The sequence below is a fragment of the Syngnathus scovelli genome, chromosome 11 (assembly GCF_024217435.2).
Source record: "Syngnathus scovelli strain Florida chromosome 11, RoL_Ssco_1.2, whole genome shotgun sequence".
Classification (NCBI taxonomy): Eukaryota; Metazoa; Chordata; class Actinopteri; order Syngnathiformes; family Syngnathidae; genus Syngnathus; species Syngnathus scovelli.
Window position 1 is genome coordinate 13,022,501 of NC_090857.1, and position 133,537 is coordinate 13,156,037.

Here is a 133,537-nt window from a genome sequence, read left to right on the forward strand (position 1 = left end):
TCTGATATGGAAGAGTACTCCATGATTACTCTGCCGAGCGCTACACCGCACAGGCACACAAATTGGAGAGTTTCGCACGGCACCCCTGACAATATTTTGCGGCACACCAGTGTGCCGCGGCACCCCGGTTGAAAAACGCTGGTCTAGAATCTAGATCTGGGCAAAATACAGCCCGCGGGCCACATCCGGCCCTTTGTGCGTCCCTGTCCGGCCCGCATGAGGCCAATCGTAAATTATATTTGATTACAACTTAATTAAAAAGAAATAAAATGAAACAGTGTCGTGCATGCAATACAACTGTTTTGCTTTTATTTTGAAAGGCGTCGCACTTCCGTGTAGCGTACGTGTATGTGAGCTGTTTGTGAAGGTGAACAGTGCGAAGTAATGCTGCCCGAGAAATGTGTGCTGACCCTCAGAAAAGAAAAGTTGACAAGGATCGCCGTGTTTTCAACAAAACATGGACTGCCAAGTATTTCTTTACAGAAATGAAAGGTAAAGCCGTGTGCCTGATTTGTGGTACACAGGTCGCTGTGTTTAAAGAATATAATTTGAGTCGCCACGACACGACCAAGCATGAGAAAAAATACATCTGTCTGATAAACAGCGCGCATCAAAAGCTGATGCATTGCTAGCAAAACTGCAAGCCCAACAAAGACTTTTTATCAAACTTCACACCCAGAGATGTCATTTGAGGAAAAGTTAAAGAAGTTAAGAATAAATTGTACTGATTAATGATTGTTTTTTTTATTTGACCTATACACCACAATTTCACATAGCTTAATATAAATATAAACAGAATAATTGTATTCTTCTAATTATCAGTAACAGCTGTAGTTTTCAATCTACTAGTTTACTTCAGTCCTAAAAAAGGAGATCTTGACCAGCGCTGTTGGTGATGGACGACAACAGCCACTTTACCTTGTTATAGGATTGCACACATTGCTGCAACTGAATTCTCCCTGGTCACGGACAACTGGCCCTTCTATCTTCTACTAAGTACTTATACACTACTGAAACTAAAGCTTCTCTGTACAGCAAATATAGTTTGATAGTCTTACTGCTACTAGTGGATCATCTAGTGCAGGGATGTCAAAGTCAAACACACCGAGGGCCAAAAAAACTAATTTGCTACAAGCCGAGGGCCGGACTGGTTCAATGTTTATTAAAATATATCGGAATGATTGCACATAGCCTTTTGAACTAAGACCTAACACAGTGTACATTATTTAATGATTAAATGAATATGGCAATATTTTGTTATGGCTCTGTCAGTAACTTCAAGGGAAAACATTTTCAACAGCCAAACAAAAAAAAATTCAATTGTTTTAAAAACAAAATGTGTTTCTTAATATCAACATAAATGCATAAGTAAAAGTGCATGCATTATAAACTGAAAATGTATTATTGTGCTGCTCTATGATCTACCGATCATTGCTTTCAAATCGTAAAATAAAAAAATAATCAAATCTGTTGTATTCTTTCTCATGGCTCTTATCTGCAATTTTCCCTTGGTCCATTCAACTGAAAAATAAATATAAATAAATAAAATTCAAAAATTTACGGCACACAGACAAAACAATACTTTCTTCAAAGAAAAATCACGTCTTGTAGAAACAAATGTAAAAATGTAACCGAATTAAAAAACGGAAAATACGTTACTGTTCTGTGATGCTCACTTGTCTGAGGCTGAGCCTGATACTTAGAGGTGTCTCATTGTTTGTACAAGTTCATCAATGTTCGGGGTTAGGCTCTGAGGCTCAAAACCCGTTTTTGATCAACTCTCCTTCTGCAAAGGGCCGGGCTGATTTGGCGATCTCTTTTGCCACAATAAAGCTAGCCTTGGCAGCAGCCTCGCTTTGTGATTTAGCATACGTGAACATAGCCTGTCTGGACTTAAGGCCTCGTTTTAATTCTTCCACCTTCTGTAGCTTTTGTTCATATTCTATATTCTTGTCTTGGTCTGTGTGTTTCTTAGACGTTTGATAGTGCCTTCTTAAATTTAATTCTTTCATTACAGCCGCATTTTCTCCACACAGAAGACACACAGGTTTGCCTCTTACCTCCGTAAACATGTACTCTGCCTCCCACCTGGCCTGAAACCCCCTGTTCTCAGCGTCCACCTTACGTTTAGCCATTTTTGAGGAGGGGGGTATCAGAAAGTTGAACTCTGCTCTGACTACTGATGAATAATGAAGCCGCTTGTGCGAGCTGCAGGGACATCGCGGGCTACCGTTGCATTGTGGGAAATGTAGTGTTGGTGCGTGCAAAACACCAGCGGGCGGCTGTGGCCTACGGGCCGGTTCTAATAGTAATTCAATATCATCCAGGGGGCCATAGATAATCAATTCGCGGGCCGGATCTGGCCCGCGGGCCGTAACTCTGACATATGTGATCTAGTGCAACATACAGATACGCATAAAGTTCAAAATTCACTTCAAAAGGACCGTTTTTTTATCTGGGTATGGCATGAATTCAATTTGACTTTTCTGATAAGGCTTTGGTCAGGTACGTGGCAGAAGGGGTTGTTAATCAGTTTCAGCTGCATTGGTGTTGATGGAATTAACAACAGGTGCACTAGAGGGGCAACAACGAGATGGTCCCCAAAACAGGACTGGTTTTGCAGGTGGAGGCCATTTCAAGTTCCTCCCTCTTGATCTTTTTTAACTGTTTTTCCACAAGTGTTGGCTCTAGCTAGAGTCATTATCACGACTGGGAGCATGAGGCGATTTCTTTACCCTCCTGAAGTTGCGCAGATTGTCCAACTCCTCCAGGATGGCACATCCATGCGTGCTGTTGCAAGAAGATTTGATGTGTCTCCCAGTACAATCTCCAAAGCATGGAGGAGATTCCAGGAGACAGGCAGTTACTCTAGGAGAGCTGGACAGGGCCGTAGACGGTCCTCATTCCATCAGCAGGACCGATATCTACTACTTTGTGCAAGGAGGAACAGGTTGAGCACTGCCCGAGCCCTACAGAATGACCTCCAGCAGGCTACTGGTGTGAATGTCTCTGCCCAAACAGTCAGAAACAGACTTCACAAGGGTGGCCTCAGGGCACGACGTCCTGTAGTGTGCCCTGTGCTCATTGCTCAGCACCGTGGAGCTCGATTAGCATTTGCCATAGAACAGCAGAATTGGCAAGTCCGCCACTGCTTTTCACAGATGAGAGCAGGTTTACCCTGAGCACCTGTGATAGACGTGAAAGGGTCTGGAGAAGCCAAGGAGAGCGCGATGCTGCCTGCAACATCATTCAGCATGACTGGTTCGGTGGTGGGTCAGTGATGGTCTGGGGAGGCATTTCCATGGAGGGACGAACAGACCTCTACAGGCTAGAGAACGATAGTCTGACTGCCATTAGGTATCGGGATGAAATCCTTGCACCCATGGTCAGACCCTACGCTGGTGCAGTAGGTCCTGGGTTCCTCCTGATCCACAACAATGCCCGGCCACATGTGGCAAGAGTATGCAGACAGTATCTGGAGGATGAATGAATTGACACAATTGAATGGCCCTCACAATCACCTGATCTAAACCCGATAGAACACCTCTGGGACATAATGTTTCGGTCCATCAGACGCTGCCAGGTTGCTCCTCAGACTTTACAGGAGCTTGCGGATGCCCTTCGACAGATCTGGGAGGACATCCCACAAGACACCATCCGTCGTCTCATTAGGAGCATGCCGTGACGTTGTCAAGCATGCATACAAGCTCGTGGGGGCCACACAAGATATTGAAAAGAATTTTGAGTTGCAGAAATTGAATCTAGGCAAAATGGATGAGCCTGCTACATAATTTTTTCACTTTAATTTTTGGGGTGTCTATATACTGAGCCCTCTGTAGGCTGAAAACTTTTATTTCCATCAAAAGATGTGGCATCCTTTTGTTCCTGAGACATTAAACTGTCCATATCAGTATAGATATCCAACTTTTTTTTTCCACCATTGAAATCTGATGTGTTTTCAAAGTGTTCCTTTAATTTTTTTGAGCAGTGGTTAATAATAAATATAATAATTAAATACCAACGCAGGTTTTAAGGCGCTCTAAAAAAATATTGAAGTTTACAGTGTTGAAGGCAGCACTAAGATCGAGTAATAATAATACCGATGAGGTGTTTTAATCCATAGCTATGAGGAGTGGCCTGAAAATGGTCTGTTCTGCTCAACCTGGGAAGCCTGCCGCAGTTGCCGGGTCATCCCTCTATGCGGTCGAAAATATAAGAATAAGAAAACCTACGTCAATCTCATTATTGTAACCTGGAACGTCCGCACACTTTTGGATGCGCGTGTTGACTCATGTTGCCCCCGAAGAAGAACAGCTCACGAGTTGCAGAGATACAACATCGATATTGCAGCTCTCAGCGAAACCCACTTCCATGGAGAGGACTCTATAACAGAGGTGGGAGAAGGCTACACCTTCTTCTGGAAGGGGCTTCCGGAAGGCTCCCGCTGTCTCCACGTTGTAGGTTTTGCTGTGCGATCAAGCCTACTTCAGAGGATCCCTGAATCTCCAGTCAGCATCAGTGAAAGACTGATGACCTCTCGGATTCCCCTCACAAACAACCGATATGCCACCCTCATCAGTGCATATGCTCCAACACTGGATGCTGACCCTGAGTGCAAGGAACTCTTCTACGCCTCCCTGCACATCGCCATGAATAAAACAGCTCCCACCGACAACCTCATTCTGCTCAGCGATTTCAACGCGAGAGTGGGCTCTGACGGTGTTTTATGGAAGGATGTGCTTGGGTAAGCTCAATGTGAATGGTCTCTGCCTCCTCACATTTTGCTCTGAGTATCGACTGGTGATCACAAACACCTTGTTCCAGCTGAAGAACAAGTTCAAGACCTCCTGGCAACATCCTCGCTCCAAACACTGGCATTTCCTGGATTACATCATTGTCCGTCAACCTGACAGGAAGGAGGTGCGAGTCACCAAAGTCATGCGTGGAGCTGACTGCTGGACAGATCACCGTCTAATCAGAGCACAAACTCATCCTGGAACCCTGTCCTCCTCTCAGGAAAACACCAACCTGCAGGCGGCTCAGCTGTGACGCACTGAAGTCCACGCACTCAGTCAACCTGCTCAGGGAACAGATTGCTCTACAACTGTCTAAGATCCCTGAAACACCAACTGACGTCAAATCAGCGCTACCTGGAGCACCCTTCGCACTGCCAGGCGGCAGTAGAATCCATAGGGTACACCAGACGAAGACACCAAGACTGGTTCGACAACAGTGCACCTGGTATCCACAACCTACTTCAGGCAAAACACAAGGCCCTTGCAGCTCACCTTTCCAACCTCCAATCCAGCTCGCTGAAAGCTAGCTACAACGACATCCGGGCTGAAACCCAGCGCACCCTCAGAGCCATGGAGAACGATTGGTGGGTCAAGAAAGCCAGCGAGATACAGCATCACGCGGATACTAACAATTCCCATGCTTTCTACGATGCCGTCAAGTCTATCTATGGCCCACAGAGAAAGAACATAGCCCCGGTCAGATCAGCAGATGGTACTATCCTGTACAAGGACAAACAACAGATCCTTGACAGATGGGTGGAGCATTTCAACACCCTGCTGAATACCTCATACCCAACCCGCATGGACACACTTGCCGACCTCCCCTGCCTGCCACCCGTCATTGATCTGGACTCCCCACCCTGCTTCGCCGAGGTACGGAAAGCCATCGCCAGCCTGAAGAACAACAAGAGCCCGGGCCGTGATGGAATCCCGGCAGAAATTCTGAAGCATGGCGGATACCTCCTCAACCGCAGACTACACCAGCTGATCACCACCATGTGGTCATCTGAAGTCATCCCGCAAGATTGGAAGGATGCCAACATCATAACAATCTTTAAGCGCAAAGGTGACAAAGGAGACTGTGGGAAGAGCAGAGGCATTTCCCTCTTATCAGTGGCCAGGAAGGAGCTAGCACGGATCATGCTACTCCGCCTAGCATCCCATGTCAGTGAAAACATCCTGCCTGAATCCCACTGCGGCTTCAGGCGTGAGTGAGGCACTGTTAACATGATTTTTGTTGGTAGACAGGTACAGGAGAAATGCAGAGAACACTGCAAAGACCTGTACCTAGCTTTCATTGATCTGTCCAAGGCCTTTGACACAGTTAACCGGGAACTGTTGTGGGAAGTGCTGGGAAAGCTGGGGGCTCCACCCAAGTTCAGAAACCTCCTGCGTCAGTTCCACGACGGGATGCAAGACTGTGTGAGCGTTAGTGGCCAACAATCCACATCCTTCAGTGTGGATGTGGGGGTCAAGCAAGGGTGTGTTTAGTACCAACCATCTTCAACATTTTCCTCTCTACCGTCACCCTCCTCTCTCATAAACTCCTTGGCCTCTCCGGTGGGCTACAGATACAGTACAGATTAGATGGCAACCTATTCAATATTCAGCGCCTCTGAGCCTTCACCAAAACGACCACTGTTAGAGATTTGCTTACTTCAACTTATTTTGCAAGAACCACAAGGAGACAGGCAAGTTCTTTTAGACACCTGCAGGTGGAGAGTTCACTCGTTGAAGGAATGAAGTCTAAAAGTCTCCTCCCTGCAAGGGCATATTTATTAGGAGGAACAGAGTGGGGGTGGGAGTGGACAGGTTTGGTGAACCCCCGGCCTCTGATAAGATCAGAGCAGGGGGTGTTTTACACTATTGTGGGAAACAGACTCTGCATTGTGAGGGCCAGACGTGATTGATTTAATTATTACATTGTGAGCGCCAGACGTGATTGATTTAATCATTACAGTCTACATTCCAACATAATCATAGGATCAAACTAACCTGAAAACCCTAACAACCACCCAGCACATCCTGGAGCTACAGTATGCAGACGACTGTGCTCTCATCGCTCACTCACCACAAACCCTACAGCGTGCGCTAAATTTGGTCGCCTCCTTGTACAGCGCCATTGGTCTTCAAATTAATATCAAGAAAACACAGATAGTTGTGCACGAGTCCACCCCCCAAACCTGCTTCACCCTCGATGGTCACCACCTTGCTATTGTCCCACACTTCACCTACCTAGGCAGTATTCTGTCCCCCTCCTGCAACATCGACGACGACATTCAGGTCCGCATCGGCCTGGCCACCGCTGCCTTTGGCAGGCTCAGCTCCAGGGTCTTCCAGAATAGGAGTCTTACTCTCTCCACCAAAGCAGCTGTGTATAAGGCAGTATGTCTGTCTACACTGCTATATGGCTCAGAAACCTGGACACCCTACCAGAGGCACATACGAACCCTAGAGGCCTTCCACACCCGCTGCCTGCAAAGGATCCTGGGTGTGTCTTGGGAAGACAGGGTGCCCTATGTTGAGATCTTCGACCGGACCCACACACTCAGCATTGCCCTGCTCCTTGCGCAGAAACATCTACGTTGGGTAGGTCATGTGATCCGCATGCCTACCCACCGCCTCCCTAGGCAGATCCTCTATGGCCAGCTTTTGGGTGGTCAGAGATCTGCAGGGAGCCAGAAAAAGCACTACAAGGATCACCTCAAAACCCTCCTGAAGAAGTGTGGCATTACACCTACAGCACTCGAGTCCCTGGCTTCTGTTCGCCACACCTGGAGTTCCACCTGCCACCAGGGTATTACTCACCTTCAGGAGCAGGCCACAGAGAGGAGGATACAATGCCGTGCACAGAAGCATCAACGTGCTGCAGGGCAAACGCCCTCCAATACCATATACCCCTGTCCCTCATGTGGCAAGACCTGTCCATACTTTTAATCTGGAGCAACGTCATCATCGAAATCGATGGACTGCCCAAGAGAGAGATGAGATCTTTTAGCGCTGTCTCAGTGGAATGGTTCACTCTAAAACCAGACTGAAACAATTCAAATCGATTATTGGCGACCATGTAATCAATAAGCTGCTGCGCTACTAGTTTTTCAAGATTTTTTGCTATGAACAGGAGATTTGAAAAGGCCTATAATTACTGAGTTAGTTCGAGTCGAGGTTTGGTTGCTTAAGTAGTGGTTTAATAATGGCGGTTTTAAAGGCTGTTGGCACGTTACCAGAGGAGACAGACAGATTAATTACTATATTTAAGACGGACAGTCCTAAAATCTGAAAAAATTCTTTAACGAGTTTGGCTAGAAGCGGGTCGAGTAAACATGTTTGTTTAGCCGCACTAACCAATTGTGTAAGCCGTTCAAGGGACACACTTTTAAAATTTGAGAGGGGAATGATCTTCAGCTCCCGTAATCGGCGGTCTTGACTGAGTGATTGGAACGGTCATCGCGATCTCATCCCTAATAAACTGAATCTTTTGAGCGAAACATTTTATGAACTCGGCTGAGTGGAAGGAGTTAACTTTATCTTAACAGACTGTGACCCGGCCTGCTCTAAAGTGGGCGACTGTGAGCACAAATGTGTTTGTGTTCACACAAATGTTGGTCACAAACACAAATGTTTGATCAACTATCGCATACACAAAAAAATTGGATAACTAGTTTTGAAATCAAAACCCAGTCAATTGTTTGTTTGACTATTTTTAAATCTAATTTGGACAGGGGCGGCATGATGATGGCGGAGGTTCAGAGGTGCAGGTTCGATTCCACCTCTGGCCCTCCCTGTGTGGAGTTTGCATGTTCTCCCCGTGCCTGCGTGGGTTTTCTCCGGGTCCTCCGGTTTCCTACCACATTCCAAAAACACAAGTGCGGATGGTTGCTAGTTTCTGCGTGCCCTGTGATGGCTGGCAACCGGTTCAGGGTGTCCCCCGCCTACTGCCCGATGACTGCTGGGATAGGCTCCCGTGGGGACATGCGGTACAGAAAATGGATGGATGGATGAATTTAAACGTCCTCATATTTGATTGGCGCCGTCATCATTGGAGGATTGCATCGGGCCGACCTTTTTTCAAATGTTTGAAAGTGGCGCTGGTGCTAGCGTCGTCTTCATCATGGGGGTGATTGACAGGTAAGCGAGAGGCGGGAAATCCTTGCGCTGTATAATCCTCTCCACTAAATCTAATCCCCACTACATACACACGCACGCGCACACACACACTCGCGTCGTGTACGTGTTGTGTGAGCACCCGAGAATATGTCACTGTCTGCGAGAGATAACAAGAAAATGAGTTGTGAATGAAATCATTTTTCCCCTAAACACAGCCACACATGCGCGCCTACGCACAAAGTAAACATTTATTGGGTTATTGACTTTACCTTTCATAAATAGGTGAATATGAATGTGTATTTGTTTTGAAGAAAGAAAGAAAGAAAGAAAGAAAGAAAGAAAGAAAGAAAGAAAGAAAGAAAGAAAGAAAGAAAGAAAGAGAAAGAAAGAAAGAAAGATTCAAGTGTGCCATTTCTTTGACTTCTAATCGTAAAGTGTGAGATCATTTATTACATCCGACCCCTGCCTGGTCTAAAGGCGTCATCTAGCGGAAGCCAATTGCCAATACACGCTATAGGCAGTAGCTCGTCAAGTAATACCAAAGAACTCTTGTCTCCATTGTGAACGTACTGGTATACTCGGGTTATAGTTTCACTGTCGGAGTTGAAACGAGTGGCATTTCTATTGACAATGTACTGTCTACCTAATTGCTTTGATTTGACTGTTTTGCGTGCCAGCGATTAACGTATTTACCATCAATTCATCAATTTCTTGAACGCCTTTTTTATCCTCTCGAGGGTCGCGGGTGTGCTGGAACCTTTCCCGGCAGTCTTTGGGTGATAGGCGCAGTAAACCCTGAACTCGTTCGACAGTTTTTATTCTCCCCACTTGCACTGCACAAGATAAATTGCGCTCTCTGCTGGCGTCGGATGATCTTGCTGTTATTCTCGGACGCCCACCCCTGCCTGTCATTTGCCACAAGTATCTCTCTTACACGATCCAAAGAGAGAACAGCGAGAAATCTAAAAGAAATTTATGTCAAGGAGGTGGCACGGGAGCACTGAATAGCACGTCCACCTCGCAGTTCAGAGGGTGTGGGTTTGATTCCATGTCTGACACCCCTGTGTTGAGTTTGTATGTTCTCCCCGTCCCTGCGTGGGTTTTCGCCGGGCACTCCAGTTTCTTTCCATATCCCAAAAACATGCAAGTTAGGCTGATCAAGCATTCGGAATTGCCCGTAGGTGTGAGTACGGATGGTTGTTCGTCTCTGTGTGCCCTGCGATTGGCTGGCAACCGATTCAGGGTGTTCCCCACCTACTGCCTGATAACTGCTGTGATAGCCTCCAGCACCCCCGCCATTGGGACAAGCAATACAGAAAATGGATAGATTTAGGTCAAGGATCAATAAGGATCAATAGTAGTTTTTGGGTGTCGATATGATAGCCTCGCCAGAGAGTTGACCAGTCCACGGATCACCTGCACAGCCCCATGGGTGTCGCCACTGTTAGAGATTTGCTCACTCCAACTTATTTTGCAAGAACCACACGGGAGACAGGCAAGTTCTTTTAGACACCTGCAGGTGGAGAGTTCACTCGCTACAGGAATGAAATCTGGAGCCTCTCCCAACTGCAAAGGCATATTTATTAAGAGAAAGAGTGGGGGTAAGAGTAGACTGAATAGGAAGCCCTTGTGCTCTAGTCAAAACATATCAGGGGATGTTTTACGACCTTGTGTAGGATGAGACAAGGTAGGTTATTTATTACCGGTTGCATTCCAACATAATCATACGATAAGGATAATTTGAAAAACCCTAACATCTCCCTCCTGTTTTATCATATGATTATGCCACCGCAAACAACAAAGACAAGTAAAAAAAAACACACACATATATATGTATAATGAAGAAAGAAGAATAGTAAAAATAAAAAACAACAAACAATGATAGCAACACTTTCCAGTGAAGATGAGGCATTACCTTGATACCCCAAGATCAAACTTATTGTGTAAGCGAAAAACCTGCCGGCCAGATGTTATTAGCAGGAAATTTCTTACACGGTCCCTTTGCCTAAGACGACCAGAATGCTGTCAATAAAAAACAAAAACACAGAAACAGTACATCATTGTATCCATCACTTGCGAAGCATTTTCGATGGTCAAATCATCGAGTTTCTGTAAAACATGCTCAACAGAACAGCATCTACGCAATCCACGTGTCATTATCGTCATCACATCCGTCATCTCTAAGAAGTTGTATATGAACTTGGGCTACAGTAGAGGACACAAACTTCGACACAGCAGACTTCAAACATGGGATAACGCAGGACGTAAACAAGCACAACACCACCAGCACAACAAGCACAGGAGACAGCAATTTCAAAAGCAGTTGCCACCAGTTGCCAGAGAATAGCCACGAAAAGAAATCAAACTGATGTGAGACCTTGTCATTAGACATGGCCTGCTGTAAGTTCTTCAGTGAATTCATGGCGTCGTTGATGTGGGTGTCATTTTCTCCTGGTATGTATGTGCAACAGGAAGTCCCAATGATGTGGCACACACCACCTTGTGGTGCCGTCAACAGGTCCAGAACCATCCTGTTTTGCAAGACCATCAGTCTAATAGCCTGAATCTCTCTATTTTGTCCATCGTTGACTTGCAGTGAGAGATTCACAAAGGATTGAAAATGATAGTTCAGTGTCTCGATGAAGAACGATAGTTTCCCAACCCCAATCTGAGGGAAGAGCGCAAGGACAACTTTGTCTCCGACGGACCATACTTTATGGTCCTCTGGAACGTTCGCACCCCAGACAGGGTCATGAGGGTCAAAGGTTGCAACTGCTCTGCGTCGACGTCCAGAAGAGTTGTGTACTCCTGTCAGCTGATGATGTCGTATCCTGTAGGTGTGGTCCGTCACCCACACTGGTGCACACACTCCTGTCCAGTTGGCGGGCAGCATCGGATAAACCTTGTGACCACAAAGCCACCAGCCATTCTGTATGAAGTATGTTCCGTTCGATGGTGTAGCCATGTTGGTTGGAGAGCCCTCACCACCTGAAATGGCTCTCTTATCTTGACACTCATCGGTGATGTCCAAATCTCCCATCCAGTTTCCTCCTGGAGAGCAGTCGTCGTTAATGCAGACGTGGGTCTTGTTACCTTGGATGTAACATGTGTAATTCACTCCAACTGGTCTCTCTGTGTAGACCACTTGTGGTATTGTTCGTCCTCTAACAGTCACATTGAGATTTGTCCAGAATAGCTGATCACAGGCACCGTCAGCAAGTCCAGGGCGGTAAGGGTCGGCATCTTTGACTGCGACGGCACGGTGCTGATATCCAACTCCTCCCATGGATGCCATACATTTTGCTTCAGTGACATTCATTGCTCTGGCCTCCAAGCGAACTTGCGTGGAGGAAGGGGGGAGTTTCGAACACACATAACACCCCTCCTGTGTGTGAGCTCTCACAGTGAACTTGACATACCGGTACCAAGTGTTGGTTTCGTATGGGTTTCTGGGGTCCCATGACCAGTCCTCAAAGTTCTCATCATGCGACCATCGTTTTCCACGGGCAACATTGTCATTTGGTCTGTTCAGATGAGTCAATAGACCATAGCACGCTCCAACCACAACGCAGCAGAGGATCCATCTGGCATATGGAGCCCCGTTGCTACTAGGATGGCAGAGACACCGGGACATCCCCTCGCCTAGCGGAGTGGGGATCGATGAATTCTTCACCAACATTGAGACGCCTCACCCTAAACGATGGGACTCCTTTGTAGTTAGCCTTCCCCACCACTCTGAATTAGGGGTCCAGCACTCTCTGCAACTTGCAGTGGCTGAGGTGAATCCAACTGGGCCGTTGAGAAATCTTAACCGCCGTGGGAGTAGCAAGCAAAACTTGAAACGGTCCCTCCCACCGCGGGCTGGCCCAGTTCTTTCTTTTGATGACCTTGATGTAGACCCAGTCTCCTGGATTGATGGGGTTGTCCACCTGTGAGGGGGAGAGATCAGGCGGCAGTAAATTTGCATTGGACACATCTTTCAGTTTGAGCGTCCTGATTAGATAATCTGCCAAGGTCTGTTCTTCGTCTGCTTTTGCAAATCTGCAGGGAACACTGGTAGTCTGTATGGTCTCCCATGTATGATTTCAAAAGGTGTTAGTCCTTCTGAAGTGGGAGTAATTCTCATATAGAGCTTCACTAAGTCGAGGCACTCTGGCCAAGGTCTGCCTGTTGTTTCCATGCATTTTTTCAACCTGCTTTTGATAGTAAAGTTTGCCCGTTCAACCAGGCCTGCGCTCGAAGGATGCCAAGCACAGTGGTTTTTTAACGTTATTCCAAGGTGTATAGCCATGTTCTGCACAACTTGGTTCACAAAGTGTGGACCATTGTCACTGTAAATGGTTTGGGGGATGCCATGAGTTGGTATGATGGTTTTGCAGATGGCTTTTGCCACTGTTAAGGCATCTGCATGTTTAGATGGAACTATTTCCACCCATTTGGAAAATGCATCAATCATCACTAGGCAGTATTTGTGAGGTCCACTTTGTGTGAGTTCAATAAAATCCATATGCATGCTTTGAAATGGATAAGAGGGTTTTGGAAATGAGCCTCTCTTAGGTCTCATGTTTCCTTGTGGATTATGTTTCACACAAACAGGACATGCTTTACAATTTTTTTTAAGTAAGCATCTAAACCAAAGGTAGTGAATTATTGATCTATGATGGACTTCATCCCTCCTGTCGACACATGGCAAGGCCCATGTGTCGCAAGCGCTGCTGCCTTAAAAAGTGATTTTGGTAAAACAGGTTTGTCGTTTGCCTTTTGTCGTCCACATTCGTTTTTCCACCATTGGAGCATTGCCCTGCATATCTGTCAGTACAGTCTTATCTATGAGTTGTGTGTCCTCTAAACCCATTAAAAAAAATTCATGGCCATGTCTCCCTGCAGCTGCTTCTTTTGCAATTTTGTCTGCTAATCTGTTTCCATTTGAGACTTCATCTCTGCCAGTGGTGTGAGCAGCACATTTACACACAGCTAGTTTAGCAGGTAAAAGAATGGCCTGCAACAATTCTTTTAACAAGGAGGCATGGGTAACCGGCTTACCGGTTGATGTTGTCATCCCTCTGCGCTCCCATTGTTTCGCAAAATAGAACAGAGTAGAAAACGCATATTGACTGTCTATGTATACAGTGACTTCCTTATCTTCCGCTAATTGACAAGCTCTTGTTAGAGCAATCAGCTCAGCAGCCTGTGCTGACCTGGTGTATGGAAGCTTCTCTGCTTCAACAATCTGGTTTGGCAATTTCACAATTGCATAACCACTTTGATTGTTTCCTTTAGGATCCTTTGAACATGATCCATCCACAAACCACTTTTCCCCCTTGTCAAGTGGCGTTTCACTTAAATCTTCTCTGGGCAGCTGTAGATGTTCTGTAGCATCCAAACAGTTATGTGGTGTTCCATCCCCTGGCAACAGGATCAACGTTGCTGGGTTAAGGATTGTGCACCTCTTTATCACGATGTGTGGTTGTGACAGAAGTATAGCAGTGTAGGACAGATGTCTGGCTGGCGACAAAAAGTTCATTTTGCTTTGCAGCAGCAACACATCTACAGCATGTGGAACCAGCAGCTCCATTTTGTGAAAGAGCACCACATCTGCAGATTGTCTCACTGCAAGCGCCGCCGCGCACACTGCTTGGACACAGTCCGGCAAAGACAGAGCCACTGGATCCAGTTTTTTTTAATAAAATGCAATTGGTCTTAGTTTGCTACCATGACTCTGCAGCAACACTGAGGTCATAAAACCATTCCTGCAGTCTGCTGTTTGCACTAAGGTTTTATTGTAGTCTGGCAAGATAAGAGTTGTGGTTTCTATCAGAGCCTGTTTCAGCACTACAAAAGCATCATCCGCTACTGGTGTCCACATGATTTTTTCTGTCATTGTCATGGGAACTCCATGCACAATATCCAGCAGCGGTTGTGTTTTTTCCGCATAATGTGGGATCCATGCTCTGCAGTAATTGCAGAGCCCCAAAAACGATATCATTTGTTTTTTTGTTTCAGGTTTCGGTGTATCTGAAATAATCTGCTTTCTGGTTCTTTGTATCTGTCTTCCAGAAGCCGACAAAGTGTGACCTAAATAGTTCACTTCCTGTCTGACCCATTGTAACTTATTTTTGCTCACTTTATTCCCTGTTTTGCAGAGATAGTGTAACAATGCTAAGGAGTCTGCCTTGCAAGCAGCTTCAGTTTCAGAGGCTACCAGGAGATCATCTACATAAACTAGAAGTTGGCTTTTGTTTGACATCTGAAAATCAGCCAAACAGGCCATGATAGCTTGAACGAAAATAGTTGGACTATCAGCAAATCCTTGCGGCAATCTGGTGTATGTATAGCTTTGTCCTTTAAAGGTAAAAGCGAACCAAAACTGTGAGTCTGGGTGAATTGGCACTGAGAAAAATGCATTGCTGAGATCAATTACTGTGAAAAACTTCTGATTAGGTTTCAAAGTGTTCAGAAGTGTGTGTAGGTCAGGCACATTGGGTGCTCTTGTTTGCACTGCATCATTCACTGCTCGTAAATCTTGTATCATTCGCCAATTAATTTTGTCGGCCTTTTGGACTGGAAAAATGGGAGTGTTGCAAGGAGAATCCGAACACTCCCTAATGATTCCTCCTGTCAAAAGATCATTTATAACAGGGGCAATCCCGTTCATTGCCTCCTGTTTTAAAGGATATTGTTTAACTCTTGGACGCCACTCTGATCTTGGTTTGATCTGTACTGGGGAAATGGATTTTAAAAGTCCTACATCAGATGGGCCCTTGGTCCACAGTTTTTCAGGAAGCCCAGCCAATTCCCCCTCCTCCTTTTCATTCAAATAAATGTCAACTAGTCAGGGAAGCGCACAAGCGCCTGCTCTGCCTACAGCTACTTCACACACTGTTTGCTTCCACACGTCACAACTGGTACTGTAGCTCCACCCATCACCTTTGTCCTCATAATCAGTCACAGATCCAGCAAGTTTAATTCGGGGACACACATCTGCCCACGTTATACTGTGAGGTTTAAACAATGAGATGTGGGGTACAGCCGACAATTTGTATCTGTCTTTCTGAGGAGCGGGCAAGAGCACAGCGGCAGCTGCAAATGACCTGCGATCAGTGTACAGAGCAGTGATTGTTAAAGTTACTTCTGTGTCGCTGAGAAAACTTCCAATATAGTCATCTTGTGGATCAGTGAGAATATTCATGGTGACATGTAATTCATTACAAGTCATTTCTGATTCAGGTTGGGACATTGTTTTCGAGCTTCACTCAGCAATCTGCTTGGGAGTTTAGGATTTCGTTCAGGAGGGATGGCATAGGAGCAGTAAATCTGTTCACCTGCTTGTGCAGCATACGAGTCCACATCTCTCACTCTACATGCTCACATGCCATCCTTTACTGGAATTATTGCAATTCCCAACCGAGTCATCAGATCTCGTCCCAACAGGTTTATGGGACATTTTGGGGATAGGACAATCGAAACTGAAGCCATGCTTCCAGTTTCCTTATCTCTCACTTCAACTGGATTAGAGATACTTTCCTTGTGTACCTGCCTGGGAGGCCTTTAGATTTGGGACTTTAGTTTTTATCACGGTTTTACAAGCCCCGGTATCACACAAAAACTCGACATCACTGCCTCCAATGTTTAGAGTAAAATATTGTTTTTCTTTTAATGCACTCAGAATGTCCCATACTGTATGGACATCTACTATTTCTTCCTCTATAGGAGCATCAGAGATCAAAGGGGGGGAATCTAGTCATGCTGAGAATTTGGCCTTTCCTCTGCCCCTTCCTGCACCCTTTGATTGGTATTGTTTTGCCCGACGACACTCCCTTGCAAAGTGTCCTCGTCTCCCACAGTTCCAACAGTTTGTATCTGATGGGGGTTTTGATTTATATGGCGGCCTGTGACCTTGCTGGGACCCTTGGAAGAAGACTGTTGTATCTTCATCTAGTTCATCATCATCATTATCTAGATGAAATACATCAGAACCTTTGCCTTTTTTGATCACTTTTTCAGCATGTCTGGCCCATTGCATAGTTGTTGTCACACTTGCAACATCCACTTCCACCAAATGTTTCCTCACCCAGTTGCCTATTTCAGGGCGGAAATTAGTGAGGAGCGCATTTTTAAGCTGTTGTTGATAAGCACTCTCAGCTGTATCATTGAATGGGATGCCACTATGCACCCTGAATTCTTTTTCAAATCTCAAACGAAAATCATCAGTATCTTCGCCGGGCTTCTGTTTTATTCCTGCCAAATGACCATAATTCGCTCGTCTTTGAAATATAGTTCGCACTCTTTGCACAAGACCATTCCATTGTGCTGCATACTCCCCTCCCAATTGATTTCCCTCAATGGGATAGGGAAAAGGCCCTTGATTATTTCTACCTGTATAATTTCCTCTAACCTTTGCCCAGTCTTTTCCCAAGGAGGACATTGCAGCCTCTCCTGCCTCATGTCCATTCAGTCTATAGGAATGTATAATTCCAGCCATGTCCTCTGCCCATATATCTGGGTCTTCAGTAACAGGGGTAACCCCTTCAACTGCTTTTCTTGCCTCTTCCAGAGTCCATGGCCGGAAAACATATGTATGTGGGGGTTGGCCTTCGCCTACAATAGGGTTTGGCACCTGTATCATTGGGCACACATCAACATTGTCTATATTTTGAGAAAATTTAGCAGCAGTGGTCAAACTTCTTGTTTGTACAGGACTTCTAATAATGTGACCCTGACTTCTTTTGCTGTTATATGGGGGGGGGGGGGGGGGGGGGGCTGCAGGTTTGTTAAGCTTGGATACAAGTTTTGCGTACGAGCGGAAGGCCCCTCTTGCTCCTCTGCTTGAGCTGCGCCTTCAGTTTCGGCTGGAGTCATGGCCGCGGCAGTGCGCCTGCGCACTGCCGCCTCATTGTCTTCCGGCCTGACAAACATAGTCTCAGCCTCATCACCTTTCATCTTTCTATCTTTTGTCTTTTGGATTTGTTCTTTTCTCTCTTGTGAAGCTTTCAACCACATTTTAGCACAATCCAATTCTCTCTCTTTTCTTTTCTTTTTCAGTCCATTTTTCTTTTTATCCACACTCTCTTCTAAAATATCAACTACTATCTTCCACACTTCAACTCTCAACTTCCCTTCTACTCCATACTTTTTCTTCCACTTCGGCATATATTGCATACAATTAAGAAATCTACTCGCCATGTACTTCTCATCTCCGTCAAGAGGTAGAGATTTACCGTTTTTATTTCCCATCTTAATTCTAGTAATTTTAGGTTATACAATTTCTTTTTCTCAAAAATATTATTATTACTTATTTATTTCTTTGAGGATCCTCAATGCAGGTTTAAATCGACCTTTCAACAAATTACTAGCCTGTATTATTGCCGTGGATCAATGCTAGAACTGCTATTTAGTCAATTTATCCTACCAGTTACACACTCAATCACACAAACTCCAGCGCTTTTTTTTTTTCCCAGGCCTATCCAGGGATGGGTGTAAAACCCTCCCAAACAGCTTTGGAAAAACGGACAAAAGAAAAAATCTACACCCTTCTTCAATTAAGAAAAAGAAGCTCTGTTTTTCTTTGCCCGTTTCTTCCACTGGGACTTGAACCCAAGCTGTTCTTTGGCTTGGAAAAACATACAAAGAAAAATCTACGCCCTTCTTTGATTAACAAAAAAGAAGCTCCGTGTTTCTTAGCACGTTCCTTCCACTGGGACTCTTAACCCAAGCCAGATCCCTCAGCTCGGAAAAACAGACAAAGAAGAGTCTACACACTTCTTCGATGAACGAAAAAGAAGCTCTGCCTTTCTTAGCCTGTTTCTTCCACTGGGACTTGAACCCAAGCTGGCTCTCGTGCACCTCTACGTGTTACGCGTTTAACAACACAACACAACTTCAGGCCTTTAACTTACTTGTCCCCTGGTTCGTTGCACTGCCGGGTCCCGTCAATCCACCTCTGTCAGACGAAGGCAGACCTAAGATGCTGGCCCAGCGAAGAATTTCCTTCCCAGGTCTTTCTTTACCAGGTCCGGCTAGTGGACGCTGGCCCGTCGACGGTGTACAGCGCGTCGTCCTCCGTCAGCCAGATGATGGGTATGAGAGGTCCCGGGTTTCGGCACCAAAATGTTAGAGATTTGCTCACTCCAACTTATTTTGCAAGAACCACACGGGAGACAGGCAAGTTCTTTTAGACACCTGCAGGTGGAGAGTTCACTCGCTACAGGAATGAAATCTGGAGCCTCTCCCAACTGCAAAGGCATATTTATTAAGAGAAAGAGTGGGGGTAAGAGTAGACTGAATAGGAAGCCCTTGTGCTCTAGTCAAAACAGGGGATGTTTTACGACCTTGTGTAGGATGAGACAAGGTAGGTTATTTATTACCGGTTGCATTCCAACATAATCATACGATAAGGATAATTTGATAAACCCTAACAGCCACTACCATTGCAAAGTTTGGTACATACAATAAAAGGACTTGGATGGAACCCAAACGTGACACAATTTGGTGATTTCAAAATTTTTTACAAAAAAGTATTGGTTGGCCTATGTTTTTTTTTTTTTTAAACACTGGCCAACCTAATGGTTTGAACTGGCAATGACGCAACGTCAATGGTTGAAAAAAGACTTGGGGGGGGAACTCTTGTCAAGTGAAAATAGATCCCAATCCCGACAAAATCTCGAGTCAACCAGTTTTTTTTAATGAAATTTAAGGTTTTGGTTGTAGTAAAAACAGCATTGACTCAAGTCTTACGTCAAGGGCTAATCACAGAAACGGTTAAGATTTAAAAACATCATAAAGACAGTCCCGACGCCTGTGTGCATGCAACAAAGTCACTTTTAATTGCGAACAAGGTGAATGGACGAACATGTACACTTATTTACAGGTTGCTTGTTTTCCCCCCCTGGCCCGCCTCAGAACTGCTGCACAATGAGCTTCATCTTGCCATCGTACACAAACCTGTTGGCGCGGAAGGGCTCGCTTTCATAGAACGATGACAGGCTGTGGATGTTGATCTGACGAGCCTAAAAGACACGCTTAACTTAGGGTGGGGGCGGGGACATTGTGCACTTTTCCCTTAGATTTTTTAAAAAAAATTTAAATGCTGCAGGTTTGAGTGGCGTTTGGGTATTTCAGCTGACGGTTCAGAAGCAGCCGCCGGCACTCTTGCTTACCTTGTCATGCAGGTCCTTCTCGGGTATCTCCACAGCATCATCGCGGACTCCGTAGCGACTCCTCTGGTAAGAAACGCGCTCTGCCGCCAGCTGCTTGAGGATGAAGATCAGCAGCTCGTTGTTGTCCTTGCGGTATGCCAGGTAGCGGGAGAAGGTCTGTCGGCGGGGAGGGACGAGTGCAACATTGTTGAGTCTTTTTTAGTTGGCTAGCTCGTGGCGGCATAGCGCTGCCTACCTTGCGCATGCTGCGCATGACGCTGAACTTCTGCGTGTCGATGAAGCTCTCGAGCATGATGCGGACAGCCATGTTGACGTCGTCCTCTATCACGTAGTCGCGCAGATGCATCTTTGCGTGCGCCTCCGCCATGCGGATCATCGACTCGATGTGGCGCACCGTGATTGGGATGCTGCCCGTTGCCTGCCGCATGAATGGCGTGCGTGCGTTAGTGCCGTACATGTGCACGTGGATGTGTGCGCGTGCACGTGTTTCACCATAGACTCCTTGCGCAGGTCACTGTAGATGCGCGCCACCTTGTCCTGGTCCATCTGGTTGAGTTTGGGATGAACCTGCAAAGAAGCGTCTATCAGCTACCGGCTGCGTGCCACATGACTGAGGGCTTGAGGCTCCGCCCACCCTGTCCTTGGCGTAGATGATGTACTTCCTGAGCAGCTCCTGAGGGATTTGCGCCACGTTGGACGAGTTGGGTAGGATCACCTCTTCCGAGGCTGCTTCCTTGTTGCTGGGGTGGTGCTTGACGTGGGAACCCACCACAAAGCGAGCCAGCATCTCGTCCTGCACGGGCACCACGCTCGTCATTGTTGGTGAAAAATAACCAAAACTGAAAATAAATTTGTAAAATGCAAAACTGCTTTGCAAAAAAATAAACGCAAACTGAAACTAACTCCAATGACAGCCCATTCACGCCGGCTTCTTGGCCTGATTTCAGTCGATGGATTGATTGTGGTATCCTGTATTATATGACACTTTTTTTATTATTTGAATCTTTCAAGTGACAAATAGGCATCTTACGATGGCCAATTCTTGTTTTCATTGTGCGTGCATATGAGCGACAGCATGGAACGCGTTGGGCTCGAATGCAAGCAGACATGCAAGGAATAGTTGCTTGTGTGCATGTACCTGCACAGGGTCCACTGTGTCCCGGACCACGCACAGGACATCAAAACGTGACACAATGGGCTCGCTCAGGTCCACGTTCTCGGCAAAGGTCAGTGAGGGGTCATACCTGCCGCCTGGAAGAACGGGTTTGCTGGTCGTCAGCGTGCGCACGAGCAGGCGGGCGAGCGAGCAAGCGCCCTACCGATGGGGTTGGAAGCAGCGATGACGGTGCATCGGGCCTGCAGTGAGGTGACGATGCCCGCCTTGGAGATAGAGATGCTTTGTTGCTCCATGGCCTCATGGATGCTGGTGCGGTCGGCGTCGTTCATCTGCATGAGCGTGCGTTAGCCTTGGTGGGAGGGAGGCCGCCAGTGCTATGCCAGCAACCACGTTACCTTGTCAAACTCGTCGATGAGGCAGACGCCGCGGTCGGCCAGCACGAGCGCCCCAGCCTCCAGCGTCCACTCGCGGCTGACGGGGTGCCTTTGCACGTAGGCGGTCAGGCCCACGGCAGACGCACCCTGGCCTGTGGTGAACACGGCCCTGCTGGCCACCTTCTCTACATACCTGCATGAGGGAAACCGCGTCATGGCAAGCCATACCCCACATCAACCCCGGTCTGTCCTACTTGAGGAACTGCGACTTGGCTGTCCCGGGGTCTCCGCACAGAAGCACGTTGATGTCGCCTCGCACCTTATGCTTACCGCCTGAAACAAAGGCCGGCGGTAAAGGGTGCCAGTGAGACGGCATAGTGCTGCAGAAAGGGTACAGCGTGACTGTTACCAGGATTCTTGGGCTCGCCTCCGAACGCAGCCACAGCGAGCGCTCTTTTGATGCCCTCGTGGCCGTAGATAGACGGCGCGATGCTGGCGAAGATCTGGACAGACAACGCGGATTTTTGCTTTTTAGTCGCAATACACTAATTGTCATGAAAACTGGCCGCTGATCGAGCAGGCGCCACTTAACGGCAGCCAGTTTCTCTCCCTCCCTCACCCTTTCTCCAACGCACTCGTCCTTGGACAGAGCCACGATGGCCTTGACGTCCTCATCGGTCAGCTCTGCTATGGCCACGCCCTCGTCCCGGCGCGCTACGTGGTTGGCCAGGATGATGGTGGCGAAGACCGGGAAGCCATTGGCCATGTTCAGAGAGCCATCGTAGTTGTTGTGGTAGACGCCCGTCAGCTCCTGGGAGTGTGGATGACTTTTTAAGCAGGCCCGCTTTGCAGAGGCGGCCCGCGCCATCACTCACAATCTCGTCTCCCGGCTTGCAGCTGTCCACCAGGTCGGCCAACAGGATGGCGTCTTTGGAGCGTGGCAGACGGCCGGCGGCCACCTTGCCAGGACTTTCCTGGATGGTGATCCTCTGATAGTTCTGGTACACAGTCTGAAGGAAGCCCAAGAAGACTTACCGGGGTGAGGCAAAGCGGCGTCTAAGCAGCTCAAGAAAGAGCCCAGTGGTGGTGGCGGCGCTCACCTCCTCCATGTTAATCTCAAAGGGTCCTTGCGACTGGCACTCGGGACATGAGCCCGGTTTGACCTCCTGGTTCTGGGATTGGAAAAAGGGTCCCAGTACAAAGTTGCACTTGTTGCAGTTGTAGCGAACCAGGGCCAGCTGCGGCAGCACGCCGGTGCAGCTGCTCACCACCCCACTGGTCCGGATCAGCTGGTTCAGGTGGAGCTGCCTGCAGAGCAGACAAGGCGGGAAATGGCAACAGGCCAACAAAGAGACATGGACCGGACCCACTGAGTTGCCCCGGCCGCCTTGCTCCTAGAGCCCCTGCATGCGGCGGCCCCCACCTGAGGGAGCGAATCTCCTCCACCAGCGGCAGGTTGCAGATGCGCACGTAGATCTGCTGGGCGATGCGCTCGTATTTGGGGTACATGGCCAGCACCACCTCTTTGGCTGCCTCGTCAAACACCTGAAGGAAGGGTTAGGGTTGGAAAGTAGGAAGAATGGACAGCAGGAAGAGAGCAAGACAGCAATGAAGCAAGGAAAGAACAAGCGGCTTACATTTGAGCGGTGAGCCGGAGGCGAGCCGTCTCTTCCGGTTTACCTTCAACATCTCGGTGGGGGCTTCAGGCAGGAAGTAAGCCAGTACGTGCTCTCTGGCCGCCAGGTCCTCGTAATTCACCGGCAAACTCTCTTTGTTCTCTGTGTACACACGCCAAGGTCACTCGATTTAACACAATCGACTCAAGTGTGCCAACTTGACACAAAATTCGATGGGCAGATATTTATCGCGGTAACGCAAAACCTGTTGCAAAGCAGTCACACGCGATGGGTGTTGATTTGAAACCCCCGCCACCAATTCTCCATCTTTTGAATATCGAGCAGTGTTTTGGCAGAACTTATAGATTTTTATTTTTCACTCCGTCTCCAAATACTCATCATGGAAGGGCTTTACGATGATGAAGACACTTACTATAACTTCAGGGGGCAACAAAAAGTCTTTCATTTTTGTCTTTGCCACTTGGAGCAGCACTTAAGCTTTCAAGCTTGATTGGAAACGCACGAATTTTACGTTTGCTGCAGAGGAAAGACGCTCAGAGACAGTTGTTTGAGAATTCTACATAATTTTATAGCCCAATACCTGTGAAATTAATAACGCTCAAGATAAAACTAACAAAGCTAAAACTAATAAAGCCTTTATAAAAATAAATAAATAAATCAAGCAGCAAACCACAAACTCATGCGGACCTATTCAAACTTGAAATTGCATGCACGGTGGGTTGGCCTCACCTTTGCACATGTCGCTGATCTTCTCCTTGAAGACGTTGCGGCCGCTCTCGTCCACATGCGTGCGCAGAAAGCTCTTGAAACGGTTGTAGATCTCCAGGCGTGGGGCGGCCATGGACACCCACTCCCTCACCGTGTGACCCTGACAAGCAGCGGGACGAGGCGGTTGAGTGTGCCGAAGGCAGGCGGCGCAGGCGGGGGCCCACCTTCATGTCTTCCAGGTTTTCGATGCTTTCGATCATTTCCTCCTCCTCGCCGTCGGCCGCGCCCTCGGCCGCCCGCTCGGCCAGCCGCCGCCGCCGCGCTACCGGACGCTCGGCATCCTCGTCTTCGCTGTCTAAGTAACCAAATGAAAAACGCTGACAAAAAAATCACACACCCAGACATAAAATAACCACAAAAACTAAACCCAAGCGCGGACCTGACAATACGCGGTCAACGTCTGCCCTACCCCAAACATGAATTACAAGCAAGTCGAAAGTAGCGAGTGAGCAGGTGCAGCACGATGTGTCTGACCATAAAGCAGGCCTCTCCTGAGGCGCCCGCTGAGGCCCCGCTCGCGATCACGCCTCCTCATGGCCTCTTCAGCAGCCGCCCGGGCTCCCGGGGACAGTTCAACCAGGTCCTCCTCGTCCACGTCCAGACCCTCTGCCTCGTAGTGATCCAGCGCCGGGATGGCCCGGTAGTCCCTGTAACAGCGACAACGGCGCACGTGACCACAGACATCTCGGCAAACATAGCAAACGCGCGCCCGTATAATTCCAGCAATCAAAAATTACCATTGGAAGCCACAAATCACAATATGCTCAGCTGGCCCTGAATGCACCGACCCGCAAGCCTTTTTTTAAAACTGATGTGGATTTTTTGCTTCAGGTGACACCTCAAACACGACAGCACGATGGCATCGGGAGGCTTCGCTTAGCCAAAAGGGGTGCCAAATCATCACCTTTTCGCATCCTGGCTCCCAACCACCGAGTCGAAGTGAGTTGAGGATTTTTGTGCTATTTCACCTATTTCTGACATCTCAGGGCCATAAAACTCGGTGAGCCAAGGTACGTAATTTGGACAGCGGTAGTGCTGCAACACCCTTTTAGATAGTTCTAAGCATTTCAAAGCTAGTGGTGGTGGTGGTGGTCTTGGGGTGGTGCTAACCCATCTTCATTTTGCCTAAGTTACAATGCTTGACTGGGAGGAGCCTTATTTAGACAAAAGTGGTGCTTTGCCGCAACCTTGCGGTAAACTGCAGCCAACCGCAAACCTTTCAATTATCTGTCGATGTGAGCAAACTGTGGCGGCGGCGCTCCTCACCGCTCCATCCCGTCTCCGATCAGCTCCTCGCCATCGCCGGCCTCCTCTTCCTCGTCTGTGGGCAGGGCGACGTCCCCAAACAAGCCCTCGGACTCATCCTCAAAGGGGGGCAAGTCTCTGCCAGGGCTGGAGGTCAGGTCCCCCCTCCTGGAAAGGGGATCGGGGCTGTCCGCGGCCATGTGCTGCGGCTCAGATGAATCCTGTCCACGCAACATGTATTATTAGACACAAATCAAGGAGAACACACACAATTTCCATGTAATTGAAGTGTTGTATAATGAAACTATAACTTTGTTATATGATTTTCTATTCTTCTTCCAACATAATGTTGACTTAAAAGTTTCAAGTTTTTCATGTAACATGATGCTAATTTCCCCAATAGTCTAATCAGCTATGGACTTCACTTTTGGGAAAATTGCATGTATTTTTACTGTTCAACAATTTGGGGGTAAATCCTCATTATGATCAATATTTAGCCTGTATTTGAATGATGGTTGGTGGAAATGTTCTTTTCTGGCTTGATTTTATTAACTCGTAGGAAGGATAAAGGCACTACCACGTAAACGCCACTAAACGACCCCAAGCGATACTGTCCACCTTGGACCAACTTTGCGCCATTTGATTCGACGACAAACTCGCCCAAACTCCACTCGGCGAAACATAAACACGTCACACGTCGCCCTCGTCCACGCCTGAGTCTGGACCGCGTGTAAAAGAGACGAAAACTATAACCAAATCTAAAGTAAAAGGAGAAGACTGAAAGTAACTCACAGCCATTATGCTTGTTCTCCTTGCGTCCTCCCGAGCTTCTATACGCCAGACCTTCACTTTCCCGCCAAGCCTTGTCACGCGGTACAGAAAGCCCGCGAAATGTCATGAATATTAGAAGAGATTACCTCTGATTGGTTGTGGCGAGCCAGAGGAGGCAGGCACCCGGAATTTGTCGTTCAGACATATTGCATCTGCGCACCATAGCATTCCAGTTCTTTTAAGTGAATTGAATCTTTAGAATCAGTTCACTCAAAAGAATCATTCACCGAATTGTTCGCCCCCCCCCCCCCCCCAAACACTGATCCGTTGTTGAATGGGAAAAGCAAGGCAACAGTCACCCCACTCGGTTGTGAACGGAAATTGCGTCAGACTCGTTTGTGAACGGGAAATTGCGTCGTTTTCCCGGTCACACTTGCACATCGTCACGCGCACAAGACAGGCGAGTGTACCATTATCCCTCTGACTCGTTCTTGAACGGGAAGTTGCGTCACTGAATCCGAGTCCCTCCTCCATCTAATGTTCGTTGCTGATTGGTCGTTCGCGAAGATTCACTAGTGAGTGACAGCATTGCTGCTCTCCTTGCCGACACACGTTTGTGAGAGCTCAAATTCCCTGAGAACAGATTATGCTTTTTTTTGTACAATCGCGTGTCAAGAATATGTATTTGACTACTTGCTGTTTATATATAGGTTTATTGCACAATGCACACAAATATAAACAATAATAAAATACTGAAATAAAGATACTGAAACAAAGACATTGGTCCATTAGGGGGCCTCGTTACACAATATGCCTACATTTGTTTTACCCTAACACATCACGTAAAACACGTACATATTATCATATAAAGCAGGTAACGGTTAACCAAATGTCTGATTTTTATGTTTTCATGCGCAAAAATAAAAAAGTTAAAAACCAATCAAACACCAGACAAGTTCTAAAATAAAAGTTCGTTAAAATAATAAAAGTAAATTTAAAATCAGCAACCTAATGTGAAATTGCAGTAGATATATTAGATAACAATATTTAGACGTATATGTTCATACACGTTACTTAAAAACTACTGTAAGTATTATAAAGATTTCCCAGAGAAGCACAACCTCCCCGCTGTTGCGTACCGGCGTATCCCTTCACGCAATAAAGTTAGCCGTTAGCTTGGAGAAAACGAGCACGAAAGAAGTGGTGTTTCAGTGAGTGGTTCTTTCTGTCCTTGGCAAATGGTAAATCTACATTCTGGCTTACATAGTTCACGTTCATTCGCTGAATTGCTCACGCCAGGAGACGCAACACTGATGACTGATCCGTTGATGCACGGGAAGGCCGTTCACTGACTGACTCGTTCGCGAACGGGAAAGTCAGCACTCGTTCTCTCACTGATTCGTTCTCGGCAGTTATCTATTCACTGAAAGGATTCGTTCTATTGAACGAATCGTTCACTCACGAGCCAACACGAGTGCACAACATCCACAACAACAAGACGCCGTGGGAGAAAACGTAGGATATGCGATTGTGAACTGGGCTTGTGGTAGGAATACATGCGTTACATATTAAGATTGTAGATTTTTGTTCAGTTTTGTTTAATGTTTTTTTTAATGGCTCCATGTTTGAAATGAAAACTCAAATGTAAACATTGTCCTCATTATTTCTCCTCCTCCTACTCAGCGACATTAGCAGGAATGAACTGGTCTCTCTTCTCAGTTGCAACAACTTACATTCCCACATTTGCTTAAATCTGTAAGTTTGATGGGAAGCATACTCTCAAAGGTTTACCTTGTAAACAAAACGCTCGCAGTTTCAGTTCCGCCTAGCTCACGCGCAAAGGCTCATGGGCTGTAGGAATAAGGTGGGTTTTTTTGTTTGTTTTTTTTAGAATTTTTAACATCCGTTTTGGGGCACTTGTCCCAAAATTGTAGGTGAGCAACTGCCACGATGACTTTTTCAAGCCTTTCTTGTTGTTCAAGAACACCGGACAGGTGCATTTTGGTATAAAGCCCCCCACCCCACCACAAAAAAAATATTCTTCTGACTTTAATTTGAAAACAACAAGAAAAGCATGAACACTATAGCCACCAGAAAAAAGCAACTGCCGTTTGGAAGCCCACTCACTTCCTCTTGAACCTGTTTGACCCACGCACACACAAAGAAAAAGCAGAAGATGAAGCAGGACAAGAAAAGAAGTTGACAAAGATATACAAAAGAACAAACCTGGAGCCTCCCGAGCGCTTCCGGTCCAAACCGAGACATTTCCTGTCTGTGAAGGACGGCCTGAGAAAATACAAACGGTGAGGCGTCAAGCTTTTGAGCGTGTAGTGCAAATAAGGCCTGCGTAAGAAATAGAACATCGGAACGTGAGGCATCAAGCTTTTGTGCATGTAATGCAAATAAGGCCTACGTAAGAAATAGAACATCAGAAGAGGAGTATAATTTAAACCAAAAAGTTCAAAACTGTAAACTCTATAACGGGCATGGTGATTGAGAACGTGAGCAACTGTGGCATCTGAGCATTCACCCACCTCAGCTAAATGGAGCAGGCGCCAAAATGCAATCCGACACACCAAGTATTCTTTTCTCCAAGCGGTCAACTACTTTGAAGCTTGCAACACGTGCACGCATTTCCATATCATAAAGTGACAAACGTTCAACAAAGACGCCGTGCCCGCACATCATCTGCACAATCGCAGGTCTTGCTCACGTGAATTTCTTAGAAAGGACGAACCGCCCCAAATCGGTTTGGCATGTCCGTTCCAGCTTGATATAAGCTCCCAAGCGTTGGCATATTTCATTTGGGCAGTTTTGTCCTTTGTTTTTCTCCACCAGGAGGCCCAAAAGAAGGCTCCAAAGCAATCGTGTGAGAAGTCCCAATTAAAACGAGGCACCTCGAACGCTTTGTCGGCGCAACATTCGTACCATCCAAAATCGAGAGAGTTCTCACCCAGCTCGGTAGTGTTTGAGGGCTTTGTTGCTGACGTTGATCAACTCTTGGTCGAAGGCGGACTTTCCTCCTTTTGCCGCCTTCAGATTGGCTGTATACACAGACATGCACGCACGCGAGTGAGTCGGGCGCACCAGGCACACGGAGGAGCGCTTGTTGGCTTTCTGACCTTTAAGGGGCACCATGTCACGGTCCTCATCCTCGGCCATGGCTCGGGCTCTCTTGGGCCGGCGTTCGCGCTTGGCGGCTCGCTCGGCGAACATTTGAGCCTTCAGGATCTCAAATTGAGCGCGCTCCTCCGCCTACGAGGCGCAAATCACCTGTCAGGGCACACCTTCTCGCATACATACAATTTGAGCACACGCCAAAGGCCCCGACCGTCATGTTTTTCTTCTTGCTGTCCTTGACAAACTTGTTGCGCTTTTTCTTCCCTCGCAGGGCCAAGTCGAAATCCTGCAGCGCCTTATTTACTACACGCACATGTGACACACAATTTGGTTAATGAGCACGCTCTGTTCTGCTGAACGGCTGGTGGCACGCTATAGACTGTTACTCACTGCGGCTCTGTTTCCTTTCCTGCTGTGTCTGGAACCAAACTCGCCGAGTGTCGTCGGAGGCAGAGCCATCCAGACGTTTCTGGGCCACACTCAACTCCAAAAACACACACACAAAATTGAGCCACAACTGCGCTGGGAAGAAGCAAGTCTGTTTTCAGAGTTGATGCCGATATTGATCAGTAGTAGAAAACTTCACACATTTATTTGGGTAGAAGACCGTGTGAAACCCCCTCCGCCTAAATAGTTAGTGTGCGACTGTTTGCCGTAACATCTTATTCGATCGATGACGCAAACGATGACGTTGGAACCAATCACAGATCTGGCCTCTAATCCAAACTATCTGCCGTCTATAAACAAAGACTGAAGTGGCACGCAAGGCAAGTAAAAAAATCCTGTGGCATTTTGGGGGGGGGGGGGGGATTGAGGTACTCAAATTAGGGTGCGTACCTTGGCCTCTGAGGCGGCCATCTCTCGGTCTTCCTTCTCCAGCCTCACCACGGCCTCTACGTCCTTCTCCAGTTTGGAAATTAGGTCTCGGAATTTGAGGATGACGTCTGCAACGGCCGCAACGCAGTTTTTCACAAGCCGGTGAGCCAAGGCAGCGCGGCGCGTACATGCGCGCTTACCTGAAGGAAGCACGCGGGCCTTGACAGTGCTTCTGGCTGACTTGACCACTTCTTTCAGCGTTTTCCTTTCCGACTCGCCAACCAGCGACACGGAGCGTCCTGAGCGTCCCGCCCTGGCCGTGCGGCCCACGCGGTGGACGTAGTGCTTGACGGTGGACGGCATGGTGAAGTTGATGACCTGATAGGGACGCAGAATGAGCGTGTGTGAGCGGGTTGAGCGCGTGCGGACGGCGCAGGAAGGTAATTACCGTTTTGACGCCGTCAATGTCCAGACCTCTGGCCGCCACGTCCGTCGCCACCAGGACGTCGATCTGGTCGTCTTTAAAGCGCCTGCGCAAAGTTCTCCCGTCAGCTTGTCTTTGAACAAAAGGCTTTTGGACAGGTTGTCAAGTTTGGCTTCACCACAAGATTCACTTTCCAAGCTAGGCAAAAGTGTGGCTAATCACGGCGACCCGTCGATAAGCTGGGATCTTGAAATCAGATCGGAGGGTAAACGCGCACTCAAATCAGCGGCCAGCACTTCCCGGGTGAGGTGAGGTACTTACCTGAGGTTCTCCAGTCTCTGGTTCTGGCTGAGCTCCCCGTGCAGCTCGCCAGCCTTGAGGCCCATGAGACCTAGCAGGATGTGCAGTCTGTGCGCTTGCTTCCTGGTCTGCGTGAAGACCATCACACGGTCCTGGAAGGTTCTGGTGAGCAGAGCTGTGACACAAGCGTGACAAGTCAGGACAGGAAGGGAGCGTCGGGTTGGGCACGACACGACGACAACTCACCCGCCACCACCGCCTCGCGGTCGCCTTCGCGGTTGGCTCGGATCCGCACAAACTCCTGGCGCAAGTATGGAGCCACATCTGTGTTGCTGTTCACGAAGATTCTGACGGGCTGTTTGAGCGAGACAGCTGCAAGGTCCTTCACCTGAGGATGCAGAGAAGCTTCTGATTGAAAATGTCTAAAAAATTTCCTTCGCGGTCCCGCATCAACGAGCCAACTTGAGATCTGATTCATTCATTGAATTGAATTCACTTTCGCGCGTGCAAATAAAAGCCACTCGGGGCATAGCCCAACGGAATGCCAGACAGGTGCACCAGGAGGCAACTTGGCCAGACCAGCGCTCTTATTTCTCAACCCGCCATTTTGCACCCGAGCGCGCCGCCGACTTTGTTCTGGCTTTGCATCTGCCAATGTGATCTTGATTCAAGTTTCTTTTGTCATCACAGTGTAGCTTTACTTCAAAGTTGTCTAGTGTTGAAGAAAAGTTGTATGCATGGAGGCACTAATTGAAATCAAAATTGTATGCTTTTTTTCCCCTGCCAGTTGTGACACTAAATTTGCCCATTTCCCCGAAAACAAAGCTGGGCTCCAATTCTGAATCGTCTGCCTCCTTGGCTGCGTCTAATCCAACAAAACGCACGGCTCTCCCTCTACATCAAACAATTGTTCCGGGCGCGAGTTCACCTCTCAACTCAAAGCCCCCAAACCGGCCGCGCAACGGGGTTCCATTGAGAGTGAACAGGCAGTGGTGAGTCGCTCGCTCGCTGGATACCTCCTCGGTCATGGTGGCGGAGAACAACATGGTTTGTCTGTTGTATGAGCACAGCCTGATGATCTCCTTCATCTGCTCCTCAAAGTACTCATCCAGCATCCTAATGAGCAAACCAAAAACATTTGAGGTCAACTCGCAGAGGTCGCTCGTGAGCGTGCGTTTGCCCGCGGCCGCGCTATCGATTTAGCATGCTTGGAGAAAACAAAAAACATCAAGCTTTCAACAAACGCCACAACCGAACTGCCACGGGCCATCGAGCCCAGCCGCCTTTGGTAAAGCGATGCGACTCTACCTGTCGGCTTCGTCTAGAATGAGGATCTCAATGTGCGTCAGCTCAAAGCTGGGCGCATTGTGCAGATGGTCGATGAGTCGGCCCGGGGTGGCGATGAGGACGTCCGGACCCGCTCTCAACGCCGCCTCCTGAGACTTCAAATCCAGACCGCCTGAGAGGATGCCCAGAGGGGAAGAGGTCAGAGCCGCCTACTCAGCCCAAATACTTGTCCGGAAATATTAGACACACGTTTCCCAGGGTCTTGAGCCAGATTCTATCAGTGGCAAAGTCACAAGCAAAGAACAACCGGATGCAAACAGAGCACTTGGACAACTGCTCCAAGGGTTTAGCTGCTTCTTGAAATGCTTGTCAAACAATATGATCAGGGCTCCATTTTGACACCTCTAAGGAGCCTAAGATGGATGCCTCTACTGTGACACCGTTGCTGCATTTCTTTAAACAACAATAACGGCCTTGCCGGGAATAAAACGCACATTGAATGCAAACAACAAAATTGATGACTTAAGGGGCAGACGCACCGACAGCCAGGCATGTTGTGACGGAGGTGAACTGAGCAAGCTGCCGCGCCACCGAGTGAACCTGGATGCCCAGCTCTCGGGTCGGGACCAGAACCAGCACCCGGGTCACCTGGGACATCGTACCGGGCTTGTAAACCAAGCGCTCCAAAACCGGTAACATGAAAGCGGCAGTCTTTCCTACGGCCGACAAACAAACCAACCAAAATGAGACGGGGCCGCGGGCAAGTTGCAGCTGACAGGGAGCCGGTGTACCTGTGCCCGTAGCGGCGCAGGCGCAGAGGTCTCGGCCCATTAGCCCCACGGGGATACACGCCTTCTGGATGGGGGTGGGGTGCTTGAAGCTCAAGGCCGCAACGGCCTGCGGGAGGGGCAACAACCGCCAGTCACTCACAGGTACACAAATGAAGGTTGAAAAAGACAATTTCTTGGTAATTGTTTAGATAGTTTCTCATCTAATATAAAAGCTTTCTTTTCTTCTGAGTTTTTGTTCTCCCGGCGTAATTTCTTTTGCATTTTTTCCTGTAGTTACACCCCCACATTGCTGATGTAAAAAAAAATACATAGGCCTCATCACATTGGTAGGCCAGTCCAAGATGGATGATGAATGGCGATATTAGAACTTCAAACTACACTTGACAGGGTTCGTCACCCGCAGATTTTCCTTTTATTTATTTTTTTCTTTCTTTCGGTATTTGGTCTTACGTATGCCAGACCTGGCATTGGCTATTCACCACGGTTACCTTCAGGATAGGTCTGGACAGGTTCATGTCATCAAAGGTGAGCGTGTCATCAAACTGCGAGGCATCTTCGTGGAACGACTGCGCCTGAACACGCACAGAGGCATCAAACACGTGTGCGCAAATTTGTCAACGGCTGCCCTGGGAACTCGCCAACAGAAGCAAGGTGCAAAACCTCCCAGTTGGCTGTTAGGCAAGCGCTGCCAAAAACAAGCGCGCAAGAACGTTGTCCGTTGTGCAGCCGTCTCTATGGATGGACGGCCGGGGCCTCGACACAAAGACGTGGCAAGGCTTGGCCCTTACCATGATGACAAGATAAGCCCCTGCTTTCCAATGCTCCTAGTGGGCCTTGCTTACCTCCCCCTCCTCATCGGACTTCCTCTTCCTCCCGCGACGTTGCTTTTCCCGCAGCGTGTCTGCCGGCACAAAACAGGAAGTCAGTTACAAAGAGAAAAATAAAAATAAAAATAGCCTCACCTGCTTGGATGAGAACCTCTTCGTCGGCAGAGTTGAACTCGTACTCGGCATCCTCGCTATCCTCGGACTTTGCATCCCCCTCGCCTTCGGCCATTTCTTTCTTCTCCGCAGAACCTTCTTGACCCGCAGACGCCTTCTCCTGCCCAGCGGACGGAAAGTAGAACCTCCGTCGCCAGGAAGCAGAGGCTGAGCCGACGGGAAATTGACGGCTGACATACCTCTGCCTTCCTCTTCTTCCGCACCTTGTCAATCTTCTGGTCCAGAGTGGTGAGACTTTTCTGTGCCCCACGTTACAGCAGCAGGAAATCAAGTGAGATTTAAAAAATAAAAACGCACACTCTGCACTTTGTCTGCAGCAAGGCTTGCGTTAGCTTGCTACGTGAATAAACTTGACTTGAGAATTGAGGGGAAACAGAGCCCAGTTTGCAGCAGACCGACTGTCCATTATACAACACAAGTTGTTTGGGGGGGGGTTAGGGTTAGGGTTGGGGGGGGGGGGGGGGGGGTATAAACTTGAAATGAAAACCCATAAAGGGCTGGGGGTTAAAAAAAACAACACAATTTCAGGGATGAAGGGCCAAATAGCAACTTTGGGGGGGGGGTTAGGGTCAGGGTTAGGGGGGGGGTATAAACTTGAAATGAAAACCCATAAAGGGCTGGGGGTTAAAAAAAACAACACAATTTCAGGGATGAAGGGCCAAATAGCAACTTGCGGCCCAGGACTAACACATAGGACATGACTTACAAACTGCTGTGCACAAAAGGTTCCTTGCAATTGCTGCCAAAAGAAGCCGTTCAAAACATGTGCGCGGAAAGGAGCCCACGGCCGCCAGAATGCAAAGAGAGAGGGCGGTGGCGCAGAGCTTGATGTCTCCCCGGGCAAAAATTGCACAACTTGCAAGCAGTCAGCCCGTAACAAGCTGGCGTGTCTTCGTACCTTCTTCTTAAGCTGCTTCATGACGTCTGCCACGGCCCAGTCATCGCCAAGGTCCCACGCATCTTGTTCTCCAAACACAAAGTTGCGGTCAAAGTCTCCAGCGCCCTGGCTGCCAAACTTCTTCTTCCGGTTCAGGACGATGGGTTCTTCCTGGAAGGTACCCGCAAGTCCATCACAACTTGGTCACCGCCACCAAACGTTCGGCAACCCATTGGGCGGTCTTGTCAGCCGTTCTCCAACAATCTTTTGGCTGTCCAAACAAAACAACTGACGTCCATCCAAGGACGAGACCTGGACTCTTCAAAATGGCAAAATATTTACAATTGACACAATTGGGCAAATTTAATTTAAATAAAGTCTCAAATGATTAGTCTTGTAGCACATTCATCACTAAGAATTTGTGACATCCAAATCCATTTGTGATGAGTGCGCTACAGCAGGGATCCCCAACCACCGGGCCGCGAACCGATACCGGTCCGCCAAGCTGCACAATTTTTTATTTATTTATTTTTTTTAATCGACATTCACTTAAGTCAGGTCAAGACGCTCGTCCCGGTCACGTGACATGTTTCCCCAGTTGAGTCCGCAAAGCTAGCAAAAATTGGCAAGAATTTATTTTGAAAAATATTGGCGATTCTCTCCCAATTACATCCGTCGCTTCAGGTCAAGACGCTTGTCTTGGTCACGTGACATGTCACCTCAGTCGAGCCCGCGAAGCAAGCAAAAATGAGCAAGAAACCAAGATGTTTGGAAAGTTTCTTCGGAAAAGGAAAAAAGCCCAATGAGGAGACGGAAGAAGTAGAAGCTACGACCTCTAAGAAAAGGAAAGCTGCATTTAAAAGAACATTTGTGGAGTCCTACTTAAAATGTGGATTTATCGCCACAGGTGACTCTGGCGCGCCAAGCCCACTCTGCATATGGTGGCGACAGGCTGGCTAACGAGGCAATGAAACCTCCAAAACTGCTTCGGCACATGGAGATCAAGCATCGTGCATTAAAAGATAAACCTTAACCACTTCGGGTGTCATTGTCTCCGTTTACGCCTAGATGGGACCGGCTCGTTTCTGAGAAACAAGCTCAGTGCTCCCACTAATTCAACGTAATGGTGAGTTTTATTTTTATGTCGTTTATACCTGTTTTTATGCCAGTCGTATCAATTTATTTAATCGTTTTTATATATTTATTATAAATGTATTATTTATTTATGTAAAAGTATTTATTTACATAAAGGCCGGTCCGCGAAAATATTTCTGACACGTAACCGGTCCGTGGCGCAAAAAAAAGGTTGGGGACCACTGCACTACAGGACGTCAAATTGTCAAATCATCTCAGCACCCGTTGTTCCATTTCTGTGTGATTGTTTCATCTGTTACGTTTTCTATTTTGATGGTCAAACACATTGACCCAGAGGAAATTTGAAATGTAACATAAGAGTTGGTAAAAGAGTGGAGAAGAAATACAGACGAAATGTGAATAAAAATGTCCACGTAAATAGCAAATAAACATACATGTTGTTTCTTTAAGGAATAAGTCTTTTTCCAATTTGGTTGTTCTCACTTGGTTGAAGTTGTTGAAGTGCGCCTTCCTCGGGAAGAGATCGGCTCCCGGAACCGCCGGGCCGGCCTCCCTTACCTCATACTCGGACTCGCTGTCAGGTTCTTCCGGACTTTGCTCGTCGTCCCGGATGGTTCCGATCAGGCCCAGTTGCGCCAACATAGCGAAAGAACAGTTTGTCTTGCGTCCTTCTTGTTTTCGAATCCTTAGCGGCCAGCACCTTGACCGACGTACACGTGCGGTGAGTCAACAGGAAGTTGTAAAAGTATGCTTCCGGGCCACGCGAGAAGAGCTTCCGGGATTCACTGTTGGTAGAGTTATGGACAAATTGCTGCCCGCGGGCTATATCCGGCCCGCGGGACCGTTTAATATGGCCCGCCAAACCTGAAAAATTGTTTTATGAAACTTCCATGCAATGACTGCGTTTCCCCAGTAGATGGGGAAACGCCCACCCGCGCATTTACTCCCGGAAGCCGTGCCTGAAAGCTCGGTGCACACTCACAAGTGCGCGTACGTACTCAGTAGTACGGACCCGGTTGTGCTCGATTTGGGTCCCCCGTGAGATCTTGTTCCCCCTGCCGCGGGAGCGCGCACGCCTTGTTTTGAAAGCGAAAAACCGATGCCGTACGGCGTCGTACGGCGTCAGCACTATGTTGTTTTCAATAAAAACATGAACTCACGTTTGCGTCAGTCAATTTTAATTTTTAGAAAGGATTATTCTCATTTCATGTCTTTAAGTTCCTTCGAATTCTGCCGTTGAAGCGGGGTGCATTCAAAGACCAGTTGTACAGACGGAACACTCACTCACTTCACCAAAAAGCAACGATATAATTACGTGAGCTCTTTGCATAAACCTCGATGCAAAGAAACTCCTCTTTTTGGGTACCATTACATGCTACAAGCAGTATATATTACAAAGGAGACTTTATACTTCATTGTGATCATCATTCATCCATCCATTTTATTACTCAGGTATTTTCAAAGCACATTAATATTGTTGCATTTATTAATTTGCTTTAAAATGACAGCGCAATATAATTAAAAGCTGACGCTATAGCAAAGTATAACGTGTTCATTTAAGAAAAAGCCACACACGTTTTGTGAGCAAATCTTTCATAACGAGAATGAATTGAGTGAATTGATTTGAATGAATAATTGAGAAGACATTTCAGTTCTGAAGGCTCCTTTTGTCCCAAGCAAAATGACAGGTGGTGGGGAGGGGCGATAAAAAATTGTTACAGGAACTCTATAAAAAATTTCAACCCGTGAGAATTTGTGCCCTCCTCCCATTTTGAGAACGGTGAGTCCTGGACTCCAACTGTACATTTTCTGTCTTCCTGGGGGTCTGTTCAGGTAGTGTTGGATTTTGTCCACAATTTAGGGAGCGCGCTATCTGTGCCTCACGGCAAAAGCCATTGCCAATCAACTGTTATCCAATTTACTCACTGCGTGCTCGTTTGATTTCTTCAGATTTAGGAAAATGCTAAGACACTGAAGCAGAAATTAGACTTACACAGGTTGGTTGAGTTCAATCACAATTCTTGTTCAGAAAGCTGTTTTCAGGAAACAAATACTCGTTACAAATCATTCAAATTCCAAATATTAGCATCATACATAACCATAAATTTTTGATGTTGGCTATTTTTGAAACTAATGTGTAAATGTACTAATGTACAAATATTAGCATCATACATAACCATAAATTTTGATGTTGACTATTTTAAAATTAATGTGTTACATAATATCTGTGAAGACTCTCATGAAATTGCTGTGTGATAAATATCTGTGAAAACACGAAAAATCTTTGGATGAAAGTTTTTGGGACGGGACTCGATAAGCAAGGCTGCTTCCACCCGTTCCGTTTTCGGCGAGTACGGAACGAACTCTAAGCTCTGTAAAGAAAGTGTGACTTTGATGATGTCTGTGTACGAGCTGAAATAAACAAAAAAACAAAAAGTACAATACAGCGCTGGGCCTTTCAAGAGCAGAAAGTCTCCATTCAGAAAAGGCAATGTTCAAGGTTCTTTGATCAGCTTATATTCAGTTGCACATTGTGGGCCGAGATTGACGGGTGATGAGTCTTTGGGGTGGGGCAAGTTCGCCATGGGAGTGGGTGCTGGTTATGGGCGATTCAGTGTGTGTGGGGGCTGTTGTCTTCTATCCCGTCTTTCGGCCTTGGCGATCATCTTTGGCCGAGTCCTTGGCTGGCTCCCTCTGGCACCTGCTGGTTTTATCTCCACGTGACCTTCCTGTGAACATTCTTCTCCAATCTTGGACATACATTGTCGTACCTCATTCTTTCAATTTTGTCATTTTGTACGAAATTATGTTAGCTTTTGGCTGTGACATCATTAATCTATTATTTTTCCCTGACTATGCAAAGTTTAGATACTCCATGTCTTTGCTTACGTCATTATATTCTCAGTTTAATCACGCTTCCAACCGTATCTTTTCTTTGTTAGGCAAAATATTCCCCTCTGTGCAGAGCGTTCAGTAGTAATCGAAAACTGGCGTCTAGCATTAGTCAAAACATAAGATACCATCAAGTACTGAACGGTCAAGACGACTCTAGCCGTGTCCATGATTTAGAGAAAAACATCAGGCATGCATTACACAGTTCCTTAAGGGTCATTAAGCTATTTAGGCAATATATCAAAAGACATTTGTTATTTCAAAGTGCTCAGAAATATATATCAGATCATAAAGTTTATAAAAACCTTTCTCATTACCACTTATCAAAAATGTCTAGTTATGTCTTCTTTATTGATTTGGTGTGTAGGTATAATTATATGCTTAAAATGTTTCTTTTATTGATTTAATATGTGAATATACTTGTCTGCTTATGTACTTTATTCAATGAGGTTTGAGCACATCTGTTTTTGTAGCTAGGCAGGACTTTTTGTATTTTGACCCCATTCCTTCAGTAGTGTGGCAAATTTTAACAGATTCCCTCATTCCTAGGCCAAATTACTGGGGGGGGGGGGACACACATCCTCACGGCGGCCCCATGAGGATATGTTTCCCCCCCCCCTCCCATCTTGAGAACGGTGTGTCCTGGACTCCAACTGGCTCTTTTTCTGCCTTCCTGGGGGTCTGTTCAGGTTGTGTGGCAAATTTGAATAGGTTCCCTCATTCCTAGCCCAAATTACATGGGGGTAACACATCCTCACGTCAGCCCCATGAGAATATGTCCCCCCCCCATTTAAAATGGTATATATGTGTGTGTGTTTAATTAATGAGGTGCACTTCGATTTACATGTTTGAAAAGCTAAACCAATACATATTTTAGAAGAGGGTTACAAATGTTCCTTTTAACTGTTCTATGACTGAGTACTCATAGTGAAGAAATTATTGAATGCATTGTGCAGTTTGAACTTAATAACGGAGAAGAAAAAATAAATAAATGATTTGTGCACTTTATCAATTTCGTTGTCCTTATTTTGGTCAAACAACTTTGTTTCTTAATCATATAGTACATCAAAAATAATAACTTCAAACTTTATTAAGAAATAAAAAAAGCAAAATTTTCTTCAAGCAAGCTTAAAATATTTTGCATTTAATCTCTGTACATGTACACAAAAAAGAGCCTTCGATTAGAGGCTCCCCGACCCATACAAAATGGAACCACCTGCAACACTCGTCACACTGAATGTCAGGCAGGGAACAAGGCGGAGGACTCGGATGCAGTCTTTCTTTTCACGGATTTTATTCCACTAAAAAGATGATCAAAAATACAAATCAAGGCGCCTCTTGCGAGGGAAACACTCGGCAAAAAGTCCAAACAAAAGGTGTCGCACTCGGGCGAGACAAAAAGGGCTATGGGGAACAAGGCACTAACAAAAGGCGTCGCTCTGAGGCGAGACAGAAAGGAAGAATCTTACTAGGAATTCGGATGTCAAGGAATCGCTGGTGGTCGGGACGAGGCAAGACACACTGGCACAAGACAAGGGGAAGACACGGACTAAATACACACAAAAGGGCTGGGACGCAGGTGCTGACAATTAGCGTCAACCACACAGGTGCACACAATCAGGTCTTGTACAACAGAAACAGAGGAAGGAACCACGAACTGAAACGGAAGGGATGCCAAAATAAAACAGGAAGTGAAGTTGCGACACAGACAAGACAGAAATCCGGAAAATAAACGTGACCGCATGACATAACCCCCCCCCCAGGGCCGGATCCCAGACGGCTCAGGAGCCTCAGGGTGAGCTGCATAAAAGTCCTCAAATAGCCCCGGGTCCAAAATAAAACTAGGCGGCACCCATTGCCGCTCCTCAGGCCCATAACCCTCCCAGTCCACCAGGTACTGCCAGCCCCGGCCCCTTCTGCGCACGTCCAACAGTTCCTTCACAGTGTAGGCAGTCCCACCTCCTCCCGTCCGCGGAGGCGGGCGCAGGATCTGGCACCAACGGGCTGTCCACAACCGGCTTGACCTTCCCGACGTGAAAGGTGGGGTGGACTGCAAGGGACCTGGGCAAGCGGAGACGCACCGCGGCCGGGTGCACGACCTTGGCGATGGGGAATGGACTCACAAAGCGAGGTGCCAGCTTCCTGGAGTCCCCTCCGGTTGGGAAGATCCTTGGCGGACAGCCAAACACGTTGACCCCGCCGGTACACGGGCGCCGGACGTCTCCTTCGGTCAGCCATCCGCTTGACACGGTCCCCCTGGCGGATCAGCGTGGCCCGCGCCGCCGACCAGACACGATGACAGCGGCGCACCAAGGCGTGGGCCGAGGTCACCGTCACCTCCGGCTCACTGTCAGGGAAGATCGGGGGCTGGTAACCATACACGCACTTGAACGGTGACATACCTGTAGCCGTGGTGGGCAGGGAATTATGGGCGTACTCCACCCAGGTGAGGTTCTTGCTCCACGAGGAGGGGTTTTGGGAAACAAGGCAGCGGAGACACGTCTCCAACTGTTGCTTGATGCGTTCCGTTTGCCCATTCGCCTCTGGATGGTAGCCCGATGTGAGACTCACGGTTGCCCCTATGAGCCTGCAAAATTCTCTCCAAAACCTGGATATGAATTGGGGACCCCTATCTGAAACAATGTCCTTTGGGAAACCATGAATCCTGAATATGTGGTCCATCATTACTGTTGCCGTTCGTTTAGCGGACGGCAACTTGGGCAGAGCGATAAAATGAGCCATCTTCGAGAACCTGTCTACAACAGTGAGTATGGTTGTTCGCCCATTTGAGGCTGGTAGCCCCGTGACGAAGTCCATGGAGATTTCCGCCCACGGACGCGATGGAATGGGGAGGGGATGCAGCAAACCCATACGGGCGCCATGGGAGTTCTTATTCCGGGCGCAGATGGGACAGGCTGAGAAGTATTCCCTGACGTCTGCCCCCATGGAGGGCCACCAGAATCGCTGCTGGACGACAAACAGGGTTCTGCGCATGCCCGGATGACAGGAGAGTCTGGAGGTGTGAGCCCAATGGACAACCTGGGACCGTAATTGATCGGGAACGAACAGTCCGTTCTCAGGGCATCCACTAGGGGGTGGTTCGTTGCCATTGGCCTGCCGCACCAGGTCTTCGATAGGCCAGGTCACTGCTCTTACCACGCAACGAGGAGGCAGAATGGGTTCGGGCTGCTTGACTTTCGGACCTGGGCTGTAGACACGGGAGCGCGCGTCAGGCTTGGTGTTTTTGGATCCCGGTCTGTAAGACAGAGTAAAGTTAAATCGGTTGAAAAAGAGTGACCAGCGGGCTTGGCGAGAATTCAATCTCTTGGCTGTCTTAATGTATTCCAAGTTTTTATGGTCTGTCCAGACCAGAAAAGGCTGCTGTGCTCCCTCCAACCAATGTCTCCATTCTTCTAAAGCCAGTTTTACCGCCAATAGTTCGCGATCTCCCACGTCGTAGTTCTGTTCGGCTGGCGTCAGCCGTCTGGACAGGAACACGCACGGATGGAGCTTGTTGTCACTTTTGGCTCTCTGGGATAGAATGGCCCCTATCCCTTGATCGGAGGCATCAACCTCCACCACAAACTGTCGTGACGGGTCGGGAAGCGTGAGGATAGGAGCGGAGCTGAAGCGGTTCTTCAGCTCCTGGAAGGCCGCCTCCGCTTCCGCCGACCAGCAGAACGGAACCTTAGGGGACGTTAGAGCATGCAAGGGAGCCGCTGTAGCACTGAAACCTCTGATGAACCGCCTATAAAAATTGGCAAAGCCCAGGAATTGCTGCACCTTTTTGCGGGAGTCAGGGGTAGGCCATTCAGTTACCGCGCTCACTTTTGCCGGGTCCATCTTTACTTTGCCCGGGGCTATGATGAAACCGAGAAAAGATACGGTGTTGGTGTGGAATTCGCTTTTCTCGGCCTTAACGTACAGTTGGTGGTCAAGGAGGCGTCGCAGACAGTCTCGACGTGAGACCTATGGGTCTCCAAATCCGGGGAATAAATCAGAATATCATCTAAATATACGTACACAAATTGATCCAAACAGTCCCTCAGTACATCATTTATCATGGCCTGAAACACCGCAGGGGCATTGGTGAGGCCAAATGGCATTACTAAGTATTCAAAGTGTCCTCGATGTGTGTTAAAACCCGTCTTCCATTCGTCCCCCTCCCGGATGCGCACTAGGTGGTACGCGTTGCGCAGGTCTAACTTCGTGAACACCCGGGCTTGCTGTAATTGGTCGAACACGGTCGACATCAGGGGAAGAGGATACCGTTTTTTTATTGTGATCTGATTGAGGGGGCTGTAGTCAATACAGGGACGTAGGGTGCCGTCTTTTTTGCCCACAAAAAAGAACCCCGCACCCGCAGGCGACGATGACGGTCGAATCAACCCTGCTTGAAGAGAAGCGTCTATATAATCGTTCAGGGCCTGCTTTTCGGGGCCCGAAAGGGAATATAGCCTCCCCTTGGGTATGGTGGAGCCCGGCAGGAGTTCAATGGGGCAATCATACGGACGGTGGGGGGGTAGGGAGGTAGCCTTGGCCTTGCTGAATACCTCGGCCCATTGGTGGTAACACGCGGGAACCCCGGTCAAGTCTGGAGTTTCCGAGTCTGGAGCAGAAGGCACAGAGCGCGGGTTAGATTGGATACATGAATCTTGACAGTAGGACCCCCATCCCGTTATTTCCCCGGATCCCCAGTCTATAGCAGGGTTGTGGCGTTGAAGCCATGGATACCCGAGAATGAGGGGGTTCATTGTGGAGGTCACGACATGTAGTCGTATTTTCTCATGGTGGGGCCCAAAAGACAGCGAGACAGGTTCTGTTATGTGCGTTATCTCGAAAAGTGCCTGTCCATTGAGTGCCTTGGCGTTCACGGGAGTGTTCAACAGTTCAGTTTTTATTCCCCATCGTCGAGCAAATGCCCAGTCTATCAAACTTTCATCCGCTCCTGAGTCTATTAGCACGTCAAGTTCTATATTTTTTCCCAGCTGTGTAACCATGCCCTTGGGGAGAACTCGCCCCGGGGACAGAGCAACAGAGAAGGCGCTTACCTTCAGGGTCCTCCTCACCGGGCAGGAGAGGAGGAGGTGTCCGTGCTCACCGCAATAGTAGCATCTACCTTCCTGGCGTCGTCGTATCTTCTCCTCCTCTGTCAGCTTTGCTCTGCCCAACTGCTTCGGTCCCGACTCCTGGTGCTGCCGATCCCCGTCCGGCCTGGGGCGGGTCACCTCTAGGGCGGAAGAAACGGCTACTGGCACGACGGCGGGGGCGTTCCTGCTTCCGCGGTGCTTCCTCCACTCTTGCAGCCGGTTGTCGGTGTGGATAGCCAGAGCGATGAGGGCGTCGAGATCGGTGGGAAGATCCAGGGGAATTAGCTGATCCTGTATGGATTCGGAAAGGCCTCGGAGGAAGATGTCATACAGCGCCGTCGCATTCCAACCGCATTCCGCGGCCAGCGTGCGAAAACGGATGGCGTAATCCCCGACGGTCTCTTGTCCCTGGGATATCTGACAGAGTTGCCGAGCCTTCTCTCGGTCAGCGGAGATTGGGTGGAACACCGTACGCAGCGCCCCGACAAAAGCGGGGAGGGAGCGACAGGAGATGGAATCCCTGGCCCATTCTGCTGTGGCCCACGTGCGGGCCCTTCCCGTCAGGTATGATATCATATAGGCCACCTTGGAACGTTCGGTGGGGAATTCCGCCGGGGACCTCTCAAAATGCATCTCGCACTCAGTAATAAAGGCCCGGCTAAGACCGGGTTCGCCGGAGTAGCATTCTGGAGGAGCCAGTCTGGCACCGCAGGACATGGGAGCTACGGCAAGGGGAGTCACGGGAGAAGCAGCGGATGGGCTGGAGGTCGCTGCTGGTCCCGCGTTTAAAAGCGAGAGCACGTCCTGCATTTGCTGACCCAGCTTTCCTACCTGGGCGGCGACCGCCCCTCTGAAATCTTCTTGGCTCTTTGCGAGCCCTCGGATCTCCTCGCCCAAATTGCCCACTTCTTTCTGGTGCTGGGCGAGCTGTGAGGCGTGGGAGCGCACTGCGGCGCATAGGTGCTCCGACTCTGCCGAGTCCATGTCTGGCCAGTGTGTACTGTCAGGCAGGGAACAAGGCGGAGGACTCGGATGCAGAGTCTTTCTTTTCACGGATTTTATTCCACTAAAAAGATGATCAAAAATACAAATCAAGGCGCCTCTTGCGAGGGAAACACTCGGCAAAAAGTCCAAACAAAAGGCGTCGCACTCGGGCGAGACAAAAAGGGCTATGGGGAACAAGGCACTAACAAAAGGTGTCGCTCTGAGGCGAGACAGAAAGGAAGAATCTTACTAGGAATTCGGATGTCAAGGAATCGCTGGTGGTCGGGACGAGGCAAGACACACTGGCACAAGACAAGGGGAAGACACGGACTAAATACACACAAAAGGGCTGGGACGCAGGTGCTGACAATTAGCGTCAACCACACAGGTGCACACAATCGGGATCAGGGAATACAAGACAACAGAAACAGAGGAAGGAACCACGAACTGAAACGGAAGGGATGCCAAAATAAAACATGAAGTGAAGTTGCGACACAGACAAGACAGAAATCCGGAAAATAAACGTGACCGCATGACACTGAATCTGGTAAACAAAGAAAAAAGCAAGATTATACAATGCAGCACTGTTTCATACATTTTAAAACATTACACGTTAGGAAGTTAAAAACATCAAAATGCGCACTGTTGAAAACATAGAACAACAGACAATAATTTACAATGAATGTGTAATTCAATATATTTCTTAATCATCACATGCATTAGTTCACAAGACCTGACATAATTAATAACATATTCTCATATGTGTTCCCCCCTGTAACTTGGGGGGGCAGAAATGAGGCAACATGTTCAAATTTGCCACACCACCTGAACAGACCCCCAGAAAGACAGAAAAAAAGTCAGTGTAGGTCCAAGTCTCACCTTTCTCTAAATGGGAGGGGACATATTCTCACGGGGCCACCGTGAGGATGTGTTCCCCACTGTAACTTGGGCTAGAAATGAGGCAACCTGTTCAAATTTGCCACACTACCTGAACAGACCCCCAGGAAGACAGAAAAAGACCCAGTTGGAGTCCAGGACTCACCGTTCACAAAATGTGGGTGGGAACATTTCCTCACAGGGCCGCCGTGACCATACCATTTTAAATGGGGGGGGGGGGGGGGGGGGGACATATTCTCATGGGGCTGACGTGAGGATGTGTTACCCCCATGTAATTTGGGCTAGGAATGAGGGAACCTGTTCAAATTTGCTACACTACCTGAACAGACCCCCAGGAAGACAGAAAAAAAAATGGAGTCCAGGACTCACTGTTCTCAAAATGGGAGGGGGGCACAAATTCTCACGGGTTAAAATTTTTTATAGAGTTCATGTTGCAATTTTTTATCCCCCCTCCCCACCACCTGTTATTTTGCTTGGGACAAAAGGAGCCTTCAGAACTGAAATGTCTTCTCAATTATTCATTCAAATCAATTCACTCAATTCATTCTCGTTATGAAATATTTGAACACAAAACCTGTGTGGCTTTTTCTTAAATGAACACGTTTGACATTGCTACTATAGCGTCGCTTTTAATTATATTGCGCTGTCATTTTAAAGCAAATTAATAAATGCAACAATATTAATTTGCTTTGAAAATACCTGCGTAATAAAATGGATGGATGGATGATGATCACAATTAAGTATAAAGTCTCCTTTGTAATATATACTCCTTGTAGCATGTAATGGTACCCAAAAATAGGAGTTTCTTTGCATCGAGGTTTATGCAAAGAGCTCACGTAATTATATCGTTGCTTTTTGGTGAAGTGATTGAGTGTTCCGTCTGTACGACTGGTCTTTGAATGCACCCCGCTTCAACGGCACAATGCGGAGGAACTTAAAGACATCAAATGAGAATAATGCTTTCTAAAAATTAAAATTGACTGACGCAAACGTGAGTTCTTCATGTTTTTATTGAAAACAACATAGTGCTGACGCCGTACGACGCCGTACGGCCGTACGGCATCGGTTTTTCGTTTTCAAAACAAGGCGTGCGCGCTCCCGCGGCAGGGGGAACAAGATCTCACGGGGGAACCAAATCGAGCACAGCACTTGCGCACTCCGCGCTCTATTTCTATCAGTGCCGAGATTGCATTTCGAGTGTGGGTCGTGACGTCAGCATTCTCGAGATTCGCGCGCTGAGCTTTCAGATACAGTTTTACCCACAAACCTTCCCCTGGAATCCTTCCATTAAAAGGAGTGGCCCAAGAAAAAGAAAGGTGGACACTGAGTGCCGAGTGTTTAAAAAAGAGTGGACAATTATTTGGCTCGACCTACGTGTGTCAGCTCGGCTCTATCCTAAGAATTGCCACAACAAATTTGACTCCAGCCTATGATGCACTAGCAAAAAAGGGAGACCAACAACACTCCCTGCGAGCATTTCGACGTCTAATAGACGTCTATTAGACCAGTGGTTCTCAAACTTTTTTCAGTGATGTACCCCCTTTGAAATATTTTTTCAGCTATGTACCCCCTGACCAGCGCAACACATTTCTGGTCGAAAAGAAAGAAGTACAGGATTGTGCCATCAGTGTTTGATTTATTAAAGTTAAACAACTTGTAGCAATGTACCTGACAGACACATTTATGTTTCAAACAATGCATATAGAAACAAAAAAGATAAACAGTAAACAGTGACCACCAAGAAGGCATAAACCCTTTCAAAACTCAAATACTGTATGCAGAACACTGCTAATTTATATTAAGCTTTCTTGTAATAATTTCTTGCAAGGAAATAAAAATATACATAACTAAAAATGTGTTCACAAAAATAAATTAACTTAATTATAAATAAATATCTTGTTTACAAAATAAATTGATAACTTAATAATAAATAAAGATTTGCTCATAAAAAATAATCAACTTTACCTCTTTTGGGATACAAAAAAAATGAAACTTTTTTCTCTTAAAATTGAATTGTTACATTGAACATTTGATTTTGATATGACAACCATTGAACTAGCATTGAACATTCTTGAAGCTTGAATGAGTCTTTTGCACTCATACTACATTTTAGTGAGAAACATGGACTTGTACCTCACTGAGGATCTTTGTCATCCTTGGTGGCAGGGAGGCAACTGTGTCACGTCTCGTCCCCAACTGCTCCACTATGTGTCTGTTGTCTTGGTTTCTGTCTGTGTGCTCGCCCCTCCCCTCCTGTGTGCCCATGATCAGTGTGATTGTTCCCACCTGCCTCTCGTTACCTGTCGTGTAGAAAAGTCCTGTCTGCCCCTCTCTCCCTGTCGGATCATTGGTTTTGGTTGCTGTCGTGTCGTCTTCATGTCCTTTTGGTTCCTGTCGGTGTCAAGAATGTTTTCTTTGGGAAGTCATTTTGTTTTGCTAAGTCATGTCAGTTTACCGAGTCTGTATTTTGAGTTCCGCCAATAAACCCTGGTCCAAGCTGCACTTGGTCATCCTGCTCCATGCTCCACCCGACCGTGACAGAATGATCCGACCATCACAGCGACCAGCGCTTGGACCCCCCCTCCTCCATCAGATCCTGCTGCGATGCCCAATCCACGACCGCCAATCCGTGTATGTTCCAGCGCCATGGGCTTTGCGGCATCGTTGGGACTCTGCTGCCGGAACGCCGGACCCGTGGCCACCATCGGACTTTGTTCCGGCGACGCTGGACCCGCGGCCGCCATCGGAGTGCTTCTGGCACCAGCGGCTTTGCGGCCGCGATCGGACTCTGGTGCCGCGACGCCGGACCCACGGCCGCCGTTGGAGTGCCTCCCGGCGTCATCAGACTCACGACCGCCATCGGGCTCCACCCCAGCGTCGCAGGACCCGCGAACGTCGGCAGACATCCAAGCCAGCTGCGTCGGACCCGCGATCGTCCCTGGCTCCACTCCCACTGCTGCAGCGCGTGACGGCTCTTGCCGCCGCGCACAGCCCCACCTTCCGAATGCCGCCGATCACGGTGCGGACTTTGTGAGTGGCCGCCGATCGCGGTACAGACTTCCGGAGTCGCCGCCAATTGCCGTACGGACTTCCTGAGTTGCCGCCGATCGCGGCACAGACTTCCAAGTCGCCGCCCGAGTGCGGTTCTGTCCCCGCAGTCGCCGCCCGAGTGCGGTTCTGTCCCCCAAGTCACCGCCAGAGTGCGGCTCTGTCCCCTAGGTCGCCGCCGGAGTGCGGTTCTGTCCCCTAGGTCGCCGCCCGAGCGCGGTTCTGTTCCCCCAAGTCGCCGCCCGAGTGCGGTTCGGTTCCCCAAGTCGCCGCCCGAGTGCGGTTCGGTTCCCCAAGTCGCCGCCCGAGTGCGGTGCGGTTCGGTTCCCCAAGTCGCCGCCCGAGTGCGGTGCGGTTCGGTTCCCCAAGTCGCCGCCCGAGTGCGGTGCGGTTCGGTTCCGCAAGTCGCCGCCCGAGTGCGGTTCGGTTCCCCAAGTCGCCGCCCGAGTGCGGTGCGGTTCGGTTCCCCAAGTCGACGGTTCGGTTCCCCAAGTCGCCGCCCGAGTGTGGTGCGGTTCGGTTCCCCAAGTCGCCGCCCGAGTGCGGTTCGGTTCCCCAAGTCGCCGCCCGAGTGCGGTTCGGTTCCCCAAGTCGCCGCCCGAGTGCGGTGCGGTTCGGTTCCCTAAGTCGCCGCCCGAGTGCGGTTCGGTTCCCCAAGTCGCCGCCCGAGTGCGGTGCGGTTCGGTTCCCCAAGTCGCCGCCCGAGTGCGGTGCGGTTCGGTTCCCCCAAGTCGCCGCCCGAGTGCGGTGCGGTTCGGTTCCCCCAAGTCGCCGCCCGAGTGCGGTGTGGTTCGGTTCCCCCAAGTCGCCGCCCGAGTGCGGTGCGGTTCGGTTCCCCAAGTCGCTGCCCGAGTGCGGTGCGGTTCGGTTCCCCTAGTTTTTTTTTTTGGGACGTCGGGAGACGTCCCTTGTGGGGGGGGGTTCTGTCACGTCTCGTCCCCAACTGCTCCACTATGTGTCTGTTGTCTTGGTTTCTGTCTGTGTGCTCGCCCCTCCCCTCCTGTGTGCCCATGATCAGTGTGATTGTTCCCACCTGCCTCTCGTTACCTGTCGTGTAGAAAAGTCCTGTCTGCCCCTCTCTCCCTGTCGGATCATTGGTTTTGGTTGCTGTCGTGTCGTCTTCATGTCCTTTTGGTTCTTGTCGGTGTCAAGAATGTTTTCGTTGGGAAGTCATTTTGTTTTGCTAAGTCATGTCAGTTTACCGAGTCTGTATTTTGAGTTCCGCCAATAAACCCTGGTCCAAGCTGCACTTGGTCGTCCTGCTCCATGCTCCACCCGACCGTGACAAACTGCTGTGATCAAGTTCTTCTCCAGGCTCAGTCTGTTTCTTTGCTTTGTTTTGATCACAGTCATTGAAGAGAAGGAGGTCTCACATAAATATGTGGCGGCAAAGGGCAGCAACTGCTCCAAAGCTTTTTGTCCCAGCTCCGGGTGCTCCTGCCTCACACATACCCAAAACTGTGGGTGGATGCGCCAAACTTCATCTGGTCAGATACCACTTCCATCAGTTTTTCCTGGTGAGTGACAGGAAGCTTGCTTCTCTTTGTTTCAGACAAGAGAAATGGGTTTCTCACCCAATTCAGCTGTGCAGATTTCTCCTCCATGTCAGCAAAGTAGCAACGAAAGCCCTTTATCAAGTTAGCCTAATGTCCCACTATGACTAACTTCACTGGAGCTGTCTCCACATCTTCATTGGAGAGAAAAGCAATTACCTGACGAAAGCAGGTGAAATTCTCAGGACCACATGCCCTTTTCCACAGCACTGTTTTCTTCAGGAAACCACCCACCTTGTCATACAGGTTCAGGATGCTGGTGTCTTTGCCCTGCAGAGAAACATTCAGTTTGTTCAGTTTGCTGAATACATCTGCCAGATAGCAAAGCTTTGCAAGCCAGTCCGTGCTCTGGAACAAGGTGGCATGGGGAGATCCGTGCTCTGTCAGAAAGGTGTGCACTTCGGCTCGTAACTCCAACAGCCTGTTGAGTATCTTCCCTCGAGAGAGCCAGCGCACTTCTGTATGCAGGAGGAGTTGTGTGTGTTCAGCTCCCATGTTTTCACAGAGGCGGCGGAACAAACGTGCATTAAGTGGCCTTGACTTGATGAAGTTGATCACTTTGATGCTGTCGTTCAAAACATCATGCAACACGGGGTTCATGTTCTTGGACGCTAACGCTTCCCTGTGAATCGCACAGTGAGTCCACTTAATGTCGGGATTTTCCTTTTTAATCCGCGCAATGAGCCCTTTTGCACTGGCCGTCATTGATGCAGGATTTCCAGCTGATACCATTTTCAGAGAAAAATGCGTTAGCGACATTAAAAATGTCCTCTCCAGTTGTTCTCCCCTCAAGACTTTTGCAGAAAAGTATGTGGTCACAAATGTCGTCAGTCTCAATGTATCTCACAAAAGCAACAATCTGTGCCCAAAAAAGAAAAACCCAACCGAACCCAAAAAAATTCCCACTGACATCTGTGGATTCATCCAGCTGGAGTAAAAAAAGAGTCTCCAAGTTTTCCCACAACTTGTTCGACAATGTCTGCACCCATTTTGTCTATTCTGCGGCAAACGGTGTCATTAGACAAAGGCACAGTTTTTAATGTATCCGCAGATTTTTTTGTCTAGCATAGTTTCGGCCAATACAACAGCAGCGGGGAGCAGCAGCTCTTCAGCTATGGTGAACGTTTTTTGGGCTTTAGCTACAAGCAAAGAAACCGCATAAGAAGCCTCCAGGGATTTGGCTGATGGAGTGGAGGCTTTTCGCATTGTGTCTTGGGATGACTTAAAGTCAGAAAGTTTCCTCCTGAAGATCTCCGGTGGCTTGCCAACATGGCATCTGTGTTTTGTGGTGAGATGCCGCTGGAGATGTGCCGGCTTCATGCTAGCGTTGGCCAATTTCTCCCCGCAGAAAAAGCACAGCACTTTGGGTGGGTTACAACTTGTGGACATAAATCCCATCAAACAATAGTCTTCCATGTACTGTCGGTACTTTGTCGGCTCTGGTTTTGCCTTCTTTTTTACTTGTTTCTCCGTGTTTTCAACAGAAGCATCGCTGCAACACTTTAGCCACATCTCCTTGTTACAGTGCGTCGTCAAGGCAACCGCAGGTGACTGCTATTGGATTGTGGGGAGTCTGTTTTTTAAGGATTAACATCGAATACTGAATATAAAACATACATTTGTATTTCATCAAACTTTTTACAACAAATTCTCAAGACAATCAGGCTTGCTGTTTTTTTTTTTTTTATATGTATATATTTTTTTAAATCTCACGTACCCCCTGGAGTACCTCCATGTACCCCCAAGGGTACGCGTACCCGCATTTGAGAACCAATGTACAGTGGAGCCTCGGTTTTCGAACGTCCCGGTTCTCGAAGAAATCAGTATTCGAACACATTTGTTTCGGATGTCGGACGAAATTCGGTTGTCGAACCTCGCGAGATGAGCCGAGAGGACCCACATGCCAACTGACTCCGTTCGTTATTACATTCTCGTTACTCTGAGGATTGCATCAACTCTAATCATGCCTCCAAAGGAAGCAAGTGGGAGCAGTAAAGCCATCCTAAAACACAAAGGCGCTCTTAAACAATGCGACAGTGAGCGCCCGGCGCGCTGCAGTTGCGCGATCGGACCAAATTAAGCTCCTTGCGCACTGAGGTCCACGTAAATTTTGGAAAGTACATCAGGACATTAAAAATATTTTCTAAATTTCAGCGACGGCTCTGTCACAATAATGCGACCAGCGCGGTGTAGTTGCGCGGTCGGCGACGCGCTACGGTTGCGCGTTCGGTGGTGCGCTGCAGTTGCGCGATCGGACAAAATTAAGCTCCCTGCGCACTGAGGTCCACTTAAATTTTGGAAAGTACTTCAGGACTTTAAAAATATTATATACAGGCACCAACAACCTTACGGCCACAGCTCCGGTCGGCTGCCTCAACAATGGAGGCACGGAACATGGTCCACTCGGACTCAATGTCCCCCACCTCCCCCGGGATGTGGAAAAAGCTCTGCCAGAGGTGGGAGTTGTAGCTCTTCCTGACAGGGGATTCTGCCAGACGTTCCCAGCAGACCCTCACAGAGTGTTTGGGTCTGCCAGGTCGGACCGGCATCTTCACCCACCATCGGAGCCAACCCACCACCAGGTGGTGATCAGTTGACAGCTCCGCCCCTCTCTTCACCCGAGTGTCCAAACCATGTGGCTGCAAATCCGATGATACGACTACAAAGTCGATCATCGAACTGCGGCCTAGGGTGTCCTGGTGCCAAGTGTACACATGGACCCCCTTATGCTTGAACATGGTGTTCATTATTGACAATCCGTGTCGAGCACAGAATTCCAATAATAGAACACCGCTCGGGTTCAGGTCGGGGGCTGTTCCTCCCAATCACGCCCTTCCAGGTCTCACTGTTATTCCCCACGTGAGCATTGAAGTCACCCAGTAGAAGGAGCGCTCTCCAGCACTTCCTCCAGGCACTCCAAGAAGGGTGGGTACTCTGAGCTGCCGTTTGGTGCATAGCCACAAACAACAGTCAGGACCCATCCCCCCACCCGAAGGCGGAGGGAGGCTACCCTCTCGTTCACCGGGGTGAACCCCAATGTGCAAGCACCCAGCAAGGGGGCAACAAGTGTACCCACACCTGCTCGACGCCTCTCACCGTGGGCAACTCCAGAGTGGAAGAGAGTCCGGAACCCAAACTGTGTGTGGAGGCAAGTTCGACTATGTCTAGTCGGAACTTTTCTGCCTTGCACACCAGCTTGGGCTCCTTTCCAGCCAGAGAGGTGACATTCCATGTCCCAAGAGCCAGCTTCTGCAGCCGGGGATTGGACCGCCAAGGTCCCTGCCTTTAGCCGCCGCCCAGCTCACAATGCACCCGATCCCTTTGGCCCCTCCCACAGGTTGTGAGCCCATAGGAAGGGGGGACCCACGTTTCCTTTTCGGGCTGTGCCCGGCCGGGCCCCATGGGCGAAGGCTCGGCCACCAGACGCTCGCCTTCGAGCCCCACCTCCAGGCCTGGTTCCAGAGGGGGGCCCCGATGACCCGCGTCTGGGCGAGGGAAATCTGATTCCATATGTCTTTTTCGTCATAAGGGGCTTTTTGAGCCGTGCTTTGTCTGGCCCCTCACCTAGGACCCTTTTGCCATGGGTGACCCTACCAGGGGCATGAAGCCCCAGACAACATGGCTCCTAGGATCATTGGGACACGCAAACTCCTCCACCACGGTAAGGTGACGACTCACGGAGGGGATGCTTTTAATTTAGATGTCTATTTTAGGTCTATACCGTAACCAATTTTAGACGTCTAAATTAGGTATTTACAAGACCAGACGTCTAATAGACGTCTATGGCTGACAGGGCTGTTCCCACTGAAAATGAAGGGGAGTTTCTCTAGTTTGTTGTAAAAAAAATTAATAAAAAGTATATTGAATATAATTTGTATGAAGAGGGATTGAAACTAGTGACCATTCTCATTTTTAAACAATGCAGGATGCTCAAGGACATTGACCTGTTTCTTAAGGCCGACTTTAAGGAAGTGTTTCTCACTAGTTTGATATCAAGGCTTCAAGGGGCTTTCACTTGGCAACTCGTCCGTATTTTATCCTTTACAAGTTCACTAGTGGCTATTAGGGTTCTCACCTGTTGACTAGTGCAAGAAATCCCAGGTCACTAGTTAACATGTGACAACATTTGACATTCAACAAGTAAACATGTTAAAGCTTTTGTATCTTACTTGTTTACTAGTAAGACTAAGTTTAAACATTACTAGCTTGGTCCAGTAGGCCACAAGGGCATCAAAAAGCTGGGATTTTGGCACTACTAGTGTGTTTCTAGGTGTCACTAACTACACTTATGTCAGCACTAGTTGACATACTCAACTTTCAAACTAGTTGCTGAAAATGAGTGAGTGGTTTAAGTTTCTGTGCAACTTGTATGACAATATCTATAACTAGTGTGGCTCAATGTCCAACTAGTACTGACAAAGACTGAACTAGGGAAGAACACTAATGTCAGATATCAAGGATATGGAATTAATGCTCAAATGGCTCGCCTTATTATGAGTGTGTGACTTGAAAAAAAAACTGTCTGTTTGACAGGACAGATGGAGAAAAAAAAGACGCGTTGTGGCAATGGCAATTAAGCCTCAGAGGAGAGCGAAATGCTGGCCGTGTTCATCATCATCCCTTTGTGATTTAAATCCTCGGAGGCCACGCAACCTTTCGGGTTGTTTTTCCTCTGAAGATTTTGAAGTGCGTGAGGCAATTCTCAGTGGTCCACTGGGTGACTTGATGAATCCGCGGGGGAGGAACTAAAGTTCAAGTAGCTCGTTAGCAGAAATGGGAAGAAGCCAAAAGGGCAAATACTTGCCTACTGTACTTGAACACCTTTCCCCCAGTACTCTGAACTTTTACTAAATGCGTATATACATATTTATCAGCCTACTTTTATATTTAAAAACCACAGAGTGTGCGTTTTACGTGGTACGCTTACAAAACAATGCATTTTAATACATGACAATGATTTTTAAAAATAAATAAATAAATAAATAAAGGATCAGTTCTTCGGCAATTACAAGATTGCCAATTCCAGGCTGGGCCAAATCATTTGCAGCGTTACTCGTGGGCTGCTGCAAAAAATAAAAAACAGTATAGCAAAAAATGTCCTTGGTTTTCATCTTTTGGGGTTGATTTGAAACGTGTTCCTTACGGGATTGCTTTAGGCCCATGCAGAACAAAAGCGGTCAAAGGTTTGAGAATAGTGTAGTTGTCTTTTTTTTTTGTCAGGGATCGGATGGAGCAGGGCGACCAAATGCAGCTTGGACCAGGGTTTATTGAAGGGAACTCAAAAGGTAAACTGACATGACTTAACAAAACAATAACTTGACTGACTGACCGGGACGTGAAACAAGAAGACAGCAGGACATGACAACAGCAAGACCGTACGACAACAGGAACCAAAAAGACAGCAAGACAACAATGATCCGACGGGGTGTGAGGTGCAGACAGGACTTATATACACGACAGGTAACAAGAGGCAGGTGAGAATCATCAAACTACCGTATTTGCCGGTGTATAGGTCGACTCGGTGTATAAGTCGACCCCCTAAAATTCGACGGAAATTTACGATTTTATGATATATCCTTTGTATGAGTCGAGCTCAATTGTTGCATTATATTAAACTTCAAAATTCAATATGCGAAATTTATTGACGAAATGTGTTCAAATTCCGGGAGGCCGTGCGCATGCGGCTGTTTATAAGCACCGCGGAGGAGATCGCGGAGCCTCATTCGATTTCCAGCGGCCGGCGAGCTCGCGCACGCCGCCCGGCACCAACGGGAGGCCGGAAATAGCTCCAAGCCGAGCGGATCGGCACTTTATAAGCACCGCGGAGGAGATCGCGGAGCCTCATTCGACTTCCAGCGGCCGGCGAGCTCGCGCACCCGCCCGGCACATCCGGGAGACCGTGCGCACGCGCCAAGTGGCCAAAAATAGCCCCCGCCGAGCGGATCGGCTGTTTATAAGCACCGCGGAGGAGATCGCGGAGCCTCATTCGACTTCCAGCGGGCCGCGCACTCGCGCACGCCGCCCGGTTCAAATTTTCTAAGTGCAACGCACAATGAGATGCATGAGAAACGGCCTTGGTTACCATCACATTTGAAGCGATGAATACGAAGTTAAATTTTATGACTCGGTGTATAAGTCGAGGTCGATTTTTTTCGGTCGATTTTGGATCGAAAAAGGTCGACCAATACACCGGCAAATACGGTAATCATGGGCACACAGGAGGGGAGGGGCAAGCACACAGACAAAAACCATGACAACAGACACGGCTGGGGACGAGACGTGACAGTCGCGACACACAGACACACACACACACACACACACACACACACACACACACACACACACACACACACACACACACACACACGCACGCACGCACGCACACACACACACACACACACACACACACACACACACGCGCGCACACACACACACACAAGGGACGGCTCCCGACGTCCCAAAAACCGAAACCCCCACGTGGCGAACGGGGGAGGCGCACCAGTCCAAATGGCCTCACCGACCATGGCAAAGTCCTAACCGCGGAAAAAATAAAGCTGACTTTGACTTTGACTTTGACTATGAACCGCAATCGGCGGCAACTCTGGGGACATGAACCGCAATCGGCGGCAACTCTGGGCACATGAACCGCAATCGACGGCAACTCTAGGGACATGAACCGCAATCGGCGGCAACTCTAGGGACACGAACCGCAATCGGCGGCAACTCTGGAACACGAACCACAATCGGCGGCGACTCTGGAACACGAACCGCAATCGTCGGCAACTCTGGAGCACGAATTGCAATCGGCGGCAACTCTGGAACACGAAACGCAATCGGCGGCAACTCTGGAACACGAACCGCAATCGGTGGCAACTCTGGAACACGAACCGCAATCAGCGGCAACTCTGGAACACGAACCGCAATCGGCGGCATAGAAAAAGTCAGAGCCGCAATCGGCGGGGCTTGGAAGTCCGGATCGCAATCAGTGGCATTCGGAGCGGCAAGAGCCACCACGCGCCGCAGCAGTGGGAGTGGGGCCAGGGACGATCGCGGGTCCAGGGACGATCGCGGGTCCGGCGCAGCTGGCTTGAAGTCTGGCGATGCCCGCGGGTCCTGCGACGCTGGGGTGGAGCCCGATGGCGACCGCGAGTCTAATGGCGCCGCGTGTCCGGCGTCGCTGGAGCAAAGTCCGACGGTGGCCGTGGAGCCGCTGGCGCCAGAAACACTCCGATGGCGGCCGAGGGTCCGGCGTCGCGGGAGCGAAGTCCGATGGTGGCCGCGGACCCAATGGTGCTGGAACATGCTCGGACGCCGGACGTGGATCGGGCGTCGCAGTGGAAGCTGATGGAGGAGGTTGGTCCAGGCGCTGGTCGCTGAAGTGATTGGATCATTGTTGTCTTGATGTCTTTTTCGGTTCCTGTTGTCGTAATGTCTTCACGTCCTTTGTTTCACGTCCCTGTCGGTTAGTCCTCTGTTTGTTTTGTTACGTTATGTCAGTTTGCCGGGTCTGTCAGCTTGTTTTCTTCAATAAAGCCTGGTCCAAGCTGCACTTGGTCGCCCTGCTCTATCCGTTCCGTGACATTTTTAAACTTGCAATTGACAAATGTTCATCTTTTCAACTAGAACCAAAAGTCAAATTAACTGAATGAAACAAATTGCATGTATTCTCAACAAATACAACCAAAGAAAGGAAACAAAAACAAGACTTGAAAACAAACAGTGCCTCGCCAACACTGCACGTTTGGCAATAACGCCCGTTGACTTGCTTACATTTTGCCATTTGCTCACAGAAAATTGGCCACAAAAACCCCAAGGTTGCATGGACAGCGAGGATCCTCTCGACCGCAAAAGATTTGTGCACGGATATAGACCGCACAAAAGTTGTCTTCTGCAAAAATACTAAAAGACATTGCCGCCAACAACTTGTTGGCTGCCGTCGCAGACGTCAAACATTTACTTTGACTGGGCCAAGACGCCGTGGGTTCAGCAAAAGCCCTTCTGTCACCATGACAAAGTTCCTTCTTTTTTTTAAAGGAGGGGGGATGGCTTGCACGTGTGAGAGTCATCGCAATATCGTTTGCTGCGTCTGAAGCGATTTGCCATCAGAGGCCTGCCACCGTCCCCACCGCTGCCGTGGGCCCATCATATCACTCCAACAATAAAACAATCATGCTCCGACATGACGGATAAGCACACGGCGACCACACTCACAAGATGCCGCCGAGCCCAACCAATATTGTAAAACACGTGACCAATATCAAGGGGAAACGCATCATACTTGTGTGCGTGTGTGTGCGTGTGTGTGCGCGCGTGCGCGTTTGTGTGCGTGTGCGCGTGTGAGTGTGCGTGCGTGTGTCCTTAGGCTATAAAAGATGGCTGTCAGGCGGACCTGGGGTCAGAAGTGCATCCAAGTGACAAGGGTGAGTATCCGCTTCATCTTCTAGTCATGTACACTCGCAGAAAAAAAGAAAAACGACTGGCTGCAGCTTTTGGAGTATTTTGCAGCTCTGGTTTTCTGTCAATAAACATTCGGAGTTTGGGTTGCAGCCGTTGATTACGCTTGGGCATTTATTGAAACTTGCACATTGTGTGCATTTTGGAGTTTTGGAGTGGTGTCTTCCTTTTCTCCCCAGCCACATACACGTCTCGTTATAATGATGATGATCTAGTTTTGTGCTCCAAATATGCTGCCATGTGATTGTCATGCTATGTTCTGATGTTTCAAATGTAATAAGTGAAGGATGCCTGCCAACTTTTCATCTTTCCTGACGTATTCTTGCTCTGTTGACTTATTTCATGATTATTTTGCTCATATTTTTTCAAAGCTTATCTCCTTTACACCAGATTTCATTTCGTATTTGATTTAACTGTTTCAATCCATAACGTTGTACGCTTAATTTGATTTGTTGATTTTGTCAGGTTGTACTCCCAATATGATGCTTCTTTTGGGTGATGAACAGCTTTGGATGATTTGCCCCCTCCCTCCTCAGATTTTGCAAGGCTTGAGCCAGGCTTTTCTCTTCTTGAAGCAGGAAACATGTTCAATGTGTGAAGGTGTTCGATGCCTCGATTATGTGTCCCAGATTTTGCTCACCATTGTGTGACTGTCAATTTGCGACTTGATTTGCAAGATTTTGGCAGCCTGCACATGTCAAGAGAGTTCGAAGGCTTCTTCAAATATTGTTTTTTGACATTGTCAGAGTGCGGACAGGCGTCGAGATGGGCGACGCCGCCTTGGCCAACGCCAGTGTGGTCATCCAATACCGAGACTCGCTCAGCAAAGCGGTCCTCAAGAATGTGCTGGTGCTCGCTATCAGCCTGTCCATCAACTACATCAACGCCAGCCTCATGTACACCTTCTGCAAGCACCAGGTAGGCCAGCACAGCGCTGTCGTTGCAGCGCCGTCGTCGCAGCGCCGCCGTCGCAAGGCAGAAGCCATTGCAGAGTCATTTGTCCAGAAGGAGCTCGAGCTTTAGATCCTGACCGGGCAACATTTGACATTGTGGCAGATGGGCCGAGTGGGCGGGCCAAGTGACATGCTGAGCGCTAGCTGGGCTTAACCAAACGCAAACGTGACGACGACAGACAGACAACAAACAGAGCCTTGGGAGACGGCTCCTCGGACGAGGACTTTGACTTTTGGGGCTGGGGACTTTTTGAAGACTTGACTTTTAGGTGGGATGGCTTTTGAGGTCAGCCCAGTTACTTGAGGGAAGTCGGCACGACGCGTTTGTAGGGTTGGCTGGCATCTGCTGAACTGGGACTGGACCACGCGGGAGAAGGGTCATGAGCAGCGCGCTCCATGTTGCTCACAACTTGAGGAACACCCCTCTCGGTTTGGTTTGACTGAGATCAGTTGTTTGAACTGGCTGTCTTCCAGATCTTCTACTCCAATCCTCGCTACGTCCTCTTCTTCACCCTGGTGGTCAACGACATGATCCAGATGAGCGTGGGTGTCATCCTCTTTGTGGTCAGCTACACCCTGTACAGGATCAGCGTCCTATCGTGCGCCCCCTTCATTCTGATGGCCATCATCACCACTGAGAACACGCCCCTCATCCTGGCATGCATGGCAGGCGAGTGCTACGTGGCCGTGTGCCTGCCGCTTCACCACGCCCGCATCTGCACGCTCAGAAGGACCCTACTCCTCATCGCCTTGATTTTTACCATCAGCGTCATCTCCGCCTTACCGGATCTCTTTGTCACGCTGGCCACTGAGCCTCTGGATTTCTTCTCCTCCAGAATCTTCTGCCTCCGAGAGACGGCCTTCCCCAATCCGTTGTTGGCACAGAAGCGGGACATAACCTACATCGTCTACCTGGTCCTGGTGTGGTCAGTTATCTTCTTCACGTACTTCAAGATCCTCTTCACGGCCCAAACGGCCAGCAAGGACGCCAAGAAGGCTCGGCGGACCATCGTTCTGCATGGTGTTCAAGTTCTACTGTGCATGACCATCTACGCCGTGCCCCTGGTCCAGGACGCGCTCCTGCGCGTCTTCCCCAGGAACTATTCGGACTCGCTGTTCGCTTGCCACATCGTGGTTCAGATGTTGCCCCGCTCCATCAGCCCCATCATATACGGTGTGCGGGACAAGTGCTTCAGGAAGTACCTCAAACACTACCTGGTGTGCAGGACTGCGCCCCACGGTGCCCACTGCACCTGATTTGGCACTCAAACAACCCCCTCCCGTGGGAGTAAAACGACACTCGCCAAATGGGGGAGGGGGTTTGCCGGTGGGCTGGCACTCGGGGCCCTTTCAAGGGGTGCCGTATGCTTTGGAAAAAAAGACAGGTGTCATTTAGAAGGCAGTGGAGGTGAGGTCATGACTTGACAAGTGTGGAAGACAAAAGCCCGAAAAGTCAAAGCCACACCCTCAAATCCAAAAGTCACAAGATGTCGAATAGTATCATAATAGAATAGGCCGCGCCCTCGTGGCCCATGACGTTACAGCGGCCGGAGTTTGCGTTTGGCTTATAAGCGGAGACGTCTCCTCATTTTCTTGCCGCTTTCTCGCCATAATGGCTGTCACCGCGTTTTCTCTTCATCTTTGATTTCATATTTGGTCTCCTCCAGCGCCATGAACTCTTCAGACAACGCAAGTTCCCCACAGCAGGTACAGCCGCATGCAACCTTGCACTCTTCTCAACTCTTCTCTCCAAACCTTTTGAGAACAGAGCTTCAAAAACTACGTGGGCATATTCATGTCTGTGTGTGCAGCTGTTCTTATCCTTTTGCTTTCCGGTATTTTGCAGCCACTTGCTTCTTGTGTCGGTGTTGTCCAGGTTTTGCTAAGATTTAGTTTGCGGCTTTCTTTCAGTTTGCATCCGCTGTCGTTTCTGCCTTCCCAGTTGAGTGAGCGAGTTTATTTCTGCTTTGTTTTGCTTCTTTGGTGAATGATTGCATGCATCTTGCTTGCCTTTTTGCTCGTTGTTGTTTCTTAAGTCTGTTGTACACTGGGCCGCTTCCTTCCCTGCACTGAGGTCTGTTTGTGTCATAAGTAAATCCTCAAAGCACAACCAGCCTCTTCACTTTTTACAGTGGAAAGCATTGAGGGTGAACACATAGAATAAACATATCAAATCCATGACTAATTATTGGACTTGTCATTCTTCAGTCGCTACATCCAACGTGGGTGCGCGTGTGTGTGCATTTGTGTGTGTGTGGGTTAGGTGGCTCTGAGGGACAGTCTTGTGTCTGCAGTCGTTAAAAACCTCCTGGTGGTTCTTCTGTGGTTCTTGCTCCAGTACATCAATGCCACCTTGCTCGCCACCTTCTTCAAACACCAGGTACACATGCACAAGCAACCAAGCCCCCACACAGACTCAGACACACACACAAACACGCACACACACACACACACACACACACACACACACACACACACACACACACACACACACACACACGCACACACACACGCACACACACACACGCACACACACGCACACACACACGCACACACACGCACACAAACACGCACACACACACAGGCACACACACACACAGACACAACTGTTTTGTCTGGTTTTCATCTTACCTAATTTTTTCAGTTGATCGCTGCCAATGACGTCATTGCACTGTGCGGGAAGTTGCCTCAATTTGGTCTTATTTGTTTTGTCACCATCCTCTTCATTCATCTTCCTCCACATCGGTGGCGTTGCTCCACTTTTTTTGTCACACACACACACACACACGCACGCACGCACGCACACGCACACGCACACGCACACGCACACGCACACACACAGACACACACACACACATACAAGCCTTCCCCAAAAAGCATCGACGACATCCTCTGCAAAGCTTGTGGGAAAACCTGTTTGCGTGGGGGGGACTAAACTTGAGACGGGTCCACGTACGGATGCCGTCCCATGACAATATCACTGACGCCGCTGTCGTTGTTGTTTGTGGCTGTGATTTTTGCGCGGACGGCGGCGGGGCAGACATTTCATGAGGAGCCCCGCTACATCCTGTTCATTCACATGGTGATCAACGACAGCGCCCAGCTGAGCTTCAGCGTCACCCTCTTCCTGCTCAGCTACATCGTGTTCCACATCCGTGTGCCCCTGTGCTGCGTGTTCATCCTGCTGACCGTGTTCAGCACCAGAAACACGCCGCTCAACCTGGCTGCCATGGCGGCCGAGCGCTACGTGGCCATCTGCAGGCCTCTAAGGCACCACCAGCTGTGCACGGCCCGGAGGACCTACCTGACCATCCTGCTCATTTGGTTGGTCAGTGTGGCCCCTGAGGTCACTGACCTCTTTCTCACCGTGGCCAGCCAGCCCCCGGGCTTCTTCCTGGGCTACGTCTTCTGCGTGCGCTCAAACGTCTTCCCGGACGCCCTCATGATGCACAAGCGCATCGCCTTCGATTGCTTTTATTTCCTGTGCGTCTTCCTCACGCTGGTGTTCACCTACATCAACATCCTGAGGGCGGCGCGCTCGGCCTCAGCCCAGAAGGGTCTGGCCGAGAGGGCCCGCAACACGGTCCTGCTGCACGGCGTCCAGCTGGCCATGTGCTTGCTGGCCTATGTGTCACCCGGTGTAGAGCTGCTACTGCTGCTGATCTTCCCGGGCCACATGCGGGAGATCCGCTACGTGGGCTACCTGCTGGTCAACATACTGCCCCGCTTCCTCAGCCCCGTGATCTACGGCATCCGTGACGACAAATTCCGTAGATACCTCGACGAAACGCAGAGATCCTGCTTCGCGCCGCTCAGGCCCAGGAAGAGGCCGCCAGGGGGCGACGTGTCCCGCTGACGCTTGGGAGCGGTTGGAGCGTGACGTCAGTGGAGTACACCTTTTTGGAAGCAAAATTACCTTTTTGTGACAATTAGGTATAGAATTTTGGCAATGTCATTGTTGATATTAAGCCACGAATGAATATTGCACTTGCTCTCTCAATAAATTACGCGTTGAAATAAGTTTGTATTTTTTATTTTATTTATTTATTTATTTATTTATTTATTTATTTATTTGTTTGTTTATTTATTTATGGTTATTCACACACAAACATTCACACTGTTACTCAAACACAAACATTCACTCCGTCATATGTGGGTATCGAACTCACGGTGTCGGCACACAAGACAAGGAAGTGCACCCCTACACCCAAACCCCGGCCCGCGGGCTAAATCCGGCCCACGGTCTTGATTTCATACGGCCCGCAGCTTTGGTCTTATAATGTATTATTTATGGCCTGCCTGCACTGTCAAACTGAATAAAAAATAAATAAATCATGAAACTTGTAACTGTAATTCCTCCTAATACCAAAAGGTGGTAGCACCACCCGCTCCGCTCATTTCTGCCATGGCGACTGCAAAGAAAACGAGGAAAGTTGACATTGAGGGCCCTCGCTTTCAAGAGAAATGGGAATTACAATACTTCTTCACTGAAAATCAAGGCAATTGTGTTTGTCTAATTTCTAAAGAGACAGTTAGTTGCCTTGTTTCAACCTAAACAGACACAATCAGACCAAACATGCTAACACATACGACAAGCTAACAGGGAGTGACCGCGCTGATAAAGTGAAGCAGCTCCAAGCTGAACTGGTATCACAACAGCGATTCTTCACACGGGGCTGAGTCAAAAGTAAATCAAAAGTAAATATTACTTCATATTAAATATTACGAAGTGGCCATGTTAATACTGTTGATGTTATGAACCTGTAGACGTGAAACAAACTATTACATTCTGAAAGATATTGTAAATGACAAGAGCAAAGCTCACTTGTTTTAAGTTTTGATGATAACAGACAACTTTGCATTACTTATAACTCCTGTTTAAAATGATCATGAGGCAAAAATCATTTTAAACTCATGTAAATTGAAGGTATTTCATACAGTTTGTTCAATGTTATCTGACTCTTCAGATATGAATGAAAGGCAGAATTTGTGTTTTTAGAGTTGTTCACGTCTGCCTGAGTGGATTATATTTGGTTGTTTTGTCATTTAAAAAATAAAGACAATTGGGACAATGAAATTTGTTTTATAACAGTGTGTATTTGCATGAAATTTTTGTAGTTAAAAAATGTCCAAAAAAACTATTGGCCTCCGGGCCCCTTCACTTTATCAAATTTGTCCCTCCTTGCAAAAAGTTTGGACAACCTTGCTCTACACCAGGGGTGCCTAATACGTCGATCGCGATCGACCGGTCGATCGCCTGGCCACTACTGGTCGATCGCGTGACATTAAAATGTTTTGGGGGTTTTTTCGCACTTGACGCGTGCGCAAACAACGGCACTAACAACACAACACTAACACGCTAGCTCGCGAGTTCCCTCCAATTGTCAGAACCCTGTTTTTTCTCTTAAACTTAAGAAAGGGTATAAAAATGTGTGGGGCAGCTGGACATAGTAAAAAGATTTTTAAAAAAGTATCACTTTCATAGGGAATGGGAGGAGGACTTTTTTTCCACAATAACATATATATATATATATATATATATATATATATATATATATATATATATATATATATATATATATATATATATATATATATATATATATATATATATATGTATAAAAATATTATTCTTTTAGTGGGTAGATCTTTGTGACCTGGTCATTTCAAAAGTAGCTTGCGAGCTGAAAATGTTTGGGCACCCCTGCTCTACACCATCAGCGACTCCTAGTTTGTGTTCTTTGCATGCTTAAAGACGACCAATGGATGGGATGCCTACTCCATTTGTGGCAGCAAAAAGTTAATTGGTTTTATCATGTTGCTATTTTTCACGTACATTATGATTTTGAAACACGGTCTAGGTCATGAATGAGAGCTTTCACATTACGCTTGGCTGGCGCTTTGTAGCAACGTACCACCGCCTCCCAATACTGCTGTCAAGCAACTTCGGACACCAAGTGGTTTATTGGTGTCTGTCTGGTGCGTACAAAACGTGGAAAAGCAAAATATCATCTGTGTCTTTGCCGACTCCGCCGGCACTCAAACTTCATCGCCAACATTCCTTTTCACAATGGCAGCCCAAGTCCCGTTGAAAGTCCGAATGGTGGAGCGGCGGCGGTCACTCCAACCAGGAAAAGGAAATTATCAGAGCCACAGCAGCACTTCCCTTCCTTCCAGAATGATGAGCGCTACAAACGGTATCTTGTTGTTTTTTTGCTCTCATTGACTTGTTTGTTGCTCTTAGATGGGTCGTCGGTGTGTTCTTCTTGCTGTCGCTGCCCTTCTCGTTGATCTCCTTCATCCCGTCATTGTTGTTTGTCTTCTCCCGATCATCATCGATGTCGTCTTTCCGCGCGCGCCTCACTCACTTCCTGTTAAACAGACGTCGCTCCAGCTTCTCCAGTCGGGCACTCACGGCAGCCAGTGGACGCCTGGACGTTAAGGAGCAAAGACTTAGGCCTCTTCCAAACAGCCACACCCTTGAGCGGATCGAGCGAGCGTCACAGCCCGGGCTTGTGCCTTCTTGCGCTCCCTCTCAGTGGCGTGAAACGCGAGAGGAACAGGGCCACCTGAGGAGGGCTTTTTGCTCATCTTTGCGTAGCGACTCCCACGTGCATGCCAAGGGCCGAAAGCCCGGATCAATGGTGTTGTGTGTCACATCTTGGATTGGCTGGAAACGCTGAGCAAACGAGGTGGAACGTTAACAGCGGCAATTTTGGAGATGGGGCAGATTCAACGCTTGACATCCACGTCTCCGAGACTTTCCGGTCTTGGGCACGATCGCACAAGTCTGTGTTTCAGACACGCTCACTCGATTGGACTCAACCCACGTGTACGGTGGGGATTTTGCAATGCCACCGGATGTTTGTGTGAATTCGACACACCGAGTGCCGGCGCTATCTACGGATCTACTGTGCGAAAGCCAACAGCGACTCCGCCAGGCACTGTGTGAAAAGCACGCCTTGCTCGACACGGTAAATGTCCAGTGGGATGCGTTTGAATGCTTTTTTACAACTGATGGTGGTGGTGGTAGGGGGTGGGGTGACACAGACACGCAGAGTGGCTTGCCCACGTGGAAAGGATATGCGAGTGTGTGACACGCTCCAGGTTGCTGACAGTGGCCTGCTGGAACTCCACCAGGTTCTCGCAGGCACACGGGTCCTTCACCTCGATCTCACCTTGACTTTCCTCTGCGGACGCCAACGCAAATCAATAAGGAAATCAGGCCAACCTTCTCACCGCCACTTTTACGTGTTTTTGTTTCTTTGCTTTTTTTGTACCTGGACACACGTTGAGGTTGAGCGCGATGGTGCTGATGGCGCTGAAGTCGGAGGCGTAGAAAAAATGCTTCTCCAAAGGTTCCGAGGCGATCTCGCGAAGCTCCTCCTCCAAGGCTTTCCCCACGCCCACCGCGTACATAATGATGCCTGGCAGCGAGCCCACGTCACAAAGTCGGCATCCAGATGTGATTCGGGCCCAGTGAAGGTGGCGCCAAGGGCAGACGCAGACAAGGTGCAGCAAACTGCCAGTGGGGGGCAGAGCAGAGCGGGAAGGGAGCCACGAGCAAACGCAAGCTAAACGGGAACCAATCCAGCGAGCAAACCGGAAGCGGATGGGAAGAAAAGGCCAGAGGAACTGGCAGTCGACGGTAACAGGAAGCAGGCAAGCCAACAAAATTTACGGAGGCAAAAGGCAAGCAAATACTGCGGGAAGCTCAAGCCTGAAGGAAAGTGGGAGTGGACGTGAGATCGTCCAGGATCAAACGGCAAAACGAAAAGGGAAGCCAGCAAGAAAGGAGAAGGAAAGAGGAAAGGAAGAGGTGCCGAAGACAGGAGGAAGCAGCAAAGAAAGGAGGAGGCGGCAAAAAAAGGAGGTGCCAGAAAAGAAAGGAGGAGCCGGCAAAGAAAGGAGGAGAAGGCAAAGAAAGGAGGAGGCGGCGAAGAAAGGAGGTGGCTCCGACCGGCTTGTTTGGCCCTCTTGGCGAAGTCGCTGATGTTGTCCTGCGAGCGTCCGTCGGTGAAGACCAGGCCGATCCTGGGAATGTTGCGGGCTGGTGCTCGGGCGCCTTCCGTCTCTGAGAAGCTGCTCTCCAGCATGTGCTGCAGCGCCAGGCCCGTCATGGTGCCCTTCTCCATGTACGGCATCTGCACGCGAAGCACATGCAACTCAAGAATAGGTGTCCTGTCTCCATCCTACCCCGGTCAGCCTGTCTGTTTCTGTGCCCAAATGAGTCTCCATGAACTCTGTCTCCCTGTCCTCTTTTCTTCATTCACACTCCATCCGTTTGAGCGTAATGTTACATTTACTTCCTGCATTATTTCGAACGCACTTCCAAATAAAAGCCTTTCCCTAATCTTTATAACTGATTTTCTTTGAGACGCGCTCAATTAGGACAGGCGTCACTCTCTGTGTAGTCGTTAAAGTTGTCTAAAAGACTTCAGGGCTTGAGACAAGCGGTTGCTTTTTAAATCCAAAGTCTTCCTTTTAGTCCGAAAGAGGAAGCGGACCTTGTTGACAGCAGCTTTGATGTCGTCCGCGCTGTGGAAGCGGTCTAGCGTGAACTCGGTCTTGACCCGACTGGAGTATTGGACCAGGCCCACCCGGGTGCCGTGCTCCGACACGTCCAGCATGTCCACCACCTGACGGGGGACAGATGGAAGGAAGGAAGGAAGGAAGGAAGGAAGGAAGGAAGGAAGGAAGGAAGGAAGGAAGGAAGGAAGGAAGGAAGGACAAAATCGCCATTTGGAACTTGGCATTCTGCCGACGAGCGCTCCGTCCCCACTCCTGAATCATCAGACGATTCGGGATCGTGGCAGGCACCTTATTGACAAACTTCTTGACCAGCTCAAAGTTGTGAGGGCGGACACTCTTGGAGCCGTCGATCAACAGCACCAGGTCCATGATGGCCGACTTGCACGCTAAAAGGCCGTGACCACAATGTGACTGTGCTGTTTGCATTTGTGCAAGTAGCTGCAGCTTTGTATGTCAGTGTGCATGCATGCATGCATGGATTGGAGTGAGTGAATGAGTGAGTCCATGCCGTAGGGTGCCGCCTTACTGCCGCAGCTCTTGCCGTCCTCCTGCAGGAGTTGCCTGTCGGGACACAAGCAGTAGTACGAGCCCGGCGTAGTCACGCACCGATGCTCGCATCCGTGACCCGGCGAGTCACACATGTCGAACTCTGCACACAAACCAAGCGCATGTGTCAGAGCAACAAAAAGCACCATACAAGGAAGATTTCGATGAAACCTTCCAAAATAATCTGTTCAAATGAAAAAAATTTTAAAAAAAAGTTAAAGTCCCAATTAATCGTCACACACACATCTGGGTGTGGTGAAATTTGTCCTCTGCATTTAACCCATCCCGGTGTGATTTTGATCCATCCCCTGGGGGAGAGGGGAGCAGTGAGCAGCAGCAGTGCCGTGCTCGGGAATCATTAGGTGATCTAATCCCCCAATTCCAACCCTTAATGCTGAGTGCCAAAACAAAAGGTAGAATATCAAATGAACATGCAAAGGATTTTATTTTTAAAGGCAAACGGGTAGCACAAAACAGCGCAACGGGCCCCAAGGCGCAAAGATGCAAGCACTCGGGCAACACGTACGCGCGCACGTCCGCTTGTCGGCGTTGAGCGTAAAGCCTGGCTCACAGTCGCAGGTGAAGGCGCCGGGAGAGCTCACACAGATCTGCGCGCAGTCGTCTTTGGCTTCGTCACACAAGTCGATAGCTGCAACGCACACCCAGGCGCCAAGAAAACATACGCTTGACTTGAGCTTTGGACAAACGGCAAGTGGCAACTTACCTGTCAAAAAGTCAGATTGTGCCAAAAGATGTTTGAAAGGAGTATGTTTGAATTACCCTGGCAGGCGGCGCCATCGTCCATCAGCCGGTACCCGTCGTTGCAGCGACACCGGAACCCATTCAGCACGCTCACACACTCGTGCTCGCACGTGCCATTACCAAAGGAACAAAAGTCCAACACTGAGCCACACACACACACACACACACACACACACACACACACACACACACACACACACACACACACACACACACACACACACACACACACACACACACACACACACACACACAGACACACACACGCACGCGCACACACACACCACAATATTTCAGGAGGCGGCAACACACTTTTGGGAGACTTGCATGTTGACAAAAGCATTGGGACAGCTGCCGGAACTGCCTGCTTCAGGACAGTCAAAGGACGGAGGGAGGGAGGAAAGGTGGTAAGGAGGAAGGAATTAAGGAAGGAAGGAAGGAAGGAAGGAAGGAGGAAGGAAGGAAGGAAGGAAGGAAGGAAGGAAGGAAGGAAGGAAGGAAGGAAGGAAGGAAGGAAGGAAGGAAGGAAGGTGATGTGGCCTACTGCTGCACGTCTTGTTGTCCGGCTCCAGCGTGAAGCCCTGCTCGCAGTCGCAGGTAAAGGCGCCCGGAGAGCTCACGCAGATTTGCTCACAGTCGTGTTTGCCTTCAGCACATAAGTCGATGACTGCACACAAACACACACACACAATTGGCGTAAAAGGACATTTAAAATATCAAACGTCTTCATCTTAAATTTATCAGATCAATACGAGTCCCACCTCAATGTATTCAGACCCCCGCCTCCGAAATCAATATTGACAATTAGGGCAATATTTTGGCAACAAAAAGACGTGAATGAAACGTTCATCTCGTCAAACGATCATGTTCAGCAGATGTTGACTCAAAGGTCAAAGTCATCTTTGATTTTTGGAGGAGACTGACGATGACGATCGCGCTCGCTCGCCCTCGTTTGTTCCGCCGTCGTCATGGCTCACCTGTGCAGCTCTTGCTGTTGTCATGGAGCGTGTAACCGGGCAGGCAGAGGCAATAGAAAGAACCTGTAGCACTTTGGCAAATGTGCTGGCAGCCATGCAGCGACTCAATGCACAGATTGGGACCTGCAAGGCTGCCGTCGCAGTCTCACCACGGCACTCTCAGACATTGCGACATGTGCTGTCTTTTGTATCCATTCATGCTATCCTGCTTAAAGTGTCGCAATGTGCAAATGTCGCAAAATATTATCCTGATTCAAATATTCTCTGCCAAGAAGGAAAGGATATTCTCTGCCAATATTGCAGGCAGTGTTGCCAAGTTGATTTTGGTCTCATGGTAGGTATCCTTGTCAAAATCTCGCTGTGCCTCAAGTATATGACAATGCTCCATGTCATATCTTCATGGAATATTGTGAATTTTTCTTTTGTCTTTGTGAAGGAGTGAGTGTATCGACGTTGCGTGCTTGTTCTTGTCATGTGACCATTTCAAGTAACGCCGGTCAGGAAGAATGGTTCCAAATAGAATACAGCAAGAGCGACGTCAATGTGGAGCCGGAGGATCTTTGACAGCTGAGGACAGCTCACCCACCGCAGAGTTTATCCTGGAACTGAAGTCCAAACTGGTGGATGAGGTCAAAGGTCTCCACCAGGAAGACGTGGTCTTTGAAGGGCGGCGACGCCATAGCCCTGAGGGACGCCATGTCGGCCCGGGCCACGCCCACGGCAAAGATCTCAATGCCTTTCTGGCGAGCCTCAGCCGCCACCTCTGCTACGCGGTCCTGAGGACGGCCATCCGTCACAATCACCACCACATTGGGCACCTGTCCGAGGGGAGGGACGTCATTAGCGAGGCGGGCGGGGGGTTGTTGTGCGTGAGTGTCTCACCCGGGGCCTGTCGCCTTGCGGCGGGCTGAAGGCGTTGTCCATAACGTAGCGGATGGCCAGGCCCGTCATGGTGCCCTGCGCCAGCGGGACCACGCGGCGGATAGCGTCCACCATGCCAGACATGCTGTCGTAAGAGTTCAATGAGAACTCGTTGCGAACCTGCAAAGACCCGGGCCGGGCGGAAAATTTGCATACCGCCGCAAAGGCAAAATCTCCGGTAGACCCAAACGTTCGTGCTCGCTTGTTGCCAACATCCAAAATGAAGAAGAACGAGTAAGTGCCAAACCTGACTGGAGTATTGGACCACGCCCACTCGGGTGCCGTTGAGCCCGATATCCAGCATGTCCAGGATGTCGATCATGAATTTGCGCACGCTCTCAAACTCGTGAGGGCGGACGCTGCGCGAGCTGTCGATCAGGAAGACCAGGTCCACCGGGCCCGACTGGCACCTGTGCTCAGAACCTGTGGCGAGACGCAATGGGAACAAGACTTTATTTTCAACACAGTGATAGCGTCCCCCATTGGCACGCCGTTGTGATTGCCAGGCAAACACGAAGTTGCCAGAGTACCACCGTCAAAGTGGCGGCACGCTGGTGCGGCCGTTGTCGTTTTTGTCCTTATCCAATTTGTGTGACTTGATCACAAGTCGCTTGATATCGCTCCTAACACTTCTTGTTGTGATGTGTGGGTGCCTCCTGCAGGCTCCTGTGATACAACCAGGAAGTGAAGGGACGGATCGAGGAGGATGCGCTGACTGATGTTCAGGTTTTGAGTGGTGGGTGCCATGCACGCTCATCTCAATGTATCACTCTGCACAGACTCAAGCCCACAACCCATACGTGTGTGTATGCCGGGGGGGCGGTCTTCAATGGCGATCCATGGGCTCCGGTGTCCTGGCCCTGCTGCTGATTCCAATGATGGGGATCGGTGATTTGGCTTCGGCAAACCTCGCCTCAGGACTCGAAGACCGCCATTGAAGACCCCTGGTGTATGTCTGTAACTCTAGCTACTAAGCGTCACGTATATGGTCATCTATCATCATGTACATGATCAATATTTGAAGGTCGTCATTTGTTCTGACCTGCTTTGGGCCAGGCAATGGCCACGGCCGCCATGCCGAGCAGCGCCAATGCCACGCTTGCACCCGCACGCCTCATTGTCACGGTGACAGCTGACTGCAACAGAAAGAGTCATCTGAATTTTGTGCAAAAGTATTGGGACAAAAGTGGGAAGTGCAAAGTGCTGAAAATGTGGCATTTGGGGAAAAATAAGAGGTCATCTGCATTTGGACAAAAGTATCGCGACACCTGACCACATTTGGACAAAAGCATTTCCGGATGGCCTCGTTATATCACGAGCAGGTTCTCAGTATTCAACCCGGAAAAATGTTTTGGGTTTTCCACTAATGATTAGAGGGGCTGCCAGAGGATTCCAGACAAGGACGGCGAACATTCCAGTCTCGCCCCCTTGTAAAGGGGAGGCTGAAAACAGCTGGCGCGGGGCCACACGATGTCAAGGCTGGAAACGTTCCCAGCAGCCACACGCGCGCGTGTCTATGAAAACCACATTTGGAATAAGCCCCACTTGGATGCTTGGTTTCACACTTGACTGAGATGTGGAGCGAAAATGCCTTTTACCTCATGCATGTCTTTTCCAAGCGTGTGCTCCAGGGTGCTCCGGTTGTAACCATTGCTTTCATTCTTCATCTGACACCACACGTGTGTACGTGTGTGCGGAGCACAAAGAGGCCTTAATGAGGTCCCCCCTCCCCTTCCTGTCTGTGCTACCTTCCTGCTGAGCACACTCACACATTCATTTATCGTCAAAGACAACCTTTCAGTTCCCCCCCCCCCCTTAAAAAAATTCCAAAGTCAGCGGCTTTGGCGGGGACTCGCTCCCAATGTGCTGCAGAGGAAATTTTTCCAACGGCTCCAGGTATTGTTTGATTGGGGCATGAAAGTCATGCAGTCATGGTTTCATATCAATGTGGTCCATGATATGAAGAGAAGTTGAGGAGCACCAGCTTCATCCTTTCAGCCCTCAAGTCAGCGACATGCTCTGCTTGATACAAATGCCTGATTACCGGTGAGCGGCTCCCAAAGCTGCCGCAGTAAACGCTTTTGCAATCGTTGGCCCGTACCCCGCCCCCGAATCATGACAGCGGCCTCAAGGACTGAAACGATGAACACGACGCTCCCTGGCAGGGACTTGAATGCGCAGAAGGGCAACCTCGTCCAGAAAGTCAAGCTTTTGATGAATTGCGGACGACACTCATTCCCGAAGGGGCACTCTTTGCAAAATCACCGATCCAAGGAGGTGGGCAAACGCAGACGGAGGAGAAGGGTCCGTTGTGTTCTGGGCGGCGGGGTCAGAGGTGAGCGCCATTTGTTGACATCTTCATGAAAGGAGTCAGAGCGCCGACGCCAAAGCTTTGCATTGAGTCCTCAAAGGCCCTGTTGCCTCCCGACTCATTGAGGAGCGACTTTTTGTTTTGCTTCTGGCTTGGCACCTGTTTGTGCTCAGTGTCCTTCTTTTGCAATGGGGTTCAGGTTTGGGTTCGTCTTGTCTTTTTTGTTTGGATTATGATTCTGGTTCGTCTTTGTCTGGTTTGTCAATCATTGGTCTAGGTCCACTTCCTGAGTTGCATCCTATTCAAGTTTCATCCCTCACTTCCGCTTTGAGTCTCGTTTAGGGTCGGGTTTTGCTCGAGTTTTTCTTGTTGCGGCGGTTCTATTTTTGCCTTGGGTTTCTCTTTGCCCTGAGTCTCGGTTACCCTCAGTGTTCCTGTTTGGTTTGTGATTGCGATTGTGGCGTCGCGTGCAGGCACGCGCCAGCTTTTTGGCCGCTTTGTGTTGTTTGTTGAGCTCTTTAAGCTAACTTCCGCTGCGTTACCATGGCAACGCAGCTCTGAGCTTTGCGGGGGCAGGACTTGTTCCTTCCACGAGGGGCCGCTCCAAACGTTCTTCTCCGTCATCACGGAATTGTTGGCAAGGTTCCCGGCCGGTTGTGTTTGACGGGAGGCAACCGCGTGAGATGATGACAGCTGACCATCTAGCATGTGTTTGCACACAGGCACTTGTGCACGCACTACAAAGTCACACACACCCTCTTGCATGCACAGTCAAACAACACACACACACACACACACACACACACGCACACACACGCACACACACGCATTCACACACAGTCAAGTTAATGATCAACAACAAAGCAAAGACACGAGAGAGTGAGACGACAGGAAGGAGAAGAAGAAGGAGAAGAAGGTCTTGACAGGAGGCAGCAGAAGCGCGAGATCCTGCTTGTTAGTCGTCTTCTTCTTGGTGGCGACGTGCAATATGAACGTGGCCGCCATGGTGGAGCAGCTGGCGGCCGCAATGGATGACGGACGCCAAGGTGGGATGGCGCGCTTCCAAATGTCTCACTGAACGTCCTCATGGGCGTTTCGCTGCGTGCTTTTATGATAGTTTCACTGCGTGTGCGAGCTTCGATCCATCGTGAGTAATAGGAGGCCTTGTTGCGTGTGCATGTGTGTGCGCATGCGCACGTGCGTGGCCGTGTGTGTGTCTGTCGTCAGACTAAGGTCGTCACTTCCGGGTCACCTCGTGAAATCAACTATGGAAAAAAGCTTGGAATGACAGCTGAGTAACAATTGTTTTAACTATCGCATCATCTGTCCATCATCTTTGGGATTCATTAATGAATCACATGAAAAATTGGAGATCATTTCATTCGTTTATTTGCATTTGTTTATGTGCATTTTTTTTTTAAATTGACGGTGCAGAAAACACATCACCATAAACCGATCATTCAATTCCTGATATGGCCTGTACCATTGGCCAGAAAATTAACAAAAATGTTGCCGTTGTCCACAAGTAGCTCATTTTGGGGGAAAGCAGAACAAAAGATCACAAAGAAAATAGGAGAGGATCTACAGCTCAGAGGCTGAAATTGGGGTGATTTAAACTATTCGCCAATGAATGAATTATCCAAATACTTGTTAATTGATTTGAAGTTGTCTATGAATAGATGAATTGACTGTTGAGCTCAGCTCAAATGTTACTGAGCGGCATCGTCTTTAGCGCTCTCAAAGCGTGCATGGGTCGATTTTTTTCTCACCTACCGAGGCTTAACCAAGACAAAGTCTTGGAATTAGCTGTTTCTCTTTCTCGAAGGGATTCAAGAGATTTAAGAGATGCCAGCAACAAAGTATAGCGCAGCCCCGTGTTGTTTTCATGTGTTCCAGAAGTTTCCCCGCATCAGTCAGCTCGTGTCCAAGCCGAGGAGGCCACTCACCTGCTGGACGACCACGTGGGCTGGGACAGGTGAGACGCACGCCCCTGGAAAAAAGGTCCCCTTCCGCACGTGCACACACACACACACACACACACACACACACACACACACACACACACACACACACACACACACACAGGCACGCGCTTGCGTGCTCTGGCTCAGCTTTGCTCGGAGGATTTACCAGAGTGTGCAGCGGCGCCGCTCTGCGCTTGTGCTGGAATGCGGCGGCAGCTGGGGGCCACGCACGTTTAAAAGAGCACGTGACCCACCCTCTGCCCCGCGCGCCCACACGCCCCACCTTGCAAAAAGACAGCAGCTCAACATAGTTGCTCTCTATTTCGCCACATCTCACAACAAAGAGCAACTTGTGAAAAAGAGAAAAAGTGCAGTAAAGCAAAACCGAAGCGAAATGCAGTCCAACATGAAAGACTGATGCGAACATATTTATTGGACTCTGTTCACAATCCCCCCTGAGGAAAAGTCTTTTGGATTTACATTGAAAAAAAGCAAAGATGGACTTTGGTTGCACGCCCATTCAAATCATGCTTCGACCACGTGACTCTGATGTAATTTTTGTGCAATGTGCATATTGGCGAAACACAAATCTCAGAAGTCGCAGTTGCCAGAGGTCGCTTCACGATTTTCTGGTTTTGTTTGGGTTTTCCTCCCAAAACATGCACCCTTGGTCACTCGATGGGTGTGTGTTGTTATTTTTGCAAATGGTTTGAAAATGGCTTACTTGCTTTTTGGGAAGCGAGGAAGCGAGGACTCAAAAACAAGATTGAATTGAAAGGAAACAATAGGCCCTGGAAAACAGAAAGAAAGAAGAGTTCAAAACAACAAACAAACAAAGGATCCAAATAAACACTCGCCAAAACAGACTCGGACATGACTCGATCGAGAGCGGACAATAGCGAGGCGTGATATCAGATATAACGCACGGCACAAAGCGCACGAAGACCCAACAAGGACGGACCGCGTAGCAGACGAGCTGACAAGACAGCGAGGAACACCTAGACAAGACGCAGGAGCTGATTGGGGGCAGGACTGAGGTGGAATCGAGAACCCAATGTTGAAGAAAAGGAACGACAAAGCAAAGTCTCAATCAAAGTCAACAGGCTCTCCTGAAAAGGAGCTGCAATGTTTTTTCCTAATTTGGAATGTCTAATTTGAAAGCCAACACGTGGCCTACCTGCGTGCTTTTATGTGAAAAGTACCACTTTCCTCTGACAAATAGCAGAGCAGCCAAAATGAGCTTTTCAACAAAAGCAACAGTTAGGACATCTTTTCAAGGCGTCGCCACTGTTGCTGCTGCCATGTTTTGTTGCCGTTGTAAGCCATTTGGGCCAGCGCCATTTAGTAGTCTTTGCTGGGATTCTGGCCATCCCATTTCTTCCTTGAGTGTCCTGCTGTGAAATAGCTAACCTTTCACCCTTCAGGAGGGGAAGGTCTCATCTGGCACCCTAGTGATTGAGTCCATGCACGCTTTGAATTGTCCACTCACAGAGCGCAACAATGTCCATGCAGCATCCCAGCAGGGCTCGCTCCCGTTAAGAGTGCAAAGGTCAAGCGGGGGCCCACGTGTGTGTGTGTGTGTGTGTGTGTGTGTGTGTGCGTGTGTGTGTGTGTGTGTGAGAGAGAGTGTGGGAATGTTCCAAGTGGACGCTGACCGAAAACAGCTAAGCAAGTGCAGTGGAGCGCACAACGACGTGCTTGGATGACTTTGCTGCCGAGGTAGGAATACCCTCCGCCACATCAGTGGGACACAATGAGGCGAGGGATTGGCTAGGCACATTGTGGGTGCTAATGTTACCAACATCATTAATATGAACAATTTGGACATTGGCAACATCCTTGACTATTTCATTATGTTGCAACGTGACGGACGTGAGTCACGTGTCGCTAACTCCTTCATGCCAGCTCAATACAATCTACTTTTCACGATTACTCTTCACGATTTACTTTTCACAAACCCCACCCTCGAGTGAGAAAGCGAAATCGATCGGGATCGCAGGCAGCCATGCAGTTGCCATTTGCTGCTTGTCATTCCTTTGTCTATCTTGTTGCAACCGACTGACAAGAGTCTCGGCCCGATCAGACAAATGGCGACGGCTTGCAGAGCGCGTGAAACACTCCGAGCCCACAGCGTCGTCATCCTGCACGCCAAAGTTGCTCAGAAGTCGTACGGCAACGAGAAGAGGTGCGCACACGCCTGCACGCACACACGCGTGCACCGTGTCGGCCGTGTCATGCAGTCGTGACCTCCAATCGCATGCTCTGTTTGTGTCCATTCATTCGCGTCTTGTTCAGATTCTTCTGTCCTCCTCCCTGTGTTTACGCCAACATGCCGAGGCCGACGCGTGACCTCCAACAAGCTGAAGGCCTTGCTTTGAACGAGGGGACGGACGGCGTGCATGGGTACATGTGCGTGGACAGCGCCGCGCTGACTCGCAGAGACACCCACGAGCTCAACTTTGAAACACTCCCCAACAAGGTCAAACATTTTTTGTCCTTTCGCGTGTCCCGTCGTCTGTTCTCTTCATTTGTTTGTATTCGTTGGTGTCATTCCTGTGCTTATGTCTCCATTGGTGGTGGTCTTATGGCTTCATGTCATCCGCGTCTATTGTGCTGGCATCATGTCAGTTTGCCCGTTCATTGTGTCCGTTCAAGTTGCTATCAGGGTGATTGGAGAGTGCTATTCCGTTCTATTTGCGTGTGTCCGTCAAGTCCCTTCATTGGGGTCACATGCCAAAAAACCCTCTATGAGGAACCTGAGGAGCACATCAGCACCATGCGAGCATGAAGCTGGGGGTGTGGTTAGAAAGTCGTTTTGTCTCGCAAAACTGTCTTTGTTCCTTCCTTCACTTTGTTCAGAGCAGGGACACAAATGGACAGCAAACACATACAAATGAGTGTTCACGTCCCGCCAGAGATGTTAGCGACACGCGACTCACGTCCATCACGTTGCAACATAATGAAATAGTCAAGGATGTTGCCAATGTCCAAATTGTTCATATTAATGTTATTGGCAACATTAACGCCCACAATGTGCCTAGCCAATCCCTCGCCTCCTTTCAAAGCGAAGAAAATGGCATCAATGATGTTAGCGATCTTCGCCACGTGATGTCCGTGATGCTGGTCGCATGTTACGGTGACGTTAGTCCCTGCAGGCCACGCTGCAAATATAAACTAGATGTCAGCAATGTTGGCCATTCATGGCGCATTTCGCGCCATTAGTGCCGTTAGTCTAGTTGACAGTGCTCACGTTTGTCTCATGTGACTTTTGCAGACTGGGATGTTGGCATGCGCCAAGTCTCTGTTCATCTCAGACCAGGACAAAAGGAAACACTTTCGTCTCATACTCGGGCTCTTCCTGGAAGTGGGCTCGGTCCGACAGGAAGTAGGCTCCTTCCACAGCCGCCCAATCAAAGTTATCTCCAAACCGTCGCAGAAGAGACAAAGCATGAAAAATGCAGACCGTCAGTACACACCATTTTCTACATCTCGTCAAGCACTTCTCGTGTGTCACATACAATGTGTCCTTCAATGTACGTGTTTTGAGTGTGTGTGTGGGGGGGAGGGGGGCGGATGTGGGTGTGTGTGTGTGGGGGGGGGATGAATGTTTGTATGCGTGTGTCCATGTTAATGTGTGTGTGCGTGTGTATGTGTAAACCCGTACATCTGTGTGCACATTTGTTTGCATCGTGTGTTGGGTGCACATTTTGACGTGTATGCGTGTGCTCGCGTTTTGCGTGCACATATATCGTGTTCCAGTGTGCATCTCTGCGGGTTCCCGTGTGGCGTTGTTCAACCGCCTGCGCTCTCAGACTGTCAGTACTCGCTACCTGAATGTGGAGGGCGGGTCCTTTGTCGCCAGCACCCGACAGTGGACCGCCTTCATCATCACGCTCGGTGTGTTCGCCGTATCAGCAACGTTAGCCACAGTAGCGAGCTTGGCCACGTTGGCAACGTGCTGACGTGACCAATGTTGCTATCATGTTTATTTTCCCACGTGTTGCTTTCTTAATGTAGGTCAGCCCGCTGAGAACAGGTTTTGCCACAGCCCATTTAGTTGGCAACAATGCACCTCAAAAACCACATTAAATAGCTAGCCAAGAATTGTGCCAGCAATGTCTGTGATTCAGCAACTTCAAAGAGGTTAGCGACCTCTGTGATGTCCCCGCATGTATATTGAAGATGTTGACATTTGCAACCGGCTTGGCGTCACTCACGTGCGATGTGAGTCAAATCTTTGCACCTTTCACTACAGGCATATTAGCGAGGTCAGTGATTTTGGCGGCATCAGAGATGGTAGCAACAGATGGAATAAGAAAGCGAGGGGAGGAGTAAGAGAGCAAGGTAAGAAGGAAATCAAGATGAGAAAAAGGGCTGTGAAGGAAGGAAGCAAAGGACCTGAAGAAGTCAACGACCACCCAGCCTCTGTGTGTGCGTGTGTGTGTGTGTGTGTGTGTGTGTGTGTGTGTGTGTGTGTGTGTGTGTGTGTGTGTGTGTGCGTGCGTGCATTTTGCTACGCTTCGTGTGCGAGTGCAGGTGTGTTTGTTTTACTCCAACTTGGGACCACCCGGCAGCGCCATGAGGCTCGTCCGCTACTTCTCGGTCAACCCCTCTGTCACTCCCTTGCATACAAACAAAGCCAACACACAGGACGTGCCATGTGGCTCTTGTGCATGCTCAACTAAGAAATGCCTCTGAGTGTGTGTGTGTGTTTCTGTGTGCGTGCGTGTGTGTGTGTGTGTGTGTGTGTGCGTGTGTGTGTGTGCTTTTGCGCAGTGGAGGAGCAGCACGCTGAGCATCAAGGTGACTTTGTGCTGAGTGAAGGATTCGTCTGTTACGGTTCTGTGGTCCAACTTGTGTGCACCGAGTCTGGACTCACTCTGCCCCCCATGGTAACACATACGTTGCTTTTGTGCTAAATGTTGATGCAAGTCTGGCATATGATGAACTGGGCAGCCACAGGCCCTTTTGCTCAGGGCTCTGATTTCGTTTGAGGTGTATTTTCAAGGCCAAGCCATCGGCTCGCTACGACAACCCTGAAATACACATCGGCCGAGTGTTGGACGAGCAGAAAGAGCCAGGGCTGCACTTGTGCCGTCCACGTGTTGACTAGCCGTGGTGTTCAAAGGGCTCGAGTCCTCTTTCCCCATTGGAAGGAATGCAGTTGAAAGGAATCAGGTCCAGTCCCTCCAAAAAACAAAAACAAACGGCCTTTTTCGTGCACGATCCTCGAGTGCTTGATTCATGGTTCCAGTCCTCGAGAGTAAAGCCCTCATTTCACCATATCAAAACGTGACTGATTCCAAACGATTGGATTCTGGAAGCCGCATGAAAAATGAGCACAACAAGAGCGCGTTTTGTGCAGCTTGACCGGTCGGTGCCGACGTGCACTGTTGTCCTCAGGTAATCCGCAAGGTGAACAAGCAGCACGCTGACTTGTCCGTGGACGAGCCCGTGTCGCAGCTGCACAAATGTGCCCTGGAGATGTGCCGCGCGCCGCCGGCCTACCTGGCTGTTGCCGACGACGCGGTGGTGCTGCACCAGGTGGCCGCCCGCCTTTCCTTTCAGCCACCACTGGAATGTAGAGCTGCTTTTCCCTCCGCTTGTGTGACATGTTCCACGGCGCGCATGCGACCCACCCATGGATACTTTGTGTCCGGGAAGGCAGAGGCAGTAACTCCGTCCCCGCCTTCCCCCCGCAGGCCACGCCCGGCGCAACACAGCCGGGCCGAGTGTTGCTGAACGATGGCTCGTGCTGGACCATCATCGGCGTAGAGGTGGTGGAATTCGCCTTCTGCCAGGCGGACGGCGCCTGCATCCGGATGCCCGTCACGCCTTTTCCTGACGTCAGCGGGCTGGAAGTAAGTCGGACGCTTGCTCGGAAATAGGACCGTAGTCAGAATTCACCGGCCAGATCCCGACGCGTGGCTTTGCTCTGTTGACTTGCGTTGTCCCTTTCAGCATCTGCCAACCCTCGTTTGTTCGTCCTTTGGTTTCCTCGAAGCGTATCAATAAGACATTTCTTCATCCCGTGCTAACATTCGGCCGTTTTGTCTTTGTCACTGGCCAGCGAACCGCGAGTAGTTCACGTGCATTCATTCCTTCACACGACTCTCCTCCTTCTCGTTGCGTCTAAGCTCAGCGGCGGCGGCAACGCGGCTACGTTGGAACTGCACGGTGAAAACCTGGGGCCTCACCTGAAAGTCTGCTTCGGCTGCTGTGAGGCCGACACCGTATTCAAGTACGCCCACAAATGTGTATGATCTATGCCCTCATCAGTAAAACTCATGGAAAGATGCAATATAGTAAAATTGGAAGCCATCTGTTTGTCCATCCATCCATCCATCCATCCATCCATCCATCCATCCATCCATCCATCCATCCATCCATCCATCCATCCATCCATCCATCCATTTTCTTCCGCTTATCCAGGGTCGGGTCGCGGGGGCAGCAGCTTTAGGAGGGACTGCAAGACTTCCCTCTCCCCAGCCACTTCGTCCAGCTCATCCCGGGGAATCCCAAGGTGTTCCCAGGCCAGCCGAGAGACATAGTCTCTCCAGCGCGTCCTGGGTCGTCCATGGGGTCTCCTACCGGTGGGATATGCCCGGAACACCTCACCAGGGAGGCGTCCAGGAGGCATCCTGATGAGATGCCCGAGCCACCTCATCTGGCTCCTCTCAATGTGGAGGAGCAGCAGCTCTACTCCGAGCCTCTCCCGGATGACCAAGCTTCTCACCTTATCTCTAAGGGAGAGCCCGGACACCCTGCGGAGGAAACTCATTTCGGCCGCTTGTATCCGGGATCTCGTTCTTTCGGTCACGGCCCATAGCTCGTGACCATAGGTGAGGGTAGGAGCGTAGATCGACCGGTAAATGGAGCGCTTTACCTTTTGGCTCAGCTCTCTCTTTACCACGACGGACCGGTACAGAGTCCGCATTACTGCCGACGCTGCACCGATCCACCTGGCGATCTCGTGCTCCATCCTGCACTCACTCGTGAACAAGATACTTGAACTCCTCTACTTGGGGCAGGATATCATCCCCGATCCAGAGGGGGCATTCCATACTTTTCCGACCGAGGACTATGGACTCGGATTTGGAAGTGCTGACCCTCATCACGACCGCTTCACACTCGGCTGCGAACCGCTCCAGTAAGAGCTGGAGATCACGGCTTGAAGAAGCCAACAGCACCACGTCGTCTGCAGAAACTAGAGACGCGATACTGAGGTCCCCACACCGGACACCCTCAACGCTTCGACTACGCCTAGAAATTCTAACCATAAAAATTATGAACAGAATCGGTGACAAAGGGCAGCCTTGGCGGAGTCTAACCCTCACTGGGAACGAATCCGACTTACTGCCGGAAATGCGGACCAAACTCTGGCATCGGTGATACAGGGACCGAACCGCCCTTATCATTTGGCTCGGCACCCCGTACTCCCGAAGCACCCTCCGCAGAACTTCCCGAGGGACACGGTCGAACGCCTTCTCCAAGTCCACAAAACACATGTAGACTGGTTGAGTGAACTCCCATGCCCCCTCGAGGATCCTGCCGAGAGTGTAGAGCTGGTCCACTGTTCCACGGCCAGGACGAAAGCCACAGTGCTCCTCCTGAATCCGAGGTTCGACCTCCCGACTGACTCTCCTCTCAAGCACCCCTGAACAGACCTTACCAGGGAGGCTGAGGAGTGTGATTCCCCTGTAATTGGAACACACCCTCCGGGCCCCCTTCTTAAAGAGGGGAACCACCACCCCAGTCTGCCAATCCAGAGGCACTGTCCCTGATGTCCACGCAATGTTGTAGAGGCATGTCAGTCATGACAGCCCCACAACATCCAGAGCCTTTAAGAACGGGCGGATCTCATCCACCCTTGGGGCCTTGCCCCCGAGGAGTTTTTTGACTACCTCAGTGACGTCGACCCCAGACATTGGAGAGTCCGCCTCAGAGTCTCCAGGCCCTGCTTTCACAATGGAAGACGTGTAGGTGGCACAATTCTTCGAAGTATTCTCCCCACCGACTCAAGACGTCTTGAGTCGAGGTCAGCAGCACGCCATCTCCACTGTAAACAGTGTTGACGGTGCACTACTTCCCCCTCCTGAGACGCCAGATGGTGGACCAGAATTTCCTTGAAGCCGTCCGGATGTCATTCTCCATAGCCTCTGTTGGATTTTTGGTCCACAATTTAGGGAGCGCGGTATCTGAGCCTCACAGCAAAAGCCATTCCCAATCACCTGTTATCCAATTTACTCACTGCGTGCTCGTTTGATTTCTTCAGATTTAGGAAAATGCTAAGACACTGAAGTAGAAATTAGACTTACACAGGTTGGTTGAATTCAATCACAATTCTTGTTAAGAAAGCTCTGTTTTCAGGAAAGCACAATACAGCGCTGGGCGTTTTGTGCGACCATGCTCAAAACAGAAAGTTTCCATTCAGAAAAGGTCCAAGGTTCTTTGGTCAGCTTATATCCAGTTGCACATGCCAGTGTGGGCCGAGTTTGATGGCTGATGAGTAAGGGGGCGTGGCAAGTTCGCAGGAGATTTTGATTCCATGGGAGTGGGTGCTGGTTCGGTGAGAGCTGGTTCCGTGGGGTTGGGTGCTGATTATGAGCGATTCGATGTGTGTGGGGGCTGTTGTTTTCCTTTCTGTCTTTCAGCCTTGACGATCATCTTTGGCCGGGTTCTTGGCTTATCTCCCTCTGGCACCGGTTTTATCTCCAAGTGTCCTTCCTGTAAACCATTCTTGCACATACATCCACTTCGCCCACTGTCGCACACCACCCAGTCATCATTCTTTCAATTTTGTCATTTTGTACGGAATTATGTTAGCTTTTGGCTGTGACATCATCAATTTATTAATGTTCCCTGACTATGCAATGTTTGTACTCACCACTTACCATGTTTTTGTTTGTTCGTTCTTTTGATACTCCATGCACTTGCTTACGTCATCATATTCTTAGTTTAATCATGCTTTCAACCATATCTTTTCTTTGTTAGGCAAAATATTTCCCTCTGTCCAGAACGTTCAGTAGTTATCGAAAACTGGTGTCTAGCATTAGTCAAAACATAAGATACAATCAAGTACCGAGCATTTTTAGACGACTTTTGCAGCGTCCGTGATTTAGAAAATCATCTGGCATGCATTAAACAGTTCCTTAAGGGTCATTAAGCTATTCAGGCAATATATAGAAAAACATTCATTATTTCAAGGTGCTCAGAAATACATATCAGTGTCACGACTCGTCCCCGATCATGTCCATATAAAAAGTCAAAGTCCCAATGATCATCGTCACACACACCTCTGGGTGTGCTGAAATTTGTCCTCTGCATTTAACCCATCCCCATGTGATTTTGATCCATCCCCTGGGGGAGAGGGGAGCAGTGAGCAGCAGCGGTGCCACGCACGGGAATCATTTGGTGATCTAACCCCCCAATTCCAACCCTTAATGCTGAGTGCCAAGCAGGGAGGCAATGGGTCCCATTTTTATAGTCTTTGGTATGACCCGGCTGGGGTTTGAACCCACAACCTTCCAGTCTCAGGGCGGACACTCTACTACTAGGCCACTGAGCTGGTTATTGTCATAGTTTTGTCTGTGTGCTCGCCCTTCCCCTCCTGTGTGCCCATGATCAGTGTGCTCATTCTCACCTGCCTCTCATTACCTGTCTCGTATTTAAGTCCTGTCTGCGTGTCACTCCCCTGTCGGATCATTGTTGTGTGTTCATGTCATGATGTCTTTTTGGTTCCTGTTCCTGTCATTGGCAATGTCACAGTTGCCGAGTCTGTTAGTTTGCGTTCTTCAATAAACCCTGGTCCAAGCTGCACTTGGTCGTCCTGCTCCATTTCCACCAGATCCGTGACAATCAGATCATAAAGTTAAAAAAAAACTTTGTCATTACCCCCTATCAAAAATGTCTAGTTATGTCTTCTTTATTAATTTGGTGTGTAGGTATAATTATATGTTTAAAATATTTCTTTCTTGCTTTAATATGTGAATATACTTGTCTGCTTATGTACTTTATTCAATGAGGTTTGAGCACATCTGTTTTTGTAGCTAGGCAGGACTTTTTGTATTTTGAACCCATTCCTTCACCTCGCCAAACTCCTCCCACGCCAGGGTTTTTGCCTCAGCAACCGCCGAAGCCGCGTTCCGCTTGGCCACCCTGTCAGCTGCCTCCGGAGTCCCGGAGGCCAAAACGGCCCGATAGGACTCCTTCAGCTTGACGGCATCCCTTACTGCCGGTGGTCACCAGCGGGTTTGGGGATTGCCGCCACGACAGGCACCAACGACCTTACGGCCACAGCTCCGGTCGGCTGCCTCAACAATGGAGGCGTGGAACATGGTCGACTCTGACTCAATGTCCCCCGCCTCCTCCGGGACGTGGGAAAAGCTCTGTCGGAGGTGGGAGTTGAAGCTCTTCCTGAAAGGGGATTCTGCCAGACGTTCCCAGCAGACCCTCACAGAGCGTTTGGGACCGCCAGGTCGGACCGGCATCTTCACCCACCATCGGAGCCAACCCACCACCAGGTGGTGATCAGTTGACAGCTCCGCCCCTCTCTTCACCCGAGTGTCCAAACCATGCGGCCGCAAATCCGATGATACGACTACAAAGTCGATCATCGAACTGCGGCCTAGTTTTTTCGACCGATTCAACCCATTCCAACTTTCAACTGTTCATCTTTTGCCTGCCTATTCCACAACTTCTCACCTACCAAAAATTCCAAATTTTCAAATTTGAAATTCAACCAAATTCTCCCAAATTTCATTTTTCTACTCTAACTTCTACGTTTTTCAACCGATTCAACCCATTCCAACTTTCAACTGTTCATCTTTTGCCTGCCTATTCCACAACTTCTCACCTACCAAAAATTCCAAATTTTCAAGTTTGAAATTCAACCAAATTCTCCAAAATTTCGTTTTTCTACTCTTCTACATTTTTTAACCGATTCAACTCATTCCAACTGTTAGAGTTGTGCTCACTCCAACTTATTTTGCAAGAACCACAAGGGAGACAAGCAAGTTCTTTTAGACACCTGCAGGTGGAGAGTCCATTCGTCGCTGTCTGAACAGCGATGATCGAATGAAGTCTGAAAAGTCTCCTTCCTGCAAGGGCATATTTATTAGGAGGAACAGAGTGGGGGTGAGAGTGGACAGGTTTGGTGAACCCCCGGCCTCTGGTAAGATCAGAGCAGGGGGTGTTTTACGATGTTGTGGGAAACAGAACAACTTTGATTGCTTCCTCTGCAGCTGGTCACTCAAGCAGAGGAAGCAACCACTTTACTTTACTACCTTGTGAGAGCAAGACAAGATTGGTTAATCATTATAGTCTACATTCCAACATACCGTAATTTCTGGACTATAAGCCGCACCGGACTATAAGCCGCACCAGCTAAAATTCAGGGATGTTTTAGTTTTTTTCTTACATAAGCCGCACCGGACTATAAGCCGCACGTGCACATGAGTTTTTTACAAAGAAAGACAGTACACAGAAAGCCGTAAAAATCCATAAATATGCCGCGCCGCCATTTAAGCCTCAGGGTTCAAAGTAACCTTCTGAATGAAATGCATTAAAAGTTCACATTCATTACAACTTGTTTTTGGTGAACAAAATTTCAGAAGAATTGAATTTAAATGCTGATTGATTGGGCTTCAATACAATGGCAGAGTAAGAGAAAGGGTTTAGAGCCCTTTGACGCAGGTAACCTAGTGTGCATTCCTACTAAAGCTCATAATAGTCACAAACAACACAGCCAGAATAAGCAGCAGCCATAGTAGTGTTTTAAAATAGTATTTTTGTTGTTTTTTTCTTCAAGATACCGCACAACAGTGGTCCACAGCCTTTTTACGAGTGTATAAAAGTGATCAAGTCATCACAAAAATCACAAAAAAAATCTTATATAAGCCGCACCTGACTATAAGCCGCAGGGTTCAAAATTTTGGAAAAAAGCCGCGGCTTATAGTCCGGAAATTACGGTAATCCTATGATAAAGATAACCTGGAAAACCCTAACATCTCCCTCTTGTTTTATCATATGAGTATGTCACCCCAAACAACAAAGACAAGTAAGAAAAAACATATATATATGTATAATGAAGAAAGAAGAACAGCAAAAATAAAAACAACAAACAATGATAGCAACACCTTCCAGTGAAGATGAGGCATTACCTCAACACCCCAGATCAAACTTATTGTGTAAGCGAAAAACCTACTGGCCAGATGTCATTAGCAGGAAAATTCTTACACGGCCCCTGTGCCACAGGCGACCAGAATGCTATCAATAAAAAATAAAAAGAAAAACACAGAAACAGTACATCATTGTATCCATCACTTGCGAAGCATTTTCGGTGGTCAAATCATCAAGTTTCTGTAAAACATGCTCAACAGAACAGCATCTACGCAATCCACGTCTCATTATCATTATCACATCTGTCACGTCTAAGAAGTTGTATATGTGCTCGCGTTTTCGTCAGCTGCTGATGTTCTAGTCTGTAGGTGAGGTCTGTCACACACACTGGCGCACACACTCGTGTCCAGTTGGCAGGCAGCATCGGACAACTCTCGTGACCACAAAACCATGATCCGTACTGAACAGGCACGTGCACTCATAGGATGCAGGTGAGGCAGTGCCTCTGAACTTCTGGATGAAGTAGGTCCCGTCCGATGGTGCAGCCATGTTGGTAGTAGAGCCCTTACACCTTGAAAACGGCTCTCTCATCCTGGCACACAGCGGTGATGTGCAAAGCTCCCATCCAGTTTCCTCCTGGAGAGCAGTCGTCGTTAATGCATTTGTGGGTCCTGCAACCTTGGATGCAACATGTGTAGTCAGCAAGACTTGGAATGGTCCCTCCCGTCGTGGCTGGCCCAGTTCCTTCTTTTGATGACCTCGATGTAGACCCAGTCTCCTGGATTGATGGGGTTGTCGACCTGTGAGGAGGAAAGATCAAGCGGCAGTAAATTTGTCTTTGACACAGTTTGAGCGTCCTGATCATATAATCTGCCAAGGACTGCTCTTCATCTGTTGTTTGCAACTCTCGTAGTCAATTGTCGTGCCCATTTAACTGGCAAATAGGAGTGTTTGCGGGAAGAGTTTGAACACCTCCTAATGATTCCCTTTAACCAAAAACTATTTATGGTCCCATTTATTGCCTCCTGGTTTAAAAGAGATTGTCTTATCCATGCCTTCTTTCTCCTCACACGCTCGCACCCACACAGGGTGTGAACACACACACACACACACACACACACACACACACACACACACACACACACACACACACACACACACACACACACACACACACACACACACACACACACACACACCTGCCCGCACACATACACAAAATGGCATACAAAGTTCAGACGAACGACAACAAGACTGTCACAATTTTACAGAGATTACTCACAAACAGAACACACAGACAAAGGGATTCTAATCCATCTCTCATGTAGCTTCTTTTGATACAATCTCCTATCGGTAACTGTATAGCAGACGTTTTAGCATATAATCCCATACTCTGCTCTCTCGCTTCTACTTTTTCATGTCGGTGCAGTCGTAGGTGGCCCCTATTGCAGTCATCAACTTGTTAACTGTCGCCGGGTGACTCCTATGCATGATTGTGTGAATGTCAAAAATTGAACGTACCTAACTTTCTGACCATCCAACCTCCACTGTGGTACAAAAAACCTTACTATTGTATTGAATAGGTACATTGAGCAACCTAGCTTCCTCCTGACTGCCAAATGTCCTGTTCTAAAATTTATATAACTCGACCTCTACGTTTTAAGCTTGATGAGCCAAAATATCAGATCTTGCTCTTGTTTCCTACCGTTTTAGCCTATTTGTTTTATCCAAATCCGTTCAATCTCTGATTATAATGCTTTTCTCTGTAGCCCTACGTATTTTTCAAATTTTTATTTATTTATTTATCAAATCTCCTCAGTTCTGTCAAACTCAGTGCACAGTGAACCTCCCTTCCACTTTGAACCAAGCTTCACCAAATTTGGTAACGCCGTAGCAAGGAGTGCGATTTGGTCGTCGGACACTCCAAGTCCATATCTTTTTGCTGCACTTCACCCTCTCAAGTTGGTTTTCTTTTGTTGTTGCTTCAGAGCGACCCCATCCATCACTCTTGAATGAGTCCATTGTTCAAATGAGTCAATTTTCATCATTGTGAGTTCCTCCGCTTTTCACTGTCTTTTCTCGTCCCCGAGGATGTTGTCTGTCCTCCGGAGTGTACTTGTCCTTCTCCAAGCACGACAGCAGTCTTTTCTTGTCCTTCGCCAAAAGTCAAAGGTGCTTCAGAGCCAGGCACCATTTTGTAGTTGTTCACGGCTGCAGGCGAAGTCTCGGATTGGGTTTCAGGGACTCTGACACTGAGAATGACAGGCTGGGACATCAAACTTGTAAGACTATCTCCAAATGTAGCTGCTTCCATCAATTTGCTGGTAACGTTTGTTTACCAAACTTCAAATTCTTCTAATAAGAGCGGTCTCGTTTTTATATCGTAAATCCTGCAACTCATCCTATTTTTGAGCTACACTTTATCTATAGTTACAATTTAATCGGACAGTATGTTGTCTTCAGTATCATTATTGAAAATCAACTCATCGAGGTCTGCTTTCCACATCAAGCCCTGATCTGTATGTCTTGACCTCTCACATGTTATTGTCATGCTTGCTCAAAAATGTGACTTAGAGTATGGTGCTGTGAATTATCAATCTCCCCAATGAAATTGGATCCCACCTCGTAGTTCTTATCGTTCTCATGTTCCTGTTAGCCTGCAATTGTCCAAATCAAAAATGTTTTCTTTTAACTGTCTTTCTTTTGAACCTCTAAATCTCTCGTGTTGCTAACCTATCTACACCAGAATAAAAAATTTACCACAGTATAACACCAAATGTATTCGAAAATTCATTGTCATAAAGTGTTGTATTATTACTATCTTCCACTATCTGTCCTACTCACTCCCTCCTTTTGAGGCTTGGCAACGCCCATGCCTCACACCTTGACAAACTTTTTGGGAGAATGCGTTCTTTACTACATACGATTCCATCATTTAATTTGACTTTCTTTCCAAAACGCTTCTCAATTTCTCAGTTCACACATCTTCTACATGTGTTACTGGTTCTCCAGTTTTTTTTTTCTAGTTAATTATCAATCCAAAAGCTACGTGTTTCTTTCTAACATTCAACCTGCTCAAAATCACTCTTTCATCAAAGTCGCTCTACTAATTTTCCATAGTAGTCGCCAACAACTTCAACCATTCAACCTGTAATTTCTTTTCATTCAGGCTATCATTCATCAATGTTCATTTGCATCTCACACGCAGTCTCCAAAAAGGAGTCTTTCTATCACATTGGTCCCAATTCATCCAAGCTCAACACACAACATTCATATATCATTTTCAACTCAGGTTTCCTGGTAGAACAATCCACCAATTAAAAAAAACTTAACTAAAACAAACAATTGGCAAATTAATCTGAATTTTTTCTTTGTTTTTAAATTTGAAGAACTCAATCTCTCAGATTTAACTTGCATTTAGAATTTTGTATAGTCTTATAACACAACCAATCAATTATTCCTATTAAATGTAGCATTGCAAAATCTTAAATTCACAATTTAGCTTCTCCCAATTCCTGAAAGCATGTTCTGTTGTTTTGTTAACTCCGAATTTCTCATGAGGGCTTGACACTAACATGCACTAGTGTGGATTAGTTTCTGCTCGCAAACAGATTTCTCTCTTTTTCTTTCATTTTTATCTGTCAAAATTGTTTCTGTTCTGCGGTGTAAATTGAATAGACAACAGCCTAGCAAATTTCTTTTTATACTAAAACTTTAGCCAATGTTCATCATTTTAACATATACGCACACACATGCACAACTCTCGCATGCAAAAGGTAGTTACCAGCACCAATGATTCGTCACAGGCTGGCCATTTCCTGTGGTCGATCATGAGCTGGTCCCTCCCATGCACACGAGGACAGCACATTCTAATTGTATTTATTTATCTTCTAGAAGCAAGTTGCATTTCTTTACCACTTGATTTGCATATTTTAACTTCAGTGTAACACAATTTGAGCTCTAGTCATTTGTAATTGGGCATACAAACAGCATTGTCATACTTCTTGTGTGGACAGGGGCTCTAACAATCTAAAAAGATTTTTGATAACCTGACAATGACATGTTTTGCTGTCATATGGGAGAGGTTTCAGATCTTTTAAATTTCGATACATGATTTGCATAGGACCAGAAACTCCTCTTGCCCCTTGCTTGAGCCGCGGCTTGAGCTGCGGCCTTGCACCTGCTCACAGGGGCCTTATTGTCTCCTGGTCTGACAAACACTTGTGACCGCATCAGTTTTCATCTTTCTAGCTTTTGTCTCTTGAATTCGTTCTCATCTCTTTGTGAAGATTTCAACCACACTCTAGCACTTCTACCACTTCTTCCACATTTCAAATTTCCCTGTACTCCATACATTTTCTTCCACTTCAGCATGTATTGCATACAATTAAGAAATCTACTTGCCATGAACTTCTCATCTCCGTCAAGAGGTAGAGATTTACCGTTTTTATTTCCCATCTTAATTCTAGTAGTTTAAGGTTTTACAATTTTTTTTTTTCAAATTTTTTTTCTTTGAGGATCCTCAATGCAGGTTTAAATTGACCTTCCAACAGATTACTAGCCTGTTTTATTGCCGTGGATCAACGCTAGAACTGCTTTTTAGTCAATTTATCCTACCAGTCACACACTCAATCACACTAACTCCAGCGCTTTTTTAGGCCTCATGGCTCGGACAAACCAAAGCTGTATGTAAGGGAACGGACAGTACAGCCAAGTGCGTAGCGACGGACTTTATTGGAGAAGGGCATGATGGGAACAGCGGGCGCTGGAGCGGCGATCGGGCTGGAGAGGACAAACGATTCTGCGGGGGTTCCAAGTAGTCAAGCGAGTCCGTATCTTCGGGACTGATGAGCAAAGCAGCATCAAGGGACAGACTGACACTCAGGTCTGTGCTGGCGGCGCTGATATAGTGCTGTCCATGAGCCCGTGGCAGGTGACGGCGATTCCATTGACAGGGGGGCGTGGTCCTGTCGCCGGTGGCACCAGCACGTGACAGAACCCCCCCCACAAGGGACGGCTCCCGACGTCCCCAGGAACCAAAAACAAAACAAAAAAAAAACAAAAAAAAAGGAAGGCAATTCCCCGGGCGACCAGGTGGGGGGGTCAGCACACCGCCGAAACGTCCGACACCTCGCCAGACGCAGGATCGACGGACGCGGGAGCAGAAGACCCCGGTACCGGCGGGCAAGACCTCCCCTCGTCCCTCCTCGGGCGCCCGCGCCGAGGACCCGGTTGGTCCGGATGGCAGCGATGGAACTCCGTGATGAGCGAACGGTCGAGTATCCAGCGGCTCGGAACCCAGGAGCGGTGCGCGTCGTCATAACCCTCCCAGTCCACGAGGTATTGGAGACCACGACCGCGCCGCCGCGATCGGAGCAGGGAGCGGACAGCGTAAGCCGGGCCCCCCTCAACGAGCTGGGGCGGCGGCGGCGGAACGGGCGCCGGCGCCAACGCGCTCTCATGGATGGGCCGCACACGGGACACGTGGAACGTGGGGTGAACCTTCATGGACTCTGGAAGGAGAAGACGGACTGCGGCCGGGCCAATCACCTTCTGAATAGGGAACGGTCCAACAAAGCGGGGCGCCAGTTTGCGGGATCCTGCTCGCAGCGGCAAATCCCGCGTCGAGAGCCACACACGCTGCCCCACTCTGTACTCCGGAGCCGGTGTCCGGTGCTTGTTCGCCTGGCGGGCGTAGCCTGAAACAGAGCGGAGAAGAGTGACCCGGGCCCTCGCCCAGGCGCGATGACAACGGCGGACACAAGCCTGGGCCGACGGGCACGCCGCACCACGCTCCTGGTGGGCGAACAAGGGTGGCTGGTACCCGAAGACGCAGTGGAAAGGCGAAAGTCCAGTAGCCGAGCTGGGGAGGGAATTGTGAGCGTACTCTACCCAGGGAAGCTGTTGGACCCACCCGCGCTGGTCCCCGGCGGCCATGCATCGGAGAGACCTGCCCAGTTCCTGGTTCAGGCGCTCCGCTTGACCGTTGGACTGAGGGTGAAACCCCGAGGAGAGGCTGGCCGTGGCGCCGAGGAGTCGGCAGAACTCCGTCCAGAAGGTGGAAGCGAATTGAGGTCCTCGGTCTGACACGATGTCTTGTGGGAGACCGTGGTGGCGAAACGCCTCCCCCACCATGATGGACGCCGTCTGCTTCGCAGATGGGAGCTTAGGCAGAGGGATGAAATGCGTCATTTTGCTAAAACGGTCCACCACCGTGAGGACCACCGTGTTTCCCTCAGAGGGGGGGAGGCCCGTGACAAAGTCGATCGACAGGTGAGACCAGGGACGCTGGGGGACCGGCAAGGGTTGAAGCAGCCCGGCCGGAGGACGAGTAGACGTCTTGTAGCGGTTACAAATTGAGCAGGCTCTGACGTAATCGCTGGTGTCCACTTGCCAGGTGGGCCACCAGAAACGCTGTGCCACCACGTACCTCGTGCGTGCCGCGCCGGGATGACAGGCCAGGCGTGAGTCGTGCGCCCATTGCAGCACGGACGACCGCAGACCTTCAGGGACGAACAGGCGACCCTCCGGGCAGTTGCTGGGGCCGGGTTGATCGCGTGATGCGGCTTCCACTTGGCGTTCGATCTCCCATGTAAGAGCCGCCACCCGAACTGAGCTCGGGAGGATAGTGGGAGGCGGACCCTGTCCCTCCTCCCCCCCAGGAAACAAACGCGACAGGGCGTCCGCCTTCGCGTTACGGGAACCCGGTCTATAGGAAAGAGAGAAGTCAAACCGGTCAAAGAACAGAGCCCACCGTGCTTGTCTTGCGTTCAGCCTCTTGGCCGATCGCAGATACTCCAAGTTGCGGTGGTCGGTCCAGACGATGAACGGAGTGGTGGCGCCCTCCAGCCAATGCCGCCACTCCTCCAAGGCCAACTTGACGGCGAGGAGCTCCCGATTCCCGATGTCATAGTTTCGTTCCGAGGCCGCCAGACGGCGAGAAAAGAAGGCGCACGGGTGGAGGCGATCGTCTTGGCGGCTACGTTGAGACAACACCGCCCCGACACCCACGTTCGAGGCGTCCACCTCGACCACGAACTGTCTGTCGGGATCGGGAACCCTGAGGATGGGAGCGGATGTGAACCTCCTCTTGAGCTCCTGAAATGCCCGTTCTGCCCGTTCCGTCCATTTGTACGGGGAGGCGGGGCTGGTAAGGGAGGTGAGGGGCGCGGCCACCGTGCTGTATCCACGGATAAAACGGCGATAAAAGTTCGCGAACCCCAAGAACTGTTGCAGTCGCTTGCGTGTTTCGGGAACAGGCCATGACGTGACCGCTTGCACCTTCCCAGGGTCCATCTCGATGGATCCCTCACGCACCACATAGCCGAGGAATTTGACAGAGGAGGCGTGGAACTCGCCCTTCTCCGCCTTCACGTAGAGCGAATTCTCAAGGAGACGGCGCAGCACCGCCCGTACATGCTTGATGTGCTCAGGGAGCGAGCGGGAGAAAATGAGGATGTCGTCTAAATAAACGAACACGAATTTGTCCAGCATGTCTCGTAGCACGTCGTTAATCAGTGACTGGAAAACCGCTGGGGCGTTGGTGAGCCCAAACGGAACCACCAAGTACTCGTAGTGTCCGCTCGGGGTGTTGAAAGCCGTCTTCCACTCGTCTCCCTCCCGGATGCGGATCAGGTGGTAGGCGTTGCGAAGATCCAGCTTGGTGAAAATGGTGGCTCCCTGAAGGCTCTCGAAGGCGGAAGACAGAAGAGGCAGAGGGTATCGGTTCTTCACAGTGATCTCGTTTAGTCCCCGGTAGTCGATACACGGGCGTAGCGTGCCCTCCTTCTTCTTCACGAAGAAGAACCCCGCTCCCGCAGGTGAAGAGGACGGTCGTATGATACCAGCTGCCAGGGACTCCCGGATGTATTCCTCCATAGCCCGGCGCTCAGGAGCGGACAGGGAGTAGACGCGTCCTTTGGGAGGGAAGGTGCCGGGTAACAGCTCGATAGCGCAGTCGTAGGACCGGTGTGGAGGAAGAGAAGTGGCCCTGGCTTTACTAAAAACCTCCTTGAGCTCGTGATAAAACGCTGGGACATTGGGGATGTCGGGACTGTACCTCGGCGGGGCTCTGCTGAGTGGGCTGGTGGCCGCCTTCAGGCACGCCTGATGGCAGCGTTCGCTCCACTGCCGAACAACCCCCACCTCCCAGTCCAGCACCGGGTTGTGCTGCCGCAACCAAGGGTGCCCCAGTATGAGCTGCTGTCCTGGGAGGGAAAGAAGAAAAAACTGGATGGTCTCGTGGTGATTGCCCGAGAGCAGTAACTTAATTGGTTCCGTCACGAAAGCCACCTCGCCGATCAGACGGCCATCAATGGCACGTGCGGGAATAGACGGGCTCAGAGGGAGGAAGCCGACACCCCACTTGCGTGCCAGGCTAATGTCCATGATGTTCCCCTCCGCGCCGGAATCCACCAAGGCCGCCACGTTCTGGTCGCCCGCCGCGAGCTGGACGCGTGCCTGTAGCGTGAGCGTGCTGGGGCTGGGAAAGCCGGTGCTGGTCGAGCTCACGCGGATCCCCCGACGCCGCGTGAGCTCCGGCCTCTTTAACGGGCACCCCGCTACCCGATGGCCCCCCTCCCCACAGTAAAAACACAAGCCCAGTGAGGGGCGTCGACGGTGCTCCTCCGAGGGAACCCGAGCCCCTCCCAGATCCATGGGCTCGGCGGGTGGTGTGGTTGGCGGGTCCCCAGCAGACGGAGGAATGTGACCACACGGGTTTCGCGGGGACCTCCTCTCCCTATCGCGCCGCCGCGTCTGGATCCGCCGGTCTACTCGGGCCGCCAAGTCCATCGCGCCCTTCAGGGTTCGCGGGCGATCGTACGCAACCAGTCCATCTTTCATGTACTCAGCGAGTCCGTTTAGGAAGGTGCTAACGAGCGCCGGCGTGTTCCATCCGCTGCTGCCGGCCAACGTCTGGAACTTAAGGGCGTACTCTGCGACCGATCGGCTACCTTGACGCAGCGTCGCCAGTTCCTCGGCGGCGTCCTCGGCGGCGGATCCCAGGTCGAACAGGCGGAGCAATTCCTCCGCGAAGGCGTCGAAGGAATCGCAAGCCGGGGCCATCCTTTCATATTCGGCCAGGCCCCACAGCCGCGCCTCGCCCGTGAGGTGGGTTAGGACGAACCCGACCTTGGCTGATTCCGACGAAAACGTGATTGGCTGGAGGCTGAACATTATGCGGCAGTTCGTCACGAATGCCCTCACGTGCTTGGGATCGCCGTTAAACTTCTCGATGTTGCCAAGGCGGGGCTCCGGGACGTCCACGAGCGTCCTGGCCTCGGCAGCCGAGCGGTGCGGGGGTACCGTGACAGCCGGGGACGCAGCCACCGACAGTCTCTGGAGGGCTTGGGCCATCTCCTGCTGCTGTAGCTGTTGCTGCTGACCAACCTTGATCAGGTGCCGGATGTCGGCAGACAGGCTGCTGACGGCGGTCTCGGCTCGCTCCAGTCGACTCAATGCCGTCTCGTCGTTCGCTGGCTGCATAGCGTTGGTCAGTCTGTACTGTAAGGGAACGGACAGTACAGCCAAGTGCGTAGCGACGGACTTTATTGGAGAAGGGGATGATGGGAACAGCGGGCGCTGGAGTGGCGATCGGGCTGGAGAGGACAAACGATTCTGCGGGGGTTCCAAGTAGTCAAGCGAGTCCGTATCTTCGGGACTGATGAGCAAAGCAGCATCAAGGGACAGACTGACACTCAGGTCTGTGCTGGCGGCGCTGATATAGTGCTGTCCATGAGCCCGTGGCAGGTGACGGCGATTCCATTGACAGGGGGGCGTGGTCCTGTCGCCGGTGGCACCAGCACGTGACACCGTATCTCATAGCTCGGATAAACCAAAGCCGTATCTCATGGCTCGGACAAACCAAAGCCGTATCTCATAGCTCGGACAAACCAAAGCCGTATCTCATGGCTCGGATAAACCAAAGCCGTATCTCATAGCTCGGACAAACCAAAGCCGTATCTCATAGCTCGGACAAACCAAAGCCGTATCTTTAGCGCTTTAACTTACTTGTCCCCTGGTTCGTTGCACCGCCGGATCCCGTCAATCCACCTCTGTCAGACGAAGGCAGACCTAAGATGCTGGCCCAGCGAAGAATTCTCTTCCCAGGACTTTCTTTTCCAGGTCCTCCTAATGGACGCTGGCTTGTCGACAATGCAGCACGTCCTCCTTCGCCGGTCAGATGGTGGGTATGAGGATCCCGGGTTTCGGCACCAAAATGTTAGAGTTGTGCTCACTCCAACTTATTTTGCAAGAACCACAAGGGAGACAAGCAAGTTCTTTTAGACACCTGCAGGTGGAGAGTCCATTCGTCGCTGTCTGAACAGCGATGATCGAATGAAGTCTGAAAAGTCTCCTTCCTGCAAGGGCATATTTATTAGGAGGAACAGAGTGGGGGTGAGAGTGGACAGGTTTGGTGAACCCCCGGCCTCTGGTAAGATCAGAGCAGGGGGTGTTTTACGATGTTGTGGGAAACAGAACAACTTTGATTGCTTCCTCTGCAGCTGGTCACTCAAGCAAAGGAAGCAACCACTTTACTTTACTACGTTGTGAGAGCAAGACAAGATTGGTTAATTATTATAGTCTACATTCCAACATAATCCTATGATAAAGATAACCTGGAAAACCCTAACACCAACTTTCAACTGTTCATCTTTTGCCTACCTATTCCACAACTTCCCACTTACCAAAAATTCCAAATTTGAAATTCAACCAAATTCTCCAATATTTCGTTTTCTACTCTAATTTCTAAATTTTTCAACCGATTCAACCCATTCCAACTTTCAACTGTTCATCTTTTGCCTACCTATTCCACAACTTCCCACTTACCAAAAATTCCAAACTTTCAAATTTGTAATTCAACCAAATTCTCCAAAATTTCGTTTTTCTACTCTAATTTCTACATTTTTCAACCGATTCAACCCATTCCAACTTTCAACTGCTCATCTCTTGCCTACCTATTCCACAACTTCCCACTTACCAAAAATTCCAAATTTTGAAATCCAACCAAATTCTCCCAAATTTTGTTTTACACTTCTATTTTCCACATTTCTCAAGTAATTCAACCCATTTCAACATCATTTGGTATCATTCCCCAAGAAGTTATTCAAAGTCTTCGCCTTCACACGCAATTTCTCCAGAAATTGCATTTTCTAGTTGTTAAAGGGGTTTTGTGAGTCGTGCTTTGTCTGGCACCTCACCTAGGACCCTTTTGCCATGGGTGACTCTACCAGGGGCATGAAGCCCCAGACAACATGGCTCCTAGGATCATTGGGGCACGCAAACCCTTCCACCACGATATGGTGACGACTCACAGACCAATCCAAAGGCTGCAAATGAGACAATGGTGTACGTATGTTTGCATTACTGTTTGTCTCCCTTTGCAAACGTCTACGCAAGTGGATTTGCAAAACTGGCACACTTTTGCAACGGCACTTTTGAAGGCCTAGCACTGGCTTGAAAGATGGATTCCAGACATTCGGCCTAGCGAGGAAGCCCACCTTGCCCAATCTCCTTTTGATTCTTTGCAATCGCAAACCTGACCAACCTGACCCACGAGCCAACCCCCCAAAATGGATCTGGTAGTGTTTGAGATCATTCTTGGGTCACGGCAGGCGAGCTAAGCCAAGCGGGTGCCACCGAGATGCTGGTAGGACGATCCAAAGACTCTCCTGCTTCCATGTGACCATTCCGGATGGACAATGCAGACCTTGTGGCTCAGCTGCCGAGAGCAGCAGAGGCGATAGGGGAACCCCCCCACCTCCCCTCAAGTGCCTATCTTCAAACCCTCCTTTGACAGCTCAACTTCTTTGGAACCTTAACTCTGGTTTCAAGGCCTCGTTTCCCACCGCAACCCTTAGTTGAGCCTCCTTTGAAATCCAAAGCCTTTTTCAACCCTTCTTAAACCCTGATTGGAATGCAAACCATGAAACCCCAACTCTGCCTTGAACTGAAACGTCAAACCTTCATGTTGGATCGAAACAATCATCCTAACAAAATATGCGCAGGCCTAACCCTGGAGCCTTAATTTGAAAAGGTCAACCTGTCTTAAAAGCCTAATTTGAAGCCATAAAAGCCCATTTTGAACTTGGGAGCCTTACCTGACACTCTACCGCAGGCTTCAAGCTCTCATGTTAGACTTAGTCCGTAATTTTGGTGGCCAACTTTTAAGCTTCTGCCCAGAGCTTGAAGCTAACGGCTGACTTGAAACCTTACCCCAGCCTAATTTGAAACCCTCTTGTGCTTCATTTGGTGCTTAGGTCCACCAAGTGCCTAGTTTGCACGGTTCCCGATGTGTGCGCGTTGCAGTGCAGTTGCTACGGCGACGACAGCCGTCATGAAGGCGGTGGCATGGTGACAGTGCCAATCTCCCTGCGGCGCCCTTGCGACGACCTCGACTACCGCACAACCTTCAGTTTCACGTACACGCCTGAGCGGCCGCGCCGCCCGACACCCCCAGCGGCAGGCGCCCTCAGGACAGCAGCAGCTGGGCACCGCGATGACGCCATGTTGGACAGCATACACCACGAGTTTGCCAGGACCAACTTCCAACTCTTCACTTGAAGTCCTAACCGGCTTTTTTCAACTATTCTTTGTTTGACACCCTATTTTGAAAGCCTCAAATCGGCATGAAAACCTCAACTTGAAACAGCTTGTGTGCTTTGGAAAGCCCCACTCTAAAATCCTCCTCTTCTATTCTCACCTTTGTTGAAACATCCTAATTTGTGAACATGAAGGTGTAATTCCAGCTCAGAATTGAATCTACACTTTGACCAAAACTCTTATGTTGCTTTCAAGTCCAACTGTGGCTTGCTTTCTTCATGAGTGACCATCACAAATAAAAGCACCAAATGCCCTCCATTCTTGTGTGGTGTGTGTGCGTGTGTGTGTGCGTACGCGCGTGTGCGTGCGTCTGTGCGCGCGCGTGTGTGTGTGTGCGTGTGTGTATGTGTGTGTGAGCGCGTGTGATGAGCAAAGAACAGAGATGAGCGATGGTTTTGAACAAGTTCCTTTTTTGTTCCTATTTGGATGCCAATGATGCCAATGATGAGGAACAAAAGAAGCAAAACGACAAGAGTAAAACAGGTCATCGCCAGATCTTTTCCCAATCCTCTTCGCTGATTCCAAGCCATACTCCTTCTTTGCCTCGTTTTGAATGCCAAAGGTGCAGCCCTGATTTCCAACAGGTGTTGTGCCAGATTTGGTTCCCCGTGAGGATTTGTTTCCCCTGCCGCCGGACCACGCACCTCTTGTTTGGAAAGCGAAAAACCGATGCCGTACGGCGTCAGCACTATGTTGTTTTCAATAAAAACATGAAGGACACATGTTTGTGTGAGTCAATTTAAATTTTTAGGAAGGATTTATTTCATTTTATTTCTTTAAGTTCATACGTGTTCTGCCGTTGAAGCAAGGTGCGTTCAAAGACCAATCGTACAGACGGAACACTCAATCACTTCACCAAAAAGCAATGATATACAGTGGCGCCTCGGTTTTCGAACGTCCCGGTTCTCGAACAAATCGGTATTCGAACAAAAAATTCGAGATTTTTTTTTTTGCTTTGGATGTCGGACGAAATTCGGTTGTCGAACCTCACGAGATGAGCCGAGAGGACCTGCATACTGAAGTGAATTTTGAACTTTATGCGTATCTGTATGTTGCACTAGATCAGGGGTCACCAACCTTTCTCAAACCGGGAGCTACTTCCTGGGTACTGATTAAGGCAAAGGGCTACCAGTTTGACACACACTTCTGAAATAGCCAATTTGCTCAATTTGGCTTTAACTATGTGTTATTATTGTCATTTTCAGTTCACATGTAAGTGTGATTTTAACAAGAATAGCAAAACTACAGTCAAACCTTGGTTTTTGACCACAATCTGTTCCAGAAGGCGGTTCGAGAAGCGAATCGGTCGAATTCCATTCTATTTTTCCCATTACAAATAATGGAAAATCTTTTAATCCGTTTCAAGACACACACAAAAAAATAAAAACGCCTTTTTTAAGCATTTTTTCATTTGCGCATATTTGTCCGATCAAGCAACTGCAGCGCACCACCGAACGCGCAACTGCACCGCACTGGTCGCATTATTGTGACAGAACCGTCGCTGAAATTTAGAAAAAATTTCTAAAGTTCTGATGTACTTTCCAAAATTTAAGTGGACCTCAGTGCGCAGGGAGCTTAATTTGGTTCGATTGCGCAACTGCAGCGCGCCGGGCGCTCACTGTCGCATTGCTTTAAGAGCGTCTTTGTGTTTTAGGATGGCTTTACATCCTTTACTGCTCCCACTTGCTTTCTTTGGAGGCATGATTAGGGGTTAATACACTCCTCAAATTAACGAAAATACAATAACAACGGAGTCAGTCGGCATCCGGGCCGCGCCGTCGGGTTTTCTCGGGTCCTCCCGGCTCATCTCGCGAGGTTCGACCTCCGAATTTTGTTCGACAACCGAAGCAAAAAAATCTTGAATTTTTTTGTTCAAATTCCGATTTGTTCGAGAACCAGGGCGTTCGAAAACCGAGGTTTGACTGTAAAATAAATAGATGCAGCTCACTGACAAGTGCCGCTATTTGAGCTAATTTTAGAACAGTCCTGCGGGCGACTCATGCGGTCCTCACGGGCGACCTGGTGCCCGCGGGCACCGTGTTGGTGACCCCTGCACTAGATGATCCACTAGTAGTAGTAAGACTATCAAACTATATTTGCTGTACAGAGAAGCTTTAGTTTCAGTAATGTATAAGTACTTGGTAGAAGATAGAAGGGCCAGTTGTCCGTGACCAGGGAGAATTCAGTTTCAGCAATGTGTGCAATCCTATAATAAGGTAAAGTGGCTGTTGTTGTCCATCACCAACAGCGCTGGTCAAGATCTCCTTTTTAGGACTGAAGTAAACTAGTAGATTGAAAACTACAGCTGTTACCCCAAGCCGTGACATCAGCTTCTTGTCAGGTATAAAAGCTACGGGCCTGACAAGAGGGGAGGTTCGTTGTCTCTCGTTCGAGCAGGGGTCGTTCGTTGGTTCCAGGGCTCGCTCTAGCGCGGGTTCGCTCGCTCTCGCTCTCTCCCCCTTTTGGGGGGAGGGGGCTTTTTGACATCCATGCCTTGTGCCACTCAACTTTTTGGAAAGACTTCACTCTGACATTGGTTGAATAAAATATTTTCCCAATCAGCCGTGGGTCCCTGAAGTGCTCATTCGTCGGGAAACAGCCACCGATCACCGAGTGTTTTTTGAAGACCAGCGAAGCAGCAAAAACCATATACCACATTTTTGGCGTCACGAACAGGATTCGTGTTCTCCAGGGGACCGTCCCGCCCGCTCTCTCCGCGAGCATCCAGCGGCCAGCCGACGACCTGTTTTGAGGTGAGTTGCTTGCACTCAAAGTCGCCGCAGCATGCTCGCTCTTGGAAAGGGGGGGAGGGAGCGTTGTCCCCCGCACGGAGGGCAGTTAAACGGATCTGATGGGGCCACGGCGGGCTCCAGGGAAAGTTGTCTCTCCTAGTCAAAAGCCGTCATAATGCGACTTTTGAAGGGGGAGTGGCCCCAAATAGAGACAGCGAAAGAAAAGTAAAAATAAAAACAGGAAAATAAATAAAAAACAATAAATAAAAAGGGAACAGTAACAAAACGTTTTGGGGATTGCACGAGTGAATGGCATGTCTTGTGAGAATGATAAACGAATTAAACGCTCCAGGGAGGGCGAAAGTGAAGCAGGACAGGTTGTCGAGGACAACGCTGGTCGGCTGTCACGAGAAGTAAATAGTAGGAAGTCCCATAAAACGTGGACGTGGAAATTAGTCGTTTCAATGGTCCCGCGGAGGATCGAAATTTTAGCTGTGTGATTGTGGCGGAAACACAGGTACGATTGAACTATGTTGTGACAAGAGATAAATCACATCCGCCTCGCCCCCAGAGGCTGAAAATTCCTGGGACATAGCCGGGACACTGCAAGCGCCAAGTGCGATTGTCGAGATGTTCGGTGGTTGTGCTAGTCTCTGCCAAAGTCCAACGAAAAAGGGAGGTTGCGTTGACCGCGTTTGGCTAATAGGAACGAGCGCAACCTTGGCATCCGTACCGTGAGAGTGAGTGGATGGATAAATATCCGGCCAGGTTAGCGACCTGTGGGCCGAAGAGAATGATGCGCGCGAAGCCACGTCGTTTGGGCACTGATCGAATTAGAGGTGTATGTGAGTTATAAGGCTTGTCAATTTAAATGCTGGTGTAAGAGGCCCCCAGGTAAAACGAAGGACTGGCGTTTTTTTAATATTGATTAAGCTGATACGATCTGCTTGCGGTTCGATTCCTCTATGGGGACGTATTATAATAGCATGCACGTCTGTCAAAGTTTGATAAATTTGAGCCTGTACAGACCGCGTTTGGGAAATAGGTGCTGGACGGCATTGTGTGTGTATAGAGAACCCTCTGTGTGAAAGAGGGAAAACGTGGCAATGAGGCCTCGGAGTGCAAGGATTGGTATACCATGATGGAAAAGTAATTTGTGTGCACACTTAAGTTAAATTCTGCAGAAAATAAAGGGGGAAATATAAAGCGCTATTAGAAACGAAACGAAAGTTAAGTAAGACGTGCGTATTTGTCAGTGCATATTTGCACTGTTAAACACCAAACTGCATAGCCGCAGTTGGCAAACAGCAAAACGTGGAATGGATTCGAATCCTGCTCTGTCTTCTGTGTTTGTGCGTGAGCGTTTGTCGCTCAATGGCGTCTGTTTGTGAGTGTCTGCGCGTGCAGAGGCGTGTGTGTGTACCCATGGGTGTGTGTATGTGAGCGTGCGTGTGTGCGCGTGCGCGCAATCGTGAGTAAGTGTGTGTGTGCTCTTGAGGGCGAGTGAGTGAGCGTGCTTGTAGAACAAACGAATGGATAAGATAGTGTGCTTCTCGGTGCTCTGGGGCGCGTGCCCGCCTGCGGTGCCCGCTCGGGGAGGGGAATCTGGCTTCGGGGGCGGGACAGGGAGTGGCCAACCTGTACCTGCCCACCGTGTTTCAAGGCTAGGCACTCCCCGTGTGGGTGACATGGGGGCGGGGCGCGGGGCCAGAGTTGTGCCCATTTTGGGGCCTACCTTGCTGGCAGCGAGAAAATGTGACAGGATGATGGGGGACGGCAGGCTGAAGGAGCAAAGGAATGCATGACCAACAGTGGAGGTCCTGAGCTAACTGCAACCCATGATAATTAATGTCCCATAGCTGTCTAACAAGAGAAACAAGAAGCATGCGTATGTTAAGCAATACGACACCAATATAGATGAGTATGTAGGTATGTCGAGAGGAGTGTGGTCCGCTCGTAAATAACTAGAGCCAGCTGATGCTCCTTTTAGCATTCTGAGGGAAATGGGAAATTGTTTAAAGACAACCACAACTTGTTAATTTAAATTGTTGAAAGGATGAGAAAATTGAAAACAAGTTATTGCTACGGCTTTGTTTCTTTGCGACTCTCATTATCATTTCAGATTTTCTGTTTACATAAAGAACCCGACACAGCGGATACATCCGTTGGCTCCAGGACAAAGAGACACAGACTGAACTTAGAATGAATGTTTAACAGCAGTCTAACAGGTGAAGACTAATTTATGAGCGCAAGAGAGGTATCAAGTGAGGGCCACAGCGCCAGCTAGAATTAAAGGAATTCTCTGGATTTAGACATAGAACTGAATCGTATTCACGGAGAGCCTGCTCATAAATTTTGGCTCGACAAGGGCGACCAGCGCCTATGTAACAAGACTCACAGGTCAAAAGCCGTAAGTCCAAAATAGAGGAGGAGATGCCAACGAGGAGATATTCGATTTGGAAGTAATCTGTTGGTTCTCTTAATACCCTTGTGAAAGTCTACTCGGTACAAATAAATTAACGATAGGAGCAATTTAGAGGTCCAAAAGTGAGAAATTCAAATGAGAACCACATCCTAGATTCGAATAACATGAGCATGGGGAAAGTGAACAGCTGAGAAATGGCCTTCAATGTCGTGGCAGTGAATGAAAGATTCAAGATAGTTCGGTAATATCTGTAAAGTGAGCATAACACCAGTAATACTTAGGTCAAAATGGAGATGATGCTATGCACAATTTGGAAACTTTATCAGAAATTGAAGGCTCAAATCAGGAAAGGTAATAAAGAGGATGGCATAAAATCAAAGTTAGGAAAAACAAACGATAGAATGTAGCCTGAAAATAGAATGAGCTTCTGGAAATTGCAGTATAATCGAGAGAATCACAGTTAAGACTGGCAATTTAAGTTTGGGGTAATCTGCCAATTTAAAATGGCTCAAACGAGGTCCATCACAATACATCCGAGAGCTCAGGAAGGAAAGGCGCCGTCTTTCTCAAGTGTATTACATTGTCGATATTAGTAGAATTTGAAGTTTGATTAACAAAAGGCACTACGAAATTAATGGCATATTGGGAGATGATATTTAAGTTTGGTACCCCAGCCTGTCTCTTCCAGTGGTCAGCAGTTACTCTGAAACTCGATCCCGAGACTCCACCGACAGCTGAGAACAACAAGAAAACGGTGCATGGCTCTGAGGCACCTTTGACCTTCGCAAGAGCAAAGAAGGACTATATTTGTGCTGGGGGGAGCACAACGCCCGGATGCAAAACAACAAAGAGTGAAGGAACTTACAAGATGAGAATGGACTCAGTTGAAAATGGACTCATCCAAGAGTGAGAGATGAGTTGACTCTGAGACTACTACCAAAGACAACAACTTGACAATGAGGTGCGGCGAAAGACACATGAGACCTGAAAGATGCATCAAGCTGCTGAGACGTTATCAAAACTGGTGGAGCTTGGGTCAGAGTGGAGGGAAGCTTGCTTGGGCACTGAGTTTGACACCACTGAGGAGTCTTGATAAATAAAGATGTATAAAGAAATAAGGAGCAAATGTGTAGTGTTACAGAAAAAGGAAAAGCATCATAGTCAGAGATTAAATTTGGATAAAGCAGATAGGCTAACACTGTAAGAAATAAGAGTAGGATCACATTTAGCCCATCCAGCTTAACGATTAGACATTTAGTCATTGACACTTTGGAGAAGGGAAAATAGGGCATTAGGACCCACTAGGATGCAGTCAAGAGGTGATTAGATTGTTCAATGGAGCTAGTTAATAAATTAGAAGTTAATCACACCTCACAGGGAAATTCTGGTGTCAAGCAAGTCAGATTGACAGTTAAGAATAATACTGCTACTACTAATACTGCTAAGAGTCACACCAAGGGATAGTGAACGCGATGACAAATGTGATAGGACTCGAATAACAAATGCCTTAATTTGGCAAAGTGAACATAACGTGGTAAAGTAGACTGTTGGAGTATCTTTACCCGGCTGCTCGATCAGAACGATGGATTAGGACAAAATTATTTAGGGACCAGCTGAGGCTACTTCTTCCCCCATGCTCACCTATGAACATGCTCAACAGTGGAAATGACTGAATTTTTTAGGCATTTATTTGGCAATTTTACGGTAAAGGTGAGGTACGAATGTAGGAAATATTTAATTGGGAAGAACATCCGGAATTGAAGGGTTACTGTTAGTATTCACTGATTGCCTGCTCACTTACACATACTAAAGTTGGTTGTTGTGGTATGAGTGATAGAAACAAATGGAGTGGCATTTGTGCGGTTAGGAATGAGTGTGTGTGTCGGGAGCAGTGTGAAAGGCCAAAGTATTTTGGAGTTGGTATGAAAGGGTCACAGTTGAGGGTAAGATTCCTCTCACCTGAGACGGGAACACCCAAGAGTGATGAATGACAGCTGATGGTTAAGCAGAGGCACCATGAACAGCAAAATAGTTCATGGAGAAGGCCGAAGTCAGCAACACGAATGGACAAGACAGGACTAATATCAAACATTAGGACGATGGACGATATGACATGACAAACCTGGACTCACACGACAGGGTGACAGACTATGTAGATGACAAGCATACATTTGAAACTTAAGCTTGCTTGTGGCAAGTGCGAGCTTTGCTTTGTTTCTGTGTGTCACTTGACTTATTGCAGCATCAACCGCCAGCCGAGGAGCAGATTGCTGGTTGTTTTATAACTTGTATTACTTTTGCAGGCTGTCGATTGCAGTCTTGGAAAGTTTGTTGAATTCACGTGAAAATGTTAACCCTAACCCTTTTGATTTTTATGATGATTGATGATTTTCAGGACGGAATCCCCGTGCGCCATGATTCATTGTGTGTCTATTTTCATTTAGTAGATACTCGATGCCTGTGTAGTTTTGTGAGTACAAGTGTCCGTTGTTGGTATTGCCGAGTGTGAGGTGCACAGTCAATTTTCAGGAACTTGGGGATGACAGTCCTGGATGAGTTCAAGGTTCGACAGGACTGGCTGCAAGACATATGATGATGTGGTAGGACATTTGCCGGTTCCTTTTTGGATGCCTAATGACACATTGGGTGAATGTGTCAAAGGGGGGTGGGGTTACGTTTGAATGAGTAAGTAGATATAAAATTTAATCGTGACATTCAATGTTTTTGGGGATTCACTTGTTTTTGAGGCTTTAACAGGACGTGCCAGAATTCAACAGGCAGTGATGGAAGGAGCAGAAGAAGCATCTCGAAAGCAAAGTTAATGGGAGATAACAATCTGGAATGGAAGCAAAGCGTGGTAACAATCTAGTGACAGTAAGGGTTAAGGTCTATCAACGGAAAAGCATGAATGACGACAAATCATAAAGCTAATAGGGATTGGACTGCAGCACAATAGACAACAAATGTTTGGAAGGTAATTAAATTAAATAGGAAACTGGATCAGAAACAAGGAATAGGGAAAATTTCTTAACACATGAATGCATTAAAGCTGCTATTAAAGGGGAAGTATTTAAGAACACATTTCGACGAAGATAAGGTACATACACAAATTGGTTGGACAAAACTGACGAGACTGGTACCAATTTGACGATATTGAGAAAAACCTAAATCAAAGAGGAAATTTGGAGAGAAAATTAGTATTTGGACTGGGAAAGAGTGATTGCCGAGACGTGATTGACAGGACTTCAGACAGTGACAGCTGCAGCAGGAAAGGCTAACTTGAACGGCTAGCAGTTACTCTGCTACAGGAGAGATCTCGCGAGACTGACAGCAAGACGAGACACTCCCCCCAGGAGGAGTGTTTGTTTGTTTGTTTGTTTGTTTGTTTGTTTGTTTGTTTGTTTGTTTGTCTGTTTGTGTGTTTTAAGGATCACGTGGGCCTCTGGATCATAGGAGTAGATGCCGGGAACGCTCGGAGGTTCTATTGAGTACTTCGAGGAGACGATGACCACCAATCGTCCCCGTGCCCCAAACAGCCCCAGAGGAGAAGAATTTGTTTGCTGACGACTGCTTATGGAGATGTCGTTTACGAGGGGTGACCAAAGGGGGGCAGGAGGACTTCCGGCCTACGCTGGGCATTGCTACTTTTTTCATTGCAACTCAAGGTTTTGTGCTGTTGTCTTTGTTCAATACTGGCAGTAGCTACCAATTATCGCAGAACTTCTGGACGCTGACCGGGGCCTGGGAGGAGACTCTGAGGACGGTGAAGTGGACATAAAGATCTTGGATGGACAGCAGGCCCTGGGCAGTGATCCCAGCGCGATTCACTACTGAGCATTCAGTGGACTGGACTTTGCATCGACAGAAACATACATATGCAAGGGAGCAAACCTAAGAGCGTTTCAACTTTGCAGTATGCTGTGATATTGCGTCAATATTATGTCCTTCATTACTTTATCAAATGACCACATGCTGCATTACTTTAATTCATCACATATTAACGTCATGTTAATGCAGTTTGACTGTTTAGCGGTCGGTGGTTATGTCATTTCATTTCCATACTGTTTTGTGAGCTCATACTGTTTTGTGGATTGTAATGTGCCAGGGCTCCTTACACCTGGGTGACACCAGGTGAGGGGAACCACTGGGGATGGTAGAAAGGACCTTCCTCTTTTTCCTTGTCATTAGACTGGCGAGGTTTTTTCTTGAGGAAGGGCCGGCAGCTTTTTGGTGCTTCTAACGGGCCACACCAAATTTATTACTTCGCAATTTGTCACCGTTGTAAGGGTATTACCTAAGGGGGGTGGTACCGTCGTCTGTATAATGTGGACTTCAATTTTCTTTACTTGTGGTTCCTGAGAGGCCTCAGACTGTTGTCAAGGAGCAATTGGCTAACTAAATAGTTTGAGCTTTCCTAGTTAAAGTAACCTTAAGTAGCATGCCTCGAGCATAATTTAGGCTGTGCAGGTATAGGCCAAATTGTAGACGTGACCATAAAAAATTTGGTTGGGAGAAGATTTTTTGGTTGTTTACTGATGTCATCTTTTGTTAAACTGTTTTCGGGACATTTGTAACGTCCCGAAGGGGGGAATGAAGTGAATTTTGAACTTTATGCGTATCTGTATGTTGCACTAGATGATCCACTAGTAGTAGTAAGACTATCAAACTATATTTGCTGTACAGAGAAGCTTTAGTTTCAGTAATGTATAAGTACTTGGTAGAAGATAGAAGGGCCAGTTGTCCGTGACCAGGGAGAATTCAGTTTCAGCAATGTGTGCAATCCTATAATAAGGTAAAGTGGCTGTTGTTGTCCATCACCAACAGCGCTGGTCAAGATCTCCTTTTTAGGACTGAAGTAAACTAGTAGATTGAAAACTACAGCTGTTACCCCAAGCCGTGACATCAGCTTCTTGTCAGGTATAAAAGCTACGGGCCTGACAAGAGGGGGGGTTCGTTGTCTCTCGTTCGAGCAGGGGTCGTTCGTTGGTTCCAGGGCTCGCTCTAGCGCGGGTTCGCTCGCTCTCGCTCTCTCCCCCTTTTGGGGGGAGGGGGCTTTTTGACATCCATGCCTTGTGCCACTCAACTTTTTGGAAAGACTTCACTCTGACATCGGTTGAATAAAATCTTTTCCCAATCAGCCGTGGGTCCCTGAAGTGCTCATTCGTCGGGAAACAGCCACCGATCACCGAGTGTTTTTTGAAGACCAGCGAAGCAGCAAAAACCATATACCACAATACCAACTGACTCCGTTCGTTATTACGTTCTCGTTACTCTGAGGAGTGCATCAACTCTAATCATGCCTCCAAAGGAAGCAAGTGGGAGCATTAAAGCCATCCTAAAACACAAAGACGCTCCTAAAGCAATGCGACAGTGATCGCCCGGCGCGCTGCGGTTGCGCGATCGGACCAAATTAAGCTCCCTGCGCACTGATATCCACTTAAATTTTGGAAAGTCCATTAGGACTTTTAAAATATTTTCAAAATTTTAGCTACCACTCTCACAATAATGCGACCATCGTGGTGCAGTTGCGCGGTCGGCGAAGCGCTGCGGGTGCGCGTTCGGCGGTGCGCTGCAGTTGCGCGATCGGACAAAAATGCGCAAATGAAAAAATGCTTTAAAAAGGCATTTTTATTTTGCTTGGAATTGGATTAAAAAAATTCCATTACCGTATTTGCCGGTGTATAAGTCGACTTGGTGTATAAGTCGACCCCCTAAAATTCGACGGAAATTTACGATTTTATGATATATCCTTTGTATAAGTTGAGCTCAATTGTTGCATTATATTAAACTTCAAAATTCAATCAGAAATATGCGAAATTTATTGACGAAATGTGTTCAAATTCGCGAGTCTGTAGCGAGCGATCTATACGCCATTTTAAATATTATTTACTTCATGACCCTGTGATATTACGCGCCGAGAGACTAACAACAATGAACACTCTTAGAAACTGGTTTATTTTTAGTTAAGAAACTACAAATTATAATTATAAAGTGATTGCCGGTACATAGAGTTCAAAATTTGTCTTCATCGTCGCTACTTCCGAAAAGCTCGTTCCATTCGTTTTCGTTTAGTTTGTCGTCATAAAGGGCATCTTCTTGGTCTTCTCTATCCTGAGAGCATTTGGCGAATATTTTCTAAGTGCCAACAGCTCTTGCGCCATAAAGAGTCCGCCCCGGCCGGTTCCCCATGTCGGCCAGAACAAGTGAAAATTCGGCCTCTTCCCCTGGAAGTCTGGCCAAGTTTGGCGAATATTTTCTAAGTGCCAATGACTCAACCGCCGTAAAGTGTCCGCCTCGGCTGGTTCCCCGTGTCGGCCACCACAAGTGAAAATTCGGCTTCTTCCCCTGGAAGTCTGGCCAAGTTTGGCGAATATTTTCTAAGTGCCAATGACTCAACCGCCGTAAAGTGTCCGCCTCGGCTGGTTCCCCGTGTCGGCCACCACAAGTGAAAATTCGGCCTCTTCCCCTGGAAGTCCGGCCAAGTTTGGCAAATATTTTCTAAGTGCCAACGACTCAACCGCCGTAAAGTGTCCGCCTCGGCTGGTTCCCCGTGTCGGCCACCACAAGTGAAAATTCGGCCTCTTCCCCTGGAAGTCCGGCCAAGTTTGGCGAATATTTTCTAAGTGCCAACGACTCAACCGCCGTAAAGTGTCCGCCTCGGCTGGTTCCTCCAGTCGGCCAGAACAAGTGAAAATTCGGCCTCTTCCCCTGGAAGTCTGGCCAAGTTTGGCGAATATTTTCTAAGTGCCAACGACATTCATTTAGACATGGCGATTGAATGTTTACTTACCGGTAGTTATTGTCGTTGCTTGACGCGCGATGACTCGCACATTCGCTCAATACCCAGTACTTCCCCCTAGCAGTCATCGTCGCTGCCTGGCTTTCGATGCCCGTTATTGAGGTGAGAATATTTGAAACTGTCGCTGAGGATGCGTGTTAATGCGACGAACGCTTTATAATGATTCAGTTTCTCGCTGTTTGATGAGCCTGAAGGGACGCACACCCACGCACAATGAGATGCATGAGAAACGGCCTTGGTTACCATCACGTTTGAAGCGATGAATACGAAGTTAAATTTTATGACTCGGTGTATAAGTCGAGGTCGATTTTTTTCGGTCGATTTTGGATCGAAAAATGTCGACTAATACACCGGCAAATACGGTATTTGTAATGGAAAAACATGATTCGGAATTCGAACAATTCACTTCTCGAACAGCCTTCTGGAACGGATTGTGGTCGAAAACCGAGGCTCCACTGTAATTACGTTCGCTCTTCCCTCCCAGCAGACTGAAGGCACCGTAAGTAGCAGGTGAGTTCAAGGTCCCGCTTTTGACTTTACATTCAAAGACGCGAATAAACCGAGTGTGTTTAAACCTTCCTAAAATGCAAGTTGTCACGACAGTGTTTTTTCCACATTGGGAAATGACTGCAGCCAGCGCATGCCAATAATAGGCGACGACATGACCTTGAAACCGTCTCGAAGCCCTCTGGTTTGAAAACTTTGCCGACTTCAAACGCAAACCTAAATTGAAAACACTGACGTCGAATTGACACCCTCATGATAACTTAACAGCCAAACTTTGACTTGAAACTCTACAGACGCTGCAGAAGCCTCGTTTTATTGAGCAATACTGTGAAACCCTAAAATCGTTGTACTTGACTTAGCAAAGTTAAATATAGCTTGAAAACTAAATGTAAAGCTTGACCCATGCATGACAGCTAATTATTAAATTAAAAACCCCAACCTTGAGTTGAAAGCTTATGTCTTGTTTGGGACCCAATCTACAAGTCTTTAAAGTCTCCTTTGACCTTGTTTGGACAACTGTTTGGACTTCAACCCGACTTTGACACATTATCTGTTGTTCGAGAGACGAATCTACACTTGAAACTTTACTAACCATGGTCTCCCAAAGAGACGCCCTCCCTCCACTAATCATGAAGAAGCAACCTGATGACGTCATGACGTTTAATGCATAATGTTTTATCGGTTAACTTTTAACACAAGGGTTTTGTTTCTTTTTGGCATTTGAACTTTTGTCATTTTGCATATTATTTGTATTCAGTGGAGGCGCATGGACCACTCAGCTCGCAGTGGGCGGAGCCACGTCAGTGCGCTCGCTTGCTTCCCCAACCAAGTGGCAAGGGAGGTGGCCGTTGCCGTAGTAACGTCCCTCGTTCAGCTGCTGGCCAGAGAGAGCCTTGATATGAGTGACGACACCTGGGAGATCCTGCTTCACTTCCTGATTTGCATCAACCAATCAGTGCTGATCACACCCACCTCTGCACGTAAGGGATAGACCCTTGTGATGTTCATATACCTTCATATATGCAATTATCCATTTATCTGTTCACCATAAGTTTCCTCATCATTTGTCTGTCCATTTGTACATTAATCTATCAATCATCACTTCATCCATTCAATTATCCATTTCCTCATTCATTCTTTTGTGCAGTCGAATGTTCATTTATCCATGAACACATTCGTCTGTACGTGTGTTCATCCATTAACCAGTCTGTCTGTTCGCCCATTCGTCCATCCGTCCATCCATCCACCGACCCAACTAACTCAGCATTGGCCTTCCACCATTCCTCTCCAAATTCGGCCGCATGCAAGCCGCTGTGCCTGCCATCCGTGGAGGTCCTGTTCCAGGTTAGTCTGGTGTCCTGTTCCCGTTGTTTCCCACCTCGGTGACTTTTGGCTGTCGTGGAGACAGATGATGGCCACGTGGCGGTTTCAGCCATCCATATTGGACCAGTGGACACGGGTTGTCTCCACTCTAACGTCCAGGTCAGCATCCATCAGCTTCGCCCATCCTCCAGACCAGGACAGAAGTTCGTCATCACCACCTTTCCGTGTGCAGGTTGCTGCGTCTGAGTTTTGGTCCTGCCTTCCTTCAGTTTAAGGTCCCAGATGAGGATGCCGCACTGATCCCTGAAGACATGGACCACCAGGTCACCCTCCAGGCTTGGTTCAGGTATCTGCATTTGCTTTGGTAATGCAAAATAATCATCATCTCTGTTCCTGTGGTCTTCAAATCCACTTCACAAATATTCCTCCTTGTCCCTCAGCAATCCTGCAGGCCTGAAGCATCCACCGGTTGACGGGCCAGCTCCGCCAGCCCAAGAGGATGTCTTCCTCATCGCCATGTTAACGATCAGTAGATTGGGAGATGCATTTCTGGGTAATCAATACAAACAAAAAAAACAAGACCAAGAAATAGCAATTTTGAGAATCAGAGCCAGACCTCATGATGGTTGACTTGCTTTCCTGCAGGTGTCTCTGTGGTCTGCGGAGAATCAGGGGAGAGCACGCTGATAAACACAGGTAGTAACCTGACCATTTCATTCCTTTCATGTCCATATTGTGCTGTTCTTCCTTATCTTCTCTCCATTTCCTTGCTGTCTCCCTAAAGCCAGTTGATCACAAGTGATCTTTTGCAATCAATATGTTCATCTATGAGCAAACATTTTTGGCCTCATTTGGTTGCAGTGATCCAAGTTTAAGTTTTTCTTCTTCAGGTGTCGCTGTCACATGAAGTCCTTTCAAAGACAGACTGCCCTCTTACGGTAGGCAGCAAGGCCTCAACGCGGAGGCTCCCGATTGGTGAATAGTGTCATTTTTTGGAGGACTTTTTTCGGGGTTTCCTCAGGTGTCTCGCGTCCTCGTTCTGGGAGTGATCCTCCGACCCCCGTCAACATACTGAGCGTTGAGCGTGCGCCGGAAGCGGTGATTTGCTGGACACGCTCAACGCTCAGTATGCCGACATAGGACAGCAAGCATTTCCAAAACCACCAGGAAACCTCAGATAGTATCATCACAAATGAATAGACACCACATGTCTTTTCATGCCCACGTGTACACATCACATGTCTTTTGTTGGCATCGCCTCCCCTCAGACATCCCCATCTTTTCACCCGTGGAAGTCTTCCTTTGGTCTTCCTGCACTCTCATGGCTGTACTCCTCCCCCCGTGGCCCCGCGTCCCCCCTGAGGGGCAGCGTGGACTCCTTGCTTCATGTGTTTGGCTTCTGCCTGTTTGACGCTGCCCTCATTGACAAAGAGTCTACCCCTAGTGGTTTGTATCAAGTACTAAACCTCTCCCAGCCAGTTGATGTACGCAGACATACAGTAACATAAAGTATGCGGGTGGTGTCAGAACACTGGGAAGATGGGCGACCTGAGGCGTATGGGACACTTTGTCGAATCTTCTCCTGGAAAAAAACCTCTGAAGATTTCCTTCCCGTATACCTGGCCAGGTGTGTTACTGTCTATTCTCTGAAGGATGGAGGTACAAATCTCTCATATTCCATCACCTGACCTCCTGAAATGTGTGAGGTTTGTAGAAAGAACTCTTAAAGACTTGCTGAAGACGTGGAAGAATGAATATATGATAAAGACTTGCAGTAAACTGGATGAAGATTCATTGAAGACCTGCTTCAAAAGTCTAAGATTGGCAGATCAAATGTTCCAAGATTTAATATTCAAAGATTCAAAGCTTCAGCAAGATCCGAGAACCTTTGAAATTTAAAACTGGACAATTTGTCATTGGCTCATGTGATGTCCTCAATCGTGAGTCCCTCCTGCATCGAATGTTTTATGCAGTCCTCCTACAAGAACTGCGAGCCTTCCTGTCGTGTCCTCCTTCCTGCTCCACTCGTCCTCGTTGTTTTGGTGTGACCTTGCTGGAGTTAACCTGCTGGTTCCTGCCTTCATCCCTGTCTTGGAGAAGGTTCTGTTGGAAAGGTGACACCACCACAAAACATGAAACCCTAATGCACACAGTAAACTTGCGCTCCTGACCAGCGCTACAAGCTTGGTCATGCATGGAACAAATCCAACTCCCATTGTGAGTCAAGGTAACAATGTACCTCCTTAAGACCAATTACCTCCTTTCCTAGATAAATGTTCATATATGTGTGTCTCACGGAGACGCTAAGCTTCCAGGCCTGTATGAGCCTAGCAGACTTGCGACGAGCATCCATCTTGGTGCTGTTATCACGCTTGCCCTTCCCCCAGCAGTTTGGAGCAATCCAGCTGGTGTTACAGGACCTCTCACTTCTTGTCACTTCATGTCTTTTCATCCCCACATGTTCACATTACATGTATTTTCCTGGCTACGTCACGTGTCTTGTCAAGCCCATTTCTCCGTTTGTGTCTACATGTCCTCCCCTTGTCCACATCATGCCTTGTCATGTACATGTGTGCAGCTGGGGATGACTGCCCAATTCTCTGCAAAGTCAACATGATTGTCTTCTGCTAACGTCAAGCTACCATCTGGTAACGTTGAGCTACTGTTTCATCCTCAGCCACAGCTCGATGTCAGGGATGATGGACTCATAACAGGAAGCTTCCAGTCCCTGAAGCCGCGCCTGGTCGGTCTGCAGACAGAGACTGACAGCACCAACACGCAGATACTCCTAGGTTGGGTGGGCGTACCTTTCTACTAGTTGGATGAGGTCTGCTCACGTTTACTCATGTTTCTGCAGTGGCCATCTTGACTCTGGTTTAGGACTACGCTCTGATGGAGGCTGAGGGTCAAACTCACCAGGGGGGAAAAGCTCGCGAAGCTGGACATGGCAGAACCAAACGCACCAACAGATCCGGTGAGTTTACAGTGTTCCCCTGTTATATCGCAGATCACCTCCTGCCTACAGTGTATGTTTTCATGGCAACCAGTCCACCAATCAACAACCGCGGCCGCCCTATGGGTGGACTTTGTGCATTTGCTGAAAATTTGACTGCCGAGTGGAGGAATGACTCGGCAGTTTGCCTGGTAGCCACAGAGGTATTGGCAGGACTGGCCAAAGTGAAGGTGTACGTGGCCAGGCAAGAAAAGAAGAGAGCAGTCACCTCAATCTGTCGCTACATCGAGCTCCAGTGCGGTCGTCCCCCCCCCGGCTTCACTCCAGAGAGCTTCATTCCATCATTGTGGTGGCCTTTCACTGCCTCAGCATCTGGATTACAAGGCACCACAACATCTTGGAGGACCAGGTCGTAGCTGAGAACTCAATTTCATGCCCCAAGTAGCCTAGTCGTTAATTAATATTTGTGCACCTGCATGTTGTCCATTTTCCATGTCTAGGAGTGCTTGCTGTAACTTTTGGAGATTGTGGAGCTTGGCCTGTCAGGTAGCAAGTCTAGATAGGAAGAGGAAGTACAGTGTCGAGAAGAGAAAGAACTGAATGCTGTCTCTCTGAGAGTGAAGGAGGCGGCTGAGGCCACGCTAAATTGGTGAGTAAAACAAAGATATCCCAGTTTTGGAGCATTCATTTTATCTCCACCAAAGGGAAATGTGCTTTTGGCAGTTTGCAAACATATTTTATTAAGGCTGCGTTAGACCTATATATAATCACATCAATATAATCTCCAGTAGTGGCTGTGCTTGTATGATGACATGATGAGTGTTAAAGGAAATGTGTAGGCTACTGCATGAAGTTGTTTTCTTCTAAGTGTTGTGCAAACAGGATGTATCATCGGTCAAGCGAGACCGGGACAGACGCGCAGCCGAGAACATCTCGAGATAGGTGAGAAACGAGAATAACACCCCTGTCCTTGTGGTCGAGCTTCACGAGAAAGACCCAACCAACAGAACAGCTGCAATCAGCAACGACATCCCGTGGGGAAGAGACGGCCATCGACCAATCATCACACAATATTTTGCATGTTTGAATATTCATACAGTGTTTCTTTATAACTGGGCAACCCGGAAGAATGTGTCGTCTCTTGATGGTCACAAGAACACACGAGATTTAGTTTGAGGGACCCGGGACCCAGGCGCCTGTATTAGCTTGCTTTGTCAGGAATAAACAATTGGTAAATTCGGTCTGATTGATCTACTGGTCTTCTCCTTGACAGAACGAACTCGCAAAATTGTTAGGTGCACCAGTGTGTGGTTTAGGTTAAAGCAACTCATGTGTTAAGTGTTGATCGCAATTTGGAGTCAGATCAATAACTAGAATCCGCAGCCTAACACCACTGAAGACTTGTAAAACACTTAGACTTGAATTTGCTCAAGACGACTGGAAACATTTCCAGGACTTGATAAAGACTGTCAAAGAAATGTGTTAAATACTTGTGAAAGACTTGATGACGATTTGTGAAAACTCCTAAATGACCTTTCTCAATGAAAGCGATGTTGAGGAGGAGCAAAGTCTTGTGGAAGACTTGAAGAGTTTATGAAGATTTGTGGGAATCTGCTGTAGACCTTCATTTACTCCCCCCGCGCCCCCAATTAAAATTGATGACTATATTAAGACTTGTGGATTACTGGTTAGAGAATTAGTGAAGACTTGTGAAAGCTTCTTGAAAATCTTAACCTTCATCCAGACTTGTCTATGATGTGAAAAGGATTGTGTGAAGAATTGCTGGAGACTTCTAGGCTTAATGAAAACTTGCTGACTTGCGGAAACGTCTTGAAGACCTTCATCTTCTGTCTATGAAAGACTTGAAGAAGATTTGTTGTTGAAACTTCTTAAAAACCTAAACCTTCACCTTGAAGTCTTCTTAGATGGTGACCTGTTAAGGACTCGTAAAATGCGTGTTGAAACTTGTTAAAGACTTCAACTTTCACATTTGTCTCCATTGAAGAGTCTTTGAGGACTTGTTAAAGTTTTGCTGAAGAATGTTAAGGCCACCTATGTTGGGAAAAAACATACTTTTTATATTATCATTAGATTCTATGTATCTATGTATGTATGTGTGCAATATCTTCCACAGTATGTGACAGTTCGACCTCGTGATCATGACTTGGGAGCTTGTGGCTGGCTAAGGAGCACATGACTGGAGTCATGAGTCGCGCTATACAATAAACTCCTTAGTTAGCTAGTCATGAGTTTTTTATGAGATGGCTGAAGCAGACAAACGTCTTATTTAGGTAAAAGTCATGAGTACGCCACGAGACGTATGCATCCCAGGTGCACTAAGACTACGTCTTTGTTAAGCTAAAGTCATGAGACGACCATACTGCTCTTTTCAATAATAGCATCCCTATTGTTCTGAAGTCATAAGTTTTAATCATGACATGTCCTTGCTGTTTGAGAAACTATGCATTTATGTAAACTCCCCCCATTGTTGTTCCTCAATAAAAGGCACGACCAAACTGGAGGAAGAGCGCGAATCTCAGCTACACTTGCTTTGTATCTGGTTTACGCCCTTCTGCAGAAGTCGTTTGCCATCGAAGACATCTCCTGCCTCTGTGAGATTCTTTTCAGATAAATGTTGTGAACCCAACATTTTGTGGTGGCCCGTACGAAAGAAATCTGTTTGCTGATCCGAGGAGTGTTGAAGACGCCAAATCCGTGCACGGCAGGGGTCACAGGATGCCTGAAGGAAAGCCCTGGGGAGCGACGTTCATCCACCAGGCCGGCGAAGTCCAGTTCAGCACATCTCGGCAGCAACGATTGACGGAATCTTCGGAGAAGTCTTTCACAGACTCGGTGAGATCTCTTCATTGGCTGCGTTTTTGGGGTTTTTTAGTCCCCGGAAAAAAGGTACCTGGGTAAGGACGGCGGAGTCCTTGTTGTGAATTCCAAGTAATAGGAATTCGTAGACGTAAATACACCTTGTTGTGTTAAGAAAATTCCACGGTGTGAATGTGTGTGTGAATGGTAACACGTATCACTTGAGATTGTGTTGCATGTAACATAGTGGGAAGAAATAGCGCATTTCTGTGGAACCTCACGCAAGAATTCCTCACCAGGAAACTGGTCGAAGCAGGAATTACCACAGGAAGTTGTTATCCCACTAAAGAAACATTCCAGCTTTAGAAATCCCTAGGATTTGACAGTTGGACTAAATTGCTTAAAATGGGGGCCATCAAAGCGTTACTGACAATGTATCAGGAGATGAGAAGTATATGTTAAATAAGTTTCCAGACAGTATTGAATGGTTGACAAAGTGGAATAAAAAGTATGGTGTAACTGGTCACCTTAATGTAGACCAGTGGAAAAATTTTGTTGCCAAGCCTGAGGCTAGTGTGATTATGAAAAAAGGAACGAAAAAAGAAAAGAAAGAAAAAGAATTGCAATGTGCAAAGTTATGGTTAAAAGAGGCTGAAAGCCGACGCATAGCTGGACTAAAAGCTAGACAGGACCGAAAAGCACAGCTAAATAAAATGACTGGTATAATTTGTTTTGTCAAACCAGAGGACAATGAAGGACAAGGACGACTTAGACAGAGACAAAATGACGCGGCACCACATAGACTTGACGGAATGAATGAAGAAGCAGTTCAAGCACAACCTGTGCATTCCAGTCTGTATCCCACTATGTGTAACACCTTTTTGTTTTTGACAGTGCTTACAGTAATTTAGATAATGGACCAGTTCTAAGTTCGGCTATATTTGTAGTGGTGATAGAATAAGCAAAATAAATGACCACAGACCAAGGTTTGAATTGAACTGCCGGCTTATTTTAGTAGAGAAAAGAGTTGACATACAATTTAGAAACAATATACATACAATTTACATTTAAACTCAACGTTAGTTGAAGAAAATAATTTCCCTTTCAGTTAAACTTTTCAGTTTAAAGAATTTTAGTTTCAACCCGGGTTGTTTTATCAATTCTAAGGTTCAATCTGTTTAGTTACCTCACTTTGTGTTGTTTGAATAACATTCAGTACAGGTAAGTAATTCGAAAGTAATAGTAAATCTAATTTGAGTTCAGTTAAAGCCACTTTTAAATTCCCACCATTTCACTGACGTTGTTCAAACCAATCAATATTTCAATAACACCATTACAGCATCATTACACATATAGTTCACAAAAATGAAAGTGACAAAATGTACAAAACTCAAAACAATTCAGCAAAAGACTGAACAAGTTTCAATATCCAAATGTCTCTATATCCCTTCAGTTGGCTTCTCCTGATTTTCCTGAATAGACAGTCAATCCTTTCCGAATCCACTTCAATGTAGCAGATTAAATAATGGATAGATCCTACCAGGTTCGATGAACAACGTCCAGCGAGTGCTCTCCGCTCCTGCGTGAGAGATGAAGGCTTCCTTGGCGGCTCGCCATCTTGCGACTTGCACAAGAAATCAGCTTCGGTATTAGTTAAGATGTCAAAGTCAAAGTCAAAGTCAGCTTTATTGTCAATTTCTCCACATGCCAAAGACACACAAAGAAACCGAAATTTCGTTCCCCCCTATCCCACGGTGACAAGACATGGCTCACAACAGACAAACAAGTAAACAAGTATAACAAAAGCGTGCTGAATAAATAATGAATAAATAACACAACAATAAATAAATAAATAAGAGGAGCAGAAAAAAAAGGAGCAAGTGCGCGTACAGCAGACATTCCCGAAAATAGCGCAACAGTGCCGCACGCTACTCAGAAGGGGGTAGCGAGTTCAGGGCCCTAACAGCCTGGAGAAAGAAGCTGTTGGCGAGTCTGGTGGTGCGGGAGCGCAGGCTCCTGTACCTCTTCCCAGAGGGCAGAAGGTCAAACAAAGAGTGAGCCGGGTGACTCACATCTCTGGCAATCGAGGTTGCCTTGCGGGCGAGATGGGAGGTGTAAATGTCCTTCAGGGAGGGGAGCGAAGCACCAATAATCTTACCAGCCGTATTCACTATGCGCTGCAGGGCCTTCAAGTTCTGTTCAGTGCAGTTACCACCCCAGACAGCGATGCAACTGGTGAGGACGCTCTCAATGGTGCCATGGTAGAATGTAGACAGGACTGCCTGAGGAGCACATGCACGCCTGAGCTTCCGCAGGAAGTACAGGCGGCGCTGAGCTTTCTTTGTCAGTGACGCGGTGTTTGCGGACCAGGAGAGGTCCTCACTGATGTGCACCCCCAGGAACTTGGTGCAGCTCACCCTCTCCACCACAGCACCGTCGATGATCAGCGGCAGGTGTGTTGTGTGACCCTTCCGGAAGTCAACAATGATCTCCTTGGTCTTATTGCCGTTCAGCAGGAGGTTGTTGTCCCTGCACCACGTGGTCAGAAGGTCAACTTCCGACCTGTACCGAGTCTCGTCGCCCTTCGTGATGAGACCCACCAGAGTCGTGTCGTCAGCAAACTTCACTATGCGGTTGTCGCTGTAGGTCGCAGTGCAGTCATGCGTCAGCAGGGTGAAGTGCAATGGACTGAGCACGCAGCCCTGGGGGGCCCCCGTGCTCAGCGTGATGCTGGCGGAGATTTTGTCGCCAACACGCACCACCTGAGGCCTCTGACAGAGGAAGTCCAGTATCCAGTTGCAGAGGGAGGTACTGAGGCCCAGCTCGTCGAGTTTGCAGATGAGTCGCTGCGGCACAATGGTGTTGAAGGCAGAGCTGAAGTCCACAAAAAGCAACCTCACATATGAGTCCTTTCTCTCCAGGTGGGTGAGGGCCGAGTGGAGGGCAGAGCAGATGGCATCCTCAGGCACGGTACGCAAACTGGAAAGGGTCAATGGTGGGGGGTAGAACGGACTTGATGTGCTCCATGACCAGCCGCTCAAAGCACTTCATGATGATGGGCGTCAGTGCCACAGGGCGGTAGTCATTGAAGCAGGACGGTGCAGGTTTCTTCGGCACAGGAACGATGGTGGCAGCCTTGAAACACGAGGGGACGATGGCCTGCTGCAGGGAAACGTTAAAGATGTCCGTGAAGACACCCGACAGCTCCCCAGCGCAGTCCTTCAGCGCTCGACCCGGGATGTTGTCAGGGCCCGCTGCCTTACGGGTGTCAATAGCGGCAAGCGCCCTCCTCACACCGTCGGCAGAGAGGGACAGAGAGTGGCCGCTACGTGTGCACGCGCCGCCATCTTGCAGTAAAAATAAGAGTTTCTGAGCCAACTCTCGTGAATCAAGTCCCGTTCTGCACTTTGTGCATTACCAAGGTGAAAAAGATTGAAAACAGAAAAATAAGTCCATCAAATACAAAAAAAAACTTTATATAATCCTGTTTCACTCTCTCTCTTCCCTTTAGTTCAGGGGTCTCAAACTCCAGTCCTCGGGGGCCGCATTCCTACAAGTTTTCCAAGTTCCCCTCGTTAAACACACCTGATTCAATTATCAGGCTCCTGCAGAACGTGAGGATGAACTGATTATTTGAATCAGGTGTGTTTAATGAGGGAAACTTGGAAAACATGTAGGAATGCGGCCCCCGAGGACTGGAGTTTGAGACCCCTGCTTTAGTTTAACGTACTTACTCCCGTATTTAGTGCACCTTCGTTGTCATCCGGAAAAGAACGGCGGGAAAAAAAGTAGAGTTCGCATTTTTAGTCACATGGGTCTTTTCTTTACGTCATCATGTCTCCTTTAAAATAAAAGTGAATGTTCACACTTTTATCATTTTAACAAATACAAAACATTATTGAAATAATGAATTTGTATTGTTTTAATAATTTACATGCTTTCAATCTGTGTTGGTCTGTTAAGAAGATATTTACAATGTACTTTCTTTATGACTGTTTTAATTAACAGGCTTTTATTTTACAAGGCTATGTTAACCTGGGTTACATATGGAATTACAAGCCACAGCTAGAGGTGAAGTTAGTGTGCCCCCACCTTATTCTCCAGTTTCTCAGCACACTAGACAAAAGACAGGATGAGTGACAGTCCAGCCACAGGCTGTCCCAGATAAAATGACTGAACTAACACATGACAAATACTCAAGATGATGTCATGTTCCTGCGTCACCTGACTTCCAGCCAAGCCCCAATCAAGGAATTGCCAGCACCTGCTACAGCTCGTTAGGTCCACTACTTAACCTCTGAGTATTCTGCCACTGGTTGTCAGTTCGTCTACTTACCCTGCCCGTGACACCACTGCCTTTTTGTCCCCTGAACAATCTCTGTTGCCAACTGCTTCCGTAAACTGACAGACCACGCCTTGATCGCCGCCTGCCCCGACTACTTGCTCGTCCTTTGACCACGCTTCTGATCGCCGCCTATCTCGACAACCTGCCTGCCTCCGACTATGACTACGCGCTGTGCTCTGCTGCTCACCCACGCCAGCCAGACCGCAAGTTCAGTGTTCCACTTCCCCTTTTCCCCTTTTTCAATAAAGGATGGCGGCGCACTTGGTCGCCCTGTCTCTGTTCCCTGACAGAACGAACTGACCAAATATGCGACCAGCGCACGGTCCCTAAGCCCTGGACCGCCTGACCCAAACGGAGTGGGACATTAGCAAGATCGCAGAGGAGATGGCGACATTAACTGTTGGAATAATTTAAGTGAAGCCTTGGCCTGCCAGACTTGGAGGCCTCGTCTTTACGAGTTTATGACATTCCTTTGATCTAGGTTCTTCCTCTTTAGTGATAGGGATGTCTTTTGATCCCTGTCAGCCATTTGTATCCTTTCTGTCCTTATGTTGTCTGTGTGTTTTTGTTCCCGTAAGGGGCTTTCACTAACAATGAGCAGAGCTTATTTGCATAGGTGAAATGTTCTTTGTTTGATTCAAAGGAACTTCATTCCTTTTAGTTAGCTGTAGGTTTGGTTCATGGATTGTTGTGGATCAGAACTGTTTTTCTTTAAGTAGTTGCATACAAGTTATCCCATATTTACTCAATGTTTGTTTAAGGAACTGCATACCAGTTACCTCACGTTTGCTTAATGTGTGTTGAAGTGTTTAGGACAAGTTACTTATTATTATTGTGTGTTAATTTACCAAGTAGATAAAGTTAGCAAAGGTTTAGTTGCATTTGTTCCACAGCAGAGCGACAATCAACGTGCTTCAAGGTCTCTGATCACAGTCGAGGACGAGTCAGTCAACTGTGAGGGAAGACGGCTGATTGAGGAAAGAGGGCAGACTCTGCGGGGGTCACGGGCCGACAATGAAGTGCTAATTCACACCACACTACATTCTTTACCTAATCAGCCTTGCTACAGACACAGTCTCCCCTCCCTTTAGTGTAGCAACGCCTCTGTAACCAGGGTAACTAAAACAAAAGAGGGGCACGTGAAGTAAGGACTCTGAATAAATGGAGATGGTAACTGAGGTTCCTTTCTCTATCGTTCTCCTCGCAAGTAAACCTGTTCTGGTTGTCTTCTCTTCCTTCCAGCGTGTGATTTAATGTCTGATCGTATTTAGACCTGACATTTAATTGGTTCTTCGAGCCACATGCCAATACACCTGAAGATTCCAGCGGGCGGCAGCGGAGATCCAGAAAGACCGCGCGTGGCAGGACCTCCCTAGGTGGTGTCCTAGAATCCTTTTCAAGGGCTGGTTGTCTGCTCGTCAGCTGGGATCTAAAGGTTGAAGGCAGTCCGAGGTGCAGAGGTGAAGAGAACCAGAGGGTGAGTTTGTTTTTCTTATAAAAGAAATGTGCGGCTGAGGGCTCGTCGTGCCCTATAAAAGTCCTGGGACAGAACGGAAAGGTCCGTTCTAAAGGTACCAAAACGGAAAGGTCAGTTTAAATAAAAGTTACTCAACGGAGAAGTAACAAAACGGAAAGGTCCGTTTAAATAAAAGTTACACAACGGAGATGTAACAAACCGGTTAAATAAAAGGACAGAGGTGTCCGACGGAGAAATCCATTTAAAAGGGTTAGCGGAGTCCGCGGGAAACCGAAAGTTCCGTAATACTGTGTGATTGAGAGTGTGAATGGGAATACGTATCACTCGATATAGTATTCCATATTAAAGCAGTGGGGAACACGTAATGTGGTTCTGTGGACGCAATAGGCAAGGATTCTCCACCAGAACGCTGGTAGAAGTAAGAATCACCACAGGATCTTTTCATTATCCCACTGGAAACACCCGACTTTAGAAACCCCTGTGGTTTTACAGTTGGGACCAAATTGATTAAAATGGGGAACTGGCATGGCAAAGATAATATCCGGGATACACTAAAATGTAAAGATTGGAAAATAATTGAAAGACAGGATCCTGATCAAATTAAAAATCTAGATAAACGGATCAAGAAATACAGATTTGACGGAGAACTAGAAGAAGTACAAGAGCGGGAGGAGAAAACACAGGCTACAAATTCGAAACTAAAGATCATAGCGAAGTTGTATCCGCAAATACATGACACACACAAAATTGAGGAATTACCTCCTCCTTATGGGTTGACGGACAGAGCCACTAGGCAGAAAAGCCCGCTAGAAATGGATTGGTTAAAGGAAATGAGAGCAAATTATACAGAAATAGGGAGAACAAAGCAAAATGATAATGAAACCTTTGATGAATATCGAATGTGCATGACAGAAGTATTTAAATTACACAGTGGACTGGTAGAAGATAATGCACCCTAAGGTGCTTATCAACAGCAATTAAAAACTGCCATCCACGTAGGGTCCAGGCCAGCAATACAAATTAGGGTGATCAATAATTACTATATAGGCATGACCACCGGAACTTTGGAGGAATACATAAAGCGCGCCCTCCATGCAGAAAGAGTAGTAATAGACAAACAAAAACGAAAACAAATGAAAGCTTCAAAAGAGACTTTTCTGATAGACCAGGATAGTGACACTTTTTACTAAAATGCAGGCAGAGGACAGAAAGGCCAGAGAGGCCGAGCAATGTCTAACAGAGAAGGCTTTAGAGGCCGAGGAAGAGGAGTTGTCCAACCTCCAATAGAATGCTGGAGTTGCGGAGAAAAAGGTCACATGGCACGTGACTGCACAAATGAACAAAGACAGTTATGACTAGGCCAAGATCAAATCAAATCAGATTTCCATTTAATAAAGTGGGAACCTGGCTGCCAAAATTAAAGAGAAATTAGCTTAAATATACAGGAGATATTTGTGTCAAAAGGATAAAGTAAGATAAGGAAACACTGAAGTTAAAATTTGCAAAATAAATGGAAAATAATTACAAATAGCTCCTAAAACTAAAATAGAGAATAAATCTGACAAGTAAGATGAGCAAAAAGGTGCTCTTAGTACGCTCTATGTGGTCTTATATGTTGTGCGTCATCCTCTTGTGCTGGTGTGTGTGCGCGCGCAGAGGATCCTCATGAATGTTGTGTATATGTGTGTGTGAGTGAGATGTGTGTCCTATGGAAGAAATCAGTAATGGAGAATGTTCAGGAGGCTGTTGAGCAATAATAGGGAAATTGAGAAGTGGATGATGGTGTGTTTAAGTTGTTTGGAGAAACTAAGATGAGCAGTGCGTGGCAGTAGAGAAAATAAGATGTGTGTGGCATAAAGTGATTAGAACGGTGGCTTGATAGGATGACAATAAGAGACAACAAATGTTGTGTAAAAGACGGTGAAAGATGTCGAATGTAAACATGATGAAGGGGACAACAGCAAAGTTTGCCTGCCCTTTGAGAGGGTGAGACTGAGAAGCGTGCCTGTGCTCGCGCATAGTCGCGGGTCTGGGCTGTGCGCGTGGGCCTGCGCTATGCTCGTGTGGGCTGTGGGCCGGCATCATGATTGTTGCAGGAAATGGCCAGCCTGTGACCAATCAATATTGATACCTCATCCCCCCCTCGCACGGGGGTTGCTATGGGTGTGGGCGAGGCAGGGAAAGTGTGAGTTTCTCAGAGAATGTTTGAAGCAGGGTGATGCTTAAGGAAGATGTGGCAACATTTGCATGAAGAATAAAAGGCACTGATGAAGAAAAAAAAGGTATAACCAAAACGTCAAAAGAGAGGATGACGTTTGCGCAGGGTTGTTTTGAAGTGTTTAGGACAAGTTACTTATTATTATTGTGTGTTAATTTGCCAAGTAGATAAAGTTAGCAAAGGTTTAGTTGCATTTGTTCCACAGTAGAGCGACAATCAACGTGCTTCAAGGTCTCTGATCACAGTTGAGGACGAGTCAGCCAACTGTGAGGGAAGACGGCTGGTTGAGGAAAGACGACAGACTCTGCGGGGGTCACGGGCCGACAATTAAGTGCTAATTCACACCACACTACATTCTTTAGCTAATCAGCATTGCTCCAGACACAATCTCCTCTCCCTTTAGTGTAGCAATGCCTCTGTAACCAGGGCAACTAAAACATTAAAAACATGGGCACGTGAAGTAAGGACTCAGAATTGATGGAGATGGTAACTGAGGTTCCTTTCTCTATCGTTCTCCTCGCGAGTAATCTGGTTGTCTTTTCCTCTTCCTTCCAGCGTGTGATTTAATGTTTGATCGTATTTAGACCTGACATTAACGAAGATCGTCCAGCAGCAGCAACAGCAGCTCCTGCAGCACCATCAGCTCCACCAAGAACTTGTAGAAGCTCTCAAGGCCCTTAAAGACTTGGCTCCTCTGGCTGCTGCGACCCAATCTGCACGAGCCCTGTCCACGACCGTTCCACTCAGCCCTACCGGTCAGCCCACTGTTTCACCCACGCCCCGTCCTGCCCCGGCGCCCAGGCAGCTCGTGGACGTCCCGGAGCCCAGACTCAGCAACCTCGAGAGGTTCAATGGTGATCCCAAGTACGTCCGGGCCTTTTTGACAAACTGCCGCGTCTTGTTTAACCTCCAGCCCGTCACGTTCGCCACGGAACCAGCCAAGGTGGGTTTTGTACTCACTCACCTTACGGGCGAGGCATGGCTGCGGGGAACGGCAGGGACCCGCCTGCTCGTCGTTCGACACCTTCGCAGCTGAGATCCTGCGCATATTTGACTTGGGCTCAGGCTCGGAAGACGCCTCCGAGAAACTCATCACGCTGCACCAAGGCAGGACTCCATCAAGTTCCAGACGGTGGCACGTCGGAGCGACTGGAACACCCCGGCTCTCGTCGGCACCTTCCTCCACGGACTCGCGGGGTATATCAAGGACGAGATGGTGTCCTACGAGCGCCCTCAGACCCTTGAAGAGGCCACGGACCTGGCTGCACGGGTAGATTGGCGGATCCAGTCAAGACGACGCGAGAAGAGGAAGGCGACTCCGCTCCCCCGTTGCCGTGACACCAGCCCAACACCTCGGGTGTCAGAGAGGGCACCTGTTTTCCCGCCTGACCTGTCGTCTGCCAGGGACCCCGTCCACGTAAGCCAGCGCACCTTTACTACTCCTCCCACCCAGCCCGTCTGGCCGGAACCGATGGAGATAGGAAGCACCTTTCTCCCGGCAAAGGAGCGTAGTAGACGTGTCAGAGATAGGCTTTGCCTATACTGCGGGGGTGAGGGCCACTGGGTGGCCTCTTGCCAGAAGAGAGCTAAGAGCACCTGCCTAGCAGGGATCCGTTTGGGAGCGGTTTGCTTGCCCCCTACCACCGGTCGCGGGTCCCTGCTCCAGAACTGCTCTTCGACTCCAGCCCGTGCCCTTGCCTCTCGGTCCTCCGCTTCTTCAACCCGTAGGCGACGGCCGCGGACCCGGTCTAGTCGTCAGCCGCAGCCTGTTGCTCAGGCTCCTTCTTGGCTGCCGTTGCAACGTCCGCATCCTGGTTCTACTCCGGCGGGCAAGGCGTTGCAATCTAACCGGCATCCTGCTCGATGTTGTCCGGAAGAGACCCGTTTGGTTCCCGTGCCGGCCCCTAGGTCGCCGTCTCCTGATGCCTCTGCTGAGGAGGAGGACTGCTACAGCTCGTTAGGTCCACTACTTAACCTCTGTGTATTCTGCCAGTGGTTGTCAGTTCGTCTACTTACCCTGCCCGTGACACGACTGCCTTTTTGTCCCCTGAACGATCTCTGTTGCCAACTGCTTCCATAAACTGACCAACCACGCCTTGATCACCGCCTGCCCCCACTGCTTGCTCATGCTTTGACCACGCTTCTGATCGCCGCCTGTCTCGACAACCTGCCTGCCTCCGACTACGACTACGCGCTGCTCTCTGCTGCTCAGCCACGCCAGCCAGACCGCAACTTCAGCGTTCCACTTCCCCTTTTCCCCTTTTTCAATAAAGGACTTGGTCGCCCTGTCTCTGTTCCGTGACAGATGAGGAAGGTGACGACCCGATAATGGGCACCTATCCCATGATTCAGGTCCCTAAGCCAAATGCTGACGGACCAAATAATCAACACATGTACGTGTTTCGACCTTGGTCAAACAGAGAGTGCAGAGAAGCTGTTGAGGGAATCCCTGATCCACAAGAGGATGTAGAGTCCTGGATCAGAGACATGGAAGGAGTAATACACTCGTATAGATTAAATGGTAGGGAGGCAGGACAAGCCTTCCAGTGCTCCATCCCTCGTTTATGGGGAAGAGTAAGGGGAGATTACACAGGCAGAAATAATCAAGGGGAAATTCTCCAATACCCAAATGATGGACAATTACGAGGTCCATATTTGGCTCAATTAAACACTATATGGGACCGATGTAGAACAACATTTAGGAGAAGAGCTGATTATGGACGTCTGGCAGGGATAAAACAAAAATTGGGTGAGGATGTTGACGACTTTAGGGTGAGATTTGAAAAATAATTCAAAGTTCACAGTGGAATCCCTGTAGATGACCAAGACGCAGGCCCCTACCAACAACAATTAAAAATTGCCCTTTTAAATGGAATGGAACCCAAAATCATTGAATGGATTCGAAAACACAATATAGAGGTAGACACAGCCAGTGTTTCTACAGTAATGCAATGGGCTAGACATGCCACTAAAATTGTAAAGAAACCGAAAACTCCCACAGGGTCAGCCGGAGTTTTTTGGGCATACTCGGACTGCGTGGAAGAATCAGAATTCAGAACCACCTGCCCTATCGAGGCCGAGGTGGACGCAGAGGAAATTTCAGGGGGAGAGGTAGAGGATCAGCATCCAAAAATCCTCCCCGCTGGTCTGGCGACCCCAATGCCTGGTGGCATTGTGGATAAAAAGGCCACTGGTCCAAAGAATGTCCTAAAAAGAAAAAAAGACTGCGGCCAGAACAGAGCGCATGACTAAATGATGAGGACAGGCATGATCTCTTGGATGTTTTTACAGCATTTGAATCATTGAGTCACTTAAAAGAAAAAACATTCATAGATTTGATGGTTAATGAACAAAAAGTAACCTTTTTGTGTGATTCTGGTGCCTGTACATCAGTTTTAAGACACAAAGTTAAAGGCCTGACCACTGGAGAGCAGTCAATTTGGGTCAAAACAGCTAATGGTCAGACATACCTGGAACACATGACACTACCACTAAAGGTTAAAGATCCAGAAACAGGCAGTGTGATTTCAGCACCAGTCGTCTACTCACCTCACTGTCCTGTAAATCTCCTAGGAAGAGACTTAATGTCAGCCCTAGGCATAGCTGTGTTCCCACTAAAAGATAGAATGACAGCAGTCAGAGTGCCACACCTGTTACTCACAGAGGGAGATGAAGCCGTTTACTATTCACTTGATTTCCCACACTCCCTCTGTGACCAAGGAACTGCAGATCTGATCAAACCTGCAAAATCTACCATTTCTGATTTACAAGATGAAATGCAGTACACCAAGTTACATGTCGCAATGAAAGTTTCACCATGTTTAGATGTTGAATATAGTGAGGAGTTCCTAAACAGGCCCTCCATCAGTGTCCATTGACTATATATATTCTGATCACAGATCATTTGCAGGTGCCACAGTAATCTTACCTACAAATCTAAAAAAACATGTATAGAGGAGGATCAGTGCCTCACGTGCCACTTTTGAAACCAGAACATATTCTGTGGAAAGACACAGGTTTGAAGCTAAAAATAGCTGCTGCAGCAACTGACTATAAGCCTTGTGAAACAGGATGGGAAGCTCCAAGTTGCGAGTACAGCCCGAGCTGTGACATGTACAGAGATAAACTTTGCATGTCATTCACAGCTACTCCAAAAATCCATGCCCTAGAATGACCGACAGCAACTATTGCATTTTCAGAGGAGGATGAAAAAGATTTGAAGAGTGTAGATCCTGTTGTATGGGCCACAGGCCCAACAGATTACAGCCATTCCACCTGTGGAAATTAAACCAATATCTTCTTACAGACCCAGAGTAAAACAGTATCCCTTGAAGCCTGAAGCTTCTATCGGCATTGAACCAGTCATTAAAGATCTATTAAAAGTAGGAATAATTAGGAAATGTAATGGCTCTCCATGTAATACACCTATATTCCCAGTTCAAAAAGCAGAAGCATCGAAATGGAGAATGATCCAGGATTTGAGAGCAGTAAATGATGCAGTGCAGACCAGGGCACCAAACGTTCCTGATCCGCACATATTACTAAATTAATTGCAGCCAAATAGGACTCATTTCACCGTGATTGATTCGAGTAATGCATTTTTCTCTATTCCTGTAGCTGATGATTCTCAGTATTAATTCGCATTCACCTATAAGGGTCAGGGGTACACCTATACCAGATTACCACAAGGTTTTACCGACAGCCCAACCATTTTCACACATGCTATCACAGGTGTGGGCAAACTACGGCCCGCGGGCCACATCCGGCCCACGGGACCGTTTAATCCGGCCCGCCAACCCTAAATAAATTGTATTATTAAACATTTTTTTTTCGGTCATTTTGCCTGCAATAACTGTGTTTCCCCAGTAGATGGGGAACCACTCGCCTGCGCATTTACTACCGGAAGCCGTGTCAGAAAGCTCGGTGCACACTCACAAGTGCGTGTACGTACTCAGTAGTACGGAAATGGCGCACTCGCACTTTATTTGTATCAGTGCCGAATTTAGAGGGTGGGCTGTGACGACAGCATTCTTGTAATTTGCGCGCCGAGCTTTCGGATACAGTTTTACGCTAAAGCCACCCACAAACCAAGGTGGACACTGAGTGCCGAGTGTTTAAAAAGAGTGGCCAATTTGGCTCGACGTACGCGACGTGACGTTCAGCCACATGAACCTCAACATCAACCCGTCACAGATCTAGGTAAACGGACCAACACCTCAGATCTCTCCTAAGAATTGCCACAACAAATTTTACTCCAGACTATGACACACTAGCAAAAAAAGGGAGACCAACAACACTGTTCCTACTGAAAATGAAGGGGAGGCTTTCAAGTTTGTTGTAAAAAAATGCATTTTGAATATGATCTGTACAAATAGCAGGGATTGAAACTAGCGACCATTCTCATTTTCAAACAATGCAGGATCCTCAAGGACATTGATGCACCACCTGTTTGTGACTAATCTTAACCTGTAAAGTTCTTAAGGCTTACTTTAAGGAAGTGTTTCCCGTTTCCTCACCTCTGTTACCAGGTGTTTGTGAGTTAAAACTCTGCTCTGATTTTCAGATACCCCTCACCGTGTTGCCGTTTTGATTACTTTATTTGGATGTATGCTTTCACCAATTCTTCAATATGATATATTTGGTCAGAAGGTT

At 48.3% G+C, this 133,537-nt stretch overlaps 6 protein-coding genes and 1 long non-coding RNA gene across 20 annotated transcripts in view; 3 read left to right on the top strand and 4 right to left on the bottom strand.

Annotated features, from left to right (window-relative positions):
• Positions 1 to 109, bottom strand: part of LOC125977581 (uncharacterized) — a 1,077-nt gene extending 968 nt beyond the window's left edge. For both annotated transcript variants that reach the window (XR_011087805.1, XR_007484682.1), the window contains exon 1: positions 1 to 109. This exon is cut by the window's left edge and continues 298 nt beyond it. This is a non-coding gene — a long non-coding RNA (uncharacterized lncRNA).
• Positions 110 to 19,703: 19,594 nt separating this feature from the next.
• Positions 19,704 to 26,264, bottom strand: mcm2 (minichromosome maintenance complex component 2). Its single transcript, XM_049734262.2, has 20 exons — positions 25,993 to 26,264; positions 25,222 to 25,421; positions 24,430 to 24,602; positions 24,120 to 24,250; positions 23,917 to 24,055; positions 23,231 to 23,328; positions 22,974 to 23,095; positions 22,651 to 22,858; positions 22,426 to 22,560; positions 22,170 to 22,361; positions 21,960 to 22,053; positions 21,805 to 21,883; positions 21,572 to 21,743; positions 21,379 to 21,505; positions 21,198 to 21,310; positions 20,694 to 20,852; positions 20,552 to 20,626; positions 20,295 to 20,477; positions 20,060 to 20,215; positions 19,704 to 19,909 (listed from the first exon to the last, which is right to left on the bottom strand). The coding sequence occupies exons 1-20, from the start codon at positions 25,996 to 25,998 to the stop codon at positions 19,799 to 19,801; spliced, it is 2,673 nt and encodes an 890-aa protein (XP_049590219.1). The 5' UTR covers positions 25,999 to 26,264; the 3' UTR covers positions 19,704 to 19,798.
• A 400-nt stretch (positions 26,265 to 26,664) lies between these two features.
• Positions 26,665 to 36,443, bottom strand: ddx27 (DEAD (Asp-Glu-Ala-Asp) box polypeptide 27). 2 transcript variants are annotated; one of them, XM_049734264.2, is made up of 21 exons: positions 36,166 to 36,443; positions 34,609 to 34,758; positions 33,890 to 33,949; positions 33,672 to 33,810; positions 33,552 to 33,610; positions 33,198 to 33,281; positions 32,710 to 32,815; positions 32,458 to 32,634; positions 31,940 to 32,090; positions 31,648 to 31,747; positions 30,878 to 31,019; positions 30,653 to 30,806; positions 30,356 to 30,437; positions 30,108 to 30,285; positions 29,929 to 30,035; positions 29,482 to 29,575; positions 29,303 to 29,394; positions 29,094 to 29,226; positions 28,925 to 29,015; positions 28,198 to 28,257; positions 26,665 to 28,110 (listed from the first exon to the last, which is right to left on the bottom strand). In XM_049734264.2, the coding sequence occupies exons 1-21, from the start codon at positions 36,322 to 36,324 to the stop codon at positions 28,095 to 28,097; spliced, it is 2,334 nt and encodes a 777-aa protein (XP_049590221.1). In that variant the 5' UTR covers positions 36,325 to 36,443; the 3' UTR covers positions 26,665 to 28,094. The 2 variants fall into 2 exon arrangements, with proteins under 2 accessions (XP_049590221.1, XP_049590224.1); XM_049734267.2 differs by having other exon boundaries at positions 36,241 to 36,442.
• A 21,745-nt stretch (positions 36,444 to 58,188) lies between these two features.
• On the top strand, positions 58,189 to 60,832 carry LOC125977577 (odorant receptor 131-2-like). Its single transcript, XM_049734300.1, has 3 exons — positions 58,189 to 58,566; positions 59,347 to 59,518; positions 60,028 to 60,832. Exons 2-3 carry the CDS (start codon positions 59,366 to 59,368, stop codon positions 60,808 to 60,810), a joined length of 936 nt encoding a protein of 311 aa, XP_049590257.1. The 5' UTR covers positions 58,189 to 58,566; positions 59,347 to 59,365; the 3' UTR covers positions 60,811 to 60,832.
• A 326-nt stretch (positions 60,833 to 61,158) lies between these two features.
• LOC125977575 (odorant receptor 131-2-like) lies at positions 61,159 to 63,546 on the top strand. Its single transcript, XM_049734295.1, has 3 exons — positions 61,159 to 61,260; positions 61,817 to 61,933; positions 62,594 to 63,546. Exons 1-3 carry the CDS (start codon positions 61,225 to 61,227, stop codon positions 63,407 to 63,409), a joined length of 969 nt encoding a protein of 322 aa, XP_049590252.1. The 5' UTR covers positions 61,159 to 61,224; the 3' UTR covers positions 63,410 to 63,546.
• A 1,952-nt stretch (positions 63,547 to 65,498) lies between these two features.
• Positions 65,499 to 75,686, bottom strand: matn4 (matrilin 4). 6 transcript variants are annotated; one of them, XM_049734272.1, is made up of 16 exons: positions 72,890 to 74,222; positions 72,334 to 72,427; positions 71,539 to 71,714; positions 71,253 to 71,411; positions 70,957 to 71,188; positions 70,371 to 70,493; positions 69,938 to 70,060; positions 69,412 to 69,534; positions 69,158 to 69,280; positions 68,612 to 68,734; positions 68,374 to 68,471; positions 68,061 to 68,192; positions 67,514 to 67,697; positions 66,834 to 66,980; positions 66,639 to 66,743; positions 65,499 to 65,976 (listed from the first exon to the last, which is right to left on the bottom strand). In XM_049734272.1, the coding sequence occupies exons 1-16, from the start codon at positions 72,956 to 72,958 to the stop codon at positions 65,918 to 65,920; spliced, it is 2,070 nt and encodes a 689-aa protein (XP_049590229.1). In that variant the 5' UTR covers positions 72,959 to 74,222; the 3' UTR covers positions 65,499 to 65,917. The 6 variants fall into 6 exon arrangements, with proteins under 6 accessions (XP_049590229.1, XP_049590227.1, XP_049590228.1 ...); XM_049734270.1 differs by lacking the exon at positions 70,371 to 70,493; XM_049734271.1 differs by lacking the exons at positions 65,499 to 65,976; positions 66,639 to 66,743; positions 70,371 to 70,493; positions 72,890 to 74,222 and adding an exon at positions 75,549 to 75,686 and having other exon boundaries at positions 66,840 to 67,697.
• LOC125977570 (recombining binding protein suppressor of hairless-like protein) lies at positions 74,514 to 100,547 on the top strand. Of its 7 annotated transcripts, XM_049734284.1 has the most exons (12): positions 74,593 to 74,648; positions 75,499 to 75,577; positions 77,058 to 77,285; positions 77,650 to 77,751; positions 77,862 to 78,045; positions 78,841 to 79,030; positions 79,326 to 79,463; positions 80,343 to 80,458; positions 80,970 to 81,110; positions 81,269 to 81,427; positions 81,704 to 81,807; positions 99,947 to 100,547. In XM_049734284.1, the coding sequence occupies exons 3-12, from the start codon at positions 77,269 to 77,271 to the stop codon at positions 100,248 to 100,250; spliced, it is 1,455 nt and encodes a 484-aa protein (XP_049590241.1). In that variant the 5' UTR covers positions 74,593 to 74,648; positions 75,499 to 75,577; positions 77,058 to 77,268; the 3' UTR covers positions 100,251 to 100,547. The 7 variants fall into 7 exon arrangements, with proteins under 7 accessions (XP_049590237.1, XP_049590244.1, XP_049590242.1 ...); XM_049734280.1 differs by lacking the exon at positions 77,058 to 77,285 and having other exon boundaries at positions 74,514 to 74,648; XM_049734282.2 differs by lacking the exon at positions 74,593 to 74,648 and having other exon boundaries at positions 74,914 to 75,603.
• Positions 100,548 to 133,537: the final 32,990 nt, after the last annotated feature.

What these genes read in the sequence shown, in the direction of transcription:
- mcm2 (XM_049734262.2), bottom strand. An exon ending in TTGAGATTAACATGGAGGAG is followed by an intron (nt 22,561 to 22,650) that starts GTGAGCGCCGCC and finishes GGCTTCCTTCAG; the next exon opens with ACTGTGTACCAGAACTATCA. An exon ending in AGGCGAGCCCAAGAATCCTG is followed by an intron (nt 21,884 to 21,959) that starts GTAACAGTCACG and finishes CCTTTGTTTCAG; the next exon opens with GCGGTAAGCATAAGGTGCGA.
- ddx27 (XM_049734264.2), bottom strand. Translation starts at nt 36,324, where the DNA reads ATGTTGGCGCAACTGGGCCTGATCGGAACCATCCGGGACGACGAGCAA. An exon ending in GGCCCGCGTGCTTCCTTCAG is followed by an intron (nt 30,036 to 30,107) that starts GTAAGCGCGCAT and finishes CGGCCGTTGCAG; the next exon opens with ACGTCATCCTCAAATTCCGA. An exon ending in CTCAAACACTACCGAGCTGG is followed by an intron (nt 28,258 to 28,924) that starts GTGAGAACTCTC and finishes GTATTTTCTCAG; the next exon opens with GCCGTCCTTCACAGACAGGA.
- LOC125977577 (XM_049734300.1), top strand. Translation starts at nt 59,366, where the DNA reads ATGGGCGACGCCGCCTTGGCCAACGCCAGTGTGGTCATCCAATACCGA. An exon ending in ACACCTTCTGCAAGCACCAG is followed by an intron (nt 59,519 to 60,027) that starts GTAGGCCAGCAC and finishes GCTGTCTTCCAG; the next exon opens with ATCTTCTACTCCAATCCTCG.
- LOC125977575 (XM_049734295.1), top strand. Translation starts at nt 61,225, where the DNA reads ATGAACTCTTCAGACAACGCAAGTTCCCCACAGCAG. An exon ending in ACGCAAGTTCCCCACAGCAG is followed by an intron (nt 61,261 to 61,816) that starts GTACAGCCGCAT and finishes TGTGTGGGTTAG; the next exon opens with GTGGCTCTGAGGGACAGTCT. An exon ending in CCACCTTCTTCAAACACCAG is followed by an intron (nt 61,934 to 62,593) that starts GTACACATGCAC and finishes GCGGCGGGGCAG; the next exon opens with ACATTTCATGAGGAGCCCCG.
- matn4 (XM_049734272.1), bottom strand. Translation starts at nt 72,958, where the DNA reads ATGAAGAATGAAAGCAATGGTTACAACCGGAGCACCCTGGAGCACACG. An exon ending in TCAAAGCTGCTGTCAACAAG is followed by an intron (nt 67,698 to 68,060) that starts GTCCGCTTCCTC and finishes CTTCGCGTGCAG; the next exon opens with ATGCCGTACATGGAGAAGGG. An exon ending in GGAGCGTGTCACACACTCGC is followed by an intron (nt 65,977 to 66,638) that starts ATATCCTTTCCA and finishes CCAGGCGTCCAC; the next exon opens with TGGCTGCCGTGAGTGCCCGA.
- LOC125977570 (XM_049734280.1), top strand. Translation starts at nt 74,591, where the DNA reads ATGAACGTGGCCGCCATGGTGGAGCAGCTGGCGGCCGCAATGGATGAC. An exon ending in CGCCTTCATCATCACGCTCG is followed by an intron (nt 79,464 to 80,342) that starts GTGTGTTCGCCG and finishes GCTTTTGCGCAG; the next exon opens with TGGAGGAGCAGCACGCTGAG. An exon ending in ACGCGGTGGTGCTGCACCAG is followed by an intron (nt 81,111 to 81,268) that starts GTGGCCGCCCGC and finishes TTCCCCCCGCAG; the next exon opens with GCCACGCCCGGCGCAACACA.